Here is a 115,489-nt window from a genome sequence, read left to right on the forward strand (position 1 = left end):
ACAAACAAAGATGTTGTGTCCCCTGAAAACTAAAAAATAAAAATTCTCACTCTCTCTCCTCTATGTCTAAAAAAAAAAAAAAAAGGTGCCTCTGAAGAAGAGTGGGCCTAGAGCACTGGGTCTAAACACAGTTTAACTCTTTTTTGGTAGAGCTCTACCACTGAGCTATATTCCCAGCCCTTTTTATTTTTTGAGACTATTTAATTCAGTTGCTGAGCTGATCTCATACTTGCAATTCTCCTGCCTCAACCTTCTGAGTTGCTGGGGCTACAATTATGCACCACTGCACCTGGGTTACAATATTTTTTTCTTTTTTTAAAATAATTTTTAAAGAAATATTCATTTTTTAGTTATAGTTGGACACAATACCTTTATTTCACTTATTTATTTTTATATGGTGCTGAGGATCGGACCCAGGGTCTTGAACGTGCAAGGCGAGTGCTCTACTGCTGAGCCACAACCCCAAACCTCTTTCTTTTTAAACATTCTTAGTTGTAGATGGACACAATACCTTTATTTTATTTATTTTTAAGTGGTGCTGAGGTTTGAACCCAGGGCCTCACACGAGCTTGGCAAGTGCTCTACCACTGAGCTACACCACCCCCCCACCCCCCCACCCCCCCACCCCCCACCACCCCCACCCCCCCGCCTACAATGTTTTCTTTAAAAAAAAAAAGCTTGAACAATTGTGGCACTATGAGAACTGGCAATTCAAAATACTGGTGTTTGTTAATCCATTCTGCATACATGCTTTTATTTTAAAAGCTTAGAGAAAACATATATTAAAAAGCACAAGACATGTGGGATGTGGTGTTGCATGCCTGAAATCCCAGCAGCTGGGGAGGCTGAGGCAGGAGGATTTTGAGTTCAAAGCCAGCCTCAGCAAAAGTAATTAATTTTTAATTACTAAGTAATTTTTAATTTAAAAAATTAAGTTAAAAAGTAATTAATTTTTAATTACTAAGTAATTCAGTGAGACCCTGCCTCTAAATACAAAATAGAGCTGGGGACTGGCTTAGTGGCTGAAATGCCCCTGAGTTCAATCCCTGGTACCAAAAACAAACAAAACACAAGACACCTGTAATCCCAGCACTCAAAGGGCAGCCGGGACACTTTGGTGAGAACCTGTCTCAAAAAAGCTGGGCAGCTGGGCTGGGGTTGTGGCTCAGTAGTAGAGCTTCTTGCCTAGCATGTGTGAGGCACTGGGTTTGATTCTCAGCACCACATATTTATTTATTTATTTATTTATTTTAGAGAAAGTGAGAGAGGGGGACAGAGAGAGAATTTTAACATTTATTAGCACCACATATTTAAAAATGAATAAAATAAAGCTCCATCAAAAACTAAAATAAAAATATTTTTTAAAAAAAGCTGGGCAGCACTGGTGATGTGGCTCAGTCCAGCTTGTATAAGGCCCTGGGGTGGGGTGAGAGGAAGCACAGACCATGGAGAAAATGAAAAGATCTCAGATCTTTTGAAAAAATGAGAATCAATTTGGCTTGAGCCAGGCACGGTGGCGCCTGCCTGTAATCCCAACAGCTCAGGAGGCTGAGGCAGGAGGATCGTGAGTTCAAAACCAGCCTCAGCAAAAAGTGAGGTACTAAGCAACTCAGTGAGACCCTGTATCACAAAACAGGTCTGCGGATATGGTTCAGTGGTGGAGTGCCCCTGAGTTCAAACCCCGGTACCGGCTCCCCCGCCACACACCCCCCCCCCCCGCCAAAAAACATTGGCTGATGAAAAGCCTTGAAGAGCCCAAAGAGAAAAGAGGGCAGGGTGAAAAGAAAATGAGGGGTTTGGGAAATGGCTACTAAAATGCAAAACGAGGGGCAGTACCTGTAAGGACCTGGGGGAAATGGGGAGGAACATTTACAGAGGAGTAAGTCAAGCTCCTTGAAGGGCTTCGGATCACCCCGAGGAAGGGGCCAAGAGCATCCCAGGACACTAGCTGACCTGTGGGGTGACCTGCAGAGAAGCCCTGGGGCGTGCATGGGCCCTGTGAGGAGGGACTCTCAAAGTGGAGTGGGGTGGGGGCAGAAGGAATGACCCCCAGGGTGGGGGGTAGAGGGATGCGGGGTGAATACTGCAGAGGGGAGACTAGGTATGGGGGGATCAGCACCGGGTCTTCCCGGGGCGGAGCACGCTCGCCGGTGAAAGGGCCTGTCCGGGTCCCCGTGGCGGGGCTTGCTGTCAGTCGGGGAAGGGGCCTGCCCGGGTCCCCGGGGCGGAAGTCGTGGTCCATGGCTGGGCTGACCCGTGCCCTGAAGGTCGCCAGCAGGGTCCGCGCACAGAGGGACCAGCGCTCACCTCAGCATCGCGGGACCCTGCTCGGCGTCCAGCCAATTAGAGCGGGGCGGAAGTGACGCCACGCCGAGCCCTCCCCTTGCCGGACCCCAGGCACCGCCCTGCCGCTATGGGAAGGACTCGGCGAGTGGCCGTTCAGCTGGAGGGTACTGGGAGGGGATCCGGCACCTCTCGCGCGCCAGGCAAACGCCCGGCGCGGTAATTCCTTTCTGATGAATTCTCCCTGGTGAGCAGTGAAAGCCGTCAGCGGGTCCAGGAACGGGAAGCACCCTTTTCTGAGACAGGAGATTGTTTACAGGACAAAGTAGCCTGTTTAATTCACTGTCCCCAGCCTTGAACTTCTCTGTAAATGGGACCCAGTATCCCTCCAATTAAAACAGCAAGCCCGCCCAGGTGGCGTGTCCCTCGGGCAAGACCTGAACCCACTTTCCCAGGGAGGGAGCAGAGAAGCCGCAGCAGCTTATGCTCAATCATAAACTGTGTGCTTTCTGTCACTCTTCAAGATGCCCCTAACCTCCCCTGCGCCCCAATCCTTCAGTGAACACCTCTCTGTGAGCCAGAACCCTAGGATCCCCACTGTGAATGAGTTTCAGGGCCAGATCCCAAAACTACCAGGGTATTACCTGGGTGGCCCAGGATAGGTGAGGATCACACTAGAAATGAATGCGGACCACCAGAACAAGGAGCCATCTGGCAGGCAGAGTAAGGTCTTGTCATTTAAGGACCCTGCTTACAGCCATAACCTTTCAAAGACTGCGGGGATGGAGTTACCATTTAGAGAATTTGGAGGTCGGACTCCTCCACCCACTCCAGTCCTACACAAGTGGGTTCAGCATAAAATGATCAACTACCTCGAACTTGGTGCTGTTCAGCATGTCACCTTTGCATGGGCAAAGGGGAAGGTCATTTGTTTTGGTGAAAACTAGGTCAGCTGCTTACAACCTGTGGCTCCTCAGGAGCACCTTCTCCGTAACAGAGGGAAAACATCAGGCTTTATACTTTATACTTATAACCCTGCACTCTTCCAGTGACCACTCCTCACCCATCCTACTTGCGCAGGGTGCTGCCTACTCATAACCTGCACAAGGATGGTTAGACCAACTCAGATCCACGCCAACTCTGGTAAGGAAGCCATTAGGTTGGAACCCACAAGGAAAAGCTTCACAAGAACATTCAGAGAACAGGAATGTACCACCATTTGAGGGGGAACACGTTGCTGAATTCTAGAGAACAAGGCTGCTTCCAGGAACTGGGAAAACCAGCAGTGAACCTAGTATGCACGCCTACTATGAGTCCATCAAGACACTGAGGGTAAGGTCCACAGCACTAGGCTCAGAATTTGGTTCTAACCTGTTTCCTCATTTGTAAAGTGGGGTCTTAGCACCACAGAGTCACCCACCCTAGAATGTCATGATCTTGATTCCCTCCTTTTGGATCAAGCTCCTGGCCCTGGACACCTACCTGTACCTCCTCTCCGGCCATGAAGCTCCCATGTCTCTCACTAGTGGTCTCATGGGTAAAAGTTTCCTCCTCTTCACTGTATCAAGGGGATCCATGGCAGGGACCCCTCCCTCTGAAACCACATGCACCCAGCCCAACAGCAAAAGGACAAACTTTATTGAGCCACTCAGGCCTAGTTCTCTTTTTCCTGCACGGTCTTGGTTCCACGGAGTCGCCCAGTCCGGCGGGCAGCAATGAGACCCACTTTGCGGCCAGCAGGAGCATCTCGGCGGATGGTGGAGGGTTTGCCAATATGCTGGTGGTTACCTCCTCCGAAGGGATGTTCTACAGGCTGCAGGTAGAGGGAAATGGTGTAAGAGTAGTGATGACCCCACTGTAGAAGGGTTGGGGCAAGATCAAGAATGCTGTGGCTACAAACCACCAGCCAGTGCTTCCCCCACTGAGGATTCATTCCCCTGCCACAGGAGTTAGGAAAACACCTCTAGAAGGGATTTGCTAACCCACCTGCATGGTTATGCACCTTGAATACCCTACAAACTGATTGCTAGGCTACTTACGTTCATGGCCACACCCCGTACACGAGGCCAGCAGTTCCTCTTTGCCTTATACTTGTGGTAGGCACGACCAGCTTTCAAGATAGGTTTGTCAATTCTGCCACCTCCAGCCACCACACCTGTTGGAGAGATCAGAATCCTCATCAGAGAACCTCCTTACCATTGGGTCCTTGACAGTGAACCCTTCCCAATGCAAACCACTCAGTATTGTCATATGCATCACTCAAGAGCCACCATACTTTTACAGACACACAGAGAGCCCACCAGCCTCCACCCTAGTGAATCAAATTCAAGTTCCTAAGAGAGCACTCCCACTTCACTGTATCTGAAACACAAGGTAGGTCACCCAACCTCTGAATTCCCCCAAGGCAACTAACTGACCAAGTGCACTGCACCAGAGCTCTGCTTGTTCTGTGAGCCTCAGTAACTACTCCGTCCAGGGCTGGGTTTACCAGATTCTAGGGTGCTGCCAAACAAAGAACCTGGAACCAAATTCTTTCTCTCCCTCTCAACAGTAGATGTCTTTAAGGAAATCCTCATATATGATCCTGTTTTCTCTGAAAAAACTAAGTGAATTAACTAAATGAAGTAATATCAGAAATCAGGAAGCCTGGATTAAACCAGCATACACACACACACAGGTCGAGAACCATCTGGTTCAATCTCAATCTGCTCCAAACCTGTAGGGAAGTAGGTACCACCATCCTGCTTTTTATAGCAATGAAGATTCCAATTATTTCATACTCAAACTGAAGCCCAAGGCTAACAGGTGGCAGTTCATAAGCAGCTCGCAGCTTCTGCATTCAACCGCTGCCAGGCACTCACCGACAACAGCTCTGTTGGCCGAGGAAATGACCTTTTTGGAGCCAGAGGGCAGCTTCACACGAGTCTTCTTGGTCTCAGGATTGTGAGAGATGACCGTGGCATAGTTACCGGAGGCTCGGGCCAGCTTGCCCCGGTCCCCAGGCTTCTCCTCCAGGCAACACACAATCGTACCCTCAGGCATGGTTCCCACAGGGAGAACATTGCCAATATTGAGCTGGGCTGTCAGGAGAAGAGGAACCAGGGTCAGTACAGCCAGAGACGACGCAAAGCCAGGCTTCTTGGAAATGCCCAAAGCTTAGAGCACATTCAACATCTGGGCTCCCACCTTTCCAGACACCTCGTGGAATACCGTATCCAGGCGGGCCTCGCGGGAGGCTTCTGGCGCGGGCGACCCCTACCAGACCGCAGGCTAGGTGACCCAGAGGTAGCCCCCCTCCCCTCCGCCCCAGCTTGCCTTCCCGCCGCTAGCTCACCCTTCTTTCCGCAGTACACGAACTGGCCTGTGTGGATGCCCTCGGCGGCGATGAACAGCTCCGTCCGCTTTTTAAACCGGTACGGATCCCGGAAGACGACCTTGGCGAGGGGCGCGCCGCGGCCCGGGTCGTGGATAATGTCCTGCGTGCCGAGCTGAGGTGAGCGCGGGTCTCGGCAGACGCCCCGTCTCCCCCACCCACCGGGCAGACGAACCCACCTTCACGATGCCTTTGATGTAACCGTGTCGCTCTGCGAAGTCCACTGCGCGCAAACGTGCGGCGCCCTTGCGGTGTTTCACGTGCGCGCGGAACACGGACCCGGCACCCTTTCTCTGTCCACGAATCACTCGGCCCATGACGGCTGGTCTAGGGGGGAATCGGGTCAGCGTGTGGCTGGCAAGGCAGGCGCTGGCCCCGCGTCCCGCCCCATCCCAGCCTCCCGTGTTCTCATCCCTGGTCGCGTGCGCCTTCGCCTTCTCAAAATAGTCTCCCAGGTACCACGGCGGGCCCCATCGCGGCGGATGGCGGCGGATGGTCCCAAGCCCTCAGCGCCTCAGACAAACCTACCTGCTACCGAGCGCGGCCAAAAGAGGAAATGCGGCACCCGCGAGTCGCCTTATCTTCCGGGGCGGGGCCAAAGCAGGGCCCTCTTCCGGGCGCAGAGCACGTCGGGATGTGTAGTCGCCCTCGCGCGCCGCCGCTGAGCCTCCGCGCAAGCGCACAGGGGAGTAGGCTGCGGCCTGGCCAGCGCCGGAGTCTGGGGGCGGGGTGGAGGTCGCGCTAGGCACTGAGTAGGCTCTTGGAGACGTGGGGGAGTTTGTCTAGGGCCACACGTAACGACGAGCCGCGGGCAGGCGCTCTGCGCTCCACCGAAGAGGGCTCACGCTGATGCAGGGCGCCGGGTCGCCGAGTAGTGAATGCTCTGCCTTGGGGACCTGGTGCTTAGGGACCGAGAAAACGGGGTTTGACCAGCCGGTAGCGAATGCCCGCCGCCCGCTAGCACGGGCGCTGCTGGCCGCAGGGACTTGGGCCCAGCCGGATCCTTGAGGCAACGGGAGAGGAGCCAGGGGACCCTGGCCCTGGAGGGAGCTAGAGGGCGGCTGTGGGCGTCGACGCGAGCCGCGGGCCTCGGGGACAGAATGTCCTCCAAGCCCCGCCGGAGATGAGGATCAGGCTGTGGGCCGGGGGTCCCAGGGTGTGGAGGGGGCCAAGTGGCACGGGGTGGGGAGAGTGGGGAAAGGAAGGTGGGCCAGAAGGAGAGAGAAACGAGGCAGGGTACAGCAGAGGGGAGTCCAGTAGGGTGCATGCTGTGGTGAGAGAGGGGAGTCCTCAAGTAGCGCCTCCCCCCACGAATGAGTAGTGTCAGCAGAGGAGGCCATGATGGGGAGCCCGTGGAGGGAGGGGAGGAAGTGAGGGCAGCAGTCCCAGTGTGTGGGAGAGGGCTGTAATCAGGACTGGGGTGGAATGGAGGCACAAGAATGGCTGAGGGAGGAGTGCCATGTGGCCACCTGCTGAAGTTAGGGGAGTCTAGAGACCTGTGCAAGAGACCCTCTGGAGTTGACAGGGGTGAAGGAGGCCACAGGCCAAAGCAGGCCCAGGGCATTTCTGACAGGGATGGGGCAGCCAAAGGCTTCTCCTGAAAAGTAGGTGTGGTGGATGGCCATCTCCTGGGACTCTACCTCAGCCAGCAGCTGCCATGTGTCCAGTACCTCAACTCCCGTGGCCTTTACTCCTCCCTCAGCTGAGCTGCAGCTTTGGTCTGCTTGGGTCTCCAGTTCCTTTGCTTCGAGGCTTCAGACACCTTGCCTGCTTTTCAGCCTGTAGCCACTGCTGGGTCCCTGCAGCCCTGCCTGCCTTAAATTAACAGGATATATTATATTCCTCAGCAAGCAGGTTCTTATGTGCAGGAGAAATGCAGACCCAAATGAGAAAAACACAGTTACCCTGGTAATCTCATCTGTTACACTTACACGAATGAGATCCCAGAACTCAGGCGATAACAATAAGCCCCTAATAACCATAAAATTTGTAAGAAGGGATTCCAATTAGAACCAGTCAGCATGGTCCAAAGTAACCTAGAGTTGTCATAGCAGTGGAGACTTGAAAGTCTGATGTCGTCCTGTTGTCAGTCAAAAGGTAGTCCTGGGCAGACTCTGGAAACTTCTCTGGAACCACCAATAAAATTAAAGGGCACAAGGGTGTGCCATCCTTCTGTCTGAAAGTACCCACTGTCTCCCTTCAGAGTATCCCCTTTTCCCTTTTCCTGTCCCTCGTAATAAACCCATGCCTGCCACTGTGATCTGCATGTCCTGGATCCGAGTGGCTTGGTGGTCCTGCTGTGGGGTTCTGAGGAGTATAGTACTGGCTTCAAGTCAGACTTGGGCAGGTGTATCTGGCTGGCAGCAGAGGCTTCCCCATCCACCTGCAGAGCAGCTGCTGCTTTTATCTACATCCTCAGGACAAAGGATGCATGGGGCCACATTGGGGCTGACACAGGGTGACAAGAACTGTGCTTATCACCTGGGACACTTGTCTGCCCTTTCTGTATACTAAGGACATGGGCCTGTCCAAGGTCTTCGGTGCCTAGATTTAACATATTGGGGTCTCATCCATCCTGTTTTCCTTTTTTAAACTTTTTAAAACTTATCTTTATTAGTTTATTTACTTTTTGAGATGATGTTGCCTGGGCTGGCCTTGGATCCTGGGCTCAACTTCTTGGTCCTCTTGCCTCAGCCCTTTTGAGTAACTGTGACTACAGGTGTCACTGTCACCTCCTTAGCCAGGAAAGAAAAGAACAAAGAAGGGGTCAGAGTCCCAGGGTCCCTTTTGACAGCCTACCCCCAATGACCTAAGAACCTCTTGCTAGACCCCACTTCCTTAAGGTTCCACCATCTCCCAATAATACTGTCGTAGGGACCAAACCTTTAACATAGGCCTTGGGCAACATTTGACATCCAGACTAGCAGAAGGGTACAGGAAGCAGAAGGAATTGTCCCCGTCCTGCAGGCACCTGGTGGGAGTAGGAAAGGGAGGTATCCAGGTCGGGGTACCAGGAGAGGGATTTCCCCTAAGAGCTCCCACTTCTTATGCATGAGTAAGGGGAAATGTCAACAGGAGCAGGTGGAGTGGTTTGAGGGACTGGGGGATGCAGGTGTTGGGAATAGCGTGAAGGTGTCTATTAAAATTTTCCTGAGGAGTTAAAGTAAACTATGTGAAACCCAGTGGGTTAATGAGCCCTGAATCTCCAAGACCACAGCCCCTTGTATATCCTTTTTTATTTTTTTGTAGAAAATAACTTTATTTGATTTATTTTTTTTTGAGAGAGAATTTTTTTAATATTTATATTTTAGTTTTCGGCAGACACAACATCTTTATTTGTACGTGGTGCTGAGGAACCCAGGGCTGCACGAATGCCAGGCGAGCACGCTACCGCTTGAGCCACATCCCCAGCCCGAATTATATACTTTTTATGTGGTGCTGAGGATTGAACCTAATGCCTCACACATGGGTGGCAAGCACTCTACCACTGAGCCACAATCCTAATCCCACGTATATCATTTCTTTTTTCTTTTTTTTTAAATATATTTTTTTTAAAGAGAGAGGAGAGAGAGAGAGAATTTTTAATATTTATTTTTTAGTTCTCGGCGGACACAACATCTTTGTTAGTATGTGGTGCTGAGGATCGAACCCGGGCCGCACGCATGCCTGCGAGCGCGCTACCGCTTGAGCCACATCCCCAGCCCCCACGTATATCATTTCAACCTATCATAAACTATGGCAAAACATCCTCCAGGATGCCACATGCATGAGAGAAGAACTGAAGGAGGACAGTTTTGTTTGGTTAAATGCATCCTTTCATAATGAAAGAATAACAGGATTTATGAAAACAAAATTTGTGGGGCTGGGGATGTGGCTCAAGCGGTAGTGCGCTCGCCTGGCATGCGTGCGGCCCGAGTTCGATCCTCAGCACCACATAACCACAAAGATGTTGTGTCCGCCGAGAACTAAAAAAATAAAATATTAAAAATTCTCTTTCTCTCTCTCTCTGTTTAGAAAATAAAATAAAAAATAAATAATAAAAATTCTCTTTCTTTAAAAAAATAAAAAAATAAAGGCATGTGTCCATCTACACCTAAAAAAATAAATATTTTTTAAAAAATTTGTGAACATCTAAGTTCACAAAATTATGTGGGGCACCCCTGAAAGAAGCCACTGTTCCTCCTCCAGGTTGGTTGTGGCTGTTAGGACATATTGTTGCTGAAACTCAGTCCTTGTCACCCAGCCAATCCAATAACAAGAACATAGTTTTGAGAAAAAGGAAAAAGAAAGTTTATTGTTCTGTTAGCAAAAGAGAAACATGGTGGACTCCTGTCCCACAGGCTGTGATTCTGCCATCAGCAGGAACAGGGAGCTTTTAAAGAGATGATTCAAAGGCTACATTTCATGTGCTCTCTGTTGGAGTTGTGATTCACTTGTTAAGTTGGGTGATACTCATTTCTGAGGTCCTCTGCTACCATCCCAAAGTCTGGATTACCTCATTCCTGTGGTGGATGTGCACACAGGGATAGATAAATCTGCCTGGGATGGGGAAGAAAGTTAATCCTGTTTCCCTGAAATTAGAGAGGGGGAGAGATTAGGGAGGAGCAAGGAGAGAGGAAGAAAAAGAAACATGTCCATTTTAAAAATAAGTCCCAGTGGTCTAGTGGCAAGGATTATATTCAAAGCATTAAGTGGACAACTTTTACAGTATCATGTGACCACAAGCTCCCCCGGATGGACCCCGGTCCACAGAACACTTCTGCCCTCCCAACTTGTTCCTCAATCCAAGGAGTCTTGAGGTAGGAGTTCAGGGGCATCTAGATTGGGGAGACAGGATACAAGAAAAATGCTGACTGAAATACAAGACCAGGAGATGAGTCATCAGTTCCTTGCTTAGGATAAGTTCCGATATTTTGACAACTCCTGCTACTGAAGGGTTAAAGCCTGTGGTAAGTCCCACCACAGGTTTGTATTCTCATTAGCTGAAAATAAAATAACCAATGGGAACAAATGAAGCAAGGTCTTTAGTAGGGAGAGGGGAAGGAGGTATAGCACTGCACATAAGACAACACTCCACCAGACGTAGGGCCTTGAGTGACTCTCTTCTACATATTGATACTTTCACTTTTATTTTCAGTAAATCTATGCTTCACCTGGGTCTTGCTCAATTCTTTGTTCAGGATGCCAAGAAGGTGGATCCCAACTAGACATCCCACCCATTATGAGTCTAAGACGACTAGAGGCATCTAAACATCCAGTTCAAAGGTAAAGGCTGATGGGAATGTCATCAGAGTTGACCAACATCAGTAGCAGATCACTGCTCCCTTCTGTGAGTCTCAGACCTCCTCCTGGGTCTGGTCACAGTTTAGAAGATATGAAAACAAAATCTTCTGCAGAGTGCTGTGTGGGATATGAAGCTCTTCAGCACACTCATTTATTTGATTCTTCTTCCCTCCCCTGCTCAGCATAATGGTTTCACTTTCCAGTTGAGTGGTTAAAGAATGTGTCCTGGGTTGAATCCAACTCTGCAACATAATAAAGGTGGAACCTTGTGAAATAATAGGAATTTTATGCTCCCTCACTTTAATATGGAGACAACAGTATTTTTTCCATAGGATATTTTAAGTATTAAATGAAAAAATACACATGAAACACATAGAAGTGTGTCTACACAAATCACCAGGATTTCTAGGTACAGTGATATATGCCAATAATCCCAGCTACTCAGGAGGCTGAGGACAGAATTGCAAGTTCAAGGACTGTGACGCCACTGTCTCAAAAAGAAAATAAAAAGGGACTAGAGAGGTGGCTCAGTCGGTTCAGCATCCATGTTGCAATTCCCAGTACAAAAGAATCAATAACAGACCAGTGACTGGGAGGCAGCTTCACAGAGGAAGTCACAGCAGGATGAGTTGTCACAATGATCAACAATAGATGCATAGATACCTTAGCGACCAGAGGCAGCAGCAGGAACACTTCCTCAGAATCTATTGTTGATCTGTGACAACTCATCCTGCTGTGCTTCCTGTGAAGCTGCCTCCAGTACTGGTTGTTTTGATTTTTTGTACTGGGAATTGAACATGGATGCTGAACCGCTGAGCCACATCCCTAGCCCTTTTTATTTTTTTTGAGACAGGGCGTCCCTTAGTTGCTGAGCCCAGCTTTTAACTTGCAATTCTCTGCCTCAGCCTCCTGAGTCTCTAGGATTACAGGCCTGAACCTTGAGGTTCAATCCGCATATTAGAAATACTGAGGCGTCAAAGTGCTGCCCCCAACCCACCCGTGCAAGCAGTTAAACTTAACGTTGCTCGTGTGAATTTCCAGGGACACCAAAAAACACAGACACACACTTTACCTTCAAACAAGCTTCAGGACGGCTTCTTCATTCTCCGCCTCAGGTTCCCCAAATGGGAGAGCAAGAGAAAGTCATGAGAGGTTGAAGAGAGAGAGAGTTTGGAAGTGGGCTTTTATTGGGGGGACCCTTATTCTTAGAAAGTTCCATTCAAGAAAGATCAGAAGGGGCAGGGTTACAAAGGACAGGTGAGTGTAATTTAACCCAAGGGGCCATGGGACAACACGCCTACTTCTGAAGATGTGCCTTCAAACTTCCTGGACTGGGACAATGTCCAGGTCACTGAGAGATGTAGTGAAGGTCAAAGCCTTTCCACTCCAGGATGGAAGGCATGAATCACTCAGAGTGGCTCCCCACACCAAAAGAAATCAAACACGTAAGTGGGTGGACAAAGAATCTGTACTTTTGCCAGAAGGGCGGGCTTCTGAACCTGGATAGCAAGCACACTTAGAAGGGCAGTCTGCCTGTTTCTATCCCTAACAGCTCTCCCCCTTGCTTAAATAGAAGGAGCTCCAGGTTACAATCTACATGATTAGCTAATTTTAAAATTGAGGCAAGCAGAGGGAAGTTTTTTTTTTTAATTATAGGTGGATACAATATGTTTATTTTTATGCAGAGTTGAGGATCAAACCCAGTGCCTTCACACATGGTAGGTGAGCGATCTACCTCTAAGCCACAACCCCAGCCCAAAGGGAAGTGTTATAGTTAAAAATAGCTACAATTGGATCTTTACATCCCAATTAAAGCTAAATAACTATATCCTGAAAATGGATTATCACACTTTCTTTTTTTTTTTAATATTTATTTTTTAGTTCTCGGTGGACACAACATCTTTGTTGGTATGTGGTGCTGAGGATCGAACCCGGGCCACACGCATGCCAGGCGAGCGCACTACCGCTTGAGCCACATCCCCAGCCCCCTGGATTATCACACTTTCTATTTCTCACACCCAGCACACATACACACACAATTCTTCAAGGCTATGTAATTAAGACTGTAAGACGCCGCACAGCACTACGAATGGAAGACACCACACGACACAAATCACTGGAGAGGTTCCGATTATTACAAAAGGCTGTGGGTTTATATAGATCTAAGGAGAGGTGGTAAGGCTTAGGTAAATGACAGGTCGCCGGTTTATTGGTAAGTTCTTCCAGATGTCAGTTCTGGAGCCCAAGAAGTTAGTTCTTATTGGGGCTAAGGTTTCCCGTTGGCGGGGTTTGAATATTGGCGCCAGCAGGAAAAGGGAGAGGCAGGAAGAGAAGCCCCTCAGGCGCCATGTTGGGGTTTTTGGGGTGTGGCTGCCAGTTATATGTTTTCCCAACAAAGACACACCAGGAGACCAGAAGTTAAATCAAAAGTCCTCTGAGGTTATATGGTCAACAGAGATGAAAAAAAAAAAAAAACCGAGAGGACAAGGTTAGTAAAATCAAACCCACTGAGGGCAGTAATATGCCCTGTTATGAAAAATGATATCAGGCATTTTCCCAAACAGTAAGGAGCAGCTCCAGATAGTGGAGGGCAACCACACACACAGAAGAGTCACTGTTACTGTTACTTATGAGCACTCTAAAGTGCACACCCCTAAGTGGAGACTGAGGATAGTAAGCAGTCATGTGGGGCATGAAGAAGCTGATGAAGAGCTCAGGTACAACTGAACCATCTCCATATGTGGTAACATCAGGAGACTGGACTCTGCTGACCCCAGGGATGATGTAAAAGCTGAGCACCTCTGTTCATTCTTAGGTAGCCCTGCCTCCTCTAGCTCAGCAGAACCCCTGTCACCACCAGCAATATAGAGTCTTGTTCCCACCACGCTGGTAACAATCCCTAGAATTATTTGATAGAATGCTGTCTCGTTTCTCATGACTAAAACACTCAGGGTCACTCCAGATGAACTGGGCTGCATGAAATAATCACACAAGAGAGAGAGATACCTTTTTCTTTGGGTTCTGTTGTTATGCTCGAATTCAGGACCCCCAAAGACCACCAGAGACCCAAGACCAATGTAAGCAGCAAAGAGGTGTTTATTGCGAGCTAGCTCCATCCTCAGCACGCACACACAGCAACTGGTGACGCTGAGAGGCCCCGAGCCCAGGGTTTGCAGCAGTTTTATACATTCTTTGGAGAAGGCAGGGACCTCACATACATCATAGCAAATATCACACACCGCGGGAAAATCAAATAACAACTCTAAAACATGATTAGCACATTCACTGGCGGGAACAAGTTGGGGAGGGGTGATTGGTCAGTACAAGAGGGGGATTCGTTTGAACTGATTGGTTTAAGCCAAGAGAGTGTAGGTGCTGAACTACATGGTTTCCCAACACGTTATCAACCACCATAAACTACTGGGGGGTCATCTGGCACCCCAGGTATTTCCCTGTCTCATGCTGATTGGTGGCTGCTAGGGGGCTGCTATGGGTCCCCACCTAGCCTGACTGAGTCAGGGACCCCTGGCGCAGCAGCAGCAGATCTCTCCTGTTATTTGTAGATAAACAACTTGGCAGGGTGGGAATGTGCTTAGGAGTGCTCTGTGGGTCTTTCCAAGGACTAAGGCATGTCCCTTCCTTGGACAGGCTTTTTTTTTTTTTTTTTTTTTTTTTGAAAGAGAGAGTGAGAGAGTGGAGAGAGAGAATTTTTAATATTTATTTTTTAGTTCTCGGCGGACACCGCTTGAGCCACATCCCCAGGCCCCCTTGGACAGGCTTTGCTCTGAGATAGAGGCTGGTTTTTCACTGTGACAGCTCCTCTGACCTTAAGGGTTTCCAGAAAGAGAGAGAAAGCATGCACATGCTGAACCCTTTTATGAAGGAGAAGCCATTCAAATGAGGCAAGGGGTCAGGTTTCAGGGGTATTAGGATGGCCTTAGGCCTGAGCCTAAGCAACTCTACTTTTTAAAAAACTTCATTTTAAAAAACCTGCAGTTTCACCAGGCACATCCACAGATCCTTCCAGTGTGGCCTCAAACAAGTTATTTCCCCTCACCCTGATAAAAGAAAGTGAAGCCCCTGGCAGGCTGATAAGAGGGAAAGGCCAGAAGATGGGGTGGGGGAGACACCAGACCAAATGTTTCTGACCCCAGGATAAATGATGTCACTGAGAAATCCAGTGGTAGCTGATAAGGATTGAAAGAGGGGTCAAAAGCCCCAAAATTTAGTAAAAATAGTAGAGCTAATGAACAGGGATTCAGCCACCAGAAACAAGGATGCACTGGAGCTGGAGAGCCTGGTGAGGACCTGACATCCCATCACTTGTCATCCTTCCTGAGCCTCTGCGTGATCGTCACCACTCTCAAACTCTACCACCTCATCTGGACCTTGGTGAGAGCCGCAACTTCTCCCTAAGACCCCTTCCTCCATGGGCTGTCCACTCTACACCAGGAAAAGCCTGCTTGGTTGTCTGAGTGAGTGGGCATCTGCTGGACATAAAGCCTAAGACTTAGGACTTTTGAACTTAGCCTGCAGAGAGGATGTCTGTCACCAGCCTGTCATGATTAGGTGTGTTTGCAGTGCTTAGACTGAATCTAGAATTGTTTGCTGTGAAGTGATTATGTCTGTTGCAGTGCCCAGCATCAAGGATTGTCGTTTTCTTGGTTAAGAACCTACAGAGTGAAACTGTATGGAGTGATCTGAGTGAATAAAGCATTGAAAGGGGCAGAAGCACATGGACATTCTTTATTTCTCCCCTCGAATGCATATGTCGTAATTTTGCCCCCTCGAGACAAGGGGGTTGAATCTAACTTCCTAATGTCTGCTGTCAGCAGACTGACATCTAGGAAGGCCAAGAGAAGGGGACACACAAAGGGCATTCCATGGAACATTCTACCCCAAATAGGGCAGAGGAGTAGGATTACAAAATAATGGGTGAGTATGTCTCAACCTCAGGGGTATGCCACTCAGAAGACTGGCATTGCTATCTGAGTTGGGGTAGGGGGGGACTGGGTCACGAGTTATGGCACTACCATGCCAGACTACAGTGATCTTTGAGATCCCCATGGTGCATCAGGACTGGAAGGCATGCTAACTCAATGTGGCTCCCCACAGGATGCTATTTAATTTCCAAAAATACCACATTTATATAAACCAACCATTTCTAAATTTCTTGTTTTTTTTTAAAGAGAGAGGAGGGAGAGAGAGGGAGAGAGAGAGAGAATTTTTAATATTTATTTTTTAGTTTTTGGCGGACACAACATCTTCATTTGTATGTGGTGCTGAGGATCGAACCCGGGCTGCACGCATGCCAGGTGAGCGCGCTACCGCTTGAGCCACATCCCCAGCCCTAAATTTCTTGTTTTCATCAGGCTAATGTTTTGGGTGAAATTTCAACTACTTTTAATGTACTCTTTGTCTTTAAAAAGGTGTGGTTCATGGCTCCAGGTGTAGTCCAATGATAAAGGCTATTGATCAGCATGACTTCAAGTCCAGGGTTCCAGTGCGGGGTAAGCAAAGTGTAGTCCCTGCATTTTGTTTTTGGGGTGTAAATCAGTAAATATCTGCACACACACTATGTGGTTCAAATCTGGTTTAGCTTGATTTTTGCCTGCTTGATCTGTCTCTGAGAAGAGTGTTAACATTTCCAGCAATAAATACAAGCCTGTAATCCCTGTGGCTGGGGAGGTCCAGGCAGAAGGATCCCAAGTTCAAGACCAGTCTCAGCAACTTAGCAGGACTCTGTCTCAAAATTTAAAAAAATATAAAAGTGCTGGGGATATAGCTCAGTGGTTAAACACCCTGGGTTCAATCCCTGGTACCAAAATAAATTTCTGGCCATAACTTTTAGATAATAGTCATCTCTGCTCTTCTATCAGTTGTTACTTTCAGTATTTAGAGGCTGTATTGTTAGGTGAGTGTTTCTTGCTGGACAATTTCTTTTACTAGTTTATAAATTTTTCGCTTAACCCTTCATATTCTAACCTGCCTGTCTACCTGGGCTGATTCTGATGCTGCCACACCATCTTTGCTCTGGCCCAAGTTACCTTGGGTGCCAATGACTGACTCCTGGTTTCTTACCAATCCCTACTCGTACCTTTTGTGGTAAAGAATCATGATTAGCATGCAGCAATTTACTCCCAGGACACAGTGCATTTCCCAGCCTATCTTAAACTTGCTCTTGACTACTAAAATGGCTAAGCTTGCTTTCCAGGTGTGCCTAATGTGGGAAGCCATTCTGACACGTGATTGGGTGGCTCCCGTTAAGGGCCTGAGGCGCTCTGGCTGTGTCGGAGCTTTCCCGGCCCTTTCCTGATGAGAGAGCCCATCCATGTGGGGGTGTGCCTGACCACTGACCCTGGGGGCCCAATCACTGACCCTGGCCTTGGAGTGCAGTCCCCCCTCAACCTTCATTGGATGGAATTCTCCCCTGAATCTCTTGTTCCCCAATAAAAAGCTACTCCCAGGTGTGTTCATTCTCTCTCTCTCTCCTGATAGCCCTGAGTAATCCTTGCTGCCCTGCTGGGCGGCTAGAGGAGCCAACCAGAGAGGGGAGCCATCTCGGACCTGGCAATAGAAATAAGGTAACTGAGTCTGTGTGTTTTATTTCGATCTCTTCTAGCTAACTTTATGCCTAGAACCTCATTAATGAAACCATTGTGCTGGCCGCATGGTGGAGCCTAACACCTAAACAAACACACACACACACACACACACACACACTTAATAACACCCGAGTGGGGCCTTGACACATGCCGCCCACCTGTGAGGATGGCCTTAGGCCTGAGCCTAAGCAACTCCATTTTAAAAACTCCAGTTTCAAACCTGCACTCTCACCAGTGTGGCCCCCAGGCACAAACAAGTCACTTCTCCCCACCCTGATAAACTCAGAGTGAAGCCTCTGGCAGGCTGTGCTCATCTGATAAGAGGGAAAGAGAAAAGATCAGGGTGGGGACCACCAGACGGATGTTTTAACCCCAATGATGTCAATGATGGGGTTAGTGATGTCACTGAGAGATCTGGTGGCAGAATTGAAAGGGAGTATAAACTTGGTATAAGTAATAGAGCAAATGAACAGATATTCAGCCAACCGATACTGATGCCCTCACTGAGAGCCTGATGAGGACCTGGACTGACCTTCCAACACGTTTCATCATTGCTGATCCTCTGCATTTTCCTTACCAGTCTCAGGTTAATCTACAGCCACATCTTGACCCTGGTGAGAGCCACAACTTCTCCTAGGCCCCTCTCCTCAGCCAGCCATCAGCTCCACCCCAGGAGAAGCCTGCCTTGGGCCAGACCTGATCACTGCGGTCTGAGTGAGTGTGCATCTGCTGGACTTAAAGCCTAAGGCTGGAGACTTTTGACTGACACTTGAATTTAGCCTGCAGAGGGAATGTCTGTCATTAGCCTGTCATGATTAGGTGTGTTTGCAGTGCTTAGAATTAATCTAGAATTGTTTCCTGTGAATTAATCAATCTAGAATTGTTTGTTGTGAATTGTCTATTGCAGTGCCCAGCATTAAGGATTGTCATTTTCTTGATTAAGAACCTATATCGTGAAATTGTATTGAGTGATTTGAGTGAATAAAACATTGAAAGGGGCAGAAGCACACATTCTTTATTTTTCCCCTCAACTGCATAAGTCGCACCTTTGCCCATCGCAACAGCGCCCCAATTCCCGCAGACCACCAAGAGGACCCTGAGGGCCCTAAGGACCCCCACCTCTCACAATCACAGCCTGGTGTCCTCACAGTGTCTTCTCACAGTGCCTCCTGCCCCCAGAGGCCCCTCAGTAGCTCTCCCATCCTCAGCTGCTATCCCAATAGCTCAGTGGAGAGCCCTAGGCCCTGAAGGCTGGAGGCTGCTGCCGGCAGGCAGGTCCTTGGAACTGGGTGGGGTGGGGGTGCCTAAGCCGTGCTCTCTCTTCCTTGCTCCTTCCGACTTGTCGCTGGCGCTGGCCCTGAATCTTTGAAATAGAGATTCTGTCTTCAAATTAATAAGTTTCAGTAAGGCATGATGGCACATGTCAGATCCAGCGAGGCAGGCAGTCCCCAAAGGAGGCAGATTTAAAAGGGCCGCTGAACAGGCTTCATTGAGATATCACTCCCAGGCAGAACTCGATCAGACCCACAGAAGGGACAGAAGAAGGGTCTGAGGAGAAACCGCAAGGAAGCTCGACCGGACTGGACTTTTATGGGGCTTACAGCAGGAAGGGAAGGGCTTGGGAGAGGAAAAGGTGTTTTTAGGGTCCCTTGCCCCCTTGGAGTTGGTCAGGGGGTCCTGCTGATTGACAGGCATTTCCACCGGCATCTGATTGATGTTCTTTTCCCAAGCGGGCTGCTTTGTTCTAAGTTGCCACTAAGTCGCCATCACCAACCTAACAGCACACATCTATAATCCCAGAGACTCAGGAGCTCAGACAGGAGAATCACAAGTTTGAGAAGAGTCTCAGCAATTTAGTGAGACCTTGTGTCAAAAAGGGTCAGGAAGCAGGTTGTAGTGGCTCATGTCTATAATCCCAGTAACTTTGGAGGCTGAGGTAGGAGGATTGAAGCAACTTAAAGAGACCCTAAGAAACATAGATACTCAAATGAAAGAAAGCAAGCAGGCAGGCTGGGGATATGGTTCAGTGGTTACACACCCCTGGGTTCAATCACCAGTGCAAAGAAAAAAAAAGTTTCTTTTGTAAGTGGAGGTTAGCTCTGCCTCACATATTCTGTTAATTTTTTCAGATTCGAAGATGAAGGCTGGAATCTTCTCTGAGGAGGGACTTCTTCAAGCAGGCAGGACTGACCAGTGGGATTTGGAGCTGCCTCCCCGATCTGAGTCGCAGGCCTGAGGATGGGTCGGATACATCCATCCTGCATTGAGCCTCCCCAGGGTCCCTGCAGGAAGTGCATGTTGGCAGGCCTTCCAGGAGCCCTGCCAGGATGCAGGGAGGCTAAGGTGTGCCTGCGGCCAGGTGTTCAGATACAACTTGCTGCTGGGGGGTGGGGGAGGCTGTACCAGTGCAGGGAGCGCAGTGTAGCCAGGCCTTCAGGCAGAGCTCCATCCTGCTGCGTCACCAGCAGACCCACATGGAGAAGCTTTTCCAGTGCAGCGAGTGCAGGAAGTCCTTCTGCAGAGTGCGCAGCTGGAGGCCCACTGCCGTGTGCGCGAGAGGGACCAGTCCTTCCAGTGTGGTAGCACCAGAAGTTGCACACTGGGAGAAGGCCTTCGAGTGTGGCAAGGCCTTCTGCCACCGCTTCACCCTCAGTGAGCACCGCCACATCCATAGGGGCGAGTGGCCCTATGAGTGCCCAAGCTGTGGCCAGTGCTTTGTGAAAGAAAAGTGATCACAACACTCAGAGCGACCAAGAGATCTTTATTGCAGCAGTGCAACAGAGAAGAGAGAGAGAGAGAGAGAGAGAGAGAGAGAGAGAGAGAGAGAGAGAGGCGAGCATGCGTGCAAAGGAGACAGAGAGCAAGAGAGAAGAGAGGGTCCCGGCAGGAGGGAGTTTTTATAGCCCAAATAATGGGGTCTCTGGGTCTGCAATCTGCCTTGTTGGCACACAAGGGGGTTAAGTGCTGGGCCTTGAGCAGGGGGTTGAGTGTTCAGCCTTGGGGGGCGGAGCGCTCAGCCTTGAGCGGGGGCTGGGGCGTTTGGGCTTGAATCAAACAGGTGATAAAGAACTAGACAGAGGGTTTGAGTGGCCAGGTCATCCTGCAGCTAACTTTGTTTGGCATGCCCTGCAGACAACTTACTCAGCCTGATAGGTTGAGTTTTTTCCGCTGTTCATTTAAGATTGGCCAAGATGTGACCCTGCTTCAAGGGGTAGGGTCTGCTAGTTCCCCAGGCCAGCCTCAGGAATGCCAAGCTGATGTGGCAGCAGAAGGACCTGGCTGGGGAGAAGCCTGCCCACAAGCCCCCTAAAGTCTCAGGGAAGAAGTCCCTGAGGGTCAACTGGCATATGAAATCCTAGGGAGCCCTCCTCACCAGCCCACTCATCCCAGGAACCCCAGGAACTCTGATAGGCTGTCTGGCTTATAAAAACCACCTGGAACCAAGCTGAAGGCTTGAGAACCCATATTTATAAATTAACATGGTTTTTCTTTTATTTATTTATTTATTTTTAGTTGATAGTCCTTTATTTATTTTACAAATCAAACCCAGTGATGCTAGGCAAGTGCGCTACCACTGAGCCACAGCTCTTAACATGGTTTTTCCAAACACAATGTTATCGTAGAACATTTGGAAAATGTCAAAATTTACATTAAAAAAAAAAGTATGGTGGCACAACCTGTAATCCCTCCAACTGGGGAGGCTGAGCCAGGAGGATCAAAAGTTAAAGGACAGCTTCAGTAATTTAGCAAGACCCTTTCTCAAAATAAAAATAAAAAGGACTGGGGATGTGACTCAGTGATCTAGTGCCTCCAGGTTCAATCCCCAGTACTAAAATAAATAAATGAATAAATACATGAAACTTTCCTTTATCCCACTGTTTTAGTTAGCTTTTTCGCTGCTCTAACTAAAGGATCTGACCAGAACCACTACAGAGGAGGAAAATTTATTTGAGAGCTCATGGTTTTGGAGGTCTTAGCCCATTGAAGGCCAGCTCCAATTCTCAGGGCTCAAGGTGAGGTTGAACATCATAGCAAGAGAGTGTGGCAGAGGGAAGCAGCTCACATCATGGTGACCAGGAAGCAGAGACTCCACTCTCCAGATACAAATATGTACACTAAAGCCATGTCCCCATTCCCGCCTCCTCCATCCATACCCAATGACTTCAGTTAATCACTGATTAGGCTTATAACCCAATCATTTCTCCCTGCAAACCTTCTTGCATTGTCTCACATGTGAGCTTTCAGGGGACAGCTCACATCCAAATGAAAACACCCAGCCTCCAGAGACAGCAACTATTGATGTTTTGGTGTGTTTTCAGGGTCTTTCTAATGCTAGTGTGTACAGACACTTATTTGAAGAATTGGGGTTACATTCTTCTTAGAATTTTTATCTACTCATTGGGTAACAATCCCTGTGTACCTTTGCTCTTTAGTGTGAAACATGATTTATTTAACAGCTGTCTTATTTTTAGACATCTTTTCCATGTTTCATGATAATAGTTGACTTCACATGGCACAAGTCTGCAGTTTCCTAGGGGTTCAATCTGACTTTATCAATAGTGATGGGGACAGGGAGGCACTTTTAAAATTATTTTCAGGGTTGGGGATGTGGCTCAAGCGGTAGTGTGCTTGCCTGGCATGCGTGCGGACCGGATTCGATCCTCAGCATCCCATACAAACAAAGATGTTGTGTCCACAGAAAAGTAAAAAAAAAATAAATATTAAAAAATTTTCTCTCTCTCATTAAAAAAAAAATAAAATTATTTTCATTAGGGGCTGGGGATGTGGCTCAAGCGGTAGCGCGCTCGCCTGGCATGCGTGCAGCCCGGGTTCAATCCTCAGCACCACATACAAAGATGTTGTGTCCGCCAAAAACTAAAAAATAAATATTAAAAAAACTATTTTCAGGGGCTGGGGATGTGGCTCAAGCGGTAGCGCGCTCGCCTAGCATGCGTGCGGCCCGGGTTCGATCCTCAGCAGCACCACATACCAACAAAGATGTTGTGTCCGCCGAGAACTAAGAAAAATAAATAAATAAATAAATGTTAAAACTCTCTCTCTCTGTCCCCCTCTCTCACTCTCTCTTTAAAAAAAAAAAAAAAAAAAAAAGAAAAAAAAAAAACTATTTTCATTAATCATGAAAAATGTCACTATTTGGATTTTTTTTTTTTTTTTTGTAGCAGGGATTTAACTCAGGGGCACTCAACCACTGAGCCACATCCCCAGCCCTATTTTGTATTAGAGACAGGGTTTCACTGAATTGCTTAGTGCCTTGTTCTTGCTGAGGCTGGTTTGAACTTGCAATCCACCTGCTTCAGCCTCTGGAGCTGCTGGGATTTCAGGCATGTGCTACCACACCCGGCTTCAAAAAGAAAAACTACATTTCACTTAAAAAAAAAAAAAATTAGTTGCCAATGGACCTTTATTTTATTTATTGATATGTGGTTCTGAGGATTGAACCCGGTGCCTCACACATGCTAGGCAAGTGCTCTGCCACTGAGCCACCACCCCAGCCCTCACTTTTTTTAATACTATTTTTTAGTTGTACTTGGACACAATCCCTTTATTTTATTTATTTATTTTTATGTGGTACTGAGGATCAAACCCAGTGCCTCGAATGTGCTAGGCAAGCAAGGGCTCTACCACTGAGCCACAATCCCAGCCCTACATTTCATTTTTTTCCATATTTCTATTGGTGCATTACAGTCTCATATAATGGGATTTGTTGATACATATTTGTGAATGCACACAATATAACAATATAATTTGTCCAGTGTCATTTTCCATTATTTTCCCTTTCCCTCTCTCCTCCCTCCCCCAAATACTTTTTGTTCCAAGGAAATGGAAATTAGAGACAATAGAAAATATTAAAGTATGTGCAGGCTGGGGATGTGGCTCAAGCAGTGGCGTGCACCCCTGGCATGCGTTCGGCCCGGGTTCGATCCTCAGCACCACATACAAACAAAGATGTTGTGTCCGCCGAGAACTAAAAATGTAAATTAAAAAAAAAATAAAGTATGTGCATTTGCTGAGTGTATGTGTGAGCCACACTGCAACATAAGACACTTTTTTTTTTTAAACTGTAGGTCTTGGTAAACAAGTCAGTTGAGTCTGTTACAATGGTTTTGCTCCCACCATGCAAGGTGGAATATATGAACATTACTCTATGGATGCCTGTGCATAGAAAATGTTTTTTCTAACAAGATACCTAGGTATCATCTGTCCTTCAACCAGATACCAGGGGTAAATTTCTGCCCTGGGCCATATTCTGCCATCTCCTTTCTGCCCTGACCACTCCTGATCCTTCCCAGTTGGCCCTGTGTGGCATGCCCTGCTTCTTGTTTCTAGGGACTTGTGTCCATAAACCAAATTCTTTCATTACATCCATTTCTGTGTGTCTTACCACACCTGATTAAAAAAAAGCCCTAGTACATTTTAATCACTGTGAGACTTGCGTGTGTCCAGGAGAGTAGAGTGTAGAGTGACCCAACAGTCCTTGCCTGTTTAAAGTTGCATGGCTCTGGCTTGTCTGTCAGGACACCAATGTGCTCCTGGAGATACAGCATCTCTTTGAAAATAGCTTTTTAGTCGGGATGATTCTGGAAACATTTACAGCTTGGAACCCTGATGAAACAAAGGCTGGGGGCTGGGAATGTGGCTCAAGCGGTAGCACACGCGCCTGGTATGCGTGCGGCCCGGGTTCAATCCTCGGCACCACATACAAACAAAGATGTTGTATCCCCTGAAAACTAAAAAAATAAATAAATAAATAAATAAATAAATAAATAAATAAAGTTGAAGTGAGGGGAAAAAACAAAACAAAACTTAAAAAAAAAAAAAAAGAAACAAAGGCTGGAGACACCTCAAGGGCAATATAGGGGGACTCCCACAAGGGAGTGCCCTAAACCATCCCAAGTTGAGATTTCAAGTTAAGAAGTACCAATTCAGGGCTGGGGATGTGGCTCAAGCGGTAGCACGCTTGCCTGGCATGCATGCAACCCAGGTTCGATCCTCAGCACCACATACAAACAAAGCCGTTGTGTCTGCTGAAAACTAAAAAATAAATATTAAAATTAAAAAAAAAAAAGAAGTACTAATTCCTCAGCACTTACTAGGGGAACTTATAGGGCCCAGCTTCCTGGAGACCAGATAGGTTCTACCAAAGTTTGTCTGCAAGGAGGGGGTCTGGCTATGGAGTTTATTTTTTATTATTTTTTTTAAACTTTTTTTTTTTTTTTAAAGAGAGAGTGAGAGAGTAGAGAGAGAGAGAATGAGAATTTTAATATTTATTTTTTAGTTTTCGGCGGACACAACATCTTTGTTGGTATGTGGTGCTGAGGATCGAACCCGGGCCGCATGCACGCCAGGCGAGCGCGCTACTGCTTGAGCCACATCCCCAGCCCTGGCTATGGAGTTTAGAAGAGGGCTTCAGGGATTTAGTTCAGTTCTGGGGCTAGTTCCTACCTGTTTAGGAACAGAAGTTATCTCCCAGTATATTTGAGGAACAACTTAAGCAGCTTTATGGGTGCCTAGGAACATCCAAGGTCCTGACTTGGGTTCAGACCTACAGGGAAAACAGCTGGCCAAATCCTAAGTCAAGGCACTCTGTGTCACTCAGGAAACAAAAAGAACTCAGGGAGAACCAAGGGCCCTAAAACCCCAAGCCCAGATGGATCCGAGGGAAAGTGATATGGGCTGGCCCAAAGAACACTGTAACCCTGCAAGGGTCTCTGACAGCTCAGTAGCACCAAGGCTCAGCAAAAAGGGGTGTGGAGGCCCTGGAGCGTCCTGCAGTGGATACAGAGGTAAGAGGCAGCCCCCTTCCCTACCTCCAAATAGAACCTTCAGGGCCTCAGTGCCCTATCACCTGAACACTGGGCTGGTGCCCACCCTGTGGACATCCTAAGTCAGGCTCTCTATAGAACCATGTGTCAGCTCCCCCTTGCACTCCTTGTGTTATCCTGGGTGTGCCCTGCTTGCAGGAGCAGACCAGGTTGGAGTACAGGGTTGCCAGGCCCCATCAGTTCAGGACCCTGAAGTATGAAACTTGCTGTCATGCAGGCCAGAGACGCCAGTGTGCCTGGTTGGATCTAAGGTTCTGTGAAGACATCAGGGCACTGGGGCAGTGCTTCCCTGTCTGGCATGAGAGCTGCTGGAGGCTCAAGGCAGGAGTACACTGCTTTCCTGGGGCTTGGAGAGGAACTAGAACATTCTCTTACCGGGACTCCCTGCAGGGGGCTGAGTCCAGAGGGATCTGGATTTGGATCGGGCACTGGTCGGTGTGAGGCGAGTTTGATGGGAGCCTGGAATGGGGAGGCACGCAGGTTCAGCCAGACGGTGCCTCAAACTCCCTGAGTATCCTAAGAAAGCCAGGGAGACCCCGCTCGGCAAGAGGACGCCCTGGCCTGAGCTGGCGGCTCGGTCCGAGAGGGCAAGGGGGACGCCGCCTTCCTTTTGGGGGGCTTACCACGTGTTCCAGCGCTCCCTGACGCTGTGGCGGCATTCAACAAGAAACAGGCTCCTGTTGCCCCCAACCGGTCTTGCCCACTGCCCGGGAGCTGGCGCCCACCCTGAACCGAGACGTCTGCGCGGCGCCGGCGTGCCGACCGGGGTTTTCTGCTAATGAAAAGCTGACCAACTGCGCCCCGACAGGGCCAGCGTGGGGAACCAGCGCCCGAGACTGACCACAGGAGGTGAGCCCGGTCGAGGCGACTCCTCGCCCGGGGTGCGTTCAGCTTGCGAGAAGTTGGGGCCGGAGCCCCGGAGCCCACGACCCACGGCGCGCGGAGATGCCCGGCCCCGCCCAGATTCGTCGCGCGCGCGGAGTCCAGCCACGCCCTCCTCGGACCCTGGCCCCGCCCTCTGGCTCCTGGCCCTGCCCACCGCCCTTGTGCCTTGCCCCGCCCACTATCGTTTTCATCCACGCCCTCCTCTGACCCAGGCGTCTCTCAGGCTCCGGGCCCCGCCGTCCCCAGGGTTCAGCCACGCCCTCCCCGCGGTCTAGTCCAGACAGGCTCCTGTCCCGCCCTCTCGGTAAGCGACACCCCCATGGCCCCTGTCCCGCCCGCCACAGACGCTAGCCTATTCCTCGAGCTCCTGGCCCAGCTCTTGGGCCTACTCTAAACCGCGATACAATTTGCCTCTCCTTCGGGCTCCGGCTCCGCCTCTTCCTCTCAAACCCGGGAGGCGGGGCAGGGAACCACCGAGACGGCCGAACCTCCGAGCGGACCAGAACGGCCGGAAGTGGGCAGGGTGCGTGAGCGAGGCCCGTTTCAGGCGGCGTCGCGCATTTACGGGCCTTGGGCTGGCCTCCGGTAGGGTGAGTCGGTGTGGCGCGCTGGGTTGGCCTCTACTTAGGGAAGCATGGGCTGCTTACAGAGGCGGTGAACGCTTGGCGGAGGACATGGTCGGGCAGCGGCCGCCTTGGACTCCGTCGGCGAGAGGCGGCAGTGGAGCGGCTGAACCCCGCAGCTACCCCCAGGTTGCTCGCGGACTCCGGCGTCCTGCCTGAGTAAGGCGAGCCCTAACTGCGCTTTCCCTCCCGCCCTGGGCTGCTCCGCAGTTCTCCCTGGTTTTCCTGCATAATCACTTCTTCTAGGGTCCCGTCTTTTCCTCTCACTTTCTGCTCCTTGCAGGCCTTCGAATCGGTGATAGTGGCAGCAACATTGGTGCCACTGATGTTGGGTGGGTTAGACTGTCTTCGAGTCCTGGCTCCCATTCAAGGCCTTCCTTTCTCTTACTCTTCCAGCCCTGGCAGCAGCCCCCTAAATATCCAGGCTCCAAGGGAGCACCGCCCTCCAGTGGTCACTACGGTCGGGGTCGTGCTCCCTGTCCCATTGGCCTGGGGCCACTTTCTTGGCCAAAAGCTCCTCTAAGAAGCACTTCCCATTCTGACCTCTCACGGGACTTCCTGGGGAAGGTCCAGAGGTCGCTGTTTTAGTGAGGTCTTTAGCTACATCAGTAACTTCTGGGGCTGGTGACAGATGCCAGCAGTAGCTGATCCCCGGATAGAGTTTATGTACTTGGAGCATGCTTCCTGCATTTGATCCTATCTTCCCTGCAGTACATCATCCTGGCTTGTATCTATTCCAACCTGCAGTTGCTGCACGCCTGCTGCCTGTGATCTACCCACACTGGCTCCTTCAATCTTATTCTTGATTGCCTCAGGCCCTTTGCACATGATGTTCATACTGCCGGGAGTGGTCTCCCCAAGACAGTCACCTTGGCCTAGATCCTTGAAGAAGTAACCCTTTAGACTAAATGATTTTTTTGTTTTGTTTTATTTTGGTACTGGGGATTTAACCCAGGAGCACTTTACTACTGTGCCACTTCCACAGTCCTTTTTATTTTTCATTTTGAATCAGGGTCTCACCAAATTGCTAAGGACGTTGTTAAGTTGCTGAGGCTGGCCTCAGACTTGCAATCCTCCTGTCTTAGCTTCCTGAGTCACTGGGATTATGTGCCACTGCCCTCAGCCTAAATCAGTTTTCCAATTAAAGGTTTTCATAGTTCCCCATATCAGCACTACCATGGTTATGATATTTTGGTTATTTTGCTCTTTCCTCCACTAGCCTGGTCCATGAAGGTAGGATTATTGTGCATTCACTACTGCCTCCCCTTTGCCTACTTGAGTGTGTGGTACATGCCAGCCACTCCTGTGTGGACTGATTGACATCATACACAAACACACTGAAAGATGCACAAGGCTTCAGGGGCCACATACTTAAGCACCAGGGTTGCTTCAACCCAACTCATGTGCCTGCTGTGCAGGAAACACAGTACCACCTTGATTTTCTTAGGCGTTAGGGAGCTTCTACCACCCTGACCTCTAACCCTTTCATAATTCCCTGCAGGTGTCCCAGCCAAGACCAGTGGACACCATCCATCAAGCCTCATGGTAGGAAGCTTGGCTGCCTCCCTTCCCACACTTGCTCTGGGAAGCCTCCACCTCTTACTTTGGGCATCTACCTTGCCCCCTGGGCCTGGACGCAGACCCAGACCCACCCTCAGCCCTCACTGGCTCTTGCCAGGCTCAGGCACCCCCCTTGTCACCCCAAAGGCAGTGAGCAAACCTCTGCCAGATAGGCCCATCTGAGGCTTGTGAGAGGGAGGGTCATATGGTTACTGAGAGCCAGGTCCCTCCTCTCCTCTTAAATTTCTCTTTCCTCGGATTTTGGAGGAAGGAGCTAGGCAACTTTTGCCCAACCCCTTGGTGCACCTGCCTGAGATATGCTGTGATGCCGTGCAAGAATGGGGCTGGCACCCAGGGATCCCTGGGGTGCTGGTGTTTGTCCTTTCAGGAGACGGTGACATTTGGTGACGTGGCTGTGCACTTCTCCCGGGAGGAGTGGCAGTGTTTGGACTCTGGCCAGAAGGCCCTCTACAGGGAGGTGATGCTGGAGAACCACAGCAGCGTGGCTGGACTAGGTGAGGTGGCACCTTGGTCCCCCTCCCCTGCACAGTCAGCACCCACACAGCCAGGCCTGCATCAAATGTGGGGGAGGCTGAGTGCTCAGACTGTCTTGGGCTAAATAGGGGCCTCAAACCTGTGCTAGGCTGGTTCCAGACTTTGCACATATCAGGTGACTCAGCCTTCACTGGTAGGTGAAATTCTGAGAGTTAATAAAGCCTGTTTTTTCTTTCTTTCTTTCTTTCTTTTTTTTTTTTTTTTTAGAGAGAGAGAGAGAGAGAGAGAGAAAATCTTTAATATTTATTTTTTAGTTTTCGGCAGACACAACATCTTTCTTTGTATGTGGTGCTGAGGATCGAACCCGGGCCGCACGCATGCCAGGCGAGCGCGCTACCACTTGAGCCACATCCCCAACCCAAGCCTCTTTTTTCTTAAGCTACTAAATTAATGTTTGTTTTTCTTTTTTGGTACTGGATATTGAATGCATGGCACTTTACAGCTGAGCTACATCCCCAGCCCTTTTTATTTTTTGAGACAGAGTCTCAACTAAGTTGCTGAGGATCTTGCCTAAGTTTCTGAGGTTGGCCTAAGTGATCTGTCTGCCTCAGCCTCCTGAGTCGCTGGGATTGCAGGCATGTGCCACTATGCCTGGCCAGAATAAATTTTTTTGAAGACAGTGTACAGAGCAGATAAATGCAGCTTGTGTGGGCAGCAGTGGCATGTCACATCTTTTACCAGTTGCTGGAAGGCTTCTGACTTCAATTCTAAGATGTCCCTGAGGCTTAGAGGTGTGAAAGCATTTTATACAAAGTCTATCTTACAGTATATCAAAGGTGAACACCACACGGATTCACATTGTACCTTTACCCTTCTCTCATGTTTGGTAATGCTGGTTAGTTTTTTGTTTTTTGTTGTTTTCAGTACTGGGGATTGAGCCTGCCAGGGCTTCATGCCTGCTAGGTGAGCATTCTGCCACTGAGCTGCATTCCCAGCCCTGTCACATTTTCACATAATGTACTTTGGGTTTTGTCTTATATCTTGTGTCTTTGAGGTTTTATTAGTTATTCCCTACTTCAAGCTCTTTGAGATGGCCTACATTTTCTCCTGTGAATTTTACAGTTTATCTTCCTTATTAATATCAAGGCTCCACCATTGTGTTGGAGTTAAGGAGAAATCCTGTTTTAATTTATTTTTTTTTCAAAGAAAGGTAGAGAGAGAGAATTTTAATATTTATTATTTAGTTATCGGTGGGTACAACATCTTTGTTGGTATGTGGTGCTGAGGATCGAACCCGGGCCGCACGCATGCCAGGCGAGCGCGCTACCGCTTGAGCCACATCCCCAGCCCCCTGTTTTATTTTTGTCTGAGCATTGAAACATTTCCCCAACATGAATTGCTGACAATCTCCTTTTCCTGTTGATGCTCTTAAAATATGAAGTAGTGTGTTTCTGCGCTATTCTTTTCTGAGAGTCTGTGGGCCAGCTTCCTGCTTGGTTTGTTTTTGTTTCGTTGCTTTGGTTTTTGGAACGCTTCAGCCTCCCAAGTGACTGGGACTGCAGGTGCATCACCGCTTCTGGCTAGTATGTGCTAATATCTGGTAGGGTAGCTCACCCTTTTTATTTTGGGGGGATGTCAAGTACTAGGCATGCTCCTAGCATCTCCTTCTCTGACCACACACAGCAGGATTCCTGGTCTTCAAACCTGAGCTGATCTCTCGGTTGGAACAGGGACAAGAGCCATGGGTTATCGACCTGCAGGGAGTTGAAGGGACAGAAGCACCATGGACCTCCCAGACAGGTGAGGTGTAGGTCCTGTAGCAGAGAGCCTTTGGGAAGGAGTAGCCTTCCCAAAAGTGGGAACTAGAGAAGTGGGAGGTTGGGGTGAATCCCAAGGGCTTGACTGGCCTGCTGGGGGGGGCATAGGCACAATAGGTGTGGGACTTCCATGTAATGGCAAGAACACAAAACACCTGTGCATTCAGCAAAGTTTGCTTTTTGAAATTGTACACATTTTGTTCAGTTTCTAATTTTACTAATATACCTATCGAAGAAAGGCACAAATCTGTGGATCTGAGGAAGCATTAAACTTTGCTTTCCATTTCCTCTACTCAAACAAATTGCCCCTGCTGCTGTCTCTGGAACTTCTTGGGGCCTGGGGAACCAAGCCCCTCAGATCAGACCCTGGTGCACTGGCCTCCTGCAGCTGCTGCAGCAGAGTAACACAAATCAACAACAAATGTCTCACTGTGAAGCCCAGAAGTCTGCAGGGCTTGGCCCTTGTTGCCTTTTCCAGGATTGGGGACCTCATGCAGTTGTTGGTGTTCCTTGGCTTGTAGATGTGCCATTCCAGACCCTGCCTCCTTCACTTGTCAGCCTTCTTATTGTTTGTCTGTCCTATGTAGCCAGCTCCTTATAAGAACTCTTATTGGATTAGGGGCCGCCTGACATCCTCATGTTAAATTACTATGAGTGCAGCCATCTATTTCCATGTTCCCCTCTGTCCCTCCTGCAAAGGTTCCTTCTGATCCTCCCTGTGGAGGAGACAAAGCTGGAGGATGGCCAGTTAAAAACCAAGCTTCCCAGTAAGGTGCCTGCATGGTGGAGGAAGGTTGTGGAGAGCACAATGTGCCAGAAAAGCCAGCTGCAGTGGGCAGAATACAACAGCTTGATAGGTTTATGTGCAGCAAGTTGTACCCATAAGGGGATGAAGCAAACACAGGGTAACCATAGTGATCTCAGGACGAGATTGTGGGCCCTAGAGTACGGTATACAGGAGCACATAGCCAGAGGCATGGAGTAAAGGAAATACTCAGGCAAGTTCTTTGTCCCCGACTGGTCACAGCTGGCATCAGATATCGATGGGGACTAGAGGGAACAGTGGGCAGAGGGCAGAGTCTGCAGCAGTCCCTCCCCATGCCCTTGCCTACCACCAGAGCCCCCTGATGTGTGACTCCTAGCTCTTTGTTCCCAGATAGTGACAAGAGAGTCATAAGTCAGGCACTGCTGTGCCTTTGCTCTGGGAGGACATGTGGTGTTCCCTCTTCCAAAGATGCTTTGCTTTTTCATAGTGCTTGCCTTTTCCCAGAGATTGCCCAGAGTTTGCTGGAGAAGGACCTTCATGTTCCAGGGAAGGGGAGAGGACCTTGAGCTTCAGTTACAGGGGTGCCATGCAGGAGCTGTCAGTGCTAAATAGGGTCAGAGAGAAATGGGCCAGGCAGGAGGTCAGAGGCTGCCAAGAGAGGAGGCTGCAGGAGGCTGGGCAGCAGGACAAGGTGGGGCCATGGCCTGGTGTTGTGCAGGGTCACGGCAGAACTGGGAAATGTACATCAAGCCTCTTTTGGATGTAGACACAGGGACCCAGAGTGTGGAAAATATGAGCATAGCCAGGTTGTCTATGATGTCCTGGTCCTTTGGTTGGTGGTTGCAAGTGACTGTGAGCTGCTTGGTTCTGTGTAGCCCAAGACCTGGGCATTTCCACCAGGCCTTAGCCCTACCAGGGATGCATCTCACTCTCTTTTGGTCCTCTGAGTTTCTGGCAGGGGGAAGAGCAGGAGCAGTACTTGCTGGGAGTCTTAGTGTCCCACTTTCTCACCTCCAGGCAGAGGAAGGCTTTGGAGGAGGGATGAGCAAGCCCTGCCCAGGGAGTAACTTATCTGTGAGGCTGGGGTGGGAGAAGGCTTCCTTGAGGCTCCAAATGCTGTCCTCATCATCATGGCCTTGTGCAAGCTACTCAGCTCTGAGCCAGTCTGCCTCCCGTGGGTGAGGCTTCTGCTGACCTCACTGGGTTGTGGAAGACCAATTAGCAACCACTGGGATCTGTTCCCATCATGCAGAAGAGTTAGGTAGGTGGGACCCCTTTCTGGAAGACATGGAGATCACTGGAAGTTGGAGACCCAGCCGCTAATGATTAGGAGTGAGCAGAGCTGTGAGGCTGAAACCCTCACTGGGTTGTGAATTTGCTGTGGGTGGAACCAGGCTGATTGTGACTGTGACTGTGACTGTGTGATTATGATCATGGAGAAGTGTGGTTTCGGCAGAGGTGCTCTCTGGGATTTTGGAGTGGGAAGGAGCCTGAAGGAAAGTCCAGGAGGAAAGCAGATGTCAGGAAGGCTTCCTGGGGGACTGACGGGTTGGACCCTCCAGAAACCTGTCACAGAGAAAGGGAAGTCAGTGTGGTCTGCTGGGTGTGACCACTCAGCTTCCAGCCTAGCAAGGAGTGTCAGGTGCAAATGAGTGGCAGCTGGAGGGAGCAGAGAGTAGCCATAGGCAGCCCAGGCACTCTGCCCTCTTCTGAGCTCCCTGGGTAACCCCCCTGCAGCTCTACAGCCTCAGTCTCCCATTCCTGCCCATTCCCTCATTCACAGGTCAGACCTTTTTCTACCTTCCCGTTTAATGGCTGGGATGCTGGGGACCTCTGACTCCCTCTAAGTATCCTTTTTGGCAAACTTTCCACCTTCAGGTTGGCTTTGTCCAGTCCCATTTTGCATTCTTCACAGTGCCCCTGGGATGCACCTCTTCTCACAAACGCCTCTTAGGTCATGCAACTCCCACCACTCTGCCTAGCAGAGAGGAGCACTTCACCACTATGGACCAAAAAGCATCAATGAAGCCAAGTATGAGGCCTCTCCAAGTACCTCTTCTTGCATACATCTCCCCTTGTGGTGTGTAGCAGTGCTCCATGGAGCCCATCCTAGGAAGGGCTGGCCTTCCCCACCACTTCAGTCTTTGCCCTTTCTGTGAGCTCAGTACATATAGAGTATTTTCATTTCCTGTTTATTTCAGATTCTACTGTTAGGCTTGCACATGAGCAGGGGGACATGGACCTTCTGAAGCCTCAGGGTCCTGGCTCTGCAGACACTTCCAATACTGAGGTCTGGTCAGAGAGACTTCCAAGCAGCCCTGTGCTGAGAGAAAGGGGCTCCCTTCTCCAGAAACAGTGTTTGATTCAGGGGTCCGTGGCTCCCAAAACCTTCACCAAGGACACTACACAGGAATCCCAGGAGCTGGGGGCCAGTGGCCTCAGCTGTCAGCCTGGTAAAGGTCAGAGAGCTGGTGCTCAAGGGATGTCACAGCATTGCCAGGTATGCGGCAGAGACTTTGGACGCACTCCAGATCTGGCTCCATACCAGGAAATTAGTGTACAGGAGAAGCCTAACTGCTGTCAAGAATGCCAAAAACAATTGTCTGGCTGCTTTCAGGGGAAACTTTCAAGTAACTGCTGTGGAGAGAAGCCATATGAGTGTGAGGAGTGTGGAAAAGTCTTCAGGCTGTGTTCACAGCTTAATCAACACCAGAGAATCCACACTGGGGAGAAACCATTCAAGTGTGTGGAATGTGGAAAAGCCTTCCGCCTGAGCTCAAAACTAATTCAGCATCAGAGAATTCATACTGGAGAGAAACCATACAGGTGTGAGGAATGTGGGAAAGCATTCGGTCAGAGCTCCAGCCTCATCCATCATCAGAGGATCCACACAGGAGAGAGGCCCTATGGCTGCCGGGAGTGTGGGAAGGCTTTCAGCCAGCAGTCTCAACTAGTCAGACACCAGAGAACTCACACCGGAGAGAGACCCTACCTGTGCAAGGAGTGTGGCAAGGCCTTCAGCCAGAGCTCAACTCTAGCTCAGCACCAGAGGATGCACGCCGGGGAGAGATCTCAGATGCTCAGAGCCTCAGAGAGCCCAAGCCTTGTTGTGCATCAGACAAGTCACACTGTGGAAAAGCCCTTTAAGTGCAATGAGTGCGGGAAGGCTTTCCGGTGGATCTCTCGCCTGAGCCAGCACCAGCTGATTCACACTGGAGAGAAGCCTTATAAATGCAATAAGTGCACAAAAGCCTTCGGGTGTAGCTCAAGACTCATTCGCCACCAGAGAACTCACACTGGAGAAAAGCCATTCAAATGTGATGAGTGTGGGAAAGGCTTTGTTCAGGGCTCACACCTCATCCAGCATCAGCGGATCCACACTGGAGAGAAGCCCTACGTGTGCCATGACTGTGGGAAAGCATTCAGCCAGAGCTCCAGCCTCATCTACCATCAGAGGATCCACAAGGGAGAGAAGCCCTATGAGTGCCTCCAGTGTGGGAAGGCCTTCAGTATGAGCACGCAGCTCACCATCCACCAGAGGGTGCACACCGGGGAGAGGCCCTACAAGTGCACCGAATGTGGGAAAGCCTTCAGTCAGAACTCAACCCTCTTCCAACACCAGATAATTCATGCAGGAGTGAAGCCCTACGAGTGTAGTGAATGTGGAAAGGCCTTCAGTCGGAGCTCTTATCTTATCGAACACCAGAGAATACACACTAGAGCCCAATGGTACTATGAATATGGGAACACCCTGGAAGGTTCCACCTTCGTGAGCCGTAAAAAGGTTAACACCATAAAGAAACTGCACCAGTGTGGTGACTGTGAGAAGATATTCAGGTGGCGCTCACATCTGATCATACACCAGAGGATTCATACCGGAGAGAAGCCTTACAAGTGCAACGACTGTGGCAAAGCTTTTAACCGTAGCTCAAGGCTTACACAACATCAGAAAACACACATGTGATAGACCTTCCATCTGTAGGAATGAATAGATGTGAGTAAACCTGCAGCCTTAACTTGCTTATGTTACATGAGGTCATTTATACTGGCAGGAAAGTAGAGTGTTGGGATGGATTCAGAATTGCTGTTAAGAATGTCCTGCTTCATGCAAAATGTTTATTTACCCATTAAATAAAACCTGTACCCCTCACACTCAGGGTGGTGTCTGTAGTTTTGGGTTTATAGAGGGCAGGGCCAAGGGCCCACTTAGAGGAGCAGGCATGAGGGGGACCGTATGAGCCCTGCCCCATAGCAGGCTAAGGAAGTCACCTCAAAGGGCTTCAACAATGAGGACGTGTTGGCGCTGTTAGAAGACATCCAGAAGTGGCATTCCTAGAATTCACTTCTGAATGCTTTGCGTGACAGCTTCACTTAAAAGTCATCTCTGGGTAGAGCCACCCAGGGCTAGCCCTATCCCCTTAAGAGGTAGGCTGGGTCCTGAGTTTGTCCTTCAGTGTGGGTGCAGCTGGCATTCATGGAGCAAGGGTCTCAAAAGTCACACCTGTTGTCCAGGAGCTTGCTGTGTGACCCAGGATCTTTTTGCCTCCCTGAAACTTGGAGCTTTTTTGCTTACCTGAAAATGTGTACTGTTGATGTAAGGAACCCATCTTTTTGTCCCTGGCAGAGGATAAGCACTTGTGACAGTGGGTGGAACACAGAGCCCTGGGTTGGAGAACCATCTTGTTTGGTGCAGTGCCCCACTTTGCAGGGAACACATCTGGAGAGGTCAAGATGCATTTGTGCTGTGTGGCACATTTTCTTGAAACTTCTCAGCCTGAACCAAAAACTGCAAGGACTGAGAGAGCCAAAGAATGTGCCCTTTCTGGAAACCATGGAGAGCCCACTGCTCCTCAATAGATCTGGAGATGGAAAGCAGGTTACAGTAGTGGCCAGGGCTTCTCTGGCTTCTCTGTGTGCCACCTGGGTGGGTACACATGGTGGGCATGCCAGCTGAGAAACAAATGGGGAGTAGCCACCTTCATGGTGAGTGGTAAGAGCCTGCTCTGGTGGGAGCTGTTTTTTTTTTTTTTTTAATATCTTTATTTAAATCTTTATGTGGTGCTGAGGATTGAACTCGGTGTCTTGAATGTGTGAGATGAGCGCTCTACTGCTGAGCCGTAGACCCAGCCCCAAGGAGCTGGGATTTTAACTCAGGATTTTTCCTGCCAACACAACCTTGAGAGGTGGTCTGAGTAAAGCACATTGGCCTGTCACTCCTGGATCACACAAGACACCATGGGAAGGCTTGGGCTGTCCACAGCTCATGATTGTGACAGTGACTGAAACTGACTTCACAAGAACCTGCTGCTCCGCCAACCACTCTGGTGAACCTGTCAGGTTGGGCATGTCTTGAGTTTGTCTCAGAGCAACTGAGACCACAGCGCACAGGCCTCCCCAAAGTACATGAGACCCACTGCAGTACTGGCATATGTTCTGGCCCATGGCACCAGTCTCAACTGGAGGCATGTGGGCTCTTACCCACTTACGCCAGGGTTAGTGCCCTCTTCCTTGACAGCAGTGTGCTTCAGAGCTTTGCCCAGGGACTGTCCTTGTCCCTGAGGGATGTAACCCAGATAGATTGCCTGTCAGTAGAGCATGTGTAATCTTGACTGCATCTCACCGGGGCAGCTATTTGGCTCCAGCTTAGTGTCGCTAGCTGCCTGTCTAGATGGTGACTCTGCTCACAGAACATGTTGATATGACTGTGTTTCATCTCAGGACTCAGAAGACTTGGCAACGAGGGCTCAGTGAGCTTGCTTTGTGCAGCTTTCTACCTCCCAGGGCCTAGGGCTACTCTGACATGGCGCACACAGGGAGACTGCTTCCAGTCCCATGAGAAGGTGGGCCTTACTGCCTGCCACCCTGCTGAAGGCTCGATGAGCATCAGTTAAGCAACTCGGACGGTTTGTTGTCTTTATTGATTTTGTTTTGTCTCTTCTGTGGTTTTCCACCTTCCTGGCTGCTTGGCCTTTCTTTTCCTTACTCTCCTAGCCTTTTCTGCAAGGGTTTTAGTCAAGGCCAGTTCTGCACAGACCTCTTTCCTCTGTTGCAGTGGTCACTGAGTAAACCTGTTTCCACTGTCTTCAGCATCTGGCTTTGTTTTCTTCCGTAAGCAGGGACCAACTGTCACTTCAGGTGCAGATCACCAGGCAGAGGACTAAGTTGTCTGCCCAGAACAGGCCAGGCTGAGTACCAGTGTGTGTAGACTGACATGGGATGGGAGACTGCTGGGCCTCTTCCTTCTGCCTCCCACACACTTTCCATGCTGCTTTTCACCAGGTTTCCTGTAAAAGAGCCAAGGAGCCCAAAAGTATGTCCTGCTCTAGATAGACCGCATTCTGCTCTGAGAAAGCATCTCTTCACCTTTCATTTCCTAAAAAAGCTCTTCCTCTGCTAAAACCTGATACATTTTCTTCAGCCTAGAAGATCCAAGCAGGGGTCTCCTTGGTCTCTGGAGGGACTTCCTTGAGCCCCCTGATGGTGACACCCTGGCTGTCTGGCAGAGGCCTTGAAGCTGAGTCCCTTCCTTGGGTACCTCCTGAGATAGGGGATGGAGACTGGGCCAGGCCTCAAAGTGCTGTTTGAAATGGTTTTGCATACCTTCAATTTTTTTCTTCCTTTTTTTTTTTTTTTTAATTCTTCAGCTAAAACAGCAGAATTGTATACAATTGAGAAACGAGTTAGTCCAGAATGCCAAAGTTCCCAGGCAAAGAATCAGTGGGGGATGCTATGAGCAAGGTGGGTCTTCTCTCAGTGGTGGTCTTGGTGACAGGATGGCAATGTAGGTTCTACATCCACTGAGACAGAATCTGGGGAGTATCAGGCAGTCAACAACTCCTACAAACATCCTGGCCTCTTGCAGTCCTTATTTTTGCTCCTTTGGCCTCCATGGTGTACAAGCTATTTTACTTAGACCTCTGCTTCATCTTTCTTCTTTTGCTTTTCGGCCTGTGCATTCGCTTCTTCCTCCACTTGGCTCTCATAATGCAGAGGTTTCCAAGATGATAGTGCTAAAGAGTGGGTACCTTAAATTTCTTTCGGCAAACCTTACTAAGATGGGCTCTAACAGTGGCAAAGGCCAGACAGCCTTCCTCCTGTGAGGGCCTGGGTGAATTAATTACTCTCTCTGGTATCAGTAATAGGGTTACTGACTGCTTTGAGGATAAAGATCTGTCAAGATACAAAACATACAACACTGAACATGGGGCGCATGTTAGCTTCTGTCTTTGTTAAAGGCACCTGTTTCCCCACCTCCATGTGGAGACTCTTGGTACAGGAAATGGCATCTGCATCCTTCCAGTGGCTTAGGCCCAGTACTCCTGGAGTGGCCTTTCCCAGCCAGGGTGTCACCATCAGGGGGCTCAAGGAAGTCCCTCCAGAGACCAAGGAGACCCCTGCTTGGATCTTCCAGGCTGAAGAAAATATATCAGGTTTTAGCAGAGGAAGAGCTTTTTTAGGAAATGAAAGGTGAAGAGATGCTTTCTCAGAGCAGAATGCAGTCTATCTAGAGCAGGACATACTTTTGGGCTCCTTGGCTCTTTTACAGGAAACCTGGTGAAGAGCAGCATGGAAAGTGTGTGGGAGGCAGAAGGAAGAGGCCCAGCAGTCTCCCATCCCATGTCAGTCTACCCACACTGGTACTCAGCCTGGCCCATTCTGGGCAGACAGCTTAGTCCTGAGCCTGGGGGCCCTGGCTGTGAGCGCATCTGAGCTTCCTCCTCAGGCCTCTGGAATGCACACATTATGCACCTCTGGGAGAGTGGAAGAAACATCCTGGGTGTTTTGAAGATAAAGGTAAGTGGGGTGAGGCTACCTGGAGTGCCCCAGGCACGGGCCCTCTCCTGTCACCCAGGAACCAGCCACGACATCTCTCCTTCCCAACTCATCCCCAGCTTGTTCTGTGAGCCACTCTGAGTTGGTGCTTTACTTACCTCTGTGTCCCTCTTGGCCCAAGAGAATGCACCAAGATGCATGTAAGGTCTCAATGTGTGCTCCAGTGCTTCTGCCAGCCTTGCCCAGGTTCCCCAGGATTGGGATCACAGCTGTTCCCTCATCTGACTGCCCGGTGCACTTGGCTTGAGCAGTGGTAGAAGTTTAGGTTCCAGCGCATAAGAAGTGAGTTCAGCACCCAGGGGCCTGTCAGGGTGGTGAGATGGGCCAGAAGAGGAGCCAGTGGCTAGGGCTGTGCTCACGCTGTGTGCTGTCCTCTGCCCCATCCTCACGGCTCCCAGGTGCCTGCCTCACCACTGCATGGGAGCTGAGACAGCAGGCATGCTCAGGGCTGGGCCTCAGGCAAGCTTCTCATCCTTCCAGCCTGTGCCTTCCACTCAGCTCTTCTTGACCCAGCAAGTCCTTCAGGGGCCCAAAGAGCCTCCTAATCATTTGTCTGAGAGCTGGCCCTGGCAGGAGCTCAGGCTCCAATCCTGGAGTTGCACTCCAGGTCGGTGCCGCTCCCCCCACCCCCCTGCCGGCCGAACTTAAGATTGCTCATGTGAATTTGCAGGAACAACAAAAAAAACAGACACAAATTACCTTTACAAAAGCTTCAGGATGGCTCCTCCACTCTCTACCTCAGGATCCCCAAAAGAGAAAGTCATGAGACTGGTAAGAGAGAGAGAGCATGTTTGGAAGTGGGCTTTTATTGGGAGGACTCGTTCTTTAGAAAGTTCTATCCTAAAAAGGGCAGAATGGGCAGGGTTACAAAGGACAGATGAGTGAAACTGGCCCATGGCACTAGTCTCAGCTGTAAGCATGTTCTGGAAGCACGTGGGCTCTTACCCACTTTGCCAGGGTTAGTGCCCTCTTCCTTGATGAAGGGATGAAGACCACCTTTACTGTCGCATTCTTCATGACTAAAACACTCAGGGTCACTCCAGGGGAACTGGGCTCCACTAAATAATCACACAAGACAGAGATACCTTTTTCTTTGGGTCCTGTGATGGCTCCTCTGACCTTAAGGGTCCACAGAAAGAACACGTGCTGAACCCTTTTATTGAGGAGAAGCCATTCAAATGAGGCAAGGGGTCAGGTTTCAGGCCGTTGAGTCCAGCTTCCTGATGTCTGCTGTCAGCAGGTCGACTGACATCTAGGAAGGCCACACCCAAAGGCAGAGCAAGAGAAGGGACACACAGAGGGCATTTCCATGGAACATTCTATCCCAAACAGGGCAAAGGGGTAATATCACAAAGGAACAGGTGAGTGTGGCTCAACTCTAAGGGTGATCCCTACATCTGAAGATATGCCCTCAAACTTCCTGGACTGGAGCAATGTCCAGATCACTATGAAAGGTAGTGACCAGTCAAAGCCAATCAACATATAATTACAGGATAGAAGGTGCGAATCATTCAGAGTGGCTCCCCCACATATTCCCCCCCCTTTTTTTTTTTGAGAGAATTTTAATATTTATTTTTTAGTTTTTGGCGGACACATCTTTGTTGGTACGTGGTGCTGAGGATCGAACCCGGGCCGCACGCATGCCAGGCAAGCGCACTACCGCTTGAGCCACATCCCCAGCCCCATTCCCCCTTTCTTAATATAAAAAAAAAGCAACTGGGGAATTATATCTTTTAGTCACTGGATTCTTGGTTCGAGATCATCATGGTCCACTATGGAAATGCAAAAGGAAATTAGGAGAAAACATATCATTTCAATAATACATACAATCAACTTGGAAAATTCGGGTTATTATTACTCTGTCAAACACTCATCAGAAGATTCTTAATTTTTTCCCAATTTTATTGGGAAGCATTGTGTTTGGCCATAGTAACACATTTTCATTTGGCATGGCATTTAAGCCTTTCCATAAACCATAGGACAGAGGGCTCAGTCACAATATTTATTACAGTGGCTTCTAGAACACTTTAATTTGGTTCCCGTCCTTCCATCAGCACCTCTCTGACTATGAAGGATCTTGGAAGTAATTTAAGTCAAATATTAAGAAAACCCAATATGTTGTAAGTTTGAGACATAGCCATAAAGGCTGTAATTGTAGAAGCAAGGAATAATATTTAGTCACTTTAAGGATCATGAGACCAGCAGCTTACCTAGTTCTGGTTAATTGACATGCACCTGTTTCAAAGCCTGAATATTAACTTCAGCATATTATAGTTCTGAAATATTAGCTGGCAATAACTAGTGATACAGTAAGATAAGTTGTATTCTTACAGGCTACAGGATATTCATCATTCTTCCTCTTTTAAAAAAAATGTTGTAGTTGTAGATGGATAGAATGCCTTTATTTTATTTGTTGATTTTATGTGTGCTGAGGATCAAATCCAGTACCTCATGCATGATAGGCAAGTGCTCTGCCGCTGAGCTATAGCCCCAGCCCATCATCCTTCCTCTTAATTCTCACATTTAGGGAGTTTATTGGTCTGTCAATAATATAAATATTTTTGAAGACAGAAGTCAAACATCAAAACATATTTTTGGGTGCCATCTCACATAGAGTTTCTAGGAATTATGGCATCCTCATGTGATTGTTCTTGTCCATTTTAGAGACCAGCCTAAAATATCCACTATTTCTAGATATCTTATGTTCTACTGACATGCACAATCCATCCACTTAGGAAAGGTGCCAGTTTCTACTGTAGAATGATTAGGGCGACGATACATTGGTGGATATTCTATGTAGATTTAAACAATAAGATAACAAATAACCCAATCAACAAATGGGCCAAGGACCTGAGCAGACACTTCTCAGAGGAGGACATACAATCAATCAACAAGTACATGAAAAAATGCTCACCATCTCTAGCAGTCAGAGAAATGCAAATCAAAACCACCCTAAGATACCATCACACTCCAGTAAGATTGACAGCCATTATGAAGTCAAACAACAACAAGTGCTGGCAAGGATGTGGGGGAAAGGGTACACTTGTACATTGCTGGTGGGACTGCAAATTGGTGCAGCCAATTTGGAAAGCAGTATGGAGATTCCTGGGAAAGCTGGGAATGGAACCACCATTTGACCCAGCTATTGCCCTTCTCGGACTATTCCCTGAAGATCTTAAAAGAGCATACTATAGGGATACTGCTACATTGATGTTCATAGCAGCACAATTCACATGTGGCATTTATACACAATGGAGTATTACTCTGCACTAAAAAATGACAAAATCATGGAATTTGCAGGGAAATGGATGGCACTAGAGCAGATTATGCTAAGTGAAGCTAGCCAATCCCTAAAAAACAAATGCCAAATGTCATCTTTGATATAAGGAGAGCAACTAAGAACAGAATAGGGAGGAAGAGCATGAGAAGTTGATCACCATTAAACAGGGTTGAGAGGGGGGAAGGAAAGAGAGAGAAGGGAAATTGCATGGTAAAGGAAGGAGACCCTCATTGTTATACAAAATTACATATAAGAGGAAGTGAGGGGAAAGGGGAAAAATCAAGAGAGAAATGAATTACAGTAGAGGGGGTAGAGACAGAAGATGGAAGGAGAAGGGAGGGGAGGGGAGGGGGGATAGTGGAGGATAGGAAGGGCAGCAGAATACAACAGATACTAGTATGGCAGTATGTAAAACTGGATGTGTAACTGATGTGATTCTGCAATATGTATACGGGGTAAAAATGGGAGTTCATAATCTGCTTGAATCAAATGTATGAAATATGATATGTCAAGAGCTTTGCAATGTTTTGAACAACTAATAAAAAAATAAAAAGACCACTGATACAGTGAAAATAAATAAATAAATTACTGGTCTGTATAGGAAAAATCTATTTTAGTAATCTTTCTGACAATTGTTCAGACAGGTAAATATAGTCTTAATCTCTAAGGACAAGCATGATTGGCTGGTTTAGTTTTCTGATATGTTGTCTTTTTCTCAAAGGATACTCCCAGACAGCCTGTTACCATAGGATCAACAGCTAGGGATAACTGACCATTACCGTCAGCACAATTCATCTAGTTTCCTTGGTGGACTTTCCAGTCCACACCACAATGTACATTAAAAACAGACCTGGGAAATGGGTCCACAGAAGTCTCTTCATGATTTTTACTTATCTGGCGAGCTCATGAAGCTGCATGGTTATAAACTCTGCAGCTGGAAATTTACCTTCCTGAGCCAAGTTTCTCAGTCATTTTCATGATGACTGGTTTAAACTCTCCTTGGAAATCTCATGTTCAGCAGCAGTGAGATTCTCAATATTACAATCAAGAAAATTTTGAAACATTTTTTAATATCTAGTGTGAATCTCTAGGGTTCTACTTTCCCCCATCTCTTTATTTAATAAAATTGAGTAAAGGCTTCACATAAGCCATAGTATCATGAGTTTAAGTTATAGATAATAGTACAAGTATTTAAATGATAAGAATAGATTTACCTTTCATTGATTATTGTAATTTTCCAATATAGACTAGTTAATTTATCTTAACAATTTAGAAAGAACCCTCAATCTCTTTCTGAGAAAAGGTCTCAAAATATCTGTATTTTAGAATATTATCCATTAAATAGGTGTCTCTTAATTGTCTTTTAGAAAATATGATTAAGGTTACTTCCCAGTATAGGGAGTAATATATACATTTTAGCATATTTTTATGGGTAATAGGTCCAATCAGAGAACTAATATAATACTAATGAATTTTTAACAAGGTTTGTAACTTTTATTGCTCAAAACTAACATATGACTTTAATTTGAAATACCTGAGTCTTAGTAAAATGTTCTCCCAAATCTCATAATTATCCAACAAGCAGACTGTGTAAGAATCAACAGTTTCTTTGAATAAATCAAATTTAGTCTTCAAGGAGAATTGTCAAAATTCGGATATAAATCAGATTAGTGTTTAATCAAGGATGAAAATTTATTCACCAAAATTAATCCTTGCGGGCTGGGGATGTGGCTCAAGCGGTAGCGCGCTCGCCTGGCATGCGTGCGACCCGGGTTCGATCCTCAGCACCACATACCAACAAAGATGTTGTGTCCGCCGAGAACTGAAAAATAAATATTGGAAATTCTCTCTCTCTCTCTCTCTCTCTCCTCTCTCACTCTCTCTTTAAAAAAAAAAAAAGAAAAAAATTAATCCTTGCCTTAAACAGTAATAATCATTAGACAATAAAGACATTCCTTAAAGGAAAAAAACTTAAATCTTAATAGGTCTTTATCATGTCAAAATATGGACAAAATCTCAGCTCACATCAGCATAGTTAAATCAGGGAAATAGCCTGAAATAGCCTTGAATTAATCAGTTAAAATTTTTATAGTCAGTCCAGGACATATAATTTTTTAAAAATTGTTTTAACTTTCTATATCATCTGTCTAGATAGCTATAAAAAGATCTTTCTATTTAGGAAAATACTTTTATCATTAAAATCTAGAATATAAGAACCTTGTTTCACCCAAAGATGATTTCTTTCTTATTTTTAGGATCTCCAAAATGTGCTTCCATTCTATTGAAGCATCTTTTTCTTTTAGAGTTTTTCCTGGTTATACTTGGAACAATTTCTGAAAACCTTAGAATCTAAACAAATTTTTTTTTTTTTAAAGAGAGAGAGAGAGGGGGACAGAGAGAGAGAGAGAGAATTTTAACATTTATTTATTTTTTCTTAGTTCTTGGCGGACACAACATCTTTGTTGGTATGTGGTGCTGCTGAGGATCGAACCCGGGACGCATGCATGCTAGGCGAGCGCGCTACCGCTTGAGCCACATCCCCAGCCCCCCTAAACAAATTTTTGATAAGAAATGTCTCAATGAAAATATAGTTAAAGTCCTTGGATATTTCTGTAGACAGAATTATATTTGTTTATCATCTTATAAAGTTTGTACAATAACTTTGAGAATTAAAGATTACTTAAAGGTTGTATTCTCTCTTTTTTTTTATTGTTGGTCGTTCAAAACATTACATCTTTCTTGATCATATTTCATGGTTTGATTCAAAAGGGTTATGAACTCCCATTTTTACCCTATATACAGATTGCTGAATCACATCAGTTACATCAATTACATTTCCATTGATTTACATATTGCCATACTAGTGTCTGTTGTATTCTGCTCTCTATCCTATCCTCTACTATCCCCCCTCCCCTCCCCTCCCCTCTTCTCTCTCAACCCCATCTACTGTAATTCATTTCTTCCACTTGTATTATTCTTCCCTTACCCCTCACTTCCTCTTGTATGTAATTTTGTATAACCCTGAATATCACCTTCCCTTTCCATGCAATTTCCCTTCTCTCTCCCTTTCCCTCCCCCCTCTGGTCCCTATTTAATGTTAATCTTCTTCTCCTGCTCCTCGTCCCTACTCTGTCCTTAGTTACTCCCCTTATATCAAAGAAGTCATTTGGCATTTGTTTTTTAAGGATTGGCTAGCTTCACTTAGCATAATCTGCTCTAATGCCATCCATTTCCCTCCAAATTCTATGATTTTGTCATTTCTTAATGCAGAGTAATACTCCATTGTGTATAAATGCACATTTTTTTATCCATTCATCTATTGAAGGGCATCTAGGTTTGTATTCTCTCTTGAAAGCAAATTTATATTTAAATACATTTATCTCAAATATCTGTAACTAAAAGGTAGAGCATCAGATACATGCATATATAAAGCATATAAATTATGGGTTTTCTGTTGAAGAAAAACAATTAGATAAATATATATTAATTAATTAAACAATTAGACATGTTAATTATTTTATTGATTAATAATTATAGGTTATTTAAATACCTAGGCAAATATATATTAAGAATAAGGGCATAACTTATAATTGTAGTAATTTTATGTAACCACATGGTTCTGAGATATTTTGATCCATTGCAATTTATTTTTAAATAGGAGTGCACTCTTATATGTGATATCACGTGATGTAGCTGAAATAAGATCCTTATGTATACATATTTATTTCTTGTAATTATGTAGTCAGGAATGAGAATAAGGTTTTTTTGTTCATCACAGGACTATTGCTGGCTTTTGTTGCTGTGGTGAGCAAATGCATCCCCATAACTTCTAAAATTAAAAGCAAAATATAAAGAAGTATGTTTGATATCTCCCATTAATATAACATTATTTAGTAACAACCATAGAGAAAAGCCAGTTTATTTAACTCAAAAATAACTCAAATTTAGGGCTGCAACATAGAAACCTGTGGAATTAGATTTTGCTTGAAAAAGAAAACTTTTGTTAGCATTTACAGGTTGGCATTCTTAAAAATTCAGGCTCTGGGCAGCTCCCAGTAGCAAGTCTGAAACAGAACGTACAGGTCAGCAGCTGGAAGGAGGGACCAGAAGTCCTGTCTGAGTGACAGTGGAAGGACCAATGGGAAGCCTGCAAAAATGCAGGGGGTGAGACCAGGAAGCCCGGTTCTCCAGACAGGCAAAGAGCGGTTACCATGGTGACAGAAACAGCATGGAGTCCATTGCCCATTGTCCTGGGCAAAGACTCCCTAAGTTTCCCTAGCTGGTTGCATTTTGATTTTGTCTGCATTCCCCTGCCTGGGAAGGATCCTATGGGCCGGTAGAAGCTTGCCTTGTCTCTGTGACCTTTGCTTGCATCTTGTGTTCTTTGTATTTTGTACTTTTCCTTGCAGCACCTGGGTGCTTTAAAAGTGAGTTTTAGAGGCAGACACCAGTGAAGGCAGTCTGTGTTTGGCACCCAGGTCAGGTTGTGTAAGCGTTAAAAGCACTGCTGGCTATAGGTCTAAAAAAACAGACCCCATAGGGAAACAGTGGCTAAAGTCTTTTGTCCCCAGCTGCTGAGTTACAGCCATTCTGATCTATAGGACAAGAATGTAGTAAAGAGATTCAGTATAAACTTTCTGAGTGTTCACAAAAACAATAAAAAAATAAAATTCACTTCTCTACAGGAAAGATTCCTTGTATCAATTATCATCACAAAATTTTCTTTCCCTTTTTCTCATTCTCCAAGTGCAGACTTCTAATATGTAAATCCCCAAAATCTTTACCTAGTATTTCAAAATATAAAGATTAACCAAAATAATCCAAAAAAGTCCACAAAAGCACTTTTCCCATGTGAGAGACCATTAATCATCTTAATAATTCTTTACATTTATTTAGAGTCTCTAGAACTATAAAAATATTTTTTTTCTAAAGACAAAATATTCCCAAATATTAAAAAGTTTAACATCACAGATTTTTCTTCTGTCTCATTCACTTACTTCCTACAATTCAGCCCACAATACTCTGCAATCTAAGCATGCTTAACTTTTGGAGAAATTCCAAACCCACTACATTTCTAAAAAATCACCCTGGAGTCCCTGTTCGGGTGCCAATTGTCGTGTTCCTCATGATTGAAACACTCAGGGTCACTCCAGCAGAACTGAGCTGCATGAAATAACCACAGAAAAGACGAGAGATCGTTTTTTAATATATATATATATATATATATATATATATATTTATTTTTTAGTTCTAGTAGGACATAATATCTTTATTTATTTATTTATTTTTATGTGCTAAGGATCGAGCCCAGGGCCTTGCATGTGCTAGGTGAGCATGAGCACTCTACTGCTGAGCCACAATCCCAGTCCAGAGATACCTTTTTCTTTGGGTTCCACTGACCTTAAGGAGCTGCAGAAAGAGAGCAAGTGAGCACATACTGAACCCTTTTATTGAGGAGAAGCCTTTCAAATGAGGCAAGTATCAGGTTTCAGGGGGTTGAGTCTAGCTTCATGAGGTCTGCTGTCAGTAGATTGACTGACATCTCAGGAGACCACACCCAAAGGCAGAGCAAGAGAAGCGAAGGATGACAAGTGAGATGTCAGTCCTCACCAGGCTCTCCAGCTCGAGTGCATCCTTGTTTCCACTGGCTGAATCCCTGTTCATTTGCTCTACTATTTTTACTAAATTTTGGGGCTTTTGACCCCCCTTTCAATCCTTATCAGCTACCACTGGATTTCTCAGTGACATCATTTACCCTGGGGTCAGAAACATCTGGTCTGGTGTCTCCCCCCACCCCATCTTCTCGCCCTTCCCTCTTATCAGGCGAGGACAGCCTGCCAGGGGTTCACTCTGTTGATGAGGGTCAGGGGAAGTGACTGTCTGAGGCCACACTGGAGGGCTCTGTGGGTGTGCCTGGTGAGCCTGCAGGTTTCAAACTGGAGTTTTTAAAATGGAGTTGCTTAGGCTCAGGCCTAAGGCCATCCTCACAATGACTGATAACCTTCCTGCAAGCTCCCACTCTGTCCACCACCAGGTGACTCGGGGAGAGGAGCCTGTGGGCACCCTGCACATGGGGAGCTTATAGTCAGAAATCACAGCTCATTCACACTGTAGGGAAACCCCGGGAACACAAAGGAAGTGGAAAAACCATCCATTAAGTCACACCTTAGTGGATCTTGGAGAATTCAAACATGAGAGCCACCTCACAAATGTGAACAGCGTGAAGGCAATTTCAAAATTCACATTCCCCATGATGAAATTCATACTGGGGAGAGTCCCCACCATTCGAGAAATTTGGGAGGTGCACTGGCCAGAACTCCACCCATCCCTATCACACCCTTCACACTGGAAGGGCCCTATGAATAAATGACCCAGAGAAGCCTGTCACTTGTAGGGTACACTGTACTCAAGGCCAGTGGACACACATGCAGAGAGCCCAAAAGTGCAACAGGTGGGTAGGCTAGCACTGGCTGCTTAGGTCTTACTTGATAACAGACAACTCACACTGCAGAGGAACACTTCCCCTGTAAAGTGTGCAGAGGCCCAGCCAAAAGCTCTCAGTCACTCAGAGTTTCAGAACACCCATGGGAGGGAACAAGGCAAGCCTCTCAGGGACTGCTCAGATCTCAGCATGAGAGGATTCACACAAGGGACACATCACATAGGTGTGAGCGTGTGGGAAAACCAAATTACAGACCTCTGAGAAGTCATACTGCAGAGAAATCCCAAGTATGCAGAGTGGCTAAACCTTGTGAGAGTTCACTCCTCACCCACCAGCATAGACCCATACTGAGAAGGAAGTTTTGGGGTATCTGAAAGCTTCACATGGAGCCCCTCAGCACCTGGCCTTTCACCTAGAGAGAAGCTGCTGAGTGTTATGATAAATACAGTGATGTTTCTAACTGTATTAACCATCCTAAATTTCATTCTGTTAAGAACTGAACCTGCATGACAGACGTGAGATGGCCTCCAGGTATGGCCCACACATTTTTTGTGGAGCGGGGGCATTGGGGGTTGAACCCAGAGGGGGTTTAGTGCTGAGCTACATCCCAACCCTTTTTATTTTTATGTTTTGATTCAGCATTTCACTAAGTTGCTTAGGGCGTTACTAAGTTGCAGAGGTTGGTCTTGAACTTGTGATCCTCCTGACCCTTGATTCCTGGTGTACACCTCCGTGCCTGGCCCACACATTGTTTTGAAAGCACAATTCATAGTGAAGAGGGATTGTGGAAATGTCCCATAAGATGGTACATGTGCTTGGACCTCCAAATTTTGTAGACTTTATTATTAAAGTTCTCAGCTGTTTCATACCAATATCTATCTTGCTGCAAAATGTACAGCATGTGAGTAAGATGTCAGGAAGAGTTCATGCTTACACTTAGAAATTTAAAAGAGTGCATGGATATGTGCATAAACCTTCTCCTGTAGAGTGACGTGGACTTCTGACTGGAGACCCAAGCACTGTTTGTGGGTCCCAAGCAGGAAGCAAGCAGGGAGGCCGAGACAGAAGCACAGCCCTGTGCTCCACAGAGGTCGTCAGGTCACAGAAGCCAGATCTAGGCAGCCTGACAACATGAGCCCCAGAGACACATGTGGTCATTATTCTAGGGAGGCCCCAAGGAAGAGGGTCAGAACCACGGTGGTGGGTTCCCATCTGAAGAGGTCCTTCAGATCCAGTGAACAGGGAGATGTACAGTCACAACACCTGGTAGGGATTCAAGGGTTCCCAGGAGTGAGATGCTCCACCCTAGTAGATGGATACAAAGAGTGATAGGAGAAGCTTGGTGGTTGTCAGTCAAGCGTACTCTGGGAAGCTGATGTCAAGATGTATTAGACCAGGGAGGATGTTCCTGGGGGATGCCTACGTGAGAAAACGGAGCAATCGGACAGACTAGTTAGGCTATGATGGCCATCAAGGCGCATTTGGCCACAATTAAGGCAAGGCAGAGGGAAGGTTGGCTGTGAGTGTTCTTGGGGGCTGATTATTAGGCTCTCAGCTGGCAAAGCCAAGTGGACTGCTCAGTCCTTGGCAGGGAGCAGCCCTGGCGGCCTCAGCAGACTGGAGAACTCTATTGCCTTCATCTCCTACACCCGCAGGCAAGGGGCACACTCATGACCACACAGCCCAGTCCACCCCCTGTGCTCTGCAGAGAACCCACCTCAAGAACACTGGCCCCATGTTCTCACTTCCTGAAGTGGGATGAACTAGAATCCATTGCTGAAACTGGTCTGGGGTGACCTCATCTTCTCCTGTCTTTTGTTATTCATTCTAAAATACCTCACCTAGCAATTCAGTCCCTGAGCTTCATCACACAACTGTTTTCTCCTGGGCACAAGTTGTGGGTGCAGGTCCCTGTGAATCCTTGGTGACATTAGTGGTCCTGGGTCAGACACAGGTCTCAGGACTCCGGACTCTTCTTGGGCCGATTCAATGGCTGAGAACCGACAGCTCCCTCTGTGATGGCTGAGCCGTCCCTCGTGCTGCTGTCTTTTTCTTTCTCTTCTCTCCCCCAGCCCCAACCCTGTCCTGAGTGCCCTACCACTGAGTTGCATCCCCACACTGAATGGCCATGCCTTCCAGTCCTGACGCCTCAGGCTCTGGCCAACCAATGCACACCTTGTGGCCTGGTCCGCGACCTGCTCGGACAGCAAGGTCTTTTTTGTAGGGCGTGACCCTAAGCTTGAGTTACACTCACCTGTCCCTTGTAGTCCTGCCCTTTCTTAGATAGAACTTTCTAAGAACAAGAGTCCCTCCACCCCCCATAAAAGCTCACTTCTGAACATGTTCCCCCTCTCTCTCTCGTCAGCCTCTCATGACTTTCTCTTGCTCTCCCTTTTGGAAAGCCTGAGGCCAAGAGCTGGGGAAGCCATCCTGAAGCTTGTGTCAAGGTAAATTCTGTCTGTTTTATCTGGTGTCCCTGCAAATTCACATGAGCAATCTTAAGTTCAGCTGCCTGCACTGGTTGGGGGCGTCACCCAGCCCTATTTATTTATTTATTATTTGGGTACTGTGGATTGAACCCAGGGACACTTAATCACTGAACAAGGACATCCCCAGCCCTTTTTATTTTTTTATTTCGAGACAAGGCCTGATAAGTTGCCCAGGATGGCCCTGAACTTTCGATCCTCCTGCTTCAGCCTTCAGAATTGTTAGGACCACAGGCACCACACTGGGCTCCCTTGGGCCTTTGAGGTAACGTGGAGTTGAACCTAACCCCTGGTCTGCGTGGCAACTGCTCAGGAACTCAGCTTTCCACATCCTCGTTCCTCCGTCCTCCCCTTGATAAACACATGCTAATTGTTGGGAGACCAGCAATCCCAGGCTTGCCTGAAGCCTGAGAGTCCCAGGGGAGGTGTGACAGGAGCTAGGAGTGAGTGCAGGAATGTCCCCATGGACCAGAAGAGTGGAGGGATGGAACCATGTCTCACACATGTGCAAGTGAGGAAGGATGTCAACTATCCCTCGGGAACAACCCCTTTTGATAACTGGTATTCTCTTCAGACAAGAATCCCATCTAGCCAGCTATGCAAACATGTGGCCCTCCACTGCGCTTCCTGACAGGATGCAGCAGGGCACCAGAAAAGACCCACTAAGCCACAAGGCCACCTGGACTTGCCCTTCGCTCCTCCACTGGATCAGCCTCCGCCTCCAGCACCAAAACCATGACTTTCTCCCCTTATTCTTAAAAGGACATCTCTGTTTGTTTCGATGGGAAGCTGGCCTGAGAGTTGTTCTTCCTGGCATCTCCTATTCTCTGGCCAAAGAACCACATTTCTTTCACGGCAAAGTTGTTTCAGTTTTGCTACTGGTTCCACAATTCTGAGAGGGAGAAAGAAGCATTGTAGGTCAGAAATTGGTAACATGACCACCCTCAGTTTTGCTTGTCCTGTCCTTCATGTAATTGGGTTCATGAGGCTAAAAACCAGGCCTATTGCACATCACATCCTGGAGACCAGCAGGGTGTCCTGTCTATTATGGGGCATGCCACAGTATGGATCCCTTCCAGTCGACGCAGTCATACTGCAGGGTTTTTTGCTGTTATAAACAAGGCTGCTATGAATGTTCTTCCTTATGGGTTGAATTGTGTCCTTCAAAAGCATGTTGAAGGGCTGGGATTGTGGCTCAGCGGTAAAGTACTCACCTAGCATGGGCGGGACCCGGGTTCGATCCTCAGCACCACATAAAAATAAAATGCATTGTGTTGTGTCCATCTACACCAAAAAATAAGTATTAAAAAAAAAGAAAAGAAAAAAAGCATGTTGAAGTTCTAACTCCCCTGAAACCTGTTGATAAATATGGTCCTATTTGGAAATATAGTCTTGGCAGATATTGCCTCGTTAAGATGAGGTAATGCCATTGCCAAGTTAAGATGAGGTAATGCCAGAGCCAGGCAGGCCCTGTCTGGAGACGGATGCCAGCTGACTCACTCTATGACATGCAGAGCAGCAGTTTCAGATGAAGCCTAACCCTGAATTACTACATTTTGTAAAGCAGTAGTTTGCCATGAGCTGCTCCATTTTGAGGAGCAGTGACAGGTGGAACAACTCTATACCTTGTTTGTACTAGTGCACAACCACCATCTGCCCAGCACAGCCCTAAGGTACAGATTGATAAATAATTTATTGGTATCAACTTATCATGGGGCACCTGGACACATGGACACCCCAAGCTATATCAGAAAACTGAAGTGGGCTGGGGATGTGGCTCCTCGTGTGCGGCCTGGGTTCGATCCTCAGCACCACATACAGACAAAGATGCTGTGTCCGCCAAATACTGAAAAATAAATATTAAAGTTCTCTCTCTCTCTCTCCCTCTTTCTCACTCTCTCTCACTCTTTCTTTAAAAAAAAAAAAAGAAAGAAAACTGAAGTGGGAGCTTATCAATCTCACCAGACACAATCCCCTCCCTTGAGATCTGTAAATGGAGGAGCCCCCCACCCCTACACTAACCCCATCACCTGGTCACTTGTCACAAATCTGGCCCAGGAAAATCCCTACAGTGAGCTTCAGTTCTGGTTCCTTTGGGCTTCAACACCGCACATTTTCTCCTGCCTGTGACAACCAGGCCCAGACCACCCCAATTGACACTGAGACTGAAACTGCAGTCAGACCCTCAACCTTGGCAACTCTGGGGAACTGGTTGGATAAAAACCTCAGTCCAGGGCTGTGGCTGTGGCTCAGTGGTAGAGGGCTTGCCTGGCAGGTAAGAGGTACTAGGTTCAATTCTCAGCACCATTAAAAATAAATAAAGATCTGTCGACAACTTAAAAAATACTTAAAAGCATCCTGTAATTGTGTGGTGCCTGGACGCTTTCAGACTTACTCTGTGACATATATAAAAATGTGTGTGTGTGTGTGTGTGATAATTGTGTGAAATATAATGTGTGATTTGAGAGTTATTAGAAATTAGACTGGGGGGACTGGGGTTGTACCTCAGTGGTAGAGCACGCGCCTAGCACATTCAAGGCCCTGGGTTCGATCCTCAACAACACATAAAAATAAATAAATAAAATAAAGGCATTGTGTCCAACTACAACTAAAAACTAAAATATTAAGAAAAAATTAGACTGGGGAACTGGGGTCATGGCTCAGTGGTACAGGGCTCACCTAGCACAAGTGAGGCACTGGGTTCGATCCTTAGCACCACATAAAAATGAAATAAAGGGAGGGCTGTGACTGTGGGTCAGTGATAGACTGCTTGCCTAGCATGTGTGAGTCACTGAGTTCAACCTCAGTACCACACACATAAATAAATAAATAAATAGATAAATAAGTAAATAAAATGTTTCATGTCCCTCTATAACTAAAAAAAATATTTTTAAAAAACAAATTAGATTGGAATGGAATAAAAGAACTTGAGTTTGCCTGGGTTATGACTATCAGGTGACCCTCAAGTATTGTTGAATTGCCACCACTGAAAGTGGTGTAGCTTGTGAATTCATTGTTATTCAACAAATTCTGACATTGTGGAAAAATGCAAATGGTTTTGGTTTCTGTTGGAGGCACAGCTTGCTCATGGCATGTATGCATACAAGAAAAGGGAAATTTGGACACAGACTCAAAGGAGAAAGTACCACATGGAGAAGGAGCAGACTGAAGTAAGGCCAGGGGTCTTCCAGAGGTGGGAAGAGTCAGGGAAGGGTCCTGTAGGCTTCAGAGAAAACACATCCCTGGGGCTGGGGATGTGGCTCAAGTGGTAGCCCGTTCGCCTGGCATGCGTGCGGCCCAGGTTTGATCCTCAGCACCACATACAAACAAAGATGTAAAACTAAAAAATAAATACTAACAATTAAAAAAAAAAAAACACATCCCTGCCAACACTTTAATCTCAGACTTCTAGCCCTGGAACCATTAAATCCATCTCTGTTGTGCCACCAACACTGCTATAGCAGCCCTGGAAATATTCAGATATTTTATAAAACCTTTTGGTTTATAACTTTTTGTTTCTCATAGAGAAATACCTAGGATTGGGGACTGGAGCTGTGGCTCAGTGGTAGCGCACTTGCCTAGCATGTGTGAGGCACTCAGTTCGATTCTCAGCACCATGTATAAATAAATAAAATAAAGGTCCACCAACAACTAAAAAAAAAAAATTAAGTCCTTTTCTGTGCAATTCAATATAAAAAAAAAAGAAAAGAAATACCTAGGATTGCAATTTCTAGGTCCTAGAGTATCTGTATCTTTAAGCTTTTCTGTTGTTTTGCAGTACTGGGGATGAGTCAAGGGCCTTGGGTATGCTAAGCAAGTGCTCTGCCACTGGAATGCATCCCCTACCCCGTATGCTTAAATTAAAAGAAACTGCTAAGCAGTTTTTCAAACTAGTTGTCTAGTTTACACTTCCACAAACAGTAGATAGCTGATGCAATTACTGTACAAACTTTCCCAAATATGTATAGTCAGTTCTATTTCAGCTCTGCTGAATGGGTGAAATGATATCTCATTGTGGTTTTAATCTGTACTACCACACTACCAGTAGAGGCAATAATCCTTCATGCAATTAGTGTGTGTGTGTGTGTGTGTGTGTGTGTGTGAGTGTGTGTTTAATTCTAGTAAAATCTTTTTATTATTGATTTGCAAAAGTTCTTTATATATTCTGGGTATCAGGCCTTTGTCTGGCACGGGGCTTTGAATATTTCCCCCACTGTATGGCTTTCCTGTTTTGTTTTTATTATTATTATTGAAAGTGAAAGCCTTTTTAACTTAAAACTCACTAACAGGCATGGTGGCACACCCCTGTAATCCTAGCTATTCAGGAGGCTGAGGCAGGAAGATCACAAGTTAAAGGCCAGCCTGGGCAACTTAATGAGAACCTGCCTAAAAATAAAACAAAAAGAGTCTAGCCAAGTATGGTGGTGCACACCTGTAATCCCAGCAATTTGAGAGGCTAAGGCAGGAGGATCACAGGTTCAAGGCCCAGGAAAATTGCCACAGTGAGGAACCTCCCATTTCCTGTGCCCATGGGGTTTCAGCAGAGTGCAGCTTTCCCTGCCTGTGATGACCACGCGTGGCCCGCTCCCACACCTAGAGCTGGCACCGTACACGGTGAAACTGCCGCCTCTCTGGACCCTCGGCTTTGACAACCCTGCCGACTGGAACTGGTCGTTAAAGTCCTTACCTGACCAGTTCCAGCGACTCTTCGCGTTCATCTCAGTGCTCTGGGCTCAGTATTCCGTAGCCTTGCGGCTGCTTTCTTTCTGTGGCCCATTTATATGTCACTGTGGGAAGTGGGTGTGCCTAGAGGACGACAGCCGGCTTACGCCACCAGACAACTCGGGAGCGCTCAGCGAACCTCCACGGCGGCCCGGGTCGAAGGCAGGCTCGCTCGGTCGTGGCCCTCGGCCCGCGCTCCACCTCGGTGGGCAGCGGCGTCGCCCTCCTCGCCCTCCTCTTCCGAAGGCTTTACGGGGCCCAGGCTCGCACAGCCCCACACGACAGAACTTCGGAAAACCAGAGTCAAGCACCTGAAGTGGACTCTGCGGGAGCCACGGCGTGCCTGAGAACCGCGCCGAGCAGCTCGCCCGGCTTCCCTCTCCCTGCACCGCGGAAGGACCGGAGCAGCAGAAGGGAGCGAGCCCGCAGCTCCGACACGCTGTGCCGCCGGGCGGGCCATAGAGCCCCGCCCTCCGCTTTGCTAGAGCGGCCCGGAAGTGTCTCGCGCCCCCGTCCCCGGCCCCGGGGTCGCGAACCATAGAGCCGAGCGCTCCTCTTTCCTAGAGAGGCCCGTGAGAGTCTGGGGCCACACGGAGGCCGCGCCCAGCTTCTGGCTTGCTGCAGCGGACCGCTCCAGGTGCGGGGGCGTGGGGACGCGGGGAGAGGGCACTGGGACGACATCCCCGCGGTGGCGTCGCGAGCGGAGACCCGGCCCCTCGGTGTGGGAGATGGCCCTACGAGTTTGCCTTGATCGCCGGGCGGACACGGCCGCGGGGTGCGAAGGGCCGTTTATCCGGAAGAGGGGAGCCGGGCCTGGGCAGCGGCAGCACGTCAGAGCCCAGGGGCCTCTGAATACTCGTGAGGGAGCGCCCCGCTCCCTCTACCCAGCTTGTCGAGGTGGACCGTGCACTCTCCCTGGGGCAAATGTGTGAGCACGTCGCCAATGACGACGTTGTCGCCATTGTTTTTTCAGGTAGTGCCACAGCCCTCTTTACGTGGTGCACTGCTTCTACCTGGTCCTCCTGCAGGGGAGGCTGAGTGTAGCCCCTGTGCTAACGCGGCCCTTCTTAGTGGACAGGTTTAGACTCTAGTTTTTGGCTTGGGCAGCTGCATTTGTAGGCTGGATTTCCTTTGTGAGGTGAAAATGATTAGCTCTTGCAGGGACGTTGTGAATATTCTGGGTTGAGTAGTGCGGGGTCCCAACTGCCGTGTCCTGTGCCTGCGGGTATTTCTCCTACCTAATATAATCTTGAATCTGTTAGTTTAGGATTTACATACGCTCTCTTTTTTTTTTCTTTCTTCTTGGTTCTCTTCCTTTTCACCCACTTCCCTACCAACTCCTGCTCAGACGTCACTTCCTCTGAGAAACCTCCCCTCTTATCAGGACCCAGGTGGGCCTCTTTTCCACCTGCTCACGGGGTCATTTCCCTAGCCCCTTCACACCTACTGTCATTGATACTTCAAACCATCAGCATCCTAATGGTGGGGTCCACATGATCCTTAAGGTCCTAAGGATGTGGCAGTCACTGGCCTTCCCTCCCCCTTCCCTTCAGGGAGCTGTGGCTGGGACCTCCCCTCTGGCTGATCAAGGAGGAGGAAGCAGCGATGTCTGCCTTAGGGACTGCAGCTCCATACCTGCATCATCCTGCTGACAGTCACAGTGGCCGGGTCAGTTTTCTGGGGCCCCAACTCCCTCCAGAGGTGGCAGCAATGGCCCGGTTTCTGGGAGACCTGGACAGGAGCACATTCAGAAAGTTGCTGAAGCTTGTGGTTAGCAGCTTGCAGGGGGAGGACTGCCGAGAGGCCATGCAGCGCCTGGGTGCCAGTTCCAGCCTGCCAGAGGAGCAGCTAGGTGCCCTACTTGCTGGCACACACACACTACTCCAGCAGGCTCTCCGGCTTCCCTCTCCCAGCCTGAAGCCTGATGCCTTCAAGGACGAACTCCAGGAGCTCGGCATCCCCCAAGACCTGGTTGGGGACTTGACCAGTGTGGTTTTTGGTGGCCAGCGCCCCCTCCTGGACTCTGTGGCCCAGCAGCAGGGTTCCTGGCTTCCCCACATTGCTGATTTTAGGTGGAGGGTGGATGTGGCAATTTCCACCAGTGCCCTGGCCCGCTCCCTGAAGCCAAGCATCTTGATGCAGCTGAAGCTTTCAGATGGGTCAGCATATCTCTTCGAGGTTCCCACAGCCAAGTTCCAGGAACTGCGGTACAGTGTGGCGCTGGTCCTGAAGGAGATGACAGATCTGGAGAGGAGGTGCGAGCGCAGACTGCAGGACTGAGCCTCCCTTGTCAGCACTGCAGCTGGTACCAGAATACAACTTGCATTTCCTCTAATTGGATGCTAGACTGCATGTCACCCCTTCCCTAGGTTTTTTGTTTGTTTGTTTCTGAGTGTGGTAAAGTGACAGTCTGGGGTCCAAATCAGGGCCCTCTGAATATGCCTTTGCTCAGCCTGACCCCACTAAGCATCTGGGCCCTTTTTCTTGTTTGCTTTCATAAATGCTATTTTTAGTGTGGGCACTTTTGTCTGTCTTAAATCCCTGCCCTTGTGGGGCTGATATCGTTGTGGGTTGGGAAGAGGGGGAAACATTACAAAATGCCATAGTAAACAGTGGGTACAGCTTATCAAGGGGTGACAAATGTGTACTTAGTTTTGTGCAAGGTGGGGTGTAGGGTGTGAGGGCATGCTTGCCCCTATAAGCTCTATCATGGCTGGGCTTCCTGGAGAACATGGTATCTGAGCAGACTTGAAGGACAGGAGTTAGGGGAATGAAGTCCAGTGGGGGACCAGCTGGTGCACAGGTGATGAGTAGAGAGAGACCATGTATATTGGATGTCATGTGATTCCAGCCAAGTTGGAGGAGGTCATTGGAGGGAGGTAAAGCTGGGGAGGGTACACAGGTCAGGTCTGAGAAATTCTGCTCAAAGGATTGTGGTTGAAGTCTAAGCCAATGGGGGAATCTTTGAGGGTTTTCAACAGAGGAAGGATGTACTCTGGTGGTTGTTTTAAAAGGATAACACTTCTATTATTTAAAAGCATAACATTATCCAGGGGTGGTGGTAAATACGTGTAATCCCAGGCACTTGGGAGGCTGAGGCAGGAAGATTGCAAGTTCAAGGCCAGACTCAGCAAGTTATTGAGACCTTTTCTCAAAATTAAAAATAAAAAGGATGGGGATGTAGCTTAGTGATAGAGTGCCCCTGGGTTCATTACCCAGTTCCATGAAAATAAGTAAGTAAAAGGATAATACTGCTGCTGTGTTTAGAGTAGTATGTAGGGGAACAGGGAGGAGGTTGAGAGTCCACTGTGAGGGGTGCTGTTGTAAGGTGGAGCTGCTGGATAGGGTAGGGGGCCTTTCTGAGTGCCTCCAGGGTAGCTATTGGGGGGTGGCGGGGGGCGCAGTGTATGGCCAGCTTGTAGTTCTCAGAATAGCCATTCTCTGGCTAGGGGTCTTAGGGCTGTCAGACTATCTGCTTGAGGGGTCCCTGCTTTCCTGCACTTTTTTGGTTGGTTCTCTGCTGAGAAACCAGTTCATACATCTCATAGGATAATCAGGCCTAAGTGCAGGAACTTCTGAGAACAGCAAATAAACTTTGCTGTTCCAGGCCAGCCTGTTACCCACATAGGCTGTTTGAAAAATGCTTGGTTTCTGCCATCTCAGCAAATACCTTTTCTTCTCTTGAGTGAGAACTACAGCTGTGGCAACTTAGGTGTGGGCCACAGGGAAAGGAAAAGGCTGCCTTTTGAGGACAGAGGGCTGCCAGGGAGGCTGCTGTGTTTCTAGAGCTGGAGGATTCAGAGGCTTGGCTCAGCTAAGGGTGCAGAATGCCCCTGTGTCCTTCAGCCTCAGCTGGGTCCCCCAGGACCACTGGCCCACCTAAAAGGGAACAAGGAGATCCAGACCCGCAAAAAAGGATGTACACAAGTAAGCAGAGTGGCCATGCCAACCTTATCCAGTGACAGAGCTTTTTATGTCACATACTTCTGATCTCAACTATTAGATGTGTTGGAGACTATGTACTCATGATACATTTGAAAACAAAATAGGAATGTAGAAACAAATTTTTTTTTAAAGAGAGAGAGAGAGAGAGAGAATTTTTTTAGTATTTATTTTTTAGTATTTGGTGGACACAACATCTTTGTATGTGGTGCTGAGGATCGAACCCGGGCCGCACGCATGCCAGGCAAACGCGCTACGGCTTGAGCCACATCTCCAGCCCGAAACAAAAATTTTTTAATTAAGTCCCTCCATACAGTGGCACTGAGGCCAAAGGATCCCAAGTTTGAAGCCAGCCTGGCAACCTAGTGAGACCCTGCATCAAAATAAAATTTTAAAAATGGCTGGGAATGTAGTTCAGTGGTGGAGTGCGCCTGGGTTCAATACCCAGTACTGGAAAGAAAAAAAAAAGTCCCTTTGCCCACATGTAAAGCATCTTGACACTGCTATGAGACTATCTAACCATCCACATGGCTCTGTGGTAAAGTTCAATCCCCAGTACTAAAAAACAAAAACAAAAAGAACAGAGAAAAAAAGGTGCCAGGCAAAGGAGTCAGTGAATTCTAGGTACACCACTTCTGGACTTCTAACATGAGCCCAAACACATTGGCTTCACTTGCTTTATCTTTTCAAGCTTTTTCACGAAAACAAACTTACAGCCCTTACCTCCACTGGCCAGGGCTCTAGGCACACACTGAAAGGGCAGAGGCAGAGGAGTCAGGGGAGCAGGAAATACCATGTTCCACCTCACAGAGGGGCTTTGGTGTACCCTGCAGAGAACTGACCTTTCACTTAGCAGTCTTCCTGTCTGCTTCTTAAGAAGGGAGAGAAACTGTTAAGGAAAACTGTATTCAGGATGTAATGCTTTGTAAGGTCAACTACCCAGGACCACCTCAGAAGGCAGAGGGGAGATGGCAGCCCAGGCACATGGGGACATATAGGCCATGAAGCTGGTGGGGGAGTAGATGGATAAGAAAACTTGAGTTTAAGGGGACTTCTGGTGAAACTGACCTATTAGGGTTCTTGTTAAAATGGGACAGTGCATAAAAGAACATGGAAGCTGGAAAGTTGTTGTGGTGAGCAAGCTATGCCATTAACACAGACTGCTCATATTTGTAAATTCTACCATATCAGAATTTCTTGAATAAATTCACAGGCTACATCAGTTTTTTCATCACCTTTAATTTACTGATACTTATGGTGTGACTGTGGTAATCACAAATTATTCTGTTCCAATTTTAATTACTAATATCGTTAATTACTAATATCTGTAATTTATAAATCCACCAAAGTGGATTTATAAATTACAGAACTGTTAGGGAAGGGCTAACCATGGCCTCAGAGTTTGTTTATTGCAGTGCTGGGGATGGAACCAAGAGCCTTGCGCTTGCCCCGTAAGCGCTCTCTACCCATGAGCTATATCTCCAATCAGCCCTTTTTTATTTTAAGACATGTCTAAATTGGCTAGGCTATTATTAACTTGCAATCCTCCTGCATCACCCTCCCGAATCGTGCGCTTTTTTCTTTTTAACATTTTTAGTTATTAATACAATGCCTTTATTTTATCTGTTTATATATGGTGCCAAGAGTCTAACCCAGGGTCTCGAATGTGCTAGGCGAGCGCTCTACCGCTGAACCACAACCCCAGCCCCAGCCCAAGATTCCCCATGAATCTTGGGAAAATATATAGAATGGATCCTATTATATAAAGTTCTAAGATACAATCAAATAATTATGTCACTCAGAAGTTATTAAGATATTATAAAATTGGGCTGGGGATGTGGCTCAAGTGGTAGCGCGCTCGCCTTTGTAAGGTTTATTTTTTGCAGCACTGGAAATGGGTCCCCAAAATCCAGGCCAGCGCTGCACACTGAGCCGCAGCACATCCCCAGGTTGTGCATAGCCAATTTGGGGCGTCAAGGTCATCCCTTAGCTTCATCTTATTTTTACTTCCCTGTAACCCCGCCGTACTACCTCCTTCATTTTACCAAGTGCTACCTTGAACTAACCTATTGACACTGTCGGGAGACTGCGGAGATGAAGCACCTTTAGCGCGGAACCTGGCGGGCTGAAGCCGCGGGTGAGCCAGGACCGCCCTTCCCCTCCCGCAGTCCGCGGACCACCGATGGCTTGGCTCCGTGGAGTCCTAGACCAGCCCCGGAAATGCGTGGGGCGGGGCTTCATCCCGTTTCCGGCTCGGTCTCCAGGGAAGGGCTGCCTGCGCATGCGCAGCTAGATCGTCTCGCCCCCAGGCCCCGTCTCCGGCTGGTCGGCGCACTACGCTGCTGCTAGCTGCCGAGCTCGGTCTTGGGGCCCGACGCTTCCTGCAAGCCGGCACCGAGGTGAGGCTCTTCGTGGCTCCTCCCGCAGTGCAGGTAGCCGGCGGCGGCCGGGCCGGCAGCTGAGAGGGTGTCACACGAGAAGCCACGCACTAAGCGAACGAGTTCGATGATTGCTGGACGCGCCGGCAGGCAGGTTCCGGCCAAGGGCTCTAGTGATGCTGGGGACACTGGGGGAGGGGGCACAGGCGGCTCTCAGAGCCTGTCTGGGGCGCGCGCCCGCGTCCGGCCACCCGAGAGGCGGGGGTGAGACCGGGGCGTCAGTCCACGCTGGGGCTGGGTCCTCGAAGCCCCGGGTAGCGGGAGGCCTCAGGGCGCGGCACGCCAGCCTCAGGCCCGAGATTGGACGGCCGGAGCTGCAGCTCCCGCCCCGCCGGCCCTCCTGCACACTGGCGGGAGCGGTCCTAGGGTGTGGAGAGGGTACACGCTGGCCCCAGGAGGCCTCTGCGAGAATGCAGGCTGCCTCCTTCCTCTGGTCGCGTCCCCGCTGTTCTTGCCGAACACGCCCAAGTCTCCCGAGGGAGAGCGGGGTGGCCGCAGACCGTGGCGCCCCCTGCTTTCTCTCGGATTCCGTGGCGGTCGCATCGGGGGATGGCAGCCGAGTCCGGCCGGGAGACTTGACGTTCCTCCCCGCCATCGCAGTGGGAAGCCGTCTCCGGACCTGTGAGCTCTGAGGTGGGGGAAGCCGAAGAGTTGATAATGTGGACCCACGTCCTTCCGCAGGGGTCGTGGCTCTGAGCTTAGTGGGTCCTGGCTCCACAGCCCCTCGGACCGTGAATCCGCATCCAGGAGCGCGCCGGGCGGTCCCAGGGCGCGATGCCGCTGACTTTCCAGGACGTGGCAGTGTACTTCTCCCCAGCGGAGGGGCAGCAGCTGGGGCCCCAGCAGCGGGCGCTGTACCGGGATGTGATGCTGGAGAACTATGGGAACGTGGCCTCCCTAGGTGAGAACTACATCTCCCTCTGGATTCTGTAGCGGGGGTGGGGCAGGGGGAGGGTGTCCCTCTCTAAGGGGGCTCTTGGGCTGCTTTGGCTTTTTGGATCCCAAAAAGAAGGTCCTGCCCTCATCCCCGGGTACCAGTCTGATCTCTGCTGAAGGAAGACTGGCCGTGAGAGAGCCTTGCTGCCCAATTCGAGGGACTTCGTTCCCTTTGCCAGTGGCCCAGTGGTGGTGTTCCTCCCCCGCCGCCCACAGGAGAACAGGATGAATTCTTCCTAAAAACAACAACAACAACAACACTTAAGCCCCTGGCTTTCCCTGACCAAGCATGGCAGCAAGCAGGCACTTCTCACCTGGCTTGGGAGACCCGGTGGGCAGAGGCCACACAGGCTCACCCAGGTTTTCACCCTCAACAGGATTCCCTGTCCCTAAGCCAGAGCTGATCTCCCAGCTGGAGCAAGGCGAGGAGCTGTGGGTCATGGATCTTCTGGGGGCTGAAGAATCAGAGGTCTTGAGAAACTGCCGAACAGGTGAGAATGGGCGGGAGGCTATCCTAGGAACCCCCTCCCAGTTCTACCCTCATTGCAGCAGTGAGGGCGGTTGGGTTGTTGTGCTTAGTCCATCCTCTCCAAGAGCAGATGCAGTCACCACAGACATGTGGCATGTGCTCCTTGTTTACAAGGGCTTCCCTTACTGCTCCATTTGCTTTACTCTAGAAAATGTATGCAGTGCCCAGTGCCCGTTGTAAGCGTTTTGTGGCACCTTCATTCTCTTCTTTACATAATACTCTTTCTTGCTGGCTTTCTTTTGACAGTTTCTATGGGTTGCATGTCATGTCCTTTTCTTCTTCACCTTTTCTTTCCTCTACCTCAGTTTGGTCAGTAGTATTCTCTCTCTTTCCTTCTTGAGACCTGTGTCCTCATGTGCACATGCTTTTGCTCTCTCACTATCAGTGTGTTGTGGGCTGGTCTTGAATTTATGGACTCAAGCTTCCTACTGCTTCAGCTCCTGAGTGAAGTCACAGTTCCTGAGTCAATAGTATTTTTTTTTTTTTTTGGTACAGGGGATTAAATCCAGGGGCACGCAACCACCAAACCACATCTCCCCATCCTATTTTGTATTTTATTTAGAGACAGGGTCTCACTGAGTTGTTTAGTGCCTCACTTTTGCTGAGGCTGGCTTTGAACTCACAATCCTCCTGCCTTGGCCTCCTGAACCACTAGGATTACAGGCATGAGCCACCGTGCCCAGCAATAATATATTTTTAAATGTGTACTTTTTTCTGTTGGATCTAGCTTCTCTACCTCAGCTACTGAGGCTTGTTCTGCTTTCTACCTTTTTCTTCTCCTTCCTCTCATTTTTTTATTATTTTATTGCTCTACACTGTCAGAACATGTAATTCCTTTACCCTTTACAATTACTCCTAGTCCCACCTTTGATGTTGTTTTTTGCTGTTAAGTATATAATTTTTTTTACCTTTTAGTTAATTGTTGAACCTTTTACCAGAAATTTTTGCATCATTTCTCTGTTGGCTGGAGCTTGTCTTCCAGTTACTCAGAAAGACTCTTGTAAATAATATGCCCCAAGTTTATGCACATTCAAAACCACCTGTTTGAAGCCTTTTGCTTCTGGCAGTGGGTGCTAAAATTGTTGACTTGCGATGCTTCTTTTTATAGACAGTTGGAGTTATAAGACTGAAAGCATGGCTGTAGTTGCATTTTGGAAAATTTTAATGTTATATTTTTGTCATCATTTAGTCCAAGATATTATGTTTTGTGATTTCTTTGACCCAATGATTAGTTGGATGTGTGTTACTTTTCAAAACAGTTGGTACTTTCCTATTTCTTATTGTTGTTGACTTGTCATTTAATTCTACCAGGGTCAGGGAACCTATTCTTGTATAACTTCATTCTTCTCGTTTTTGCTTGCTCTTATTTTATGACTCTAGGGTCTCTCCCAGTAAGTATACTACATGCATGTAAAAAGGGTGGGTTCAATGGGCTGGGGCTCAGTGGAAGAGCACTTGCCTAGCGCATTCGACGTGCTGGGTTCGATCCTCCGCACCACATAAAATTAATTAATTAAAAATACTTTCTTTATTTTTTTAAGGAGAGAGAGAGAATTTTAATATTTATTTTTTAGTTTTTGGCGGACACAACATCTTTCTTTGTATGTGGTGCTGCGGATCGAACCCGGGCCGCACACATGCCAGGCGAACACGCTGCTGCTTGAGCTACGTCCCCAGCCCTAAAGACCTTTTTTTTAAAAAGGGATGAGTTCAAGTAGCAATTAGGTCAAGGTGCTTCATGGTACTATTTATATATCCCCCAGCCCTTTGCTCATTTTATGTATAGTTATTTTATTTATTTATGTATTTATTTATTTATTTTTGGGGGGCCAGTACTGGGGATTGAATTCAGGGATACTCAACCATCGAGCCACATCCCCAACCCTATTTTGTATTTTTTAGAGACAGGGTCTCACTGAGTTGCTTAGCACCTCGATTTTGCTGAGGCTGGCCTTGAACTTTTTAATTTTTTTTTAGTTGTATATGGACACAATACCTTTATTTTATTTTTATGTGGTGCCGGGAATCAAACCCAGTACCTCACTCATGCTAGGTAACTGCTCTGCCACTGAGCTACAAACGTGGCCCTGGCCTTGAACTCTTGATTCTCCTGCCTTAGCCTCCTGAGCCCCTGGGATTACAGGTGTATACCACCACACCCAACAGTGTAGTTATTCTTTAGTTACTAAGAGAAGGTGTTAAAATACCCACATGTGATTGTGGAATTGTCTTTAATTTTCTCAGTGTCTGGTTCATGTACTTTGAAGCTGTGTTATTTGTATTATTTTCACTTCTAATCATCATTTTTAGGGATAAGAGGATCCCTTATCATCTCTGGTAATATATTTGGTTCTGACTATATTTCATCTGATATGTCATAGCAGTTCTAGCCTTAGCCTTATTCTTTTTTTTTTTTTTTTTCTTTTTGGTACCGGGGATTGAACTCAGAGGTACTCAACCAACCCCCAAGCCACATCCCCAGTCCTATTTTGTATTTTATTTAGAGACGGGGTCTCAATGAGTTGCTTAGCAACACTGGCTTTGAACTCTCTGTCCTCCTTTTTCAGCCTTCCCAGCCGCTAGGATTACAGGCATACACCACCGATTCTAGCCTTAACTGTTAGCATGGCATATATTTTTTCGTCCACTTATGTCAACCTCTGTCTTTACACTTAAGATCTTCCTAATAGCATTACAAATAAAAGGTAAGGTCTTTTTTTTTTTTTTAATCCATCCTAACAATCCTTATCTTTTTTTTTTAACTTTGTTTTATTTATTTATTTATTTTTATGTGGTGCTGAGGATCGAACCTAGGACCTTGCACGTGCCAGGTGAGCACTGTACCACTGAGTCTTTTTAAAAATTTTTTATTGTCATAGAAGTATAACATGCCTTTATTTTTATTTTTTTAGTACAGTGCCTCACCTGTGCTAGGCAGGCACTCTGCCACAAAGCTATAGCCCCAGCCCCTTATCTTTTTTTTTTTTTTTTTTTTAAAGAGAGAGAGAATTTTTTAATATTTATTTTTCAGTACTTGGCGGACACAACGTCTTTGTTTGTATGTGGTGCTGAGGATCGAACCCGGGCCGCATGCATGCCAGGCGAGCGCGCTACCGCTTGAGCCACATCCCCAGCCCAGCCCCTTACCTTTTAATTGTAGTGCTTAATCTATTAATATTTAATGTCTCGTTGTGTGTGTGTGTGTGTGTGTGTGAGAGAGAGAGAGAGAGAGAGAGAGAGAATGGGGATTGAACCCAGGGCCTTATGTGTGATAAGCAAGCACTCTACCACTGAACCACATCCCCAGCCCTTTTTTTTTTTTAATTTGAAACAGGGTCCTTTTTATTTCTCTTTTTTGCCTTTCATATTATAAATCTCAACCATCCCTTCCATCCTTTATGATAAAGTTATATGTAATATATCTGTGTACATTTGAGACAATATTATAATTTTCTTTTTAAATTGTCATAGATGATTAACAGCAGAGTTATGTCCTGATGAACCAATCATAAGTTGGAAATCACTTAGTGCATCTAACCTACCAAACATACCAGCTTAGCAGCACAGCACACTGGAGAGTACAGTTGTTACCCTGTGATCTTGTGCCTGCCTGGGTGCTGTGACTTCTGCCACTGCCCAGCATTGCAAGAGAGATCATAGTGCCCAAGAAAAGATTAAAAATTCAAAATCGGAAATAATATAGTTTCTATTGAATATATATCACTTTATGCTGTCATAAGATTGAAAAAGTCTTATGCAGAACCCTGGGAAGTTAGTGCTGTACTTTGAATCTGCATTATCCCTCAAAGGTCAACGTGTAAAAGGCTAAACTGAGGAGCCATTGGGAGGTTGGGCTTGGGGGAAGAAGCAAGGTCAGTGGGGGAATGCCACTGGAGAGTCTCTGGGACCCACTTCATCCTGTCTATTTTGTGCCTGGCCGCCATGGAGTGAACAGGCTGCCATGCTAGGCTCCTGCCACAATGCGTACTGCTGCCACAGGCCCAGAGCACAGGCCAAGTGACTATGGGCTGAGACTTCTGAAACTGTGGTCAGAATAAGTGTCTCCTCCATTTACCTATCTAAGGTATTTCATCACAGTAATGAAAACCTAACAGTTGAGGAACCATCTGTATGTAGTTTATGAAAAAATAAAAGAAAAAAAATAGACTTTTTGCTGCTTTGACATGTAAGGAGCTTAGAAGTTGCTGCGGGATTCTAACAAGTGAAGAACTGAATAAACTGGAAAATCAGTGACTCTTGGATCAATCAGAGTTGAGATCCCAGGGCAAACCAGTGCACCCAAATTGGATAGGCAACACAGAGTCATGATTTGTGAATAGGAACCTCCAGGGAAACTGGTGCAGGTAGGAAACCTGAACAGAAATGGACAATTTGACAAAAGCTCAGTGTGGACAAGTCTGAGCTATAAAAATGACAGGAGACCTGTCATGGAGGCTCATAAACGTTTGAGGGCGGGTTTTTTTCCTTTTACCACCAGAAGTGTGATGAATCCCACAGTGAACATTGGGGGAAATCTCTCTATGCTTCTGGCAGGAGAAAGGGAAAAGAAACTTCTGAAATATGTCAGAGCACTATTCCTCATAAAGCTGTTCTCTAGAGAGATGGCCTTGCCAGAGCCTGCCTGACCTGAGCAAGGAAGCTCCCAGCCCAGCACTCTGTTCTCTCTGACCTTGTGAGGGCCCAGGAGCACAGGCTTATGGTGCTGCATGCCTCATTGCACAGCCAACATGGCAGCACTGAGGCATGGGTGCCACAGCTCGCTTACCCAGCTTGTCACATCTGCCTTTTAACAAAGACCTGTAAGACACTGAAAGGAGAAAAATGCAGAGTGGAGAGACTGAACAAGCATTAGAATGAGAGTCATAACTGGCAAGAGTGTTGGAATTACCAGATCAGGGATTTTTTTAAAACTAATATGACTAATGCTTTAGTGGAAAATGTATGTTGTACAAAAACAGATATATAATATAGGCAGAGAGATTGAAATTCTAAAATAGAATAAAAAATGCTAGAAATGAAAAACACTGTAATAGTAATGACAGATGTCTTTGATGACTCACTAATAGAGTGGTTAGGGTTTTGAGTATAATGTTATTTGAAGGCACACTTGGATTAGTTGTAAGTGCAGATAGAAAACCAATTAAAAACAAAAGTACAAGACAAGTTTAATGAATATGGTGACAAGGAGACAAAGTGGAGTATTAGAAAATACTCAAAACCACAAAGTAAGACTGGGTAGCCCAGTGATAGAGCATTTGTATAACATGTATAAGGCCTTAGGTTTGATCCCCAGCAGTGAAGAAACCATTTTTAAAACCAGAAAATGCAGAAAAAAATATAGAAGACAAACAGGAGCAAAGATCAACTGTAATATATAAAACAGGGACAAATGTTGTAGATATTAATTTCAACAATAATAACAATATTAGTCTTTTTTTTTTTTTTTTTTTTTGCTGGGGTATCAAGGATTTAACTCAAAGGTGCTGGGCCACATCCCCAGCTCTATTTGAGACAGGATGTCACCGAGATGCCTAGTACCTTGTTTTTGCAGAAGCTGGCTTTGAACTCTCCATCCTCCTGCCTCAGCCTCCCAAGCTTCTGGGATTACAGGTGTGTGTCATTGTGCCCAACTCAACAGTCATTTTAAATGTAAGTGTGGTGGCCCACACTTGTAGTTCCCACTGCTTGGGCTAAGGCAAGGGAATTACTTGGGCTCAGGAGTTCAAGGCCAGGCTGGGCAACATAGTGAGACCCTGTCTTGTTGTTTTTTGTTTGTTTTGTTTTGTTTTTTGTTTTTTTAAGGACAAAAATAATCTTCATTGATCAGTAGATGATAGAGACCATCAGAGTGGGTCAAAAGCAAGACCTAACTATGTCTTCTACAAGAAACCTCTTATAAACATAAAAATGCATATAACTTAAAAGTAAAGACATGGAAAAACATGCTAATAGAAATCAAAAGAAAGAGGGAATGTTTACATTATTTTCAGTCACAGCAGACTTCTGAGCAAGGAAAGGCACCAGGAAGAGAGGAATAATGCATAATGATAAGGGGTTTATACATCAAAAAGACAGCAATTCCTGGTGCACCTAACAGCAGCAACAGAAAACAAAAGGCAAAATCTGATAGTCCTGCTAGGGGAAAGAAATGAATCTAGTACTATAGTTGGAGACTCCAGCTATTGTCTCTATCTACAATGGACAGATCCATCTTCAGAAAACAAGGATGACACAACTGAGCTCATTACCATTCATCACTGGGATAGACATCCACAGACTCCTTCATCTAACAACAGCAGGTTTGTTCTGTTTTTATGGTGATGACGATCAAACTCAAGGCTTTTTGCATACTGACCAAGTGCTCTACCCCTGTACTACACTGCCAGCCCGGATAATAGTCTTCTGAAGTTCACTTGGAATGTTCAGCAGACAGACCATACTCTATGCTTTAAGCACACTTTGATGTGTTTAAAAGGATAGACTGCCAAATGTGGTGGCACATGCCTGTAATCCCAGCTACTCAGGAAGCTGATGTAGGAAGATCACAAATCTCAAAAACTGCTTGGGATGTGGATCAATGGGTTTAATCCCTAGTACTGAAAGGCTGGGTTCAATCCCAAATACTGAGAGAAAGTGTACAACATGTGCTGGCAGACCACAGTGATATTAAAACTAGAAATTAATAACAAAAATATAGGTAGAAAATTCTGAAATTTTGGAGTATAAAGAGCATGCTTTTCTCCGCCCAACCCAGTACAGGGGGTTGAGCCCCAGGTGTTCCTCAGCCTTTTTTATTATTTTTTTAATCTTGAGACAAGACTTAGTTGCGCAGGCTGGTCTGGAACTTGGGGTCCTCTTACCTCAGCCTCTCTTGTCACAGGGATTATAGGATAACATGCTCTGCTACACAGCATACTTCTAAATAATGGGTGAGTCAAAGAAGAACTCTGAAGAAATTTTTAAATATTTTGAATTAAATGAAGATAAAAATAAAAAAATAAAAATAAAAAAATAAAAAATAAAAAAAAAGATAAAAATATCGCCTAGCAAATTCTGTGGACTGGAGTGAAAACTTGATGAGAAATTCTGGTCAGTGAATGCATTTATTGAAAAGAAGATCTTAAAGAGCTAGGCATGGTGGTGCAAACCTGTAATGCCAGCATCTTGGGAGGCTGAGGCAAGAAGATTGTGAGTTCAGAGCCAGCCTCAACAATTTAGCAAGGCCTAAAGCAACTCATGAGACCCTGACTCTAAATAAAATATAAAAAAGGGCTGGGAATGTGGCTCAGTGATTGAGTACCCCTGGGTTCAATCCCTGTGTATATATATGTCAATATTCTAAGCTTCTACCTCAGGAAACCAGAGAAAAGAAGAGAAAATTAAATCCAGAGTGAACAGAAGAAAAGAAATAATAAATGTGAAAATGAAAACAGGAAATCTGGGCTGGGATTGTGGCTCAGTGGTAGAGCGCTCGCCTAGCACAGGCAGGACACAGGTTCGATCCTGAGCACCACATAAAAATAAAGGCATTGTGTTGTGCCCATCTATACCTAAAAATGTTTTTAAAAAATCATGAAATCAGTAGAGAAAAATCAATAAAACCAGGAGTTGGTTCTTTGAAGAGATCAATAAAGTTGATAAGCATCTATCCAGATCAAGAAGGACAGAGAGAACACAAATCACTGATATCAGAAATGAATGGTTCTTGTGACATGGAGAGGTCAAAAGGATATTATAAACAGCACTTTGCTCACAAATTGGATAACTTAGATGAATTGAACTAATTCCTTGGAAAATCAGTCTCTCCAAACTCACTCAACAATAAGTAGACAATCTGAATAGGTCTATGTATATTAACGAAATTGAGTCAACAATTAATCTTCCAAAACAGTTCCCTGGCTCAAATGGGTTCATTTGTGAATTCTGTCCCATTTAAGTATGAAATTATGCTATTTTCTCCTCTTTTCCAGAGGATATAAATACTTCCTGGCTCATTCTGTGATGTCAGCATTATCATACTAGCAAAATCAAAGACACTACAAGAAAATAAAATAGTGGACAAATATGAATATGGATGTAAAAGTTATCAACAAAATATTAACAAATCAGATTCAGTAATATATAAAAACTATACCATGACTAAGTGGAGTTTATCTCAGGTATGTACAACTGGTTCAACATTGAAACATCAATGTAGTTCACACTAAAGAAGAAAGATCACATGGTCATATCAATAGATACAGAAAAAGCATTTGGCAAAATTTAACATTCATGATAAAAACTCAGAAGGTTTAGGTATAGAGGGGAGATTCCTCAACTTGGTTTAAAAAAAATACCTGCAAAAATTTTTAATGGGAAAAAACTTGAAGCTTTTCCTCTAAGATCAGGAACAAAGCCAGAATGACTCCTTTTACCACTGCTTTTCAACACCCTACAGGAAGCTGTAGCTAATGGAATAAAGCAAGAAAAGGAAATAAAGGCTATTCCATATTGGGAATGAAGAAATATAACTGTTTACAGATGACACCATTGTCTAGGTGATAGGCCATCTATGGATAGGAAGACTCAATATTTGCAAGATGTTAGTCATTACAGTGGCCCACACCTGGAATCCCAGCTACTCAGGAGGCTGAGTCAGAAAGATCGCAAGTTCGAAGCCAACAATCTGGCCAGCTAGTAAGAAGCTTCTCAAAAAGGTTCTGGATGTAGTTAAGTGATAGAGCACTTGCCTAGCATGCAGTGCAGGTACTGGTTTAGTACCCAGTAACTGCACCCCCCCCCCAAAAAAAAAACGTGAAAAAAGTCACTTTCCCCAACTTGATCTATAAATTCAGCACAATTCCAATTAAAATCTCAGTAGGTTATTTTGTGGATGTCAAAAAACTTACTCTGGGGCCTGGGGTTGTGGCTCAGCGATAGGGCACTGCCTAGCATGTGCAAGGCACTGGGTTCGACCCTCAGCACCACATAAAAATAAATAAATAAAGGTATTGTGTCCAACTACAACTAAAAAAAAAATTTTTTTTAAATGACTGAGGTTTATATGGCAAGGTAAGAGACCTAGAATAACTAACTCAGTATTGAAGGAAAGGCACAAAATCAAAATCGGGCTCATACCATCTGATTGCAAGGTTCACTGTACAGCTACAGTTATCAGGGCAGTGTGGTACTGCTGAAGAACTAGATATATAGACTATTAAAGCAAAATAGAGAGCCTGTAGTTATCAGATGATCGCATGCAAAGAAAATCAATGTAGATGCCCTCTACCAGAGGCGCACCATGATCCCAGCACTGAGGAGGCTAAGGCAGGAGGATTGCAAATTCACTTTGATCCTGTCTCAAAAATAAAGGTCTGGGGTGCGATTTAGTGGTAGAGCATCCTTGAGTTAAATCCCCAGTACCACACACAAAAGACCCATTAAGTCCCAAGGTTTTAGGGCTGAGGCTGGGACTCAGTGGTAGAGGACTCACCTAGCATGCACAAGGTACTGGGTTTGATCCTTAGCACCACATAAAAATAAAGCGATCATTAAAAAGCCCCAAGGTTTTTGTTCTGTGACAGTGTCAATGAAATTAAAACAGGTTCATTGAAATAGGTTGGAAATCATAATCTAGACTTTACACATAGTTATATTAATCTGTTTTTTTTTTAAGGGAGAGAAATTTTTAATGTTTATTTTTTAGTTTTCGGCAGACACAACATCTTTGCATGTGGTGCTGAGGATTGAACCCGGGCTGCACGCATGCCAGACGAGCGCGCTACTGTTTGAGCCACATCCCCAGCCCCTAATTTTAATATTATATATTACATAATTTTATATTATAACTCCACCTGAGTGTTTATTGGTATTTCACATCTGGAATACTGGGACAAAATGGGTTGAGCAAGTCATAGTCTGGTGCTGTAACAAAATGCCACAAACTGAGTGCTTAAACAAATTTCTTACAGTTCTGGAGGTTGGAAGTCTCTCAGTTTGTCAGTTTTTGGTGAGGGTTCTCTTGCTATCTCACAGATGATTATCTTCTCACTGTGTCCTCATCTGGTAGAGAAAAGAAGTCTTCTGGTCTCTGTTAAAAGGGCACTAATCCACTAATGGGGCCCCACTCCCAGTTACCTTCCAAAGGCCTCATCTCCAAATGCCATTGAAAGTTAAGACTTTAAATAAGCTGAAGGTCACAGTTCAGTCCATAACAGACTATTCATAGCCCTAAATATAAAACTTCTAGATGATAAGAGACAATGTAGATTTGAGCTTGGGTTTTATAGTAAGTTTGGGAATGTGACATCAAAAGCATGATCCATAAAGTAAATAATTGATAAGCTAGATTTCATTAAGATTAAAAACTAATACAGTTGGGTATGGTGATACACATCTGTAATCCCAGCAACTCATAAGGCTGAGGCAGAAAGATCACAAATTTGAGGTCAGCCTGTGTAAGTTAGCAAGACACTATCTCAAAAAAGGCTGAAGTGGGGCTGGGGTTGTGGCTCAGTAGTAGGGTACTCACCTAGCATGTATGAGGCCCTGGGTTTGATCCTCAGCACCATATAAAGATAAATAAATGTATTGTGTCCATCTACAACTAAAAGATATTTTTTTAAAAAAAGGCTGAGTATGAAGGTCAGTTGTAGAGCATTCCTGGGTTCAATCACCACTACCAAAACCAAAACTTTCACAAAAGACAATGAATAAGAATTTTCATAGACTCAGAGATGTGTCCATCTACAACTAAAAAATAAAAATAAAGAAATAGACAAAAGGCCTGAACAGACACCTGGCCAAAGACACACAGATGGCAGGCCTGTGTAAAGATGCTGCTTGTTGTGTCACTAGAATGCAAATTAGAGCCACAGTGAGATGCCACTGCACTCTTTTTTAGAATGGCACATCCAGGAAGTTGACAGCACCCAGTATCAGCAAGGATGGGGAACAGCAGAATGTGCCTCCATTGTTGGAATGCACAGTGTTGTGGCTGCTACGGAAGATGTTGGCCAGTATCTTACAGAAGTGCACACGCATACAAAAGATCACATTCACAGTCTTGGTGTTTATCCAAAGTGAACTGAAACACAAAAGCTGTACACAAATTTTATAATGTGGGGCTAAGAAGAAGTGAGCTTACCAAGCTATGAGGAGATGTGAAGGAGTCTAAAAGTGTGCCTAACTAGGGGAAAGAGGCAGCTTGAAAGGTTGCATGTATATTCCACAGTGACACTCCTACAAAGTTGAAACTGTAGACACAAGAAAAATACAAATGGATACCAGGAAATAGAAGAGGGGTGGGGTGCACAGAGAGACTTGGAGACAGTGGGACTCTGGTACTGCAGCGGTGGATCCAGCGTGCATTGTCAGAACCCAGGGACTGCAACACAAGAGCAGACCCCATGGTGGCTGTGGACTCCAGGTGATGTGTCCCTGGGGATTCATCCATTCTGACACTTGTACCACCCTGATGCATGATTTCCTGAGCACATATTAAGATTCAGGGTGAAATTTGTGCTGTCCTCCAGGTATCACGTATTCTGAGGTTTTCTTTGAGAAAGCGCACATCATTGGGAGGTGAGACACAGCTCAGGAATTGAGATTTTATTGCTCATAGGTCCTGGGGATACCCCAAGGCCATAGAGGCTAGTCAGCAAGAAGGGCAAGGGTTGGGGACCTGGAGCATCTACCATTAGGGTCCAGGGTATGGGCAGAAGCATGGGCAGGAGAGAAGTTCCATGCTGGTGGCTTAGTCCTCTTGTGCATTTAGTCAGGCAGCTGGTGGAGTTGGGGCTTGAAGCAGCAACCTTGTGACCCCACGAAGCAGAGGGAGTAGTTGGAGAGCTTGGGTTGGATAGGGCTACGGTGGATCCATGTACTCCAGAGGGCCTTGTGTCAAAAGTTTGGTGCCCTGGGTTGCACAGTTGGGAGGTGGGAGACCCTCAAGTTATTGGGGGACCCTACCGGTACTCTCTGCTTCCTTGCTCCTGGTGTAAGCAGTTGGCTCTGCCACACACTTCTGCCATTGCCATCTGGTGCCCTCACCAGAGGGCCAAAGCCAGAGGTCTGCCTGATCTTGGACTAGACCCTCCAGAACCACGAGCTAAATAAAAATCCTATCTTTATAAGTTAATTGCCTCAGGTATTTTGTTATAATAACACAAAGCTCACCAATACAGGCTATTAGGTAAAAACGTCTCATGCCGGCATCAAGGAACTCATGTGAGAAAAAGAATGGAGCTGGTTATGGTGGCACATGCTTGTAATCCCAGTGACTAAGGAGACTGAGGCAGGAGAATTGCAAGTTTGAGTCCAGCCTGGGCAACTTAGACACTGTCTCAAAAAAGGCATAGGGGTATAGCTTAGTGATGGTGTCCCTGGGTTCAGTCTCCAGCACAAAATCAAAATCAGAATTAATACTGAAGCACTCTCGGCATGGTGGTACAGGCCTGTAATCCCAGCAGCTCACGAGGCTGAGGCAGAAGGATCACAAGTTCAAAGCTAGCCGCAGCAATGGTGAGGTACTAAGCAACTCAATGAGACCCTGAGTCTAAAATACAAAATAGGGCTGAGGATGTGGCTCAGTGGCTGAGTGCCCCTAAATTCAGTCTCTGGTCCCCCCCCCCACACACACACACACAAAAATGCTGAAGCTGGACAGAAATGTCGGCCTTTCTGCACCATCTAAGCTGTCTGGATTTGCAAATGTTCTATGATATTAAATTATTTTCATCTTATATTTTTTCTTTGCAATGCTGGGGATTCAACCCAGGGCCTCATATATGCTATGCTAGGCAGGTGCTCCACTGCCAGCCATATCATTAGCCCTCATCTATTTTTATCTGCATGTTATTTATTACCCAATGTATTAAGATAATGAGCCTATGAGCAAATAAAATCTCAATTCTCCACCTTATGTCTCTTTTTTGATGGGTTTTAAGTAGCATTCTATAAACATAGTTACATGCAAGCAAGTTGTTACTAGGTTACCTAGTATCATATGCTTTGGGGGCCTGACACCTAGCATTCAGACTAATGCCAGTTTGCCAGGTTTTTCCTCTCACAGTGAGCTGTCAGTCACGATTCTGGGTTATCTAAAATTTATGGGTAATGCTTTCTTCCAGCATCTTGTTAAGTATTTTATATAGTGAGCACATCCCTCCACCATCTGGATGCTACTGGCATTTCCCTTGGCCATGCTAATTTTGCAAGCAGTTTTGAGTGGTTAGAGCTTCCTGGACCCGCTGAGTGAACCCTAGCTGTGGTATCTGCCCCAGGGATAGACCCCTTCGTGCAGAGAAGACCATCTTTTAGGACTGTTTTGGCCTGTTGGTGCTCTTGTCCTCAACACACTCTGCAGCTTCTGGGACCCGGCGTGCATTTCTGGGTGGTATCACTTGCTGGAGTCCATGCTGCATGGTTGTCAGGGCTAGCAGTTTCTCGGATGAGATGGCCCTGGACAGGCACTGGTGCCTGAGTCTCTTGGGTGGGTTGTGAGTGAGGTCTTAGAAGGGAAAAGATGGTTTTCATTGGTTTCCCTCTTCCCAGGAGCATGATGAGGACTGGTACTGTTTGAGGAGTAATTGCCTCACCTTCAGGGAACAGGACTTGTAGTTGTTCTAATTAATATTCATAACGGGAACTTTAGAGATGAGCTTTAATTTTTTAAAAAAAAATTTCGTTGTTGATGGACCTTTATTTTATTCATATTTATGTCCCGTGCTGAAAACTGAACCCAGTGCCTCACACGTGTGAGGCAAGTGCTCTACCGCTGAGCCACAACCTCAGCCCATCAGCTCTAATTTTTAAAGCCTTTACATAAATAGGAGCATAAATATTATCTATTTTGAAATAATCTGAAGACCCTTGAATCATTTAAGAATGACAAAAAACAAACCTGCATTGGTAGCAAGATACAGTGAGAAGTTGTGTTAGCATTATGTCTCTGTGACAAAATCAACTTAAACGGAGGAAAGATTTATTGACTCACCATTATCTGACCCTGCTGCCTTGGCCTATGGCAGCACAGCACATTAAGGCAGGAGTGTGTGGCACAGAAGGCTTGAGCAGTTGTGGCAGCTGGGACATAAAGAGAGGAAGGGCCAGGTCCCCAAAGCCCTTGCCGCCTCCCACCAGGTCCCTCTGCATAAGGGTTCTACTCCCTGCCAATAGCACCACCAGCTGGGGGTTAACTTCAACATGGGCCTTTGGTGGGCATTCCAGATCCTAGCTATAACATACATTAAAAATCATTTGGGGGCTGGGGATATAACTCAGTTGGTAGAGTGCTTCGCTTGCATGCACAGCGCCCTGGGTCCAATCCCCAGCAACACCAAAAAAAAAAAAAAAATATATATATATATATATATATATATATATATAACACACACATATATGTGTGCGTACACACATACATACATACATAAATATCATTTGGAAGCCTTTTGCAGTAATGGATACCCCTAATCCCTGCGGTTCAGGAGTCAGGGGCAGGAGGACTGGATTTGAGGCCAGCCTGGGCATTTAGCAAGAACCTGTCTCAAAATAAAAAGGGCTGAAAATGTAGTCTGAGGTAAAGCACCCCTGGAGTCAATCCTCAGTACTGAAAAAAAATTTTTTTTAATAACATCAACCTTCAAGTTGCCCTCAAAAAGATGATATAGACAAAGTTTATGTCTACAGTAATTTTGCAATATTGTTTGGATTCCTCTATAATAGTTCATTTTGGGTTGGGGGACAGTAACCGGGATTTAACTCAGGGGCACTTGACCACTGAGCCACATCCACAGCCCTATTTTGTATTTTATTTAGGGTCTTATTGAGCTGTTAAGCACCTCATCGTTGCTGAGTCTGGCTTTGAATTTGTGATTCTCCTGTCAGCCTCCTAAGCCGCTGGATTACAGGCATGCACTACTGTGCCTGGCTTAAGAGTACATTTTTTTAAAAAACGATTTTATCACATTTTAGTAATGGCTCATGTTCACAGTTCATGTTAATGCACTGAACCCCTATTTAGATAGGAGTTGCTTTATTATTAAACCCAGTTTAAGAAATATACACAATTTTGCTGGGTGCAGTTATGCACACCTGTAATCCCAGCTGCTCCAGAGGCTGAGGTAAGAGAATCACAAGTTCAAAGCCAGCCTCAGCAATTTAGTGAGGCCTAAGCAACATAGTGAGACCCTGTTTCAAATAAAAAATAAATGGGCTGTAGATGTGGCTCAGTGGTTAATGGACTTAGGGTTCAATCCCTGGTACCTAAAAAAAAAAATGCAGTCTGATTCTTATAGATTAAAATGTACTATATCTGTTTTTCATATATATGTACCTAGTAACAATGCCATTAGCTTGGATTTTTGGGAAAAAAGCAATCATTTTTAAGTATACTTAGATTTCCAAGAGAGTTTCTTTATTTTAATATAGTATTTTAAGTAATGAGATTTCCAAACAGAGAAGTATAAATTTTCTCATGCTGTATGTATTCTATTATTTTATTTAAAAAAAAAAAAACTTCAAGTCTAAGGAGTGTGGTGGTGCACACTTGTAATCTCAGTAATTACTCTCAGGAGACTGAAACTGAAGGATCAGTAATTAAAGGTCATCCTGGGCAGCTTAGCAAGTTGGTATCTCAAAAATGAAAAATGGCTGGGGATGTAGCTTGGTGGTAGAGCAATCCTGGTTTCAATCTTCAGTGCACGTGTGGGCGCGCGCGCGCGCACACACACACACACACACACACACACATACATACACACACAGAGACACAAATCTTACAAAAAAATTTTAAAAAGGGGTGAGGCAGAACACTTGCCTATATGTGTGAGGCCCTGGATTCCATCCCCAGAACAGAAGGAAGAAAGGGAAAAAAAGAAGGTAAAGAAAGAAGGTAGCTAGCTATTAGCTATTTTAAGAAGAGAAAAGTTTGGCTTAAAGTGGATAAACGTGTAGGTTCCAACTCCAGCTAACCATCATTGGTCCTCTGTGGGAGAAAGTGGGCCCTCAGCATAGTCCAGCCAGGGGGAGGAACCCAAGACCTTGATCTGCCCGCTGGTGCTCCGAAGGAGATGGAAAGACTCCTGCTCCTTGAAGTGAGAAGAGTAGATACCTTCTCAGGTATACACATAAGCCACATGCATGTGTGCAAAAACCCACATCTAGAAATTTTCTCTTCCGTTCTCTATGTCTTTACTTGCAATCTGCAACATGGTAGATTTTTAAGCCTTGGGAGGGTGATATGGTAGAGCACCTGCCTAGCATGTAGGAGGCCCTGCCTTTTACCCCAGTGTTGCAGACAACAATGATAACAAAAAGTTATAAGTCTTGATATCCAACAGCAAGAGTGTTCCCACCTCACTGTCTGCCTCAGTAATGGACCCTTGGCATTTACTTTTAGAATCACTTTGTGAAATGAGAAAATTGGGAGTTTGATTGAGGTTGCATTGAATCAATTTCAAGAGAAGTGGATATCTTTGTAATCTGAATATTCTAGCCCATAAGTATACCATATCTATTCACTTGTCCAGGTCTTTATTTCACTCAATAGCAGTGTATTATGATTTTCTGGTCATAACTGATCAAGAACAAAAGAAGGGACAGATGACCAAAATAAAAAGGGGCCACAATACAGATCCGTAGGCTGTAATAAAGAGGCATCTGAACACATTTTATGCCAAGAAGTTTTAATATGGAGATAAAACACAATTTGCCCAGAAAACACAATTTGTCAAGGTTGACACAAGAAAGCATTAATACAGGGCTGGGGATGTGGCTCAAGCGGTAGTGTGCTCACCTGGCATGCGTGCGGCCCGGGTTCGATCCTCAGCACCACATACAAACAAAGATGTTGTGTCCGCCAAAAACTAAAAAATAAATATTAAAAATTCTTTCTCACTCTCTCTTTAAAAAAATAGGGACTGGGATTGTGGCTCAGCGGTACAGTGCTTGCGTAGCCGGGCAGGGCCTGGGTTCGATCCTCAGCACCACATAAAAATAAAAGCATTGTGTTGTGTCCATCTACACCTAAAAAATAAAAAAAAAAATTAAAAAAAGCATTAATACATGATCTTTTAAGTATTAAAGAAATTGGTTCAGTAAATAAAATTCCTATCTCAGAGAAAATTCCAAGCCCAGATGGTTTTGCCAGCTTATACCACACATTTAAGGAAGAAATAGCACTTATCTTCCATATGTATTTTCAGTTAAAGTTGGTTTATGCTGTGTGTATTATTTTAGAAACTGATTTTTCAGTTATGTCATAGACTTTTCCTTTAACTATATATTCTTCTATTATATAATTATAATGTCAGAAAGGTATTCCATTATATGACTTGTCTATCGCTGACTTAAACAATACTCTTTTTCTTTCTTTTTTTGCAGTGCTGGAGATAAACCTAGGGCCTCCTGCATGCCAGGAAAGTGCTGTATCACTGTGCCACACCCAGCCCTGTCCTCTGTTTTTTGAGTATTTGGATTCTTTCTTGTTTCCCCATAATTAGGGAGAACATTTCAGGAATGGTCATAATAATCATTTCTTTGTGCAAATGACTGTTGACTTAGCATAGACTCTTGAAGAGCAATTTTGGGAACAAAGGGTGTGTAATATTAATTCTTTTGCTATGTGTTACCAACTTTCCCTTTAAAAAGCTCTATTTATTTATAGTCCATCCCACAGTACAGGACAGGAATTATTCTTTTAATTCTCTGTGTGGGAATCAATGCAGCATAGGAACCTCCACCCCCTTCTTGCTCTAGCCACGGCAGGCTCCTTGCATTCCTGGACTTGGTGGCTCTCCATCTCACCCAGGCCTGCCTTCTGCAACTGCTGACCCATTGGCTCTTGCTCCCTCTGAGGCCACGCATGCTCCTGGGATCTTCCGACCACATAGGCTGCAGGAGATGGTTCTGTATTTTCAATAGTTTCCATTATCCGTGTTATTTCATTTTTTTAATATTATTATGTTTTTAGTTGTAGTTGAACAACATGCCTTTATTTTATTTATTTTTATGTGGTGCTGAGGACCGAACCCAGAGCCTCGCAAGTGCTAGGCGAGTGCTCTACCGCTGAGCCACAATCCCAGCCTCTGTGTTATTTCATTCTTTAAAAAAAAAAAAAAAAAAAGTATTTGATTTTCTTCCTCAATATACAGTGAGACCAGAGGCTCTCTGGCTTTCTATTGTGTTCCTTACCTGGAGCAGCCTGTTAGCAGATTCATTTGCTAGTTTGATAGGTGAAAAATCATAATTTGTTTGAGTTTCCCTCTTGTGGTACCTGGTGAACTGAGCTTTCATCCTGTGACTGGCCATTTTGCCTCTTGCGCTCCTGAGTCATGCATAGCACATCTGCTACTGGAACATCTGCCTTCCAAGTAAGGATCTGTGTAAGAGTGTTGCTGAACAGTGGTGTCCTCTAGTAATTCCTTTATGTTTTGTGTAACAGATTCTGATACTGGGACTGAGAAGGAACTGTCCATTCTAAACCAGGAATGTTCTGAAGATGTGAAGAGCCCAGCATTTGTATCAAGAAGATTCTCAAGGGCCAATTCACAGACACCTGTGTTCCAGGATCCTTGGGACCTGGAGGGGAAGGGAGAAGGGAGCCTGGGAAACACTGCTGGCCAGAGTCTGAAGAAACCCCATCTGCACAAGAGAGTTTTTAGAGAGGAATCTGTCCTGTGTAGGGAGCAGCCTCCAAGAGAGAGTGTCCAGGAGTGTTCTTTAAATGTTGATAGACATTTAAATACAAACCAAAATGTTGTTAGACTTCAAAGGAATAAAACAGGAGAGAGAGTCTTTAAATGTGATATATGCAGCAAAACCTTCAAATATAATTCAGACCTCCGTCGACATCATAGACGCCACACAGGGGAAAAGCCCTATGAGTGCAGTTGGTGTGGGCGAGCCTTCACACACAGCGCGAGCCTCATCCTGCACCGCCGAGTCCACACTGGCAGCAAACCATTTAAATGTGAAGAATGTGGGAAGACTTTTGGGCTCAATTCCTACCTCATTCTGCATCGGAGAATTCACACTGGAGAAAGACCCTTTGGGTGCAGTGAATGTGGGAAAGCCTTCAGTCGAAGCTCCAGCCTCATTCAACATCGTGTCATTCACACAGGACAGAAGCCTCACAAGTGTGAGGAATGTGGCAAGGCCTTTAGCCAGAGCCCCCAGTTAACTCAGCACCAGAGGATCCACACTGGGGAGAAGCCGCACAAGTGCAGTCAGTGTGGCAAGGCCTTCAGCCGGAGCTCCAGCCTCATTCAGCATCAGAGAATTCACACTGGGGAGAAGCCCCACAAATGCAGTCAGTGTGGCAAGGCCTTCAGCCAGAGCTCCAGCCTTTTCCTCCATCATAGGGTCCACACTGGAGAAAAGCCCTACGTGTGCCAGGAGTGTGGCCGGGCCTTTGGTTTCAATTCTCACCTTACTGAACACACACGGATTCACACTGGAGAGAAGCCTTATGTGTGTGGTGAGTGTGGCAGGGCCTTCAGCCGGAGTTCCACTCTGGTGCAGCATCGCAGAGTGCACACAGGGGAGAAGCCATATCAGTGCTCTGAGTGTGGGAAAGCCTTCAGCCAGAGCTCCCAACTCACCCTGCACCAGCGTGTTCACACTGGCGAGAAGCCCTATGAGTGCCGGGCCTGTGGGAAGGCCTTTAGCCGGAGGTCAACCCTCACACAGCATCAGCACATTCACACGGGAGATAATCCTCGCCAGCGTAGAAAGGGTGGCCCCAGCCTGATGCCCACTGGAGAGCGACGTGGCAGAGCCTTCAGCCATGGTACAGACCTCATTCTGCACTGGACAATCCACACTGGTGAGAAAACCCTGGGGTGCAGTGAATGTGGGAAGACTTTCAGCCCTACCCCACAACCCACTGAGTGCCAGAGAAACCGCCACGCTGGGGAGAAACCATATAAATGTCAAGAATGTGGAAAGGCTGTCAGCGGGGGTTCAGCCCTTACTCAACATCAGGTAGCTCATGTTGGAGAGAAGCCCCCTCTAAATGATGGTTCTGAAAGATATTTTATTCAAATTAAAAAGATTTTCCAAGAGAGACATTTTTAAGTTATAAAATTAGGAAACAGTTTAGCAATTGTTCATTTTATGTTGGATAGGCTAGCAAAATGAAAGTTAAATAAGAGGGTTTACATATTACCAGCAAATCAAAATAAACAGGTGGATGACTATTGAAGTCATTAAATTTGAAAGTAAACATGAGAGAATTCAATCTGGAAAATACTGTTGTATAGAGGTTATTGTTGTGCTCAGGGTGACCCCTGTCGCACCACTTTCAGACACTGAGAGGAGGGGAGCACCAATAATGAGCCACTGGCTCAGCCCCAAGGTGTCACCACCTTGTGTCTCCTTCCTGCCTGAGCTCAGCTTGTTATTGGGAATACCCAGTCCCAGTACCGCTGGGCAGGGTGAGCCTTTCCTTACCAGCCTGCAGGCAGGGTGTCCTTCCTCCCTTGGAGCCCAGGTTGGGCATTTGTGGAGTGAAGATTGATGTGTTTTCAGTTCTGAGATGTGCAATTGAGCAGAGGCCTCGGGGCCAGTGAGGCCAGGCTGCCATGAAGCCCCATTCTCAAGAGCTGCAAAAAGGAAAGAAAATCCTCACAATGCTCGAAGAAAATAGGAGAGGAAATAACTGCAGTTAAGACACACCAAGAAACAACCAGGCTTGTTGTTATTTTTATTTTTCTTTGTTTGTTTGCTTGTTTTGAAGTGCTAGGGATAGAGCCCAGGGCCTTGTGCATATAGGCAAGTGACCTACCACGGAGCCACACCCCAACCCCAATGGCCAACAGTTTACATACAATAAGATTCACTCTTTAGCATACAGCTCTGTGGGTTTCAGAGTCACATGGTGTGCAGTCACCTCAATCAAGCATACGACCTGCCTCAGCACCCACAGCTCTCCATGCCCAAATGAGAAGCCCTAACCCTGCATACCCTGCTTTGTTTTCTGTTGCATGGCTTCACCATTCCCAGAATCTCATCCTGTGGAGCCATTTCAATCTGGTGTTTTTTACTGAATGTATTGGAGAGTCACCATGTTGTTGCATGTATCCGTAGTTCATTCTTTTTACTGCCCAGCAGCATTCCATGTTATGGATATATGGATGGAGCTGTTCATCCATTCTGCCATTAAGGGATTTTTGAGTGTTCCCATTTATAGCATATAAGAATAAAGTACCTATAAACATGTAACTACAATCTGTTTTGTGAACCTAACCTTTCAGTTCTTTTAAATGTCTCATTTGCATTGCTGGGTCACTAGTAATCTTAACTTTTTAAGAAAGAGTTTCACTGAGAGTCTAAGGGCATGAGGGCCCTTGAAACCCTGATTTCCATTCTGAGTCTGTAGGAAGAATCTTTTCTATCCTCTACTTAACTCCCTCCATGCCCAGTGGGTCATCACCCTTTGGGACCAGCATGCAGCTATGTGGTAGAGGATTTGCCTGTCATATGAAGCCCTGGGTTCCATCCCCAGCACCATCAGATCACCTTTCAAAATCCCTCCTTAATGCCTCTGCTCTTACCGTGTTGTTTTGTGTTTCAGTGCTGGGGATGAACCCAGGGCCCTGCACTTGTTAGGATGTGAGCCACATACTCGGCCCCTTAGTGTTTTCTTAGGGAACTTGGGGTCATGTTTGTGTTTAGTTTGACATTGGTTCTGTGGTTTGCTCCACTTATTCCCCCAACTTGTTTTATGTCTCATGCTATAAATTTCTTAAAGCCAGAACCTCTTCTGGATGTGGTCCCAGTGGAAGGATCTGCAAATCATGGAGGTAGCAGGGGCTCATCTGAAGGGCTATGATCTCTTTTTGACCTCCGGCACAGCATCTGATCTAAGGAGTAGCTTCCACTCTTGTATTCTGCATCACCATAGCAACCACCTTGTTTCACTTTTTCTACCTACTTCTACATTATGCTGGGAGCTCTTTGTAGCCAGAGTCTGTCATATGCCCTTTATTATTCTGTGAGAGTTTTTTGTTTGTTTGGTATTGAGATTAAACCCAGGGCCTTACCCGTGGTAGGCAAACACTGTACCACTGAGCTACATCTCCAGCCCTTTTTTATTTTTAATACTAGGGATTGAACTCAGGGACACTCAAGCACTGAACCACATCCCCAGCTCAATTTTGTATTTTTTTATTTACAGACAGGGTTTCACTGAGTTGCTCAGTGCCTCACTAAGTTGCTGAAGCTGGCTTTGAACTCATGATCCTCCTCCCTCAGCTTACCAAGCCGCTGGGATTACAGGCATGCACCACCACACTTGGCTCTTTGATTTTTGTTGTTTTCTTTTGTTCTGTTTTGTTTTTGAGACAGGGTCTTGCTAAATTGTCCAGCCTGGCCTTGAACTTATATCCTCCTGCTTCAGCCTGTGATCCCTGAATAGTGGGATCACAGGCATGTGCCATTCTTACACCTTTTCTCTCTAGCACATGATGCAGAATACGTATCTAGGATGTTTGGGGAAGGAAGAGAGAGGGAAGAGGGGAGAAAAGGAAACACCACATAGCACTCAGACTTGTTCTGTTCAGGAATATGCTGGGTTAAATAATTTATTGCTGGACATAGAGGTGCACATCTATAATTTCAGCAGCTTGAGAGGCTGAGGCAAGAGGCCAGCCTGGATAACTTAGGAAGACCCTGTCTCAAAATAAAGAACAGATAAATAGGGCTGGGGAAGTAGTTCAGTGGTAGGTTCAATCTCCAATACTATAAAAAACAAACAAAAATCTCCTTCCTCACCTACTGGAGAGCCCACAGTGAGGTCCCTCTCAAAATGCCCACACATACCATGATTGTGGAGGAGGGAAGATTTGGGAAGGGCTGGCCTAACTTGGCCTTTATTTACTATGGACCCTGAAACTAGGATGTTAGCAGGGTCCACAGCAGGTTGGCTGAGCATCAAGACAGTGAGGCAACACCCCCATGGTTAAAAATGAGGACAAAAGAAACTCTGTGTATAACCACAAGAATGGGAAGTTATACTCCATGTATGTATTGTATGTCACAATACATTCTACTGTCATGTATAACCAAAAAATAAAGAAACTCAGAGTGCCGCGCTTCGAAACTGGTGCTATGGCAGCTGTGAGGTCTGCTTACAGCCTCTGCAGAGATGATGAAGTTGGGGTGATTCTAGGGTGGCAGTGGAAGCTGCAGCCCCAAAGAACTATCCCGGCTGTATCAAGGTGAAGCTAGAAAAAACTCCACCCACTGGCACCAGGAGGCACCTGACAGAATTGACTCAAGAAGATGGAGCTGGGAGGCCAAGGTGACCAGAGTTCAACGGGAACATCAAACAAGCATGTGGAGTGATTAAAAACATCTAGAATCAGATCTTTTAAAACATCAGGGCTGGGGACATAGCTCAGTTGGTAGAGTGCTTGCCTTGCATGCACAACCTCCTGGGTTCAAGCCCCAGCACCACAGGAAAAAAAAAATGTTCCCCTGACCACCACCACCAAAAAGAAGAAAAGCAGGGAAGAGAAGACACACAGGAAGGAAAAAAAGAGAAATTATAAATATAGCATAAATGAAGAATTACTGAATCTGGCTTGGTGCCGTGGCACAGCCGTAATCCCAGGATCTCAGGAGGCTGAGGCAGGAGATCACAAGTTCAAGGTCAGCCTCAGCAATTTAGAGACCATGTCTCAAAGTAAAAAGGGCTGGGGATGTGGCTTAGTAGGTTAAGTACCCCTGGGTTCAATCTCTGGTAACTGTAAGGAGTGGTGGAAAAGCTCCGTAAATTCAACAAGCCAAACAACCATTTACCTGTCCAAGATTTTATTAGTGGGAATGTAGCAGCCGGTCACAGAAGAGAACAAGTGGGGGGGGAGAGAGAGAGAATGAGCATGGGGAGTGGGCTGTTACTTTTTTGTTGGCCAAGGGTCCATTTTTGGGCAGGAGAGGGTATGAGTCTCCTAGGGGTGGGAGGTCACAGTTTGTGCCATTTCAGGGATTGGAGGTGATGGTTCATGCCACTTAGATAGTAGTTCACGCCATTCAGTGCATCATGGACCTGAACTCCCGGAAGAGATGCACTTCGGGCGCCATCTTTACCAACATGCCTCCCTTTTTTGTTTTGGTTTGGAGGCATCATACTAGTTCTGGCTTCTTCCTGCTGAGTAGGGGTGTTGTTTAGAGGGAGGGAGGTCAGTTGGTTGGAGAAGGAGGGCCAGGAGGCCCCATATCCATGCGCTGAAAGCATGGATTTCCTCGGGGGAGAAGTCCATGAACGTGCCTTGCAACCACAAATTGTTGGGTATAATGAGCCATTCACTGGGGTGGCCCAGGGGGAGAGATAAGCCAACTATCTTCCCATAGGGCTTGTAAGAATTGCAGGCCTCGGAGGGTAACAGGTGTCATCTTCACTAAGAGGAGGATCAGAGGTACAGTGCAAGCCACAAACCTGCAGCTACGAAAAGGAACAAAAGAGACAGCATTAATTTCTGGCATGTCATCCATGTCATCCAGGGCTGGTACATAAAAAGACCTATGCTCAGGAGAAGGCAGGTTAGAACATATATGGCTAAAAACCAAGGGGTTATTTCTTTGGAATGGTAGGGTAGAGATGGCCCTTCGGTGGAGTTGTCATTTGGTATCTTCATCTTTCAGCACTTGGTGGAGGCTTTTCAGTATGAGTGGACATAAGTATTGTCCAGCTCATTGGCAAGTAGCTGGTAATCCCTGAGGAGAAACTGATTGAAAGTTTGGTTAGAGATTTTGTTAATTTGTCCTTGAAGGAATTAAAAATGCAAAGAAGGAAGGCACAGAATAAAAAGACCCCAACTAGAGGTCCTAGCATCAGGAGACTCCAGCAGACAAGGGGTTTGTGAAGAGGTTCCAATAGGATTGTTGTGCCAATTGCAGCCTTCTTTTTTCTAGTTGTTCCTGTAGTTATTTAATCTTATCTTTCACTATCCCTGGCTGATTAACATAAAACAACATTCTTTCTGTAAGAATGGGAAGAGGCCTCCTTTTTCCACTGTGAGTAGATCTAAGCCTTGGCGGTTTTGTAGGACTACTGCTGCAAGGAAATCTAATAGATTTTGGAGGGTAAGTAGGGACTCAGTCACCTGTTGGAGGTCATCTATGAATGATTTGGACAATTGATTATAGTATGTGAGGGAGGTAGTCAAACCTGCTGTACCCATTGGCAAGCCTGCTGTAATTCCTAAAGTAGTGAGGAGAGGTATGAATTGGATCGCCCTTTTGGGTCTTACGTGTGTCATGAGAGGGATTGGTATTTCTGTATCTCCTGTAACTGTCTTTATAGGGAAACAGGAGAACAAGAATACATGTGCCTGTCCAGTCAGGGGGCAGACAGTGGTATACAGTTGTCCCACATAAAAGTGATGCCTTGAGACTGCCGGGCAGTGGGCCTTATTACCCTTTGATAGAGAGATTGTTGCCATTGCTTCTCAAGTAAGTTTCCTACTGGTACATTCCCCGATGACTGAAAACAATAGAGCAGCCTGATAGAGAGGAACACCTGAGAGTTTGGCTGTGGTGTCTTGAGTTGAAGAGTTCTCCTTGAGTGTGGCCCAAGAACTATTTATTGGGTTTGTTATTAGTTTTGGGGATTCAGTTCTAGCCTACAACATAGCCAACATCCCTGTACATAGTTTGTATTATTAGTAGCCTTTAACAGATTGAAAGAGAGATTGACAAGTTTAAAAAAGAGCAGAGGATCTTTGGCTGTTTTTGCCTTAACCAAATCAGACAGCCAATTGGGTACATCAAGCAATTCTTCTTGTTGAATATCCAGCTACTTGGGCATGATGCGGGGGAGCCGGGCCTGGGTTTTTACCAACAGCCATCCAGTATCTTTTGTTATTGTGCTCACAGGCCTGGGGATCACTGTGGTAACAGTGCTTTGGAGGGATTTTGTTGAAGAATTTAAAACTCCTCCTAGGTTACAGTTCGTGGGACAGCATGGTACAGGGTTTATAGCCTTCCCTGCACTGTGCTTTGAAAGAGAGTAAGTATAAAGTCAGTAGACGTAGGTCCAAATAGGGTGTGGGTGTACTGTGTTGCCATGGGTTCCTAGATCATATCGGGAAGCCCATTCTTATGTGTGTTCTTCTCCTCTGGAATGGAAGGGAGGGTGGTACGTGACTGTGAAAAACAGCTTGAGAGGGTTATCTGGGGATATCTCACAGGTAAATCTGGGCAATTGTGGGGGTCCTGCAAGGTTGGGAGCTGTGGTGGGAATTGTCTTCTGGAGGGTGTGCTACCAGTTTTAACCTAGAAATATGAATCCAGGGGGTTAGTTTCTTTCCTTCCTGTTGGAGTTTTGCAGCATTGGGTGTACACAGGACTACCTGTAATGGCTTTTCCCATTTTGGGGTTAGGGGAGATCTTTCCCCTGGGGAGGAAAAATAGACCCATTTGCCTGGTTTGAGGGGAAAGGAGGCAGCTGAGTTCTCTGGATCTGGGCTAGCTCAGAGCATATAAGGAAGAGGAGGGGAAGAGCATATTGGTTGGGGACCAGCCAAGGCTCTGGTGAGATTCCCGGGGGGAGAAGAGGACGACCATACATTATCTCAAAGGGGGAGACAAGGGATGGCTTTTTTGGTAAAGCCCTCATGCATAGCAGGGCAAGAGGGAGGAGTTTAACCCAATTTAAATGAATCTCTAAAGATAGCTTCCTTATGATGTCTTTCATTGTGTGGTTGGCTCACTCAACTTTACCTGCGGCTTGGGGGCAATAGGGACAATGAAAGTGCCATGGGATGGACAATGTCTTTGCCAAATTCTTAGTTACTTGGGAGACAAACTCAGGCCCACTGTCGGATTGGATTGAAGTGGGCATCCCAAACGGAGGGATTACTTCAGTCAGGAGGATGTTAGCCATGGTCATAGACTGCTTATTTGAGGTGGGAAGGCCTCTACCCAACCTGAGAATGTGTCTGTTAAAACTAGTATGTATTTGAAGTGTTTTACTCTGAGCATGTTGGTGAAGTAGATTTGCCAATCTGCCCCAGGAATATGGCCCCTAGCCTGATGAGAAGGGAAGGTTCCAGGTTTTAAAGACGTATTGGGACTCACTCTTTTGCATATCTGGCATGAGGCTGTGATTTACTGTATCACTTTATCCATTGCAGCTACCAGCTCAACCTCTTGATTAGTGCTTTTGTAGGCAGGGGATTGGCTTCTGTTACTTACTGTTACTGATAGGGACACTGTGGCATATCCAGATTTTCTGATCCCCTCATACATAAAGGAGCTGCCATCAGTGAACTAGGTGTAATCAGATTGGTCTAGAGGTCCCTCAGTGATATTAGTTGGGCATGGGAGGAAGTTTTCTAGAATTTCCCTGCATTTATGTATTGGGGGTTGTGTTTGACCTTGAGCCTGCCAGGTTAAGAGGAGGCACAGGTTTGGAAGGACATGGAGGAGTCATAGAGGAAAGAGACCAAGAGAGAGAATTCGACTGGGAGGGAGGGTTTGCAGTGCTTTGTACGTTAGCAGGTCCTTGAGGTGATGAGGAGAGGTGACTGTGATTTGAGCTCCAGAGGTAAGTTTCTGTGATTTTTTTTTAAGAGAGAGAGAGAGAATTTTTTAAATATTTTATTTTTTAGCTTCCGGTAGACACAACATCTTTATTTTGTTTTTTATATGGTGCTGAGGATTGAACCCAGCGCCCCATGCATGCCAGGCGAGCACTTTACCGCTTGAGCCACATCCCCAGCCCAAGTTTCTTCGATTCTTTTAATAAAACATAGGAGGCCGCTAGGGCATGGAGACAAGGAGCCCATCTCCGGATAGTTGGATCTGTCTTGAGAGGTATGCCACCTGAGCGAAGGTGGGCCCATACATTTGTCCCAGCACCCAACAAGCCTTGCCCTATGTTTTCATGGACATGGAGAGTAAAAGGCCTATTAACATCTGGCAGGTGTAGAGCCGATGCTTGTAAGAGGGCCTTCTGGAGGGTTCTGAAGTGGGATGCAGCTAAAAGTAACAAGGGCCCATGCTTGTTTCCTTTTGCTAGATCATATAGTGGTCTGGCAAGTAATGAGTAATTTGGTACCCAGGCCCTAAAATAGCCTGCCAGACCCAGGAACGAGAGAATCTCCTCTTTAGTTTTTGGTACTGGAAGGCTTTCAATACGGCCTTTTCTATCGATTGTGATAGCTTTCTTCCCTTGGGAAATGTGGAACTCTAAGTAAACAACCTCAGAGAGAGAGAGCTGCACCTTTTTCAGAGAAACCCTATATCCTTGGTGAGCAAGAAAGTTCAGGGTGGCTGTGTCAGACTTTGAGGTTTCTAATGAGGGACAACAGAGAAGGAGATTGTCAACATTTTAAAGGAGGGTTGAGTCAGGGTATAGAGGGAAAAAATCCTCAAGATCTCCAGCAAGAGATTGTCCAAAAATATGTGAACTGTCTTGAAACCCCTGGGGTAGGACAGACCAGATTAACTGTTGGGAATGTCTAGTTTCTGGATCAGTCCAGGTAAAGGCAAATATGTCTTGAGAAGAGACGGATAGCGGAATCTAAAAGAAGGCATCTTTAAGATAATAACTAAAAAACAGGTGGAGTTTGTAGGAATGGAGGAAAGGATAGTATAAGGGTTTGGAACAAGGGTATGTATGGGCCTGGTTGAAGAATTTATTAACCTTAAGTCCTGCATCAAACAGTATGTTCCTTTAGGCTGTTTTACTGCTAAAATTGGGGTATTGAATGGAGAGTGTGTGGGTTGGAGGAACCCCTTTCTCAATAAGTTCTGAATGACTGGCTTTAGGCCCTTAAGACTGGCAGTTGGCAACAGGTTTTGGGCCTGGTTTGGGAAGTGGTTAGGGTCTTTAAGATGCACTTCCATGGGAGAGAAATTTGCAGAGATGGGTTTCAGTATCCCACACAATTGGATCTACTATTTTACAGGGGAGGAGAAAATGTGTGTTCTGGTGGTCGTTGGAGTCTTCACATCAGACACAAAGAGGTAAAGTCTCTTTTTTGTTGGGGAGTAAAGCCATGACAAAGATATGAGTAGGGGAGGATAATAAGGGTAAGGTTTTGGAGGCCTTCAAGATGGATAATATATCCCTTCCCAGCAAGAGGACCAGCTATTGAGGCATAACCAAAAAATTATGTGAAAAGGAGAACTCGGATAAGGAGCAAGTGAGGGGAGGAGTTCTGCGTGGGATGATGGTTGTAACCCCTACCCCAACAATAGGAGATTTGGAGGGATAGGTAGTTCCCCAAAACTCTCTCAGAACCGAGAATGTGGCCCCAGTGTCTACCAAAGAGTTTATGGGACGCCCATCCACTCGGATAACTACCCTGCGTTCCTGCTTGGTAATTGAATAGGTAGGGACAGAAGACTCAGGGCCCCGTCAATCCTCGGCTGCTAGGCCCAGCAAGTCACTGGTGGAAGGACTGACCTCAGCTCCCCTCCAGGAATTGGGGCAGTCCGATCCCCAGTGGCCAGAACATCGGCATCTGGGGCATGGTCAGGGCGGTGCCCTGGGGTTAGGGCAAGCCCTAGCCCAGTGTCCTTTGTTGCCACACTTAAAGCAGGACCCAGGGGATCCTCGTTATGGGGGTTGTTGTCTCCCTTTTCCATAGGTTGGAAGGAGCCCTGTGCTCTCTCATCTCTGTTGTGGTAGACCTTGAAGGCCATGGCCAACATCTCGGTCTAAGGAGTCAAGGGTCTCCTCTCTAATTCTTTTAGCTTTGCCAGTATGTCAGGGTAGCTTTGTGAGAACACATAGGTCATAAAAAGTTGCCTCCCTTTGGACTCAGGGTCCAAATTAGTGTACTGAAGGAGAGCCTTTGTTAATCGGTCTAGGGAGGCTGAGGGTTTTTCATTCTTCTCCTGGATGACTTCCTGGAGTTTATCAAAGTTAATACCTTTTTGTGCTGCTGCCCTTAGGCCAGCCATCAGACAACTAATAAGGTGGTCCCTGTGTCTCAGGTCTTGGAGATCATTATAACCCCTATGAGGGTCTTGGTCTGGAACTGCCTGGGCCCCTAGGGGATGGTGGGCATCAGTCTGATGAATCTGGTCTACATAGGTCCTAGCCTGTCCCAGACCCTTCTCCTTTCCTCAGGGAGGAGAATTTTGGACAGAATCATATAGAGACCATGAAAGGTAATGCCATAGACTTGGGTTAAGTATTGAAACTCTTTAATATAAGAGACAGAGTTTGCAGGGTAAAATCCTAATTTTTCTCTACTTGAGAAAGGTCAAGCATAGAGAAAGGAATATAAACCCTTAAAATCCCATCTGGCCCGGCTACCTCTCCAAGGGGGGCCACAACATGTGAAGTTTGAGTTGGGTGATGAGATATAGTGACTTATGGGTGAGGTGCTGCATTAGTGCATAAACAGGTGGCGGGTGGGTGGACTAAACTGAGGTGGAGGGCAGAAGGAATGTAAATGGGAGGAGGTTCGGGGGGAGTGTCAACAGAAGAAGAAGCCGCAGATGTAGAAGATGGGGAAGTGGGAGGGGGTAAAGTTGGGAAAGCAGGGCTGAGGGTGGGGAATAGTGGTGAGGAGGTGGTTCGTCAGCCAGGTGGAAAGTGGAGGCAGAGAGCAGAAAGAAGGCGTGGAGGCAGAGAGTAGAGAAGGAGAGGAAGGAGGCTTGAGAGCAAGGAGTAGATGTTGAGGCTTGCATTGGGTGCAGAGATTTGGGTGAGATCATAGCAAGGACAAAGCCTCTACATAAAGAATCTCGTTCCACTTCTTTGATCACTCACAGTAATTAAAAAGATTCCAGAGTAAATTGGGATCCAGAGACCCACACTTGGGCCAAACGTTTTAGTTGTCTAGGGGGTATGTAGGCCAGTCCTGGGTACAGAATTTTATGAGCCTTTTTGGTTTAATATCAGGGGCCAGGCTCATGGTTGTCAAATTATCTAAGAGGCTCTGCAAAGGAGAATTGGCAAGAAGGGATGAGGAATTTCCCATGCTAGAAGGGCTAGATGAGAGTCAGAGAAAGAGAGAGGGAGAAGCCCTGGGCCAAAAAGAGCTTCCTGGAAGCTCCAGAGCGGATGGAGGGTCAAGTGGACATCCCCAAAATGACAGAGGGCACTGCCTGGTGGTCACCAGGAGAGTGCCATCTGTGAGAACCAAATAGGGCCAAGGCCATGGGCAACCTGACATCAGGAGTTTTTCGAGTGGAACAAAAGAATCAGAAGGAGACTTTTTCTGGGTGGAACAGTTTCAAGCGGAACAGAGGAGTCACAACTAGGGAGAGACAGACTGTGGCAGCTGCCCTAGCCTGCCCACAGGAGATGAGAGTGAGGGGAGATGGAGGAGTCAGAAAGGGAGAATCTATCCTGTGTCCCAGGAGGTTGACTCCCAGGGGCCCACCACACCCTGACAGGTCCGAGTGGGGTGCGTTTACCTCCTATAACACCCGGAGGGATTGCGGACACTCAATGGTCAATTCCCTCATTCTGGTGAGTTAGGGTTCAGGTGCTCATGGGATGGGGGAACTCACCTATCCGCCAGTCAGTGGTGGGTGTCAGGCAGGTGATCAGAGGAGTGGACTATGACAGGAACAGTTGGGCTCAGAGTTTGGGAACCAGTTCTGCCTTGGGTGATGGAGATCCCTGTCCCAGGTTTGGGCATCAATGTAAGGATCTTATAGTAACCCCTCCAAAAATAAAAATAAACTGCTGAATTTGAGTAAAGTTATTTGAGAATTTTCTGCTTTATTACAACTGTTCTATAAATTTGAAATTAGTTCAAACTAAAAGGTTTAGTAAGAAATTGGTAAAAGGATACAAAGTTCCAGTTAGGAAAACTGGAGAGGTCTGTTGTACAACCTGACGACTACTGTTAACAATGTACTGTGTTCTTAAAAAGTGCCAGAATGGATGTTAGGGTGTTCTCACCTAACACTCAGTGAGATCATGCACGTTGATGGGCTAGACTTCTCCATTTCAGACCACTCATAACATACGTACTTTTAACATAATTGTGTACATTACATAAGCTATAATAAGTATGTACACAACATGTACAATTTACATCAATATCAAGAACTTCTGCGCTGCAAACAGTAGCATCCAGAAAGTAAAAACAGCTGGGAATGTAGCTCCGTGGCAGAGGCGGAGACAAGGAGTTTTACTCCCACTGCTGGGAGGGGGTTAAAAAAGACAAAAGGGGGTGGAAATACTTGCTAAACCATCCATCCTAAGGAACCTTCGGACTGCCAAGAGCTAGTCTACACCCCCTCCGGGGCTCCTGAGACCGAGAGCACTGCCCCAGCCCTTCTTTCTGAATGCCTCCCATTCTTCCCAGAGCCCTAAGGCTCCAAACCGGCGGCTGCGCGCTCTGCATGCGCCTGGGACGTACACCCTGTCCTCCCCGCCCACCCAGTCCCGAGCCACCGGAAGTAGACGTTTCCCCCCCCCCCAGCGGGGCGCCGCTCTAGGACATCAGGAGGGCCCGCCTGGAGGAGTCCTTAGTCACTCTGGCGTAGGATCCTGGGTCCGGCCCTCTAGAGGCTGCTCTTAGCTTGGCAGAGCCCAGGCCAGGACACTCCTGGAATTGGGAGGGCTGCCAAGGATCCCAGCTCAACCCTGAGGAGGAAAGCGGCTTCAGAGCGACCGACCCGGTGTAGGAGGTTGTCTTGACCTAGTTATGCAGTCAGCCTAGGCCAGACACCACTTGTGTCTTTCCACAATGTCAGAATTTACTGAATAATAACAATAAACTCACACCTTCATCGGTTTCAATTCACTGAATACTCGTGGGTCAGTCATTTGGTAGTCATGAGCCAGGTGATCACAGGTAATTTTATTACACTCTTAATTACTAACATTTATAAGGTGCAAGAAACATCACACTTTAAACAAATACAGAAAGACTAAATTAAGGCAGCCTTGATTACAGGAGACTTCACTGAGCAAATGGGCAGGGAGCAGATGCAAATACAAAAACATCACTGCAGACAGTCAGATCTGTCATGGGCCAGAGGTCAGAACTTACCCTAGGCACAGGTATAGAAGGCAGGCAGTTTCAAAGTGTCAGCTTGAAGTCCTCGCCTACAGGAGAAACCAAAGGAGCTAAAGTTCCTGGGAAAGAAAGGAAGAGAATCATTGCTGTGGCAATTTTCCTGGGCAAGGCTCATGAGTAATGATGAAGTAATAGGGTCAGTGTGTTGCCATTTCCAGTCTTGGGGGGAGTCTCTTTTTATATATCAGTTTGCACCTATGGTGGTGCTAGGTAGATGGGGGTTATCTGTACAAACAAGATATGGAGTCATTCTGACTTAGCACTTAAAATGGGTAACTCAAGGGGTTGGGGTTGGGGCTCAGTGATACAGCACTCACCTAGCAAGTTAGAGGCCCTGGGTTTGATCCTCAGCACCACATTAAAATAAACGTATTGTGTCCAGCTACAACTAGAAAATAATATATTTTTTTAAATGGGTAACTCAGGGCTGGAGTTGTGGCTCAGTGGTAGAGTGCTTGCCTAGCATGTGTGAGGTACTGAATTCATTCCTCAGCACCACATAAAAATAAATACGTAAAATAAAAGTACTGTGTCTATCTACAACTAAAAAAAAAATCTTAAGAAAATAAACAAAAATTTAAAAAACTCAAAAAAGGGGGGGGGGTGGGTAACTCATGGCAAACTGCTGCTTTTCAAAATGGAGTAACTGAGAGCTAGGAAATGCTTGAAAACTACTGTTCCATATCTCAGAGCAGGGCCTGATTTCCATAGAGGGTCTGGTGCCAACCAGTGGATTCGGGTTCCAAAGGCCACTGCAGCCTCACCAAGACCAGCGGTGGCAGTGGCGGCAGAAGACGTGGGCCAGCAGGGGCTGGAGCAGCCGTGGGCAGCTGGAAGCGCGGAGACAGGAAAGATAGCAAGATTCAGCAGGTGGGACCTTGCCTCCGGTTGTGCAGGCGGCAAGGTCAGTACCAGGTCCTCAGGTTTCCCGCTCGCCTCCGTGGCCTGCCAAGGTTCCAAGGAGGGGAGGGCAGTCTAAGAGCGGAGCATTGGGACATCCTGATGGAGACAGGACCTCGCCCCAGCCTGCTACACCCTTGGTTCTGTCAGGTACACCCACTGCACACAGAACAGTGGGGGCACTGGTGCCCCAGAAGGATCCACGGAGACCAGACGGGCAGAACCGCCAGACCCACTCTGCCTGGCCGCCTCTCCTCTCCTCCGGGACGCTACCGGGACTGTCAGCACACAGGCCTGTAGGGCCATGCCTCCAGCCCTGGCCACATCCACCGTCCCCTCACGCTCCTTCCTGGACTTCACTTTCCACGGGCCCAGCACTTAGTGCTCCCTTAGTGGTGGCTGACCCCAGCCACGCCCTCCAGGCCCCGCCTCCATCTCCACCCCTGGCCACGCCCCTGCGGCTCAAGTCTGATTCCAGTCGTGGTTCAAGTTCCCTTTCTGGCCACACCCAGCATCCCAGGGCCCCGCCCCGTCCAATGCGCCAGGCCACGCCCCCTGGCCTGCATCTCAGAACTGAGTCACGCCCAGACCCCATACACGGAGCTGTAAGCTACCTGAGCACTTGCTCACAGGCTTAGAGGGCTCACTTTCCCTTGGGCCACCCTGGCCTTTGGATCACACCTCTGCGCCTGGACGTCGGCCCCATCAGATCCTTGCCTTCCAGTATCGCTTCCCGGGAGAGCTGGGGTCCAATGAGTAGGTGAACCAGCTCTGGCCGGTTCTTAACCCTTCTGGAGCGATCAGAAGCACAGACACTAGTCAGCAGGCCCTCCCCCTGGCCTCCAGACTGCCTCTGCTTTGCCACCTGGAAAATGAGACGTTAGCTCTTTTAGAATCGTTTATAAGCTTTATTGAAATATAATTAACTTGTGCTGGGTGCAGTGGCGCCCCTCTAAATCACAGCGACTTGGGAGGCTAAGGCAAGAGGATGTCAAGTTCAAGGACAGCCTTCACAACTCAGGGAGACACTGTGTCAAAATAAAAAATTTAATATATATTTTTTTTAGTCGTAGTTGATCACAGTACCTTTATTTTACTTATTTATCTTTATGTGGTGCTGAGGATCGAACCCAGGGTCTGACACTTGCGAGAGGAGCGCTGTACAGCTGAGCCACAACCCCAGCCCAAAATAAAAAACAATTTAAAGGCCTGAGGATGTACGTCAGTGGCAATCTTCCACGAACACAGACACGTTTGAATCCTATACACATTTTATTTGTATGTTTAAACACTTCAGGGAAGTGGAATTGTTGGGGCAGTGTCTGGCAGTATTCATGCTGAGACTTGCTACCCAAGTGTGCCCAACTGGCCATGAGCCCTGCCCCAATTCTGCCACTAGCTGGACAAAAAGTTGCTTTCCCCACACCCTGTGTTGACAAATAACAGTGCCACACCCATTGATGGGGAAACTAGGTGTTTGGTTTTTGAGGAGGTACTAGGGATTGAACCCAGGGGCACATTACTACTGAGCTACATCCCAGCCCTTTTTTATTTTTTAATTTGAGACAGGGTCCAGTGAGAACTAAATTGCTGAAGGTCTTTCTAAATTACAGAGCCTGGACTGGAACTTGAGATCCTCCTGTCTCAGCTTGGTGCTGGGATTACAGCAGTGTGCCACTATGCCTTGCTCTGATTGTAGTTCTTGGCGGACACAACATCTTTGTTGGTATGTGGTGCTGAGGATCGAACCCAGGCTGCACACATGGCAGGCGAGTGCGCTACCGCTTGAGCCACATCCCCAGCCCATGAGTAGCTACTTTTGTGTGACTTACACTCACACACATCTAACACAGCTGAACATTTGATAGAGCAATCTGCAGCAGAACCAATAGCCTTGAGTTGAGTCTGCACAAACAGACCCTGGAGAAGGCAAAAGCATGGCCAGGGACAGATGGTGGGGTGTGCAACTCTCAGGAGGAGCTGACTTAGGATCTTAATCATTTGCATCCTCCCACATGATTTAGGAATTATCTAAGAAGGTAGGAAGGGGGGTGGGGATGTATAGCTCAGTGATAGAGTGGCTTGTTTAGCACGCTCAAAGTCTTGGGTGAGACAGCCACTGGCCAGCTCTATTTGAGTACACAATATAAGCTTGAGTTAATTTGATTTAAAATTGGAGTCAGTGGTCTTTTCTTTGCATCATGGTTCAACAGTTATACTCCATATATGAATAATATGTCAAAATACATTCTACTATCTTGTGTAACTAATAAGAACAAATTTTTAAAATTGTCTGCAAAAAAAAAAAATTCTCCTAAAACAAAGAAAGCAGATGCTACCTGCTACTTACATGACTGTTTTCTTTTCTTTAAATATTTTTTAGTTGTTGATGGACCTTTATTTACTTATTTATTTGTATGTGATGCTGAGATTTGAATCCAGTGCCTCACACATGCTAGGCAAGCGCTCTACCACTGAGCCACAACCCCAGCCCCTACATGACTGTTTTCTATGCAAGAGAAAACTATTACACAAGTGGCTTAGTCTGGAAAGGCCCCATTGTGCTACTCAACCTTGGCATTTGCTACCTTGTAAATAAGACCCTCCTAGTGTGTGGAGGGAGAGCAACCTGAAGTATGTGCCACAGAGGGATGCCATTCATTTTCCCTTACTGATAATGGGATGCGGCTTCCTGCTCCCTGGAATTTCACCCTTCAGTACACGAACACCAGGGGATTCTACTCAGCAATGAAGGAGGTGTGTTCTCCTGAGTTCATTGCTTAGTGTAATGGGAACTGTGAAAAGCAGTAAAATTAATAATATAAATTGCAGGTTAAATGCTCTCATAAGTCCAAATTCTGAATGCTTCTGAGACAAAGTTCAGATGATGTTCAGATGATGATGTGGCAAGTCAGCATGACAATGGTACTATGGTGACTTTAACATTGTATCCATCCCCATGGGGATGGAAAAGATTTAGCAGCAGGTTAAAAGCTTTGAAAAGATACATTGTTTCAAAAGCAATAAAAGTTGAAGTTTCTCAGTGGTGTTGAACAGTCCATCTGGCCTCCCCTTATAGCAGAACAGCAATCAACATCGGCAGCTTTCTAGTCTCAAACTCATTCCAAATGTTTCTTTGCCAGTTGAATGTGACATGTTGCATTTGGAGAATGCAGTTAGGAAGATTGTATCTAAAAACAATGGTGTGGACAAATCAAATCACAAATTCACAAATCAGGTCAAGGTGTCTTGGCAAATTGGCCCTTCAATGACCTGCATTCAGCAAACAACTGCTAGTGGTTGAGCAGGTCAGGATTGTGCCTTCCTCCCAGAACAGAGTAGTGGCTGGCTGTGTCCATGAGGAGAGGCAGGCAGCCAGCCTGAAGTGACCTGCATGTGCCTGTCAAGGTTTCAACTTGTCTCTAAGTGCAGGTCAGATTGACTTGATCTGAGCAGGTGCAAGAAGATAAAATGCAGAGCCCTCTTCCAAGGTGCTGCCTGTACAGGGGAAGAATCACTCTTTCCAGAGCTGACACTCATGCTCTATGCAAAGGATACCTCACACCCCCTCAAAACACACTCTCTGTGGATTTAAGAAACTCTGTCCTGACAGGAAAACCACAAAGTTCCACACCTAAACATGTCAGAACTAACTCCTTGAAGGGAGGAGTTACTCATCACAATGGGATGACACAGGATTAACAACTGATTATTGATGACAACAGGATTAACAACACACCTAAAGCTATGGAGGAGGTAAGACAGTAGAATGACATGATCAAAGAAAGGGAAAACTGCCAAAAATCCCATATTCAAACTATTTTTCAAAATTGAAGGGAAAATAAATACATTCCTAGATGAATAAAGATGAAGTGAATTTGTTGCTAGAAAATGTATTACAATAAATACTAAAATGAAGTCATACAGATTGAATGCATATATGGAGTGCAGTACATCTGTACTACCATGATTCCAGTCCCATGAAATTTCTTTCTTTTCTTTTTTTTTTTTTTAATGAGTCCCTGGGCTCCATTATGAGCATTTCCTTTTTTTTTTTAAGAGAGAGAAATTTAATATTTATTTTTTAGTTTTCAGCGGATACAACAACATCTTCGTTTGTATGTGGTGCTGAGGATGGAACCCAGGCCGCACGCATGCCAGGCGAGCGCGCTACCACTTGAGCCACATCCCCAGCCCCCTCCATGAAATTTCTATTGAAAGCAAATCTTCAGACAGGAAGTGGGTAGAATAGAGGTAGACCCAGGCTAGATGCAAGGGGTTGGCAGAAGTGCCCTCAAACTAGGATCAGGTTTTTGTTTTGTGGGGTTTTGTTTGTTTGTTTCTGTTTTTGTTTTGGTACTCGATTGAACCTAGGGGCATTTAATCACTGAGCCACATCTTCATCCCTTTTTTATATTTTATTTAGAGACAAGGTCTTGCTGAGTTGCTTAGGACCTCACTAAATTGCTGATGCTGGCTTTGAACTTGAGATCCTTCTGCCTCAGCCTCCTGAGCTGCTGGGATTAAAGGCGTGCACCCAGGATCGTTTCAACTTAACTAACAGTCATTGAGTTGTGTCCTCACCATGGATGTGTTTTATTATTATTTTTTTTTTTTTTTTTTAGAATTTTTTTTAATATTTATTTTTTAGTTCTCGGCGGACACAACATCTTTGTTGGTATGTGGTGCTGAGGATCGAACCCGGGCCGCACGCATGCCAGGCGAGCGCGCTACCGCTTGAGCCACATCCCCAGCCCCGGATGTGTTTTATTATATCAGAATTATCCTTAATTAAACTTGTCTTAAAAGTAGAGAATTTATGGGCTGGGGTTGTGGTTCAGTGGTACAGCGCTTGCCTCACATATGCAAGGCACTGGATTCAATTCTCAGCTCTACATATAAATAAATGAAAAAAAATAAAGGTCCATCAACAACTTGAAAAATATTTTTTAAAAAGTATAGACTTAATTAAAAGAATTATAGATGGTGGTGTTCCCAAGTAATATGCAGAAATAAATGCTGGAAGAACTTGATTTTAATCTTGGCTGACAGTGATGACAAGAAGCAACTGATGGGGGCTGGGGATGTGGCTCAAGCGGTAGCGCGCTCGCCTAGCATGCGTACGGCCCAGGTTCGATCCTCAGCAGCACCACATACCAACAAAGATGTTGTGTCTGCCGAGAACTAAGAAAAAAAAAAAAATGTTAAAATTCTCTCTCTCTCTCTCTCTGTCCCCCTCTCTCTCACTCTCTCTTAAAAAAAATTTAAAAAAAAAAAAGAAGCAACTGATGGTAACATGTCACAATTTCAGATATTAAGAAATAAAAATGTGTACATTAGAATTAATAAAATATGGTAACTGAAATAGGCTAGATTGGGCTGCAGTAAAAATAAAAATTAAAAAAAAACTATAAATGCTTTAATTTACTTTTCCTGTAAAATCCAGCACAAGCTGGGTAGTGTTGGGGAGTGGCTCTGTGCCATAGTGACTCAGGGGCTCAGAGACTTCCCTGTTATGGCCTTGCCACTATGAAGCAGAGGCTGCTCCTGGAGACTGCTGTAGCAGGGTCTGAGAGGGCTAGAGGACTGAAGGAAGCGGTGCACATGGCTGTCTCACATTTGAAAGGCTAGTTATGTGGTCCCACTCAATAAAGACAGGAGAGTTGAAATAATTAAATGAATACAAAACATCTGTACCTCACAAACATTAATGCTATTAACATATTAATATCCTTACTTTGCTGATGAGAAAAAATGGGACACCCAGTAATTAAACACTTTGCCCAAACTGGACGGCAGGCAGTCAGGCTTAAAACCCACATGTTTCAGGACTATCCTTCACTATTCTTCCAATCTTGCAGAAGACTAATATTTTTTCCATGAGATCATTCATCAAACTCTGACTCTGGCTGTTTTCAAACATGCCTAGCAGTTTGTTTGTTTATTTTTTTTTTTCAGTTGTAGATGAACACAATGCCTTTATTTATTTATTTTATATGGTGCTGAGGATACAACCCAGTACCTCACATGTGCTGGGCAAGCGCTCTTACACTGAGCCACAGCCACAGCCCATGCCCAATAGTCTTAAGTTTGTCTTGCTTCTTAAATTTTACCCACTCCCTCTTCATCAGATGAAGGGCTAACCATGTCCAACCAGACTATTTTCTCCTATCTGTTCTCCTTGTTTCACAGGTTTTATTTTGAGTGAAAAACCAAAACCTCTTTTTTTTGGCTTGATCTTTCTTCACTCGTTTCTGGTTCTTTTTTCCAAGCCCAACAATCTCTCCTATCCTCTCAATCCTCTCTCTTTGCCTCTGAAGGATCCTGAACTCTAGGCCAGCAGTATTCAAGACTCAGGCTACTGCACTTTCTTTGCCAAGTCCCTGAGCCTAGAAAAATCCCACCGACACTTCAGCCGACTCAGGGCCAGCGTCAGACTTGTCCGCTGTGAGAGGCTACCCTTACTCCCCTGTGCCGGCATGCCCATTAAAACCCCACCTGTAACCGCAGAACCGCAAGTTCAAGGCCAGCCTCAGGAATTTAGCAAGACCCTGTCTCCAAATAAGTAAAAAGGACTGGGATGGAGCTCAATGCTAAAGCGTCTGTAGGTTCAATCCCCAACACCAAAAACGAACACCCCACCCCGCCGCCTCCTCCGGCTGCTCGCTGACCACTTAACGCGGGCTTCAGAGCAGCCCGGGAAGGCGCGCCAGGCCAGGTGCGGGCTCCTCGCCTCGCAGTCGCCGAGGTTACGCGCCTCGGCCTCACGCCCTCGGCTCCCGCCGGGGCGCCTCCTCCGCGTAGGTCTTCATCCTTCACCTCCACCTTGGAACACCCCCGCTGTCCAGGGCCACGGTCATCCAGGAAGGGGGCTTGGCTCGGAGGAAAAGGGGCCAGAGTTCCTCCTTGGGGAACCTCAACCTTCCTTCCCGAGAAGACCCAGGCCGCGTCCTGCGGCACTCGGCGCTCCTCGGCGCGCACCCGGCGCCTTACCTACTCTTTGGACCGTGGCACCAACATACCGGCCTCCAAAGGGTGCCCAACAGCACGGAACTCTAAGTCCCACCCCTGTAGAGACCGTAGTTCACCGCCGGATCTTCTCAGGACAGTACCTCCAGGAAGGAGGAGGGGAAGAGCGTGGGGCCACCTTCCCACATCCGCTCCTAGTCCCAAGGGAATCAGCCAGGGTCTGGAACCACCGAGACCTCGGTCTTCCCAGCCCTAGAGCGGCAGGGCAGGCCACACTTCCGGCCCGTGTCCCACGGGCCAGTCCCTGCCCGGCTAGTGCGGCGGTCTCTCGGGTGGCCTGAAGGCCTCGGGATCCCCACAGGCGCTTGCGCGGCGGACCGGGATGGGGGGTCCGCACAGGGGCGGAATCTTGGGGCTGCCCCTGTGGGAGCTGGGGATCACGGTGTGGCACTGCGAGGAGTCGTTGGCGCGAGGCCACGCGGTCAGGAGACTATGATGAACTGAGTATGTGATCCACGGGTGCGGTCTGTGGAGAGTGTGGGGAGTACCGTCAGCACGCGAATCTTCTGTGGACTGAGTAGTGAGGGTCTAGGGAGCGAGCGTGAGACCCCCACCACTGGCCTCATTCTGGGCCCTGATTTCCGGATTTTGCATCCAAAAAGCCCAGCAGTACTCACTTTGGAGTCTTTCTGGGCCATCTTCCAATAGTAAGAAGAGGAGGTGAGAGAAAATCATTAATTTATTCACTCCTTCCACCTAAGGGTGCCAGGGGGCTACCCCCCCCCCTTTTTTTTTTTTTTGCTTCACATCTAGTGTCCTATGGCTGGAAGCTTCTCCCCAGATCTCTGCCCATCTCCCACCTGGATTAGATCACTGGGAGAGGTCTATAGGGGGACGGACGGCCTTAGCCGTGACACAGGTAGAGGTCCTTTGATCCAGGCAGGACCCTCCTCTTAGTGACAGTGTCCTAACATGTGCCATGGGTGCTGATGACAGGAGGTACCTCCAGCTGGAGACACGGAGTGTGGGCAGCAGCCCCTTGATCACTGTCCCAACCTATCCTACCTTCAGCTTGCTATCTGTAAGTAGCTAGAGCAATCTTTTTCTATTTTTCCCACTTTTCATTTTTTGTTGTTGTTTTGTTTTGGTACCAGGGATTGAACCCAGGGGTGCTTAACCACTGAGCCACATCCCCCAGCCCTATTTTATATTTTATTTTGAGACAGAGCCTCGCTAAATTGCTGAGGCTGGCTTTCAACTCAGGATCCTCCTGCCTCAGTCTCTTGAGACACTGAGCTTACAAGCATGCACTACCACTCCCAGCTCCCACATTTAATTTTGAGAATGTTCATACCCATAGAAAACTTGAAAAAAAATAATACTAGAATGCACACCATACACCTTTCACCTAGAATGCAGGGGCTGACATTTTTAACCTTGATTATGTCTTTGTATATATGTCTACTTCCTATTGCTAAAATAATAATTTGTGGTCTTCATGAATGCTATGATTTAGATATGAGGTGTCCCATAAAAGCTCATCTGTGAGCCAATGCAAAAAGGTTCGGAGGTGAAATGATTGGGCCATGAGAGCATTAACCTAATCGGTGCTAATCCACTGATAGGGATTAACTGGATGGTAACTGTAGGACATAGGGTGTGGCTGGAGGAGGTGGGTCATTGGGGGTATGTCTTTGGAGCTTATTTTTTTTTTTTTAAAGAGAGAGAGAGAGAGTGAGTTTTTTAATATTTATTATTTTTTAGTTATCGGCGGACACAACATCTTTGTTGGTATGTGGTGCTGAGGATCGAACCCGGGTCGCACGCATGCCAGGCGAGCGCGCTACCGCTTGAGCCACATCCCCAGCCCTGTCTTTGGAGCTTATATTTTTGTCTTTGTAAAGCTTCTTGCTGGCCATGTCCTGACCTGCTTTTGTACACCACAACCTTCCACCATAATGTTTTGCCTCATCCTGACCCTTGAGGAGCTGGCTGTCTATGAACTGAGAACTCCGAAACCAAGAGTCTCCACATAAACTTCCCCTCTAATTGTTCTTGTTGGGTCTTTTTTTTTTTTTTTTTTTTTTTTTAGAGAGAGTGAGAGAGGAGAGAGAGAGAGAGAGAGAAAGAATTTTTAATATTTATTTTTTAGTTCTCGGCGGACACAACATCTTTGTTGGTATGTGGTGCTGAGGATCGAACCCGGGCGGCCCACATGCCAGACGAGCGCGCTACCGCCTGAGCCACATCCCCAGCCCCTTGTTGGGTCTTTTAGTCACAGCAGGGGAAAAAAACTGACTAAACAGTTATCTTAAGTCCAGGAGCTAATTAAAGATTGTACATTACTTTTATTTATTTATTTATTTTTTGTACCAGGGATTGAACTCAGGGACACTCAGCCACTGACCCACATCCCAGCCCTATTTTGTATTTTATTTAGAGACAGGGTCTCACTGAGTTGCTTAGTGCCTTGCCACTGCTGAGGCTGGCTTTGTACTTGAGCTCCTCCTTCCTCAGCCTCCCGAGCTGCTGGGATTACAGGCATGCGCCACCATGCCCAGTGTGCATTACATGTGATTGTGTCTCTTTAGGCTCTTTTTTGGGGGGTGGGGTACAGGGGATTGAACTCAGGGACACTCAGCCAGTGAGCCACATTCCTGACCCTACTTTGTGTTTTATTTAAAGACAGGGTCTCTCTGAGCGGCTTAGTGCCTCACCATTGCTGAGGCTGGCTTTGAACTTGAGATCCTCCTGCCTCGGCCTCTTGAACTTATAGGTGGGTGCCACCACACCTAGCTGCTTTAGGCTCTTTTAATCTGGAATATGCTACCTTGCTTTTTGTGTTGTGACACTGACTTGTTACAGATGCAATCTAGAGCCCACCCATGTTGACACTCACTGCCCTTCATCCCAAGTGGTATGGAGTCATGGTCTTGGCAAGTAATGACCAGTACATTTTTTTTTTTCTCTTCTGCAAATAGGAAGCAGGTCTTACTTTGAGAACAGCGTGATCTTTTTAAAGCATAAATGTAACTACCATCTTCCATTGCCCTCAGAATGAGGAGCCAGATCCTTAGAAAATAGAGCCAGGGATGTGGCTCAGTGGTTGAGTGCTCCTGAGTTCAATCTCTGGTACCCTCCCCCCCAAAATGGCAAGGGTGTAGCCAAAGGGAGAGGATGCCTTGGCCACACTGGTGGCTGAATGGTTAAGGCCTGGGGCAGTGTGGGAACTGTGGCCTAGGCAGGAGAGGTGATAAGCTAGAATCAGGCCAAAACAACACTGGAAGTGCTGGATGTGGAGACTGAGATCAGGGGACCTAGTGGCCAGACAGGCATAGAGGGGCTGAGGAAGGTCCACAGGACCAGAGGCCACAGACACATCTCGATAACATGCTCCTACATCCACTGCCTCAGCCACCAGGGGCAGGACTGCAGGCCACACCTCTAACCCATCTCCTGCTCCCTGGGAACATCTCCTCCTGGCTGCAGCACTTCCTTTAAAGTGCCTTGCAGCCCCCACCCTGGTACAGACTTCCCTGCCTAGGTGGCCCTGATGTCCCTGCACTTCTGGCTGTGTTGTCTCTGACACTCTCTTCACACCTTCCATGCAGCCCTCTGCTCTGAGCTATCTCTTGATCTTGACCCACTGCTCTGAGGTGACAGGAACAGTGCCTGTGGCTGTATGACTCCTGTACTGAGCTAGAGGTCATCTTAGAGGTGAGACCTGAAGGACAGATGAGAGTTAAGTAGGAGGTGCGTTTAGGAAACAAAAAATGAGACCTTGTCAGAGAGGGGGAGTGCTGTGGCAGAGGAGGGTAGAGGCAGAAGGCCCACCCTGAGCTGAGAGCTGTCAGCAGGATGGGCCTAGAGCTTACCCAGAGGCTGACTGGCTAGGGTGTGGGCAGCAGGTACAGCAGATGGCTGGGGAGATGCGGGGAGGTGGAGTCACAAGGTAGGGTGATGGGGTATGGGAGAAGGACATGTTGTCCCTGTCAGCAGCATGCTTTTCTGGAAGACCTGCCCAGCTCTGGCCTAAAGCAAATGCTTTAACCAAATTTATTTCCTTCAGTCCCTAACTTAAAACTGTGCAGTTCTCAAGTGCCAAGTGGGGAAACCGAGGCTTAGGGAGGTGAACTGACTAATTGAGGTCACATTTATTTGGGAATGCCCCCATGTAACTCAGCAGCCCATTCTTGAGTGTGTGGCCCTGACTTGAGATGGCTTAGCTTAAGGAGGAGTGAAAGCTAGGGGCAGGGCAGGGAGGCCTGGGTCAGGTCCCAGCCCATTTGTAACCACACAGTGGTCAAGACTTGTAGGAGGGTTTGGTGGGAGGAGAGAGCCAGACAGTGGCAACAGGGAGAGGAAGAAGGCAGAGAGTGTTAGAAAGAAGTGGCAGTGACATCACAGCCTTAAGAATCCAAGGAAGGGGGCTGGGGATGTGGCTCAAGCTGTGGTGCACTCACCTGGCATGCGTGTGGCCCAGGTTCGATCCTCAGCACCACATACAAACAAAGATGTTGTGTCCACCGAAAACTAAAAAATAAATATTAAAAAATTCTCTCTCTCTCTTAAAAAAAAAAGAATCCAAGGAAGGGGGCTGGGGCTGTAGCTCAGTGCAGGGCGATTGCCGGGCATGTGTGAGGCACTGAGTTTGATCCTCAGCACCACATAAAAATAAATAAACGAGGGCTGGGGATGTGGCTCAAGTGGTATCGCGCTTGCCTGGCATGCGTGAGGCCCGGGTTCGATCCTTAGCACCACATACCAACAAAGATGTTGTGTCCGCCAAGAACTAAAATAAATAAATAAATAAACAAAATAGAGATATTGTGTCCAACTGTAACTAAAAAATAAATATTTTTAAAAATTAAATAAAATAAATAAATGAATAAATTTTTTTTTTTTTTTTTTTTTTTTTTAAGAGCCAGGTGTGGTGGCACACGCCTTTGATCCCAGCACTTGAAAGGCTGAGACGGGAGGATCACGAGTTTGAAGCCAGCCAACAGCGTGGCCCGGGGCCACGGCAGACGGTGCTAAGCCTAGTGGGCAGCCAGCCTTCATGTGCTCCCATGCTTTCCTTCTGACCACTCCTCCCACTGTCAGTTATTTCCAGGAAGAGCTCAGCCAGGTGGCCAAGTCTCAGGTGAGCTGGCCTTCAGAGAGCAACTGCCATCTGGGCCTCACAGTTTTAGCCTGGAGTCCCTCACCCAGCACACCCTTGGGGCTCAGAACAGAATCTTCCCTGGATCCAGGCCCACCTTGCCAGCTACTTCTTCCTACCAAGCTGAGCTGATCACAGGGCTTGGAGAGAGACCCCAGTTTTGAGGGTACAGTATTTCCACACAGTTACCCTTTCCCCTGCCCACCTCTACCCACCAATACTTTTCCCCAGCATCTACCTGGAAGGCTGGGAGATGCACAAAGAGCCTCTACCTGTACCCTCAGATTGGGTGAGGGGTTCTGAGTAGCAAGCAACTATTATTATAGTACATGATGACCTTCAAGGACCTTGCTCTGTAATTTACTTTGGAAAAGGCACAGTACCTGGGCCCCCAGCAGAGAGAGCTCTACTGGGACATGATGCTGGAGAACTACGATACCCTGAGGGCTCTGGGTAAGCACCACATAGTGGGGCCTTAGTTCCTGCATCCCAGTGCCTGGTCTCTGGGCTCTCTTGATGCTCAGTAGACCAAACACCCCAGTCCAGGTCAGTGCCCTTGTTCTACAGGGAGTGTCTAGTGGACTCATCCTCTAATCCCTTTCTCTTTGAACCTCCTCTGGGGCCCTTCTCCTCTGTTCTCCTCAGTGGCCCTCAGGCTGGGCAGGTTTGATTTTCTAGCACTGACAGTTATCTTCTTGATGAACAGAGTTTCCAGAGTTCAGATCCAGGGTCATCTCTGGAGGAGGAATGCCAAGGATTGTGGCCCTGTGGGTCCTCCCTGTACAGGTGAATGACAGCAAGTTTCCCAGGGAAGTGCTGTGTGTAAGCTGCAAGCAATGTAGCATGGAGGGCAGATAGCCTTGATTGTCCTTTGTGGGGAGCCACATTGAGGTACCACGCCTTTCAGTCCTGATGCACCCCCGGGGATCTGAAAGATCACTGTAGTCTGATGCTGTAGTGCCATGACTCCTGACTCGGTCTCCCTGCCCCCACCTCAGAGGCCAGTCTTCTGAGTGGGCATACCCCTGGGGTTGAGCCACACTCACCTGTTCTTTTGTAATCCTACCCCTTTGCCCTGTTTGGGATAGAATGTTCTATGAAAACACCCTTTGTGTGTCCCCTTCTCTTGCTCTGCCTTTGGGTGTGGCCTTCTTAGATGTCAGTCTAGTGACAGCAGACATCAGGAAGCTGGACTCAACTCCTTGAAACCTGACCCCTTGGGGCTGGAGATGTGGTAGCGCGCTCGCTAGTCTGGCGTGTGGCCTGGGTTCAATCCTCAGCACCACTACAAACAAAGATGTTGTGTCCGCGGATAACTAAAAAAGAAATAAATATTTTAAAAATTCTCTCTCTCTCTCTCTCTTTCTAAAAAATAATCACAACATTAAAAAAAAAAAAAAAGAAACCTGACCCCTTGCCTCATTTGAGTGGTTCTCCCCAATAAAATAATTCAGTACTCACTCTCTCTTTTTCCACAGACCCCTAAGGTCAGAGGAGCCATCATAGGACCCAAAGAAAAAGGTCTCTCTGACTCTTGTGTGATTATTTCATGCAGCCCAGTTCCCCTGGAGTGACCCTGAGTGTTTTAGTCCTGAGAAATGCAACAGTCCTTTACCAACTCCCCTCCTGGCCCATCCCTCCAAGAACAAGTCCATAGTGACACAATGTGCTGCTGCTCAGGTGAGATGCTCATTTTCTTGGTGTCTACATGATAGACCAATTAGGACTTGGGTTTCTTTTTTTTTTTTTTTTTTCAAGGAAATAATATTTATTTTCAATTTATTCAGATTAAAAAATCAGGCACATATACATTGAAAGGTATAATATATTGTCACCATGTAGAATGTGGTCTCTGGAATCAGACTGCCTGGACTCTAATTAACCTTATTATAAAGATTAAGTAAATTAACATTCAAAAAGCTTAGAACTATACCTGGTGGGTAGTTAAACATAAATGTTAAAATAAAATTTGAATGTTCAAAACTATGGTAAAAAGTGTTTGCATAAAATATAAATGAAATTGGCAGTAGTTTGGTTATTCTTTTTATATATGAAGATTAAGAACTTTGTTTGTTTAAAACCTGGGTCTTGCCACTTCTTTCTTTCCTGTATCACATTTCCTTCTATTTACACATTCTTTTCCCTACTCTAAAAATTGACAACTTATAACTACTGTTCTTGGCATTGCATTTAAATATAACTAAAGCTAATTTCTTTTTTTTTTTTTAATTTTTTATTTTTTTTTATTGGTTGTTCACAACATTACAAAGCTCTTGACATATCATATTTCATACATTAGATTGAAGTGGGTTATGAACTCCCAATTTTACCCCAAATGCAGATTGCAGAATCACATAGGTTACACATCCACAATTTTACATAATGCCCAATTAGTAATTGTTGTATTCTGCTATAAACAGGACACTGCACTGTGTCTACATTTGGAACATGCCATCAGCAGAAGGGCCCTGTCACTCATTCCATCAACAAGCCCGAATTGAGTGCACCCATGTGTAGTCATTCTTCTAAGTGCTGAGAAGATTAAGCAAATCTTCTAAGATTAAGCAAAACCAAGTCTTTGCATGGAGTTTGCATGTTGGTCTTGGGGCGGGGGGCATCCAGCTGGAGAGGAATTCTCTGTCCTGAACTTGATGTCCTATTGTTGACTCCCCATTAGGCTGCCAACTCCATGGGGGCAGGGTCTCTATTCCTAACTGAACTCCTGGCACCAGGATCTATGTCTGGCTCTTAGTAGGTACCCAGCAGGCACTGAGCAGCTGTGCTCCTTTAGTTGTCAGCACTAAAATGAAAGGGAAAAAACATAGTCTGTTTAGGGTTCAGTGTTAAACTGTTTCTGGTATCCACCGGAGGTCTTAAAACATATCCCTACATGGGGATTGTAAGTGGGGGACACCTGTACCTTCCTTCTCCTTTCACAGGCAAGCCTTTAATTTCCCTTCTGTGTTTCAGATTTTCAAGTCAAGACAAAGTGTCATCAGTTAACTTCAAAGGAAAAATCTTTTGGAAAAGAATTTCAAGCAATGACTCAGAAAGTTTCCCTAAGAGGCAATCCAGAGGCATCTAAGTCTCAACAAGCTTTTAGGACTGAGGCAGGAGCAGAACATTCATGTAAAAAAAATCATAGGAATGGGCAGAAGGAAGTTCTTTTCCCAAAAGAAAGGTTCCAGGCAAATGGCCAGCACCCCTGAAAACCAGCATAGCAGGGAAAGACCAGAAATACAACAAATTGGAATGTGTGTTTCTGGGTGCAGAGGCATCAGAGGGATGGGCCAGGGCAAAACACTGGTGGATAGAGGGTAGGTAGCCAAGGTGTTCCATGGGAACCAGGCCTGAGTGGTCAGGTGGCCGGTCCCAGTGGGTCAAAGCCTATGGATATCATGTGTGTGGGAACTTTTTCAGCAAAAACACACCTTTTTTGACTTTAGAAAATTCATACTAGAGGGGCTGGGGGTGTGGCTCAAGCGGTAGCGCCCTCGCCTGGCATGCGTGTGGCCCGGGTTCGATCCTCAGCACGACATACAAACAAAGATGTTGTGTCCGCCGAGAACTAAAAAATAAATATTAAAATTCGCTCTCTCTCTCTCTTCTCTCTCTCTCTCTAAAAGAAAAAGAGTCAAATAAATAAAATAAAAGGTATTGTGTCCATCTACAACTAAAAATTAAAGAAAAAGAAAATTTCATACTAGAGAGAAGCCCTGTGGATGAATTCAGTGTGGGAAAAAATTCCATCATGACTCAATCCTTAATGGACATCAGAGAGTTCACTGGATAGAAACTGTACCTGTGTAATGAATGTAGCAAGAGATTTAATAGGAATTCAAACTTTTTTTTTTGTGGTCCTGGGGATTGAACCCAGGGCTTTTGGCATGTAAGGCAAGCACTCTACCACCTGAGCTATATACCCAGCCCCAAACCTTTTTTTAAATATCTCTATATTTTTTTAGTTATAGATGGATACAATACCTTTATTTTGTTTATTTTTAAGTGGTGCTGAGGATTAAACCCAGTGCTTCACACATGCTAGGCAAGTGCTCAACCACAGAGCCACAACCCCCGCCTTCAAATCTTATTAAACACCAGTTGGTAGATAATGGAGAGAAGCTCTGCAAATGTAATGAGTGTGGGAAAGCCTTTAATCAGAAAGCAAATCTCATGAAACATCAGAGTTCATACAGGAGAAAAGCCCTTGGCATGTAGTTTGGGGAAGCTTCAGCCAGCTGTCACACTCGACCCTCCATCCAGGTCAGGTCCTACAGAACGGCCCTATAGATGCTAGGAGTGTGGCAAAGGCTTTGGTCAAATATCACACCTGACTGGTCACCAAAGAATGAAGGTCGGGATGAGCCCTATGTGTGCACTGAGTGTGAGTGAGTCTTTTTCAGACGTCACACTTGATTTATCACCACAGAACACACTCCAGAAGGAAGCCCCATGAGTTCCACCAGCGAGGGAAAGCTTCAGCCAGAACTCCACCCTCATCAGACACCAGCTCACCCACAGGTACAGAGCATGTACCAGCCAAGTGGATGTGCCACGTCCACAGCATGAGCTGCCTCCCAGCACTGCCACAAGAGTTCAGGAGGAGCCTTCCCTTGGTGCCTGCAGAAACATCTAGGAATATGGCAAAGGCAGAAATGCCTTCTGCTAGCTCATCAGGCAGTGTCTGGGGTTCCTAGTGCAGGGCCCTGTGGGTGCAATGGGTGTGGAAGAAGCATCTAGTAAGAAAGGTTTTGGTGCACTGTGGCAGAAGGTAGGCTTCCAGGGGTCACCATTGCCAGCTACTCCTTTGAACCCTGGCAGGTTCTTGCCCATGATAGCTGCCCCCTGTGGTGTACTATTATGGAATGGGGACAAAGACAGCCTTAGGAGAAGCCAGTGATATATTATGTGGCCTGATCTCAGAATGTAGGCCAAGAGAGAAGCAGGTTAAGAAGTGAGTCCCCAGGATGGGTCATAGGAAAACGTGAAACTGTATTTTGATGGGGGGTAATCTACCAGGGATTGAACTCAAGGGCACTGGACCCTTGAGCCACATCCCCAGCCCTACTTTGTATTTTATTTAGAGACAGGGTTTCACCGAGTTGCTTAGCACCTCCCTGTTGCTGAGACTGGCTTTGAACTCCCGATCCTCCTGCCTCAGCCTCTTGAGCTTCTGGGATTACAGGTGTGAGGTGAAGCTGTTTGGTAGTGGCCAAACCTTTATCCGGAACGGTGTGATAAGCAGGGGCTGCATGAAACACCTACATAGAGGAGAGAAGCAGGAAACTGACAGGGAGGGCAGGGTCAACTGGGGA

General features: G+C 46.7%; 4 protein-coding genes and 3 long non-coding RNA genes across 29 annotated transcripts; 4 read left to right on the top strand and 3 right to left on the bottom strand.

The window, feature by feature from the left end:
• Positions 1–3,900: 3,900 nt before the first annotated feature.
• Rpl8 (ribosomal protein L8) lies at positions 3,901–6,342 on the bottom strand. Its single transcript, XM_005316012.5, has 6 exons — positions 6,185–6,342; positions 5,836–5,983; positions 5,618–5,759; positions 5,145–5,363; positions 4,323–4,438; positions 3,901–4,096 (listed from the first exon to the last, which is right to left on the bottom strand). Exons 2-6 carry the CDS (start codon positions 5,971–5,973, stop codon positions 3,938–3,940), a joined length of 774 nt encoding a protein of 257 aa, XP_005316069.1. The 5' UTR covers positions 5,974–5,983; positions 6,185–6,342; the 3' UTR covers positions 3,901–3,937.
• Positions 6,343–18,545: 12,203 nt separating this feature from the next.
• On the bottom strand, positions 18,546–26,394 carry LOC144365358 (uncharacterized). Its single transcript, XR_013423671.1, has 2 exons — positions 26,012–26,394; positions 18,546–25,847 (listed from the first exon to the last, which is right to left on the bottom strand). It is a non-coding gene; the product is annotated as an uncharacterized LOC144365358 (long non-coding RNA).
• Positions 26,395–26,449: 55 nt separating this feature from the next.
• Positions 26,450–53,467, top strand: Znf7 (zinc finger protein 7). Of its 12 annotated transcripts, none has more exons than XM_021723038.3 (5): positions 26,450–26,577; positions 28,398–28,441; positions 28,812–28,971; positions 30,635–30,751; positions 33,736–35,684. In XM_021723038.3, the coding sequence occupies exons 2-5, from the start codon at positions 28,439–28,441 to the stop codon at positions 35,496–35,498; spliced, it is 2,043 nt and encodes a 680-aa protein (XP_021578713.1). In that variant the 5' UTR covers positions 26,450–26,577; positions 28,398–28,438; the 3' UTR covers positions 35,499–35,684. The 12 variants fall into 12 exon arrangements, with proteins under 12 accessions (XP_021578713.1, XP_005316071.1, XP_013212186.1 ...); XM_005316014.5 differs by having other exon boundaries at positions 28,845–28,971; XM_078016418.1 differs by adding an exon at positions 26,923–27,055 and having other exon boundaries at positions 26,454–26,577; positions 28,398–28,971.
• Positions 53,468–56,801: 3,334 nt separating this feature from the next.
• On the top strand, positions 56,802–113,767 carry Znf251 (zinc finger protein 251). 9 transcript variants are annotated; one of them, XM_078016427.1, is made up of 5 exons: positions 59,641–62,638; positions 63,359–63,578; positions 63,991–64,104; positions 111,730–111,854; positions 113,145–113,767. In XM_078016427.1, exons 2-5 carry the CDS (start codon positions 63,452–63,454, stop codon positions 113,175–113,177), a joined length of 399 nt encoding a protein of 132 aa, XP_077872553.1. In that variant the 5' UTR covers positions 59,641–62,638; positions 63,359–63,451; the 3' UTR covers positions 113,178–113,767. The 9 variants fall into 9 exon arrangements, with proteins under 9 accessions (XP_021578724.2, XP_040149360.2, XP_077872553.1 ...); XM_021723049.3 differs by lacking the exons at positions 59,641–62,638; positions 111,730–111,854; positions 113,145–113,767 and adding exons at positions 56,802–56,934; positions 82,585–85,364; XM_040293426.2 differs by lacking the exons at positions 59,641–62,638; positions 111,730–111,854; positions 113,145–113,767 and adding exons at positions 56,858–56,934; positions 82,585–85,364 and having other exon boundaries at positions 63,398–63,578.
• Commd5 (COMM domain containing 5) lies at positions 56,803–58,818 on the top strand. 3 transcript variants are annotated; one of them, XM_013356783.4, is made up of 2 exons: positions 56,803–56,934; positions 57,851–58,818. In XM_013356783.4, the coding sequence occupies exon 2, from the start codon at positions 57,903–57,905 to the stop codon at positions 58,575–58,577; it is 675 nt and encodes a 224-aa protein (XP_013212237.1). In that variant the 5' UTR covers positions 56,803–56,934; positions 57,851–57,902; the 3' UTR covers positions 58,578–58,818. The 3 variants fall into 3 exon arrangements, with proteins under 3 accessions (XP_013212237.1, XP_077872566.1, XP_021578754.1); XM_078016440.1 differs by having other exon boundaries at positions 56,845–56,934; positions 57,646–58,818; XM_021723079.2 differs by lacking the exon at positions 56,803–56,934 and adding an exon at positions 56,965–57,270.
• Positions 87,940–96,489, bottom strand: LOC120892852 (uncharacterized). Of its 2 annotated transcripts, none has more exons than XR_005737621.2 (3): positions 96,019–96,489; positions 95,622–95,777; positions 87,940–88,587 (listed from the first exon to the last, which is right to left on the bottom strand). It is a non-coding gene; the product is annotated as an uncharacterized LOC120892852 (long non-coding RNA). The 2 variants fall into 2 exon arrangements; XR_013423669.1 differs by having other exon boundaries at positions 95,622–95,799; positions 95,909–96,489.
• LOC120892851 (uncharacterized) lies at positions 105,152–111,520 on the top strand. The gene is made up of 2 exons (XR_013423668.1): positions 105,152–105,733; positions 109,936–111,520. It is a non-coding gene; the product is annotated as an uncharacterized LOC120892851 (long non-coding RNA).
• Positions 113,768–115,489: the final 1,722 nt, after the last annotated feature.

Source organism: Ictidomys tridecemlineatus, chromosome 7 (genome assembly GCF_052094955.1).
Source record: "Ictidomys tridecemlineatus isolate mIctTri1 chromosome 7, mIctTri1.hap1, whole genome shotgun sequence".
NCBI lineage: Eukaryota > Metazoa > Chordata > Mammalia > Rodentia > Sciuridae > Ictidomys > Ictidomys tridecemlineatus.

Coding starts and splice junctions, on each gene's coding strand:
- Rpl8 (XM_005316012.5), bottom strand. CDS start 5,973: ATGGGCCGAGTGATTCGTGGACAGAGAAAGGGTGCCGGGTCCGTGTTC. Junction 5,760..5,835: donor ACATCAAAGGCATCGTGAAG/GTGGGTTCGTCT, acceptor CTCGGCACGCAG/GACATTATCCACGACCCGGG. Junction 5,364..5,617: donor CGTGTACTGCGGAAAGAAGG/GTGAGCTAGCGG, acceptor TTCTCCTGACAG/CCCAGCTCAATATTGGCAAT.
- Commd5 (XM_013356783.4), top strand. CDS start 57,903: ATGTCTGCCTTAGGGACTGCAGCTCCATACCTGCATCATCCTGCTGAC.
- Znf7 (XM_013356732.4), top strand. CDS start 28,662: ATGGTTACTGAGAGCCAGGTCCCTCCTCTCCTCTTAAATTTCTCTTTC. Junction 28,972..30,634: donor CAGCAGCGTGGCTGGACTAG/GTGAGGTGGCAC, acceptor GACCACACACAG/CAGGATTCCTGGTCTTCAAA. Junction 30,752..33,735: donor ACCATGGACCTCCCAGACAG/GTGAGGTGTAGG, acceptor TGTTTATTTCAG/ATTCTACTGTTAGGCTTGCA.
- Znf251 (XM_021723049.3), top strand. CDS start 63,452: ATGCCGCTGACTTTCCAGGACGTGGCAGTGTACTTCTCCCCAGCGGAG. Junction 63,579..63,990: donor TGGGAACGTGGCCTCCCTAG/GTGAGAACTACA, acceptor CACCCTCAACAG/GATTCCCTGTCCCTAAGCCA. Junction 64,105..82,584: donor CTTGAGAAACTGCCGAACAG/GTGAGAATGGGC, acceptor TTTGTGTAACAG/ATTCTGATACTGGGACTGAG.